Source organism: Candida margitis (assembly GCF_024628925.1).
Source record: "Candida margitis strain CBS 14175 chromosome Unknown scaffold34, whole genome shotgun sequence".
NCBI classification, from domain to species: Eukaryota; Fungi; Ascomycota; class Pichiomycetes; order Serinales; family Debaryomycetaceae; genus Lodderomyces; species Lodderomyces margitis.
This window is the reverse complement of record NW_026261845.1, coordinates 611-127018: the sequence shown is the minus strand read 5'-3', so window position 1 is coordinate 127018 and position 126408 is coordinate 611. Positions and strand designations below refer to the sequence as shown.

Genomic DNA, 126408 nt, shown 5'->3' with positions numbered 1-126408 from the left:
TGGCAGCAAGTATTTAGTTGGTGATCGTTACACCGTGGCTGATTTCGCTTTATTTGGATGGGCCGTGGCTTTAAGATTTTTGGATATCGATATCCATCAATGGCCATTATTGGGTAAATGGCACGATACTTTGTTCAAGTTACCTGAAGTGCAAAAAGGAATCAGAGCAGTTCCACCAAAATGGTTAGTTGAACAAGAAGCTCAAGGTAAGGAAGTTAAACCTTAGGCGAATATATATCAGCGAAGTTCCTCTTGGGTTTTGTTTTTTCTTTTCAAAAGTCGTATAATAAACAACTATCACAATCAAAAAATCATGAACCTTTTGTAGAAACTAGAGATAAGTTAAAGGAAATATGATTGACTAAAATTCTTTCTATTAATACTCTTTGTCTATATGATAAAAGCGAAGACTAAACTTACGAAAATGAAAAAGAGAAAACATGACACTTAAAACCACCCTTGTTATAAACCGGTCTCTAACCAGTAGAGGCACTGTTTGGCAGCCATAATCAAAATACCCACAACCTCAATAAAACATCCATCCACTAACCCTCGGAGGTTCATTTTCCTAACACAAGCAAACGAATAATGCATAAATAATCATAAATGTAATCAACCCACTAGTCCAACTGTACCACCCAACGTGCAATGATGTGACCAACTGGTGATTTTGTCTTAGGTCCAAATAAAGCCAATAATAATTGATGCATTTGTGTTTTTGGGGGTTGATGAGTTGGTATTGACTATACTGCTGATTAGTGGTTTTATTGTACTGTTTTAAACTTGTGTATGGCTCGGTATAAAGTGATGATGGTGAGGTTGTTTGCACTTGTTCTTTTTGTTGCTCGAGTTGTTGAGGTTGTGGTTGTGATTGTTTCTGCTCTTCGAACGAGGCTAAGTATTGGTTTAGTTGCGATTTGAATTTGATTTGAGTTGGCTTTACGGGAGTATGAGGGTGAGGTTGGCCATGTGTAGATGCTGGTGAAGATGCAAGTGTAGATGCCGATGTAGGCAGTGATACAGTGTCAAGTTGGTCAGTTGGAGGTGATGTTACTGCTTTATATTGAGGAGGTGGTGAAGAAGGAAGTTGACACTCTGCTGCGGTTGAGTCATTATTATCAACAACAACTTGTTGACATTTTTCTTCCACAATCAGTGAATGACAACTACTCTTTACCTCTTCCTCCTCTTCATCACTATCATTGGATTTGTTCTCCACTAGTGAATCTTGTAGTTCATCCAACGACAAGCGTGGTGAACACTCAGAAGTGGTGATGGTGTAATCGGGAATCTTATCCGAGCAAAATGACTCATCTTCATTCTTGGAAATATTACCAACAAAAATCGTACCATTGCTACTGGATTTGCCCCTGGTAGTGGAGCTGGAACTAAATGACTTTGTTTTTGAGTTGGCTTTATTAATGATACGAAGTTTGATGATAGCACTTTTTCTAAACTTGGTGAATCTGGCTTTGTATTTGAGATACGTTTTGTTATTATTGATCGATCTAGGTGATGATGGTGCTGCTGATAATGGCAGTGTGTAGCCTGGATATACTACTTCCGTTGCTAGGTAAGTTGACAGTGGATGTGACATAGTTGTGTAATCATTAAAATGTTGCTTGTTGTTAAACTGTGTGTAAGTAATGTGAGATGTAGGGTGAAGGTAGACTAACTATCTTCTGTGTGGTAAAGGCATGAAAGTTGGTAGTCAAGTATATCTTCCTTTTTTCAATAACATAACTCTGATAGCTAAAGTGGGTGTATAAACAGGGAAAAGACAGGTATATATATGTAGTGATTGTTTTGTATGATCCAGCGGTTAAATTTGTGTGAGTGTAAAAAGATGAAATCATCAAAAATAAAAACAAAAGATAAAAAGAAATTTAATTTTATTTTTAAAATTTTTTTCTCTTTTTTGCAGCAAAGAGGAAAGAGCAAAGAAGAAGTAACGCAATGGCCTACTCTAATAGTAAAGAAGAAAGGCACAGTCAACCTATAGCAAAACTACAACTGGCTCTTTATTACGTCCCTCGACAATGCTTGTGCATGTTTATTGGCTAAATACAACAAGACAATAAGACAATAGAAAGAGAGCATGTAAAACTCCCCTTATTTCTTTTTTGTTGTTTGTCTAAATACAGTCCTCTTCTGTTGTATCGCGATTTTTAATTGTTGTTATTCCCGCTCGAAGTGTTCTTCTTGTTCTTCATTTGCTATTTTGCGTTTATTGTTTTCTTAAAAGCAAAAAAGCCGCAAACAATTGTTCTCTAATACAAAACAATGCACAATACACAACTCAATAAACAATAGGCAATGTGAACAACCGCGCGTGAGAGAGCGAATGTGGTTGATTTGCAATTGCGTCATTTAGGTATGCCCCTAGTCCTCCCTCTTCCGAATGCGGTATATATTCACAGCATATTTATCTCTATCAACTAAGTTACATACGTAGTGTTAAATTTACTATATTTCTTCTGTTCACTACTTTTTTTCTTTGTGTTTTGCATTTCCAAAAAACAAATGCTAACCACAATAACAACAATAGCAACCACAGCCGTAGTAATAAAAGCAATAGTAGCCTTATCAGCTTGAATGGGATAAGTACACCCACGACTGCTTTAAGGAAAGTCATTCTCATTTCAATTTCGGTTTGAAGGAAGTGGGGCATATCGTTTGCATCAAACATAAGATTATACCCCACTATCACCCCCACTCCTCTAAAACGTTTGCTTTCAAAAAAAGAAAATTTTCTTTTTTTCAATTTGTTTTTTTCTTCTGTCGGATATTCAAGTTCCATGATAGTATCATATCCGAGGAAATTACTACAGATTCACTATACATACGAAAAGCTTTCATTTTGTTCTCTATTCGTTTGGAGGTTACCTTTAGCTGCATATATGGCTTTCAAAAATTTTAGAACCAGCAAGAATTGTGTGTCTTCTTCTTCGCGTTCGTCCTTTATTGCCTATGCATTCTCAAAGTGATGCATTATATGTCATTGCTGACTATCCATCTGATGTTGCATTGAGGCATAGCTAGCCTGTTTTCGAGCGATATTTTCAAATTAATAATCTCTTTTTTATTGCATTTTGTTCTTCAGCACAATTTTGATTCTTCTCTTTTTGAATCTATTGCTGATCCAACATTCAAAGAGATGTCAATTGGCTGAAGTATTTAAAGAGTTATACAGACCATCCCGTACTGCTCTATTCAGTAATTGTGTAAACTTCCATAAGTTGGAAAAGCTTCTGTACATTGTTGATAAGGATATTATGTGGAAATGAAGCCATGGCTACGAGTGGTAGGAGTCTGTCTCTTTCCCTATTTTAAGCGAGATCTTGTCTTTTCCTTTCTGTCTATAAAGTTACTTTTAGTGTAACAGAAAGATAATTTAGCTTTACTCACTGAATTGGACATTTTATTTTGCTTGGCATTTTCGACAAAATAGAGACATTGCGCTCGCATTTGCGCTTCAAGTGGCGTTATGTATTCTCTATACCAAAGCACCCACAAAGGTTTTATCTTTTGCATTCCATGCCTTCTTGCTCTTTAAAGAAATCATAAATATAAACAAAAAGTAGGATAGCACAAACATCTAACAGGGATAGATTCATACACTATATGATTTTGTTTTTAAAAACTTATTACGAGAAATACAAAATTTAAATATATTATTAAACAGAACTTAACTTGAAGCTACGTACCTTCTTTTAACCCATTTTCAATCCGAATAAACTCTCAGCTATTTAAGGAGCTATGACATACTTGCCTTCAATAAATGAAACTATTTCGATGCGAACAAGAAGTGGCATGATAGAAGGTAAATTTCATCTTTGAGCAGTTTGATATTTTAATCAACAGTAAAAATCATCTTGATCAGAACACACATCTATCATTTAATAATGTTTGAAAACTTTAGTGTACTGCCAAATTGTCCAAGTGTAACTCAACCAAACACCATTCTAGAGAAGTTTGATTACTATAAAAACCAAATAACACAATATTTGAAAATTGGACGATCCTGTAAACGGCCTCGTAAGAATCTCACGCAAGTTTAAAAGAACAGGAGAACATTCAAGATCAATAAAAACTCCGAAAATCTTCTATGATGTTATCAAGGAGGAAGTTGAAGTAGTGTCAATTATTGAATGAAAAAGATGAAGAAAACTCAATTGCTATTTATACGCTTCAGTTCCTTTATTTTACTTTTCTGTCTCTTTTTTTTTTTTGATGCAGCAGCTTCAAGGCATCTGTATATCTCACATTCTAAATGAATCTATTAGAAGAGATAGTCTCTGAATGTACAATCTGTCGTTCCCAGAATATATTCAAGAATATTCTAGAACGTTATATTTTACCAAATCCGGTTAAAACACCTATTATCACAAACTCACCAACACGACGCGTGACAATTGATGGTTGTTTATTTGTCAATAACATGGACACACTATAAATGATCATGGATTTCCGTCATACTTGCTGTATTGATTGGGATAGTCTTTAGTTATAGTTTACACATAAGGATCATTAAATAAATACTTTCAGTTGCACTTCACAAGATATTAAATTTTACTAGTCAACCCCTAAATTTATTCAAATTCAATGATCTTCAAAAAGCTTTTTGAGGTGCTTTATTTGTAAAAGTTTTGCAACAAATTTTTGACCTAAAACCAATACGATTGTTAAATTGAGCTCTGATATTGAAAAAATCTCGAATTTAGAAAGATTATTAAAATATCGTGAAGTTGGAGGACTTTACAACTTTATATCCTTTGTACAAGTCAGATCTAAGCATCCTGATCATCTTTCTACTCCTTAATTCTTCCAATATTTTTATTTTCAACGTGATATAAAACTTCTACTCTCAAAAAAATGGTATATAAATTTGCAAATTACACGCTCTTTTAGCTCAGTTGGTAGAGCGTTGCACTTGTAATGCAAAGGTCACTAGTTCGACTCTGGTAGGGAGCATTATTTTTTATTTTATTTTTTGAAACTCTTTAAACGTACAGTTGTAAAGCAATGTCCTAATTCGTACATTATATCTTTCAGGAACCAAGAAGCTCTTCCAAATTGCATCATCTCATCGTTCTTGAATTTTTGCCACTTATTTTAAATAAAACTGGTGATAATAGTTGTCATCATCACTTGTAGAACAGGAGAAAAAAACAAAATACAAAAGCAAAGAAATATTTGACAGGGGAAAAAAAACTACAGAATCCACACATTTCCTTTACACGGGTAAGATCAAGAATGATACCGATACTTAACAGACGACTAATATCGAACCCTCGTTCGATCATTAATCAACGGTCGTTTCTTCTAATAAGACCAACACTGAAGAACTCATCCAAGTTTATTCCTTACCACCATCGTTATCACCACAACAATGGAATATTGATACCCACTAGAAACATTGGGTTCATCAAAGTTTTAACAAAGGCAACCAAGTTACCAGCATACATAGGTGGAGGAATGGCAGCTGGGGGAACCTACATTGCATACAAAGTCGAACAAGCTAGTTCGTACACCCAAGATCAATTAAGTCGGTTCAAGGATTTTACCGACGGCGTGTTTGATAAGACAGGAGAATTCTTCAAGAGTATGAGTGGAGGAGATAGTGGTAGTGGTGGTGACGGTGGTACCAGTAGTAGTGGGGGCGGAGGCAGTGGTGGGGGTGATGATGCCGCAACTGCACTTGGAGCAACTGCTGCTGCTGTAGGACTCACTAGCGATGACGAAGACGAGACAGCAGTGGAAGAAGATGAAGATGAAGACGAAATGGAGACACTAATCGAAGAAGATGACGAAGAAGATTTTGAAGGACCAGACGAGACTGATGATAACATGTTAAACCTCACTCGTCAAATGATTGAAATCAGAAACTTGTTGGCAAGTGTAGATCACGATGGAATCAAATTACCATCGATTGTAGTTATTGGCTCACAGTCTAGTGGTAAATCTTCCGTCTTGGAAAGTATCGTGGGACAAGAGTTTTTACCAAAAGGTTCAAATATGGTAACAAGAAGACCTATTGAGTTGACATTGGTGAATACTCCAGAGTCGGCATCAAATGTAGCGGAACTACCCGCTTTGAAGATAAACAATTTAACCGATTTCACCCAGTTGCAAAAGATTTTATATGATTTGAACATGGCTGTACCGGAGACGGAATGTATTTCAAATGACCCAATACAAGTGACAATTAGATCACCAAAGGTGCCTGATTTGTCGTTGGTCGACTTACCGGGGTACATACAAGTGGAAGCTGCTGATCAACCTATCGAATTAAAGAAGAAAATTAGAGAGCTCTGCTTTAAGTATTTGGAACCTCCTAATGTCATTTTGGCAATCTCTGCAGCCGATGTTGATTTAGCAAATTCTGCAGCTCTCAGAGCATCAAGATTGGCTGATCCTAGAGGGGAGAGAACTATTGGTGTCATTACAAAGTTGGATTTAGTCAGTCCTAAGGAGGCCCATCTGATTTTGACCAATCGCAAGTATCCATTAAGATTAGGGTATGTGGGAGTCATTACTAAAGCTCCACAGCCAAAGGGAAATGCCAGCTTATTTTCAAGAAACAAGGTGACTGGATTTCAAGCATTTGTAGCACAACAAAACTTTGAGCACAATTATTTAAAAGAACACAAGGAAGATTTTTATGGAACTACAGTGGGCACAAGAAACTTGAAAAAGAAATTGATGAAGGTTTTGGAAAAGACCATGGCTGCATCATTAAGACCAACCCATTTGGCGATTCAACAAGAATTGGAAGAGACGTCTTATCAGTTCAAGGTTGAGTTTAATGATCGTCCATTGACACCCGAGATGTATTTAGCAAACAATATTGACATGTTGAAATTGGGTACCAAGGATTTAAGTCATCACTTTTCGCGTAATGAATTGAAAGCGATTTTGAAGAATGCTTTGGATCAAAAAGTGTTGGATTTGTTAGCGGAAAGGTACTGGAACAAGCCATTTGATTTGAATAGTTCAACTGTGGTGGAGCCAAACTTGAAGGAACTAACACAAGCTATCCACGATGATGATATTTACTGGCACAGAAAACTAGATTTAGCTTCAGGCTCGTTAACGAAATTGGGTGTAGGGAGAATGTCAACAAACTTGATAACCAATGCCCTTTTAACCGAAGTGGAAAATCTTGTTGACAATACCCAATTGAGGAACCATCCCATGGCTAAGCAAGCAGTTAAGGATGCGGCAAAAACAGTCTTGAGTGCAAAATATTATTCGACTGCCGATCAAGTGGAGAATTGTATCAAGCCATACAAGTACGAAGTTGAGATTGAGGATCGTGAATGGGATGCATCAAAGGCCAATGCCGTTGCTTTATTAAAGGAAGAGATGAGGCAATGTGATGAAGTTTACAACGACTTGAAACATCATGTTGGTGGACGTAAATTACAGCAAGTTGTTACATATTTGGAAAAGTTGAAACAGAACAAGTCGGAAAATATCGACCTTACATCGAATGAAACGTTGGGATTTTCACCAACTTTAATCCAAAGAGGCAAAGACGCCATCTTTTTAAAAGATCGATTATCGTTGCTTAAAATGAGATACCTGTTTATTAAGAATTCCAAAAAGTGTAAATCAAAAGAAAACAAGTATCAATGTCCTGAAGTGTTTTTGGATGCAGTGGCAACCAAGATTTCCACCACGGCAATTTTATTCCTAAACGTTGAATTATTGAGTGATTTTTATTACAATTTCCCTCGTGAGTTGGATGTTAAATTTTTCTCCAATTTATCTAAAGACGAAATTGAAAGATTTGCCAAGGAGGATTCAAAGGTCAAGAAACACATTGAATTGCAAGAACATAAGGACTTGTTGGAAAATGCCTTGAGTAAGGTTGAAAGTGTGTTGGCTATACAACGAGGCCAACTGAAGGATAATGAAGAGGAACAAAAGTCAATTTTTAAATGGTAGGTCCTTGGATATAGCTTTGTAAATAGAGGCGGTCATGAAGATGATTAATATGTGTATTTTTTTTTTTTACTTAAGAATATCCGATATACGATCAAATATAGTCTCTATTTGAATTCCATCAAGGTTTTGGAAAATGGGCTGGAAGGTATGTAAGTCAATGACTTTTGAGCCAGCATCCTCCATCTCCTCATCAGGAGCATTTCCATTTGACTGATACTTGACTGGTGCATTATTACCATTATTTAACAAGTCAACGTTTGCTTGTGCTGTGATTAACATTTGGTTGATTTCGTTGGTCAATCCAGCTACGTCATTACTTTCCACGTCCAACAATGCTGAATTCAACGAGCCAACACGAGTATCCAAATCAACAAATATAAATCCATTAGCATCGCATTTAACCGAGGCAACACCCAGTGTATGTGTATGCACCGACACCGGTTTCAATTGATTTGGTTTGAATATGTACACTTTTGATGCAATTTGCAAGTTTTCCCAATCTGATTCAAAATTGGTATATGAATTGATAGCTAAGCAAATGAGGTTTCTTGTTGAATCAACCGTTATTAAATTCTTGCCACCACTAGTTGTTGACACTTTGGTCACTAAACTGGTTAATTGACCCTTGATTAAATCATAAACGAAAAATCTCGTTTTCGATAAAACAACGAGATAGTTGTTTAAATATTTGATGGATCTGATTTTAGATTCGGTTAATATTGGAAGTTGGAATTCCAAAGGATCAAACGTCCTACTATCAAAGCAAGTGATGGAACATTCATGACTGAGAAATATAATCGAACTGTCATCTGACCATGCTAATGCCACTGCATCTGATACAGTGTTTGACGATGGCTTTTGTTTGCGCAAAGACCAAGCAATTTGTTGCGATTTATTAGCAGGCGTAGCAACTTTGTAAATCTCCTTGGGGTACGATGGCCTCCATACACGAACACCACCTTTGTCATCAGCAGTCAAGAATGCCACTCCGTTGAAATATGAGGTGGGAGCTGGGACCAAGGCCATAACAGGTGACAATTTCCCATGAGGATCAAGAATCTTGGTCGTTAACTCCCAATACCCATTTCGATTATCACGATCTTTATCCTTTTCTTTATCTTTATTTTCAATAAATTTCCAAAACTTCAAGGCATATTGCTTATCATTGGTGGACAAAAGACAATCAATTTCAGCACTAGTTACCTCATCATAAGTACACATCCACTCACCATCGATTGTGAATTGTAGTAATGAAATTTGCGGGTCGAGTAGTTTAGTTTCAGAGCGTACTTTACCGGTGGATAATACTGGTGCTGCATGTTGAATAAAACTTTGTTCATTCTTGACTAGATCAAATGATTGAATCGATGAGTCGTTGGGGAAGTACAAGTTTTTTGTCTTTGGGTGGATCTCAAATTGACAACTGTAATCATACCTCAATTTAAGTTTATTGAACTGATCCAACCCTTCTTTTGCAAGTCTCTTTTTGGTACGTGATAAAGTTGTTTTCACATTATTGGTAAACTTGGGTCTTATGGTATTCACCGATAATCTAGACACAAGATCCACCAATGACAATACCAAAATCTCATAATTGTTAACATCCGTTTTCAATAATAACTCAACATAGTCATTTTTGTAATTGTCAATATTTATTTTATCAATAACCCCATTCAATCTTGGTAAAAATTGCTTCTTTTCTGTCTCCAATTGCCAAAATACCAACACTTTTTCAGCACCACCAGAGAGAAGATAATTATTATCATGTGAAAATTGTAGGGCATTAACTTGGTCAATGTGCCATTTGAAAACACGTTGTTGTGCCTTGTCATTGTTGACAAGTCCTCCATACAAGAGTTGAATTACTCCCGAGTTTGTTCCCAATGCAATTAGCGAATCATTAGATACTGCTACTGATGTAACTGGAGACCTGTACTGAAATGGTATCACTTCCTTCACAATCAATGACTCCAAATTTGGTACAGATGTAGACACCTGTTGGTCTTCTTCACTGTTGGTGTAATAAGTGGCCAAATCCACCAACAATACCTTATGATCATTCATGACAAATGCCAACTTTGAAGTATCTAACGATACTGAATACATTAGCACGTTTTGGACATCACCGATAACGGTCACCAGTTCTGATGTTCTATCAATTGAGTTGATGTATCTTGTATGAGGACTAAACCCCTTCTTCTTATCTCTCTTTCCAGTGATGACAATATACTTTGTATGCTTCACGCATACAACTGACAATAGAAGCAAGTTACCCAACTGTTGTTGTATTGAAGTCTTTGCAACTACGGCTTCAGCCAATTTATCTTTGTAATTGACAGTGATGATTTCTCCAAAACTTTTAAAAAGAATAACGTGATTTGGATTAGTTACATCCAATTTTACATCTACCAAGTCATTTAAGTCAATGTCTATCGTCTTTATGCATTGTCTGGTGGATATGAAGTAGACTCTGATTTGATGAGTTAACGTAGTGATTAAATATCTTCCATCGTGGGAAAATACTGATGCTGTGGTTTGTGAATAAGGGAAGTGGTTCGGTACACCCCCTGTCAACATGGATAGTGACCATTCGTCTATGCTAGCAGAAGGCATCGTTGGAAAAGTGAGTGTCTGTGCGTTTGCCTTGTAAGGAAGCTTAGAGTCTATAGTTAGATTGGTTGAAATTTTTTTGGAATTTTCGATGAGAAGAGGAGCCAAGCAGACAGACAGACACACAAAAAGCAAACAGACAGACAGAAAAAAAAACCATCGATGAAAAAGAAAAAGAAAAGTATCACACCAATATCCATCACGTACCCGATACTCCTTTACATACCATACATCTATCCCCTTACATCTATCAGAGATCAGCTGAACCAAAGACTAAGTCACAGCAGCACATCTAAAACAAATATACACTACCGCTAAAGAGAGCTTAACAAACTAGATTAGCACACTCGTTTCGCCACACTCACAGCACAATCACACAAAATTTTAAAATCTACACCACCTCATCATCATGATTATTCCAATACGTTGCTTCTCCTGCGGTAAAGTAGTAGGTGATAAATGGGAGACTTATTTAGAATTGTTACAAGATGAATCGATGCCTGAAGGTGAAGCTTTAGATAAACTACAATTGAAAAGGTATTGCTGCAGAAGAATGGTTTTAACTCATGTTGATTTGATTGAAAAATTCTTGAGATACAATCCTTTGGAAAAGAAAGAGATAAATTAAAGGGATAGTCTGATTGGATTAGTTTAATGTTGGATTTAATCATAAACTCAGAATAATGTTCGTGGAGAAAACGAAGTTGTTGATTTGTCTCATGTATTTTTATAGGTAAAAGATATCTTACTACGTTTGGGAATTGCGTGTTTTGTAGAGATCATATCATACTTGAGGCACAATGTTTCGGCATATATAACTACTTACCATCTAGTCAAATCATAGTAGCTACTCTAATTATTTGCTTTTGCAGTATCAATAGCTTGCAAATATTCATAGAACCAAGCATGTAATTGCAAATGTCCATCGAATTGCAATCGCTCATCGACCGAATGAACACCACTACCCACAATATTGAAAACATAAAATGGTGAGTATCTAAAGATATTTCTCGTCAAGTTCCAGTAGTATCTAGTATCAGTGTTACCCGACATAATTGCTGGAGCAGACACAATTGGATATGTCAAGTTGGTATAAACCAAATCTTCAAAAACGTGTCTTGTAACACCAGACAAATATGCCCATACATTGTCATCAGTAGGTGAAATAGGCGCAGACTCCAAACCGGCATCACCAGTTACTTTGAATTCTCCGGCATATTCAGTTCCTTCGGGTTCATAAACAGTTTTTCCAAAAGAGGTCACTTTTAAGCCATGTCTCTTGGCAACCTCAATTACACGTTGAGTGAAGTGGTGTTTGACAGCAGCGACGTTAGATTCAATAGCAACACGATGGTTAACTGCCAACTTTGTATCTTCAGGTAACGCATTGACCTTTTCACCACCTTTAATAATATCTAAAGCTTGCGATGTTCTAATTAAATACTTCAACAATTTGTTTTCAGAAATCTTAGCCACTAATTTCGAATTTGCAAACTTGTCAAATCCAGACCTCAATATAATCTTCTTAAAAGTCTTTGGGATCTTATCCTTGGGGTCATGGACAGCGACGCATTGGAAGTATTGGAAAATCGGGTTCTTCTTAGTCAAAATAGATTCATAAGGATCCTTTTCAATGATGTATCCTAATTCAGACATAATTCCAATTGATGTATGGTCAGGTGGGATGGATGAGTGGCCACCAGGAGTAATCAATTCCACGTGAATGTCAGTGTAGCCCTTTTCACCTGTAGCTGGAACAGCAATAATAGTATCGGTTAACGCATCAGTGGTTAAGCCTGGACCCTCATCGATAATGGCATATACGGAATCTTTGCCCAATTTCTCTTCCAAGTATTTGCCGATGGAAGCAGCACCGCGGACTCCTGAAGCTTCTTCATCAAATCCAAATGCAGCAATTATGGTTCTACTTGGATTATAGCCTTGTTTGAGCAAGAGTTCCAATGTTTCCAAAATGGCAATCAAGGTGTTTTTGCAATCAGAAGCACCTCTGCCGTAAATGTATTTACCATCATAATGACCTTCCAATGGTGGATAAGTCCACTTATCTAAAGTATCTTTCTGAATGGGCACAGTATCTTGATGAGCAGTTAACAAAACTGGCTTAAGATCCTTCTTGGATCCTTTCCAGGTGTACACCAACCCATAAGTATTAACCGTGGTGACGTCCAAGTTTTCATAAATCAAAGGGAAAGTAGATTGCAAATACTTGTGGAACTTCTTAAATTTAGCCCATACCTCCGGTGCTTCATCCACATCAGGCTGGTTGTCAAAAATTTGGGTATCAACTTGAATAGCTCCCGATAATCTCTCAATTGACTGTTCTCTATACTTTGAACCGTATAAAATGTCCAATACTGAGGAATTGTCCTTGTGGAATGAAGGAGGAGCAATTGGGTTTTGCAAAGGGCAGATTTTGGAGTCTTTTCCCGGGATTGGGGTTATGGCAATTTTGAAATAATTGAATAAATTTGTTGAAAAGAAGACAATTAACAAGATGATGAAGGTTAAACCTCCAACAATGGAGTACTTTTTTCTTTTGCTTGTGGAATCACTATCCAATGGAAGTCCAATCATGATGTAGTTTGGTAAAGAAGAGTGGAGTTAGAATGAACGAGGTTCTTCCTCCTTTTATTTTTTTTTTTTTTTGGATGGTTAAATAATTGGTGGCCTCATTCTGCCGAGTGTGGCGGCTCAACTAAACTTATCTTTGGGCCGAAAAGTACGCAACTATCACTAATTTTGGTAATAAGCGCCAGTTAAAAATCCTAAGTTTTTGACTCGGTTTGGTTGTAAAAGAAAAAAAGAAAAACTCGAATTGGTGCCGCACGTTGAGCACCAAATTAGGAATTCTAATTCCGCTTGTGGTTTTGTGTATCGATTGAGTGCACCCTGGTTGCAAAAAATAGATAACGATAGAATTATTACATCAAAACTCATGGAGATGAAACGTTTACTATATTTAGGCTACCTTGTAAAAGATTATGCTCGAATTACAACTACCAAATGACTTGAAGAAAGAGAAGAAAGAATTTTAGCGTGACAACTCATAGAAAAGCTATTTTTGAAAAGACTAATTTCAAACACGATAAAGAATTGTGTTTCTATTGTCGACATCATTAATCAATTCTTCTAGGCTGTAAATTGATCTGCTTTCAGAAGTTTAAGCTTTGACAGAGAACAAATAGAACAACGAGAAAGTTAATAAAAACGTGAGCTTTGTTAATGTCATTTCCAGAGCGTTGACTTTATGCCTCTTGTAAAGGAGTTACTGTTTTAGCTTTCTTCAAGCCTGGGTCTCATTAGATCTAATTTAATTTTTTTACAAGATTAAAGTTAAGAGCAAAGAAACTGGTTTCATTAAAAGAGGGAATTAATATATTATGTGCGGAGAGATTGCATTTTCGTGAATGTAGCTTATTGGTTCCAAAGTTTTGGGAAATAAAGAAATAGTTTAGCAGAGCCTAGATTGACTTGATTTATTTATAGAAACAAAAACATCAAAAGGAACAAAACAACTCAACTTTGAACTGAATTTGTATTCAGAATGATTTTTTGAGGTCTTCCGCAAAAAAAAGTTATTATTAATTGTAACTTGGCATTTTGCACCACCCGTTTCGTGAATCTATACTCATGTACACTATTTACCCCTGTCGAGCTCTTTTAGAATGCTCATTTCAATTAGTGTATTAACGTTCTCTTTGAACCAGTCACAGGCATTCTCATACAAAACGTTATGAAGAGCAATTGCTCATGCTACATTACACAAAAGCTTGTTATGGTTCACCAACGGTTTACCCCTTTCAATATAAAGAAAGGATTGCGTTCTAACACCAGTCAGGTTAGATCTAGAAGGTGCAGTGAGAGCCCATCGCCTTTACTTGAATGAAAATTGCTGCGTTGATTTCCCGGTATGTCGGCATTGCTTCTTCGTTAAAGCGATCTTTTTAGAATTATTTCGTGAAGTGGGATCAAGACGACAAACAATAGGACGTCTAGTATCTATTATTGTATGGTGAACATAAACTCACAATTACACGAAGATCATATAAACAGCCAAATTGTTTATTGTCTTTCTCAGTTGTTTTAGTTTAGCAGTGACGCTCAATTTGAGCCTCATTGAGTATGTCTGTTTACTCATTGCAAATAAAACAATAGCTAGAACAAACCTAACCAGGACTTGCTTGACTTCGATGGATGTATTGTAAGATAAAGATAAAGGGAATATTGGACCATTTTAAATGAGAAGAAGGTTGTGATTCTTTAAAGGTGAGATAAGATAAGACAATCTATATACTTTCCCAGTTTATACTCAGAGAGATTGCCGTTACAAGCAATGCCACTTTTTAATTTTATATACATATGTTGAGGCTGTTCTTTTACAAGGCGAACAATGTATAACTCGCGTGAATTACAAAGTTTCCAACAATACAATACCTACATTTAAACAAACAAACAATGAACTCCTGTTGTAGCCAGACGAATTCCAGAGCAAAGTTTAGAAGTCGAAACTAAGAAAGTTAAACAATGTGACAAAGAAGGTGGTCGGAAGAAATCAATGCTTCAATTCTTATTATTTTTATTATTTTTATTATTTTTAGTATTGTGTTTTAAAGAGGATAGTTGCATAGGCGCGTATTTATCCTTGCATTCACTTCTTTTGTTGTAGTAAAGATGATGATGCGGTATTTGAAACCTTGTCTGTAATCTATAAATAGGAAACAGTTGAATAGACAAGGCTTTGTCAAAAAGTACATCCTTCGTCATCAATATTTAAAGAAAAATCTAGAATTGACCTACCAAGTAGCATTGGGGTATGCTTCTCTTTTGCGTGGCTCCGCGTCGTAACTTGCACCTACAGCAAAGCAGATCTTCGTCATTCATGTTTCTTCTATTTGCTATAATGACGAGATTGTAGCCAGATTTATGACGCAGTTAATATGTATGAGCTAAAGGAAAATTGACTCTGCTGTTGAGTATATTCTTCTACAAATAGTCAAGTGAAGCAAGGTCCTTGCTTGGAAGTTCGTCTCCTTAGTAACTTTAATGACTATAAAATAGTGTTATATGAGTGACGTATTGTTTTACAATATATACAAAAACAAGGGGTATAAAATGAGATAATAAAAAACAAAAAGAAAATACAAAAAAACGCGTGAAAAAATGTTTTATATGCAGAACATATAAACACATACACCAGTATATTATCACAATAACAGAATTAGACGAAAACGCGAATTTAAACACATAACAACAATAATGCCATCCATAAAAGTAAATAAATAAATAAACAAAATATATAAACAACTATCAATACCATTAGACAATGCAAACTACGCTTCACGAACAAGTCACACGAATGGATATAATAGTATAAGTTGACCAGTGAGCATAGGCAGCAGGAAGAGGAAGATGTACGAATTAAAACTGTATCAATGCGTTTCTCCTATCCATCACATGAGTAGAACCTATGTAGCTTCTTTGCAGTCATTACAACCGTTGGCCACAGTTTGCTTTCTCTCTGCAAAAGGAAAGGGGGAGGGGGGAGGGGAGGGACAAAGCTTATTCTCATATTTTCTCGAAGAAACCTCGAGCCAAACTGGACCATACTATTTCAAAACAAATGTCAACAATAAGGGGCTTGTATAAATTGTTTATTATTATTATTAATATTTTTTTTTTTCAAAGGGTTAATAATAATAGTTGGTTGTTAAACATGTCAAAGTATTACACAAGTAATTAAATGCCTTGAATGTTATGCTAAGTTAAAAAAACGGTGGTTTTAATTGTTAATTCTCCAAGCTTTTCTATTTGATTGCAAACATTTAAAAGCCACAAATATTAAATGCAACACAAACGACTATTTTTTTTTTAACATGCCACGCGCAAACATCATACTCTACTTTTTATTTTTATTTTTATTTTTATTTTTATTTTAATAAACCCTTTGTGTTTTCTTGTTGTTTATGTAACAATAGTAATCCCATACAAACAAAAAAATTTAGACGCCCCATTAACTTGTCCTATTGTTCTAGGATGTGTTACGTTATGGTATGGTATGTATCGTAACCATAGCTTCATGCTTATTTTAAAATCACCTCAAAAACACTGCCTTCGCCTTTTAAAATGCTCTTCAATTCCCAATTTATATATTACCTTTTACAATTCCTTTTCTTCTTTTACGTATTTCACCACCAACTACACAGATCATCTTTTTTTGACAGGCATTTAATATAAAACCAACTATCGACATTCATTCCTTTTATATTATTTTAGTCCATATTAAATCACTCAAGTCAAAAAGCTCACCACTACTCAACAAAAGTTCAATACTACAACAATCGTGAAAGAATTATTCCAACCCTTCGTCAACTATGCAATTTAAATCTTTAGTAGCATTGGCTATTGCAACTTCATTAGCCCAAGCAGCAGCTCCACCCTATCACTTGTACAAAAGATACGAGAATGCCACTATTCCATCATCATCCTCAGATGGATTAGCATCTTCTTCAGCAGAAGGTAGCTACGGATACTCGGCCAGTGTTGTTCCAACTTCTCAAAATTCAGAAGCAGCAGCAGCAGCATCATCATCATCATCATCACCTTCTTCTTCAAGTGATGAAGACGAATGGATTACCTCAACTATTGTCGAGTATATTACTGTTTCTGATGCTTCAACTACTCAAACATCAGCTACAAACACCTTGACATCTACTTATCCAAAATCATCTGCAGCAGCAGAAGGTTCATCATCTTCCGATGATGACTCAATCACTTCAACTATCATCGACTACGTTACATTGACATCTGATAGTTCAACTTACACTTCAGCTACAAACACTGCAGTCACAACCTTTGCCAAATCGGGAAGCTCAAGTGATATCACTACTTCAACCATTACCTCCGTCGTCACTGTGACTGATGCCAATGGTTCTACTAAACTTTCCACTGAGACTAGTGCTACAGCTCAAACAGGTGCTGCTCAAACTGGAGGTTCCAAACAAACTGTTGCTGCCGAGTCAGCAACTGCTCAAGGCTCTACTTCAACTACTGCCGCTTCTGGAAACAACGACAAGGATGTTTGTGAAGCATCAACCGTAACTGTCACTGTGACCGCTGCTCCAGCCACTACTTCTTCTTCCAGCAACAGCGATGAAGAAGATGACACTACCATCACTGTTTCAACTGAAGTTTATGTCACTTCATATCCAGTTCAAGCTGAATTTACCAACAGTGACACCACTACTACAATCACTTCATTTGTCGATGTTACTCAAACTCAATTACACACCTTCACTTCTACATTGAGTCACTACAACAACGCATCATCTTCATCTTCGATCGTTCCAACTTATGGATCTTCTGCTTACTCCAACTCTACTGTTCCACTTAGCACTGCTTGGTAAGGTTCATGGGTAAGAGTTGAATAAGACGAAAGTACTTGTTCCCTTTTTGAGTCAGGTAGAATTTTGAAGTTTGTTGATTGATGCTTCCCGCTGGTATTGTTTATACTCAGAATGTTGTTAACCAACTCTACTTTTTGTTTTTGTTTTTTTTTTATATATATATATATAGTATTTATATTATTATACTTTTGGATACCTGTGCTACTGATATACATTTTACTTTAACTGAACCTGTATTTGATAAACCGTTCTCTACTGATGATAGAGCGAAACATGAAACGCAATACTTAGGTCTTGAGATAGAACCTGTAATGAATCAAGTTAACCTCATTCCTCCAGTGCTTCAATGGCAAAGTTTTGAAGTACCTACTTCGGAGCAAACGCGTGTTAATCTTTTTTTCTTCTTTTTGACTTGTGGCTAGGGGTAAAAGATTTGCAGCTGCTTCACTGTTTTTGCTACTACACGCGACTTCTTTATAGACAAAGAGCACACAAAGTGACGCGGTTAAAAAGAGATTTAATTGGTTATATACACTCCCCATATATTTCAAGAAATCAGAAATCAATTTTTCTGTTTTTCTTCTCTAATCAATATAGACAACGATTACTATTGAAGCCTGTTTGTGCCCTGGCATTCACTCATCACTACATCTTCCATCAATCAACTAATTGACTGCTAATACGTTGGAGATTGAGAAGAGACCCAAAAATCTAGACACCATGTCGTCAAGCTCCTCCCCTTTTAAACCACCTAATTCACCAATATACATTGATGATTCACTTTCACCAGTGAAGCTACCAACAAGATCACCGATGAAACCACCGCCATCAGTACCACTAGTACCACATCGACCTTTGCAAAGTGGGACGCCACCGGTCAAACAACTGACAAATACAAACGCAACGAAGCTAGGCCAGCAACAAACTTTGCAAGCACCGTACACAGAAAAGGTCAACAAAACCACTTTTCTAAACATCAATTCGGCTCAACGCCGCTCAACTATAGGTATACCAAAACGTTCATTCTCGTCTACTGAACGCCCAAAGCTAAACCTCACGTCGTCATCATCATTGAATAAACTTCCAGGTAATCGAATGTCGATAACGTCGCCATTACACAAGAGACGTAAACCGGCTAATTTGAGTAGCATTCAGAGATCTGCTATGGAGGTTGAATTGTACATGTCCAAGTTGAATGAGGATCGCGAGGAGAGGTTGAAGCATTCAGGGTATAGGTCGAGTATGTCCGAAGCAGACGAGTTGAGCTCGCCAATAAAGAGAAATGCCACACAACTGCATCGTTCTGCAATAGAGCCAGAGGCGGTCAGCGATGCAGATGAGCTAACTGAGAAAAGGAGGAAACAAGTGGAAGATGAGGACGAGGATGTTGCTATTTTAGAAGATAAGGACTCAACCAACGCGACCAAATCTGTTGAGAATATTGAAGTAGGTAGAAGGGAAGTAATTGATACCGCTGCGGACCTTGGAGCTAAAACAGATGTCCCCAAGAAGGAGGAAAAACTAGCTGATAATGATAGTGCCAAATCGAGTGACGGCGATTTTGAGATATTGGGTGACAACTTTTCGCGAGAGCCAAGTCAAACTTTAACTCATAATCAGGTGACTAGATTGCTAAATGAACTGAAGCAGAATAGATACTCGACAAAAACGCCAGATAGAATGACCGAGCCCCAACCGCAAAGACCACACCCACATCATGTGAAACCAAGCACAGTAGATAATGACCAAGAAGAAGATACCGTGTTGAGTCCATTGAGACATGATTTGGATGCTGTCAATGAGTTTCAAGACGAGGACCAGGATGATAATGAGTTAGAAGATGAACCAACCATGAACTTCCTAGATTCGCCAAACTCAAGACCAATGTTTCCTCTTTCATACATTGAAAAATTACAGTCCGAAAATGAGAGAGAATTGAGCAAATTGAATGAAGAGCTCAAGCAACAGGATTTGAAAATCAATCAATTGAATGATGAGTTGAGTAAACAGCGTGAAGCCGAACACAGGTTGAAGCATGCACTGGAGCTTAATAAGATACAGCTAGAACAACTTGAACGTAATGTGGCATCCTTGACCAAGCGGAACACCATCTTAGAGTCTTCCAATATGAGGTTTAAGTGTAAGTTGATTGATTACAAAATCACGGTGAATGAGGTGGAAGAGGCGAATCGTGCCTTGACACAAAAGAATGATGATTTGGATGACAAATTCTCCAAGCTTCAAACTGAACATAGTCAAATGCAAAGGGAACATATTGAATTTACTATGAAAATGGATGATTTTGAAAATGTCAAATTAAAACTTGTTAATGAAAAGCAAGAATTGTTGGATAAACTAGGCAGCCTTGAGCAAGAATACGACAGTAAAATTGATCACCTAGAGGAGAATGTAAAGTTGTTAGAACAGTCAGATGAGCAATTGCGACTGACAAATACTGATATCAGGACTCAACTTGACGGTTCACAGGCTAGAATTGAACAGTTGCAAGACGAAAAGAAAAGATTGGTGGCTATAAATGACGAAAACCAGGATTTGGTGAAGGAGTTGGACCATCTAATATCCTCAACCAAGCAAAATTACGAGGATGAAATTTTCAAGTTGAAAGATAAACACGAAGAGAAAGTTTCTCTGTTGTCTTCGGACTTGCGGGTTGTTCAACACAGTGAAGCTCATTATAAGGAACTAGTCAACAATTTGTCGGAGGAACTTCAAAGTAGAAACAAGCAGCTTGACTCTATCAAATCTCAATTTGAATCACAAACAGTTGATTTTGATAAAGTGGTTTCAGAAAAAAAACATCTTGAATCAAAGTTGTCGCTTCTTCAAAATATTGAGTCAGATAAGAACCGCATTGAATCAGAATTGATCGATTTAAAGAATAAATACGAAAATGACTTGTCGTCCAAAGAAGACGAAATTTATAACCTCACCACCAAACACAACAACGTACAGAGAGAAGTCCACCAACTTAAATCAACAATAACTGATTTGCAAACTCAAGTTAAAACTCAATCGCAGATTATAACCAGTCATGAGTCGGACATATCCACTTACAAAGCGGAGATTGACAAATTACTCGATGCAATAACCACCTTGAAACAACAACTCACCATTAAAGAATCACAAGCGACTCAATTGCAACAAGACATAGATGCACTAAAAATCAATCAACAACAAGAACTCAAATTAAAAGAGGATACGCTAGTGAAGTACCTTCATCAGGAATATTCCCAAAAACACACGACAAAGATGACTGAAGTTAAATTGTATTATGAACAAGAGTTGAGAAATCGGGATTTAACGATAAAGAATCTAAATCGAGACAGTGAGTTTTTGCTGAAGAATTTAGATATTTTGAGACAAAAGTATAATGAATTATTGGGTGAAAGAGCAGAACAAGGCGACCTGTGAATGAAAGGAAGGAGAGCCTTCGTTGTTGATACTAGGTAAATTTAAATGTATATGTATAAATTAAACTAAAATCTGTTTAATGCCAATGAAATGAAAGACTTAATATCAGATTCGAACAGAAATGAAAAACTATACACGCTAGATGAAAATAAATAAAGCAAAACCCAACTGACCACACCCCGCTAAGTATTTCTCACGGCTTCTCATACTGATGTGACAACATCACTTCTATATTTGATACTTGATTCGATAAATGATATGTCAAATCTTCCTTATGTTGTTCTCTTTCTTCAATATCAACATATTCTTTTCTTCCTCTCAACACCCAATCAAAAAAACATATAACGAAAACGACGCCAAATACAGCTGATGAATAATTCATATTTCCACTTGACACGGGCATCACTGAGGGGAAATTATAAAACACGGTGGCAAATATTGACCAACCCACAAGCACCAAGTTGCAAATTAACCCAATTCCAAATCTATTCAACCAAAATGGTCCATGCTTAATTTGATTTCTTTGGAAAATGAGACACAATGTGGGGATCATGTATGATAACAAGAGGAAAACGACACATGACACAAGGATGGAATTGAATGCCGTTGATGAACCCAAATAAATACATCCAATGACACCAACCCAAAAACACGACATGATGTGAGCATTAACTACGGTTCCCGTTTTGGTATTGACTCTAGCCCAGTATTTCGACAACGGCAATCCATTATCGCGTGAGAAACTCCAGCATATCCTTGCAGACCATGTATGACACCCAATGTTGCAGCCAATGGCCGTGAGTAAAATCAACACTTCTAACCCTATGGCGGCAGCTTTGGAGTTTGTTGCTTGGTAAAAGATATCCATAACTGGCACTCCCGTGTTTGAGGCTAAAATATCATCCAAGTTGCGAATGCAAAAGAAAATGGCAATACAGTAGGTGAAGGCAGTGACGAAACCAACAATAACTGTACCTATTATCGCTTGTGGAATTTGCACGGCGGGGTTTAATGATTCTTCAGCTATATGTGTGGCGGCATCAAGACACGAGAAACTCCAATTGGGGTTGATTAGCCCTACAATGAAGGCAATGGCAGCTGAATTCCACCCTGTACCGTTGTTGAAATCAACAAAGACAAATTGGGCACTGGCGAAATCACCCTTATGCATCGACAAGACGGTGATGATGATTATTATAAATGACGCAAGTGAAATGTACAATGTTGCCGAACAAATGGCTGGCAACGGTCCCTCATAGATGTTGAAAAATAACATCAAGATATTAAACACTTCATAAACAATAAACACTTGCCATCGTTGTACTGTAGTTTCTGGATGAAACAAAACATACATACCCGTGATTGCCGTTGCAATAGTGATGGTGACACTAGCCGAAGTAAACACCGAACCCAACCAAGAAAGTATCCCCGTAGTATACGCCATCAACCGCGAATACTTGCGCGGAGCCAACTTCATTGTCCAATAAATCTGACCCGCGGCATTAGGGTAAGCTGATGCCATTTCACTCAAACTTACAGCGATGCACATGGCGGCACTGGCGACAATAATGATTCCATACAAGATCATCATGGGTCCACCGGAAGAAATACCAGCAATTAATGAGCCACTAATACCGAACCACGAATTAGTTATACCAAAGCCAATCCCCAATAATGAAATAAAGCTGAAATTTCTTCTCAATTCTGGTGCGTACCCTGTATCGGTTGAAAACTCTAAATTGGCTTGTGCTTCTTGTAATAACCTTGATGCTTCCTTTTCATTAGGGGCGGCACCAGGGGCCATAGCTATTGAGTCCAAGTTTCGTACATTTGTTGGTTGTTGGGCTAACTTATTCGATAGAACGTAGTTGATTATTTGACCATGGTCGATACTATGTCTTTGGGTAGACGAGTCCTTCTTTTCTACTGAATCTGTCATCGCTTTCTAAAAAAAAAAAGAAAAGGACCAATTGATAGATGAAGTGTTGGAAATATGTTGCTATCTTTTTCTTTTGTTGAGGGGATGAGACTTTGACATGGCTTCTGTTTGCCCATATATATATGTCATTTATCACCCCTATCAAAATTGAAATTGACGATCTTTTGTTAATAAAGGAGAGGAAAAGAGAATATAATAACACTTTGTGCCGCCGCTTGATAACTGCTTCAGTTTACAACGAAAGTAATTAATTAAATCTGTCAATTCATCGGGGCTGGGGAGGCGCTTATCTAAGCTAAGAATGAGATCTCTCCAATTTTTACCCAATTGGTCGAAAATAATACCTGACAGACTAGTTACACAAAAATTAAAACAATTTGATTCCCTTATCTTTCTATAAATTGCAAACAACAGCCAACAACAATAAACAGTAGATGTAAAACCAATTTCTGACTTCAAATCCAAACACACATAAACATTGAAATAGATTATATGCATCCGCCCACACCCTTGCTGTGAGATATTTTTTACTTTTATTTTATAATCTTATTTGGAAAGTAACCGCGTTATATTTACTTAGCCACTTCCAGAACTTTTCAATGATAACCTTCCTTTTAGTCCCACTTATTTATGAGTAATGTGATGTTGTTATTCATATACTACCACATATCTAATAAACCTCTCTACTAACATGTAAATCTTTTAAAACTCTCAATAGAGAGTGCATTTGGATTTTGCTGTTTATTGATACCTAAATTGTATTAAGAAAGCGAACGTATATTTCCCCTCAATTATAGAAGCCACTCTAACATCATACTTATGATCTATTAGAGGTATAACAATATTGCCTCCACTTCCAAATATGCTATATATATATATATATGTAACACATCACATAGCACTTTTATATCACACATTTTCTCCTCAGTGATATCATCCATTTCATCATGCAACCCTCGACGTAATAGGTATATATTCCCCACAAAATTTAGTCACAACAGAGCTTCCTTATAACTAACGCAAGAAGAGCCGTGAGGTGGCATTTCCTAAACAAGCCAAATCCCTCTCTGTGTATCACTTTACTCCAACAAATTCAATGACTGTACAATGTTGCATGTATTTGGTTAAACTGTTACTTATTTTCGAATCCGAACTACTTTTCCATCAAGCATCAACATAAACCTTCTTCTTCTTTGTGACTCTCCCTCTTGGCAACATTTCAACATCTCTCGATTTCAACCACATCCATACTTTCCGCCCAGTGCCACCAAACTCATCATACAAAATCAAACTCCATTTATCAACATACGCATCATACTTATAGATGCCACTCCATACTTCTTTCGTGTTCCCCTTGTACCGCTGATACGTCAGATTGCCTTCGTCCAAACATGGGTCGCTAACCAATTGGCGTGAATCATGGTCAATGGATTCAAGAAATATGATCAATTGATGCTCATTTTCATCAATACCATTTTTACCATAGCCCTTCTTTAGATGCGGTTTGATTTTCAATTTCCCATGATGCCAAATCAACTGAGCAGAAGGACAAGAATGGTTTTGCGCATTGCCATAAACGAGATACTGCGCCGTTTCATAAGTCATCGTTTGTAAATCAAACGAATATGATAATCCAGGTTCATGAGGTTCAATTAAATATTCTGTGTCGGGTTGGAAAAACAGTGGGCCCGTCATCACTGATTGGCTTTGTGTTTGCCATGTGCCATGAATATTTGGTGGATTGAATTTGGGTGTTTTGGTATACGCTGTGGCCAAGAGGCTTATTAAAAGTATCAATACTCTCAACATCACCAGTTACACACACAAGGATAAATTCTAACTCGTGTTAGATCTAGATTTCTCAAAAACTAACTTGCCATCTTTTCATCTTATACTTTGTTTTCTTGTTTTGGCAAAAGCTGTTTTTGAGGAATGTATAACCTCTTCATTTTGCAACTATTTCCTAAAACTTCTTATCTTTAAAAAAAACACAATAAACTTTCACTTTTTTATTTTGTTGTTAAAAACAAACTCTAAATACCTATATAGCTATATAAAAATAAGCAACGAAGAAAATCAAATGGAAAACACATGTGCCAATATCACAACCAAGGTTTGAAAAGACAGATGCTTCCAAGAGGAAATGACAATGACGTTTAATCAAATTGACAGTCAATGCTGTATTTCAATTTGTTGTTGGAATCCCAAACACCCCAGTGTTTTTCAACGTCAGAAATACCGGAGGTGTCAGGCTTCCATGCTTCATCAATAGCTTCAAACACAGCAACATTAACACCCCAACCTCTCATGGCACAAATAGCTTGTTGCCAATAGTTTTTAGCATTGTCAACACCTGGATCAGAGCTTTCATAGTTTGATCCATCAGTTGGCCAACCAGTTTCACCAACCCAGAATTCAATATCGGTGGATCCTTTAACAGTTTGGATGGTTTGCAATGCTTGCATAATGTCATCAAAGAAGGAGTATGAGGCATTTTGGTTGGTTTGTCCTTGCCAGTATGAGAAGGCATTGGCGTAAACAACGTCAGCAGTTTCAATAGCTTGCTTGGATCCACCATCAACCAAGATGTTCCATGAATCAACAGTTCCAACTGGAACATTTTCATAGGAGTTTCCATCTTTGTCCTTGATGTCCTTGACGGTTTGCTTGATATCATTGATTTTGTCAGATAATTGCTCAGCAGTCAAGTCTTGTCTATAAAGAGCTTCTGAACCAACAAGGAAAATTTTAATTGTTGATGATGAGATTTGGGTCAAGTATTGCTGCAAGGCTTGTTTTTCAGCTTCAAAATGAGAGTCATCAGTTGGCCAAATACCCAACATGATTTGGAAACCTTCGGCTTCAGCTGCTGGACCCAAGTTTTGTAAAGTGTTGCAATCTGATACAGCATAAGTTTTGACGATTGAAGAGGAACCTTTAATCAATTCCAAATCAGATTTGAACTCGTCAGCAGTTTTACAGTTTCCGGAGTTGTCCTTGACACCCAAGTTGAATGCAAGCTAGAAAGGGGAGTTAGTACACAATGATTGGAGATAAAGAAAAGCCTCTTCTACTGAGCCATCTTGACATATTGTGGAGATATAGGTTGTGTCTTATGGGTGGCTCTGGAGTTTTTAACTTAAAAACAAAAAAAGGAGTTACTCTGAATACATACATCACCAATTGCATTGGCAGTAGCAAGTCCTGCTGCTAAAGCTGTTAAGAAGTTGAATTGCATAGTGTAGTTGTGTATGTGTAGGCTTAACGAGTGGAATGAGGTGGTTTAGGTGTAATAAGTTGTGGAGAAGGGAGGGGGTATCACTTGAACTCTGTTGTTGTTGTAGTAGTAGTAAGAAGAAGAAAAAGGGTTCTATTTGCTCAAGATATATTTTTGTTGATTTTGGGGTTGCAAGATTTTTTTTTCTTTTTCTTTTTCTTTCGTTCTGTTTTGTTGTTTTTGTTCAATTGATTGATTGTTTATTGAATGTTTTTGCTCTCTTAACTAAACTACTGCGGTCTACGAAATATATTTTTTCTGTTTGCCTGTGTGTTGTTGTATAATTGTCCAATAGTACACTACCTTATTTCCTGTATATAATTCTAAATTACCTAATTAAGGCAATGTCGGCCCATAAACGAAAAAAAATAAATAAACAAATCACTCAATGCATCAATCCTAGTATATGTATGTATGGATGTAACACCCACTAATTCTATTTTTGGAAAATCAAACAAAAGTGACAGATCACATTGGGTAGCTCTAAAAGAATTAGTTCCAGAACTTTGTATTTTAGTAGCAATTAGACTCCTACCAATCTAATATACGTCTATATATGCGCACTCATGTTCTTATCAACGTATATGAAGTTACTCTAGAGCTTTGGAGCTCTAGAGTCAGACCCCTGGTATTATCATAGATATTGTTGGATTGTTATACTGAGAGCTAAATATTTTATCGATTCGTATATTAAAAGGTCTAGACTTGCTGCGGTTCCTTTTTTTTTCAGATATGATGTTTCCAATAGAAATTTACTTAACCCTCTTTCTATATGCCTAGAAAAATGAACTGAAACACATTCTCATTTGTATATTGTCTATTTAATCCTATCGTTTCACCCCACTCATTGGAGTAACTTCGTTAATGCGATCAATGTAGCTTCTTCAACTTTGCATCCTTTGGGTGTATCTAACCTATAATCAAACAACTTCAGCACACTATCCAAACCTTCGAATATGGCACTTTTAGCCTCATCAGACTCAAAATTACGTTGAATAGTGGCATAATTGCCTAAAATCATCAATAAATTCTTATCACTACTCTTCTTCTCTGTACCCAACTCTGTCGGAGATAAGGCAACCTCTTCTTCCACCGTTTTGCCCCATTTATCGAAATAATCATCACAATTGACAAATATCGTTTGGCTATATCCATCACTCAACGGCGAACTTGTAAAAACTTTATTAAATTGATGCTCATTCACCATTCGTACATGATACCCAAACGACAGCTTATACCCACTAACGCCATACGCCTGCTTTGCACTAACAATAGTCTTATTTCGTACATCAATAGTCACACGTGAATAAACCGGCACTTCCCTAGCAATATCCAACTTCATGGCTTCTGATTCACCAATATTTGCATATTTACTAACCGTGACCTTATGTGGCGATGGTACTAATTTGCCCTTCTGCGATGATGATTTAATTTTGGGAGTTTCTCGTGGGATGATTATCCCTTCTTTAAAATCTTGATATACGTTGTTGTTTTGCATAAATGGTAAACTGGGGATCTTGGGTAATTTAAATGCATATTTGAATTTAGGTAAAATATGGGTAAATTTGGGATTTAATCGGGGCAGAAACATGGTTTTAACTAGATATGGAGGAGTAATGAAAAACTGCAATAGACTAGCCAATAATAATGCATCATCATCGTCATTACTGCTGTTATCGTCATTGGAACCATCAACGTTATCATTTGCTTCTTCATCACCCCTTTCTTTGTAAGGGGTTGTTTCGGCAGACTGCGATGTTGTACTCGTGTCATCCTCATCAAACACAAGTTTCTTCCCAACTGTAGATACATTTTGCTTCTTTTCACCTACAGGTGCCTCAGCAACCAACTCCTCCTGCTTAATTGGCAGCTCTTTCAATACAATGATTTCAGCTACGTTATAAATCAAACTAGCTTTGGCAATTTGATAAGCAATCATTGTTTTCTGTTGCAAGTTGTAAGCATTTTTACATGATATTACACCGGATGGGATACAAATTGAAACCGATGCAGCACCCGTTGGTTGCTTTGTTGGTTTTTTGGTTGATTTTGCCTCTGGCGAAGCATCAGCTTTTCTTTTCGCCATATTTTACAACGCAAAGTGGTAATTGTGTGGTTATAATAAAGGAATCACAATTTTTCAATGCTCATCAAGTAAATCTTTTCTGCTACCAATCTCTCATTCTTTCCAAAGAAAAGAATATTTTTGCAGTCTATAATTAAGTCTCTTGTTATTAAAATATGCCATTATACTGAGTTATCACTAATTATCACTAATTATCACTAGCTTCACTAAAATTCTACTCTACACACTCTATGATTTTTTTTTCTTTCTCTCAAATGTACTTCCTATATAGCTTCTATTCCTCATCATCATCTTCCTCTTCATCAACCTCAAAATCCTCTTCCTTGAATTTAGCAATCTTGGCCTTGGCTCTTTCAATATTGATTTTGGTTTGTTCTTCTTGCTTTTCCTGTAAAGCTTCCAAAGTTTCCTTCAAAGTCTTGATTGTTTCAGGAACATCATCTTCCTTCAATGGGAATGGAATAGTCAAATCACTTAAAGCAACAACAATTTCAGGAGCAACGGTGAAATTCTTTTTACCACCCTGCTTCTTACCACCTTTACCTTTTCTCTTGGTTCCGGTGAAAAAATCATCTTGTTCCTTTTTAACAACAACTAAATCTTCAGGGAATTCAATGACTCTAGCTTGGTTTTTGGTGGTTGATGGAACCGATGAAGATCCATTTGCTGCTGATTGGGTTTGGCTGGTGACAGCTGGTTTGACATAAGATGGATCAAAATAAGACAACAAGTTGTGGATGGAGTTGATTTCCTCGGTAAATGCTGGAATTGAAGCATCAGCCAATTCTTGCTCAGCTCTTTGTTTCAATTTAGCTTGTTTTCTTTCAGCTTGTTGCGCCTTGTATTCTTCATCTCTCTTTTGTCTTTCTTCTTCCATTTGCTTTTTGAAATTTTCAAATTTAGCATCGAAATCACTTCTCAATTTTCTAATTCCTTCATACTTGGCATCTTTTTGTTTTTTGATTTCTGATCTTTGATCATAGATTTTGTTTCTCTTGGAAATGATTGTTTTGTTCGAATCATTGATTTCATCTAACTTCTTTTGAATGGTTTCAAATTGAGCTTGGACTTCTTTATTATGAGTACCAGCTAATTTCTTCTTCAAGTCAGCAATTTTTTCCTTGTCTTGGTCAATTGAAGCTTGAATTTTTTCAATTGAACCAAAATCTTTACGCAATTTACGCAATGCACTCATTTCTTTAACAAATCTTCTTTCATCAGCCAATTTCAAATTTCCGGCATCAATAGCTTTATCCAAGGCATCAATTCTGGCGTCAATTTCACTAACGCTCTTGAAGTTGTTTTTAGAAGTTTGTTGTTGAATCTCAGCAATCTTCTTCTTCATTTGACCATCGATGGATTTAATTTGATCATTGATATTGTTTCTCTCATTCTTGGAGGATGATTGTTTAGCAATCAAGGATTTCAATTCAGCAGTCAATTTGTTTCTTTCATCCATAACTTTTTGGTCAATTTGTAACTTTTGAATTTGAGCATTCAATTCATTATTGGTTAAATCCAACTTCTTGATTTCCTTCTTCAAAGCTTCAACTTCATCCTTCATAGCTTTGTCATCAGGACGTTTGATGAATTTTCTTTGGCTGGATGAAGTAGCCTTGGAGTTGGCAGAAGAAGCAGTAGTGGCGGAAGAATCAGCAGACATTATTTTAAAATAGAACCAAATGGGATTGTATAAACGAGGAAGTTAATGACAGGATAGAAGGCTGGAGTTTGTAGTGCTATATGCCCAGTAAAGGTGTATAAAGTAAAAATATAAAAAAAATTCAGTTAAAACCAGCAGTCAACCAAGGTTGAGATCATTCAATAACTCTTACGTGGAAATTTTAACAAAGCCTAAGAGAGACAAACTGTTGTTGAAAAATTTGAAAAAAAAAAAGAAAAAAAAAAAATTAGCGTAAGCAGTACTGCATATAAAAATATTGACAGATCAAAAGTTGGAGGTGCGGCTTGGGCTTTTACACAGGGTTTTTTTTACTTTGGTCTTGCTTCATTACTATACATTGTGCAAAAGAAGAGTCCATTGTATATGGAGTAGGGCAGCGGGTGTGAAAGGAAATAGCTGAAGTAATTCGAATAGTGCTTGTTAGGTCCTTTTCTAGTAAGCTTGAGAGAGTTGCCTCGTATGTTCAAGTTGTCACAACTGTGGCGCACAGAGAATTATACCTTTGTAAAAGTACCATTAAGAACAATGATCTGTGCTCTCTCATTGGTAACTTAAAAGCGTATACCCTCAGAGACCCATATATTGTGGTTGTAATATATTTAAATGAGCCGCGTCTCGTATAAGCTTTGCTAAACGACATCGCTACCAAGCGTTTATAGAATATTTCTTTTTTTTTATGTTCTTTTTTTCTTCTCTTTGGGAAAAAGGAAAACTTATAAACTCAGCATAACTTTTGGTCCATTGACATCGAAGCTCCAGCATACCTTCCGAACCAAGGCAGACTTATTTCACTACGATAGGCCAACTGTATCTCTCCTACTCACATTACATATTCTAGCCAACCACCAACAAGCGCTATTTGTCATATATGCATTTCCAACCCAACACAATGTCATCAGATTACGCCAAATTGGTAGCCAGTCTTGCGCCAGAAGACATTTTACAAAAATGGTCTGAAATCACTCCATTAAAGAAAATTTCCGGTATTCCCAGATCAGCAGGATCTGATTCGTCCAACACCGCTAGTCAAGATTCAAGTTTATTCAATGGCCACGATGAAGAACAAATTAGACTTAAGGAAGAATTGTGCATTATTTTAGACTATAATGATAAACCACTTGGTGCAGGAACCAAGAAGTTATGCCATATTATGGACAATATCAATCAAGGATTATTACATCGTGCATTTTCAGTGTTTTTGTTCAATGAAGATGGCAAGCTTTTGTTGCAACAACGTGCTGATGAAAAAATCACTTTCCCTGCCATGTGGACAAATACTTGTTGTTCTCATCCGTTATGTGTGCCAAGCGAACTAGGTATAAGTTCTACATCCAACGATGTCAATGACTTGGCCACAGCTGTTGAAGGTGCCAAAGTCGCTGCTCAAAGAAAATTGGACCATGAATTGGGGATTCCTTTCAAAGATGTCCCCATTGAAAATTTTACTTATTTGACCAGAATCCATTACAGAGCTCCTAGTGGCGATGAACGAAGTCCATGGGGAGAACATGAAATTGACTATATTTTGATTTTGAGAACCAAGAATGATATAACATTGAATGCCAATGATAACGAAGTCAAGGACTACAAATATGTCAGTGCTGATGAGTTGAACCAAATGTTTGAAGATGACTCATTAGTTTTCACTCCATGGTTTAAATTGATTTGCAAAACATTCTTGTTCAAGTGGTGGTCTAATTTAGATAACTTGTCACAATTCAAGGATGATGAAATCCACCGTTTACTATAAGGTTGTTGCAAAAAGTCCAACATTTTTTTTTTCATGACAACTACATGTTTTAGTATAATTTAACTTGTGTATTGTAGCAATATGTAGATATGAACATGTATCTGTAGCAGGTATCCTATGTAGAATAAATGGAGTCAAATTGACGCTACCTATTTTGACTTCTGAGTCCTGCACCCAACCATCTTCTTCGCTGAAAATCTTAAAATCATGAGACGAGCCAAGACCCACAGTACTCCGAAGCAACCATTAAGTCATTGAACAACACTTCCATACACTAAGCAAACCTGCTTCAACATGATATCAAGAAATATTCCAAAAGCTACTAACTCTATACTTAAAACTCAATCCTTGAGGTTGTTAGCCACAGATGCTACACCTTCCATCACAACCACCACAACCACAACCACCACCACTACGATTGCACCCAACAAAGTCTCCACGACAAAGACAACCACTGTCAAAAAACCAAGAAGGAAGGGCACGTTTTTCACCGATAAACTAAACACGGGCCCTTCGTTTGATGATTTTGTAAGTGGTAAAGCTAAAGATATGCTTGAAGATCCATTAGAAGTGGCTAGGAAAGACCCCAATGCGAAACTTCCAAGCTGGTTAAAAGTACCCATCCCTAAGGGTAAGTCTTTCCACAATGTTAAAAAGGATGTTCGTGAATTGAAGTTATCAACTGTTTGCGAGGAGGCCAAATGCCCCAATATTGGTGAATGCTGGGGTGGTAAGAAATCAGAAGCTACAGCAACAATTATGTTATTGGGGGATACATGTACAAGAGGATGTAGATTTTGTTCTGTAAAGACTAGTCGAGCACCGGGAAAACCCGACCCAATGGAACCCGAAAATACCGCTGAAGCCATAAGTCGATGGGGATTGGGCTATGTTGTGTTGACCACGGTAGACAGAGATGATTTGGTTGACGGTGGTGCTCATCATTTGAGAGAGACTGTTGAAAAGATAAAATTGAAAGCACCACAGATCTTGGTTGAAGTTTTGGGAGGTGACTTTAGAGGTGATTTGGAGATGGTTAAAGTCTTGGCAGGTTCCGGGTTAGATGTGTATGCTCACAATATGGAGACAGTAGAAGCGTTAACACCACATATCAGAGATAGAAGAGCTACGTACCAACAATCATTAGCCGTGTTGAGGACGGCAAAGGAAGCCAAACCTTCATTAATCACCAAGACATCGTTAATGTTGGGCTTTGGAGAAACTGAAGAACAAATCATATCAACTTTGAAAGATTTGCGTGGTGTTGGCTGCGATGTGGTTACATTTGGTCAATATATGAGACCAACTAAGAGGCACATGAAGGTAGTTGAATACGTGACACCAGAGAAATTCGACTATTGGAGAGATGTAGCATTGGATATGGGATTCCTTTATGTTGCTAGTGGACCATTGGTTAGATCTTCGTACAAAGCTGGTGAAGCATTTATTGAAAATGTGTTGAAAAAGAGGAGACACAATGTCGGTGAAGCGCCAAGGATGTTGCAAGAAGTTAAACCAAGTATCTTTCGTAGATCATGAATTGGCATAAAGAGAGAGAGAGAAAGGTGTGAATGTTTGTATTTATTTAAATAGGATGTTAAAAGGTGGGGAGGAGGGAGGGGAGAGGATTTAAGTTTAAAGTTTCACAATGAACGCGACAATAGAAAAATTGTGAAATTTCTCTCTTTCTCTTTCTCTTTCTTCTTTTCTAACCCTTTTAGAGAAAGATCAAAACATAGCAACTATATATATATATATCAATGAAACACTGTGATCAAATTGATGGACAAAAAGCAATGGCTGACCTATTGAAATAGCTTTACCCTCTTCTTACGTTCATACCAAATAGCACTGAGCTATATTAGATACATTCAGACTTTGCTTTACTGGTGGTGAAACGTCACGGATTTCCTCCACATTGATTTTGTGTAATCAGCGACCAGATCAAAAATTGCATCATTCTTTTGTATCAGGATTGGTCAAATTTCCAATAAACGCAAATCTTTGGCCTTTTCTTCTTTCTAATAAAGTTCTACTACATCCCCTGCCACAGCTTTGAACCTCAGAAAAAGGAGGATTAATCTCATCCATCTACTCGAATTCCATGTCGCATCGAGATAAACTCTCCCACCATCATCATCATCGAAATGACAGTGAGGATTCATTGATCGAGGCATTTGAAACAACCTTGACAATCAAACCCAGCACCACAGAATACGAAGATAATGACATTTCCATCGATCACACTGTATTACCCAACTCTACCGTAAACTATACTCGAGACACTACGAGTATGGTTGACATTGAAGAGTTAGAGGAGAACGAACAATTTTCAGAGCAAATACCCAAATTCAAGACCAATAGAAGGTACAGCTTGCTCCCCACCAAAACGGCATTTAAAAAAACCGGATCACCTGGACTAGAAGAGTACTATGTTCAGCAAAAACTCGACCCCAAATTTCATGACATTTTAAAACCCAGCATACTAATTGATGAAAAATTGATCAAATATCACCACACATTTAGTGATTTCATAGCATCAAATCCCCACATCAACAAAGAGTCTCCTCGATTTCAACACAATTCCGAAAAGACGTTGGTTATTTTATCACCATATAGTCCTGAACACGCATTTGGTAGAAAATGGGTGACAAAGTCGTACTTGTCGACAATTTTCGAACGGCCACAACGATTACTAGCAAGTTGCATTGGTGTTGCTTCAGCGATTACAATGTACCCTTTTTATTACAAACTAGTCAACTCTACAAAGAGAAGCTCCATTTTTGCTTCACATGTACGAAAAATTCATGGAAAGAATTGGCCCAAGAAGCTATTTGAGCTCTGTTTGGAGAGTCATGACAAGTTGAATAATGATGAAATCGAGGTTCCAGAGGATTGGAATACAGGAGATATATATCTTACACCAAAGACGATAAATGCGATAGAGGGGGTAATTGGGACTATTGAAACAGCAGTGGATAGTTTGTTTAAGAACAAATCAACTTCTTCTCAAGCAAGTATTGGTTCAAGTAGCAGAAACAACCATGATTTGGCATTTGTGGTGATTCGACCACCGGGGCACCATAGTCACGCTTGTCTACCTAGCGGGTTCTGTTTATTAAACAATGTACAGATTGGAATCGAATACGCATTTGAAACGTATGGAGTGACCCACTGTGCCATTTTGGACATCGATTTGCATCATGGAGACGGATCGCAAGATATTTGTTGGGAAAGGGCCGGGTTTACTGGAGATTATGGACAACAAGCTGAAGATGAAGTCGACGATCCATCTTTGAACCCGCGCGACGAATATGGCAAAAGATTCGCCACGTTCCCTAAAGTAGGGTATTTCTCGCTTCATGATATAAAATCCTATCCGACGGAATTGGGATTTGCGACAAAGGAAAATATCAAGAATGCATCAACATGTATCATGGATCACGATTTAAATATTTGGAATGTGCATTTACAAAATTGGAAGACTGAAGATGAATTTTATAAACACTATCAAACTAAATACGTGGCGATTTTAAACCGAGCCAATCAGTTTTTAAATAATGCCAAGAAACAGCATGATCAAGAGTGTGAGGAGTATTTGACGCAGTTAGCCAAGTACAACAAGTACTTGTTAAAGCCACATCTATACCCAAACCAAAAACCCGAGAAACCAACACCACCTCCAGCATACAAACCTTTAATCATAATATCTGCTGGATTTGATGCATCTGAGTATGAAGATCCACAAATGCAGCGACATGGAATAAATGTACCAACATCATTTTATGCCACATTTACTAAAGATGTGGTGAAGTTGGCAAAAATACACACCGAAGGGAAAGTCATTTCATTTCTTGAGGGTGGTTATAGTGACGGGGCATTAACAACAGGCATTTTCTCCCATCTTATTGGATTAAACAATGACGATGATCTTTTGTGGAATCATACCTGGGGATCAGAGCAAGTAGTCAAGGAATTGGTTAAAGGATGCAAGAAAAATTGGACGCCTTATAAGAACCCCAAAAGCGAAATCACAATCTGGGCCAATGAGGTTATCAAATTGGGACGATCCATGATGCCCAATGCTATCTTACCCGCAAATCACATATACAGGGATCAGTCAAAGGAACCAGATGTTGTTAACGGCAAGCCGATAAATCGAATGGTGAAAGATCTTATGGATGGCGGAGGAGTGGGGATCATCGACACTCCCAAGATTAAAAGAGCTGAAGATCGCGAAGAATTAAAAAAACCAGTTAGACACACTAGGTCCTACTATAAGACAGTATGAGGTAGTGAATTAATAGATTGCATATTTTGGTTAGTAGACCTTTGTAGTGTGTAGCACACGCGGCTGGGCTAAGTGTGGGGGAGAGAGGTAAACGCGCTACCAGTGTACCTATTCCAGCTAAAACCTTAAAAGTAAATTAAATGTAAACCTTTTGAGCTCTACTGACAACTTAATAGACGGCGGATTCACAAGAATGAGAACTCTAAAAGATGATTATGAAGATGAACATCTCTAACAAATACGATGCTGCATCCAGGGCTAAATTGGTTGGTTGTGAGAACAGAATGAAAAAACAAAAAAGGATGTGCGTGTTGCGAGACATTACCCAAAGCGGTAACAAACTCTCCAAAAAAGAAACATTTAGTTGGCAAATTGGTTCCTTTCTGTTTTTGTTTCTCCAATCTCTTGCAAGTAACATATAAAGTCCCTAAACCTATAGCTATATATGATTATGAAGGTTTCTTTAATTGCAAGGGGAAAACAATTTGTACTATTAAGTGTGAAAGAGTTGACATATTCTACACGCTCCTGTATAAAAAAGAAAAGAGAAAAAACAGTTGTTAACGAATTTAAAACAATAAACACCTAGAACCTCATATACCCACATTATATTATTTTCATTGTTAAAATAAATATACACCAACAATATTTCTATACACACATACAAGAGATAAAGTCAAGACATCTCACACACGAGACATTTGACGATCAAGAAGAGGCTTATAACGTTAAAGAACTACTTGTGGCACAGGATAGTTACTGAGGAAAGGCATTTTTTACAAAAGAATAATGCAGACGCTAAACAGTCCCTATATCCCACCTTTAGAGATCAACAGGACTCGTCAATCCTCAGCGTCAGTGACGACAGGAAATCATACTCCACACCCAGACTACCCACCGTCGGATTCCCGGTTTGACCGATCAAAACTATCGGATGATGAGTTTATTAAACAATTAATATTTGAAAATAGGGAGTTGAAGAGTGTGATTGAATCGCAACTGAAGACGATTACAGAATTACAGCTGCAGTTGAGGAATCACAATATTTCCCCAAAGGAAACGACTGAGATAACAAAACCAGATAGGACCCCCGATAAAGACGAAGCCCCGATCCCAAAAAAGAGCCCCTTGAAGCTTTCGAAACCATCAGAAAGTTCATTAGTTTCCAGCGGTGTTGGAACGCCTCATCAAGCCTCTACGCCAAACATTGACGATTTTCCCTTGTTGAAACATGCTGACAGTAAAAACAATTTGCTGATTAAGGAGAAAGAAGCATCAACTGAAGATAAATCACTAGAAGTCGAAGAGTCGCAGGGAAAAGCACAAACAAATTCGCCTTACGAAGTCCCAATGAGGTCTTCCCGCAGAAGGCACATTAAGAACGATCTTGGTAGGGAATTAGAAGAAAAGGCAACTTCATCTACTGACGATACTACTAAATCATCGGAACGTCTCATGCCTGAAGTGTCTAAAGAAAGGTCCTTGAAATCTGAGTCAACGTCAGCCATAATTGATGCAGAAGTGGAGGATGTCAAAAACGCAAAGGAATCAGGTCTGTCTTCCCCAGAAGCTACAAAGAGTGCACAACAAAGCAACGTGTCAGTTAACGGCATAGTACTTGAACACACAGACAACACTATCGATATCGCAGATTCTAGCATCAACGACAGCACAATGCTTAGTCAAGAATTGAAACCAACAGATTCAGCAAAATCCAACACGGGAACAACTGCCAATTCCGCCGCTTCCCAGCTTTACTCCCAAAACAACAAAACAAGGAGAAGCAACAGTAGCGTTGCGTCTACATACAAATCATCAAGAATCAAACCACCTGGATCACAGCGCACATTATCGAACTCAAAGAGTAATGCTGAACTAGTAGCACCGACATCATTGAAACAGACACTCAATGATAAAAACGATTCACGTGGCAATGTGTCCTTATACAACACGCCACCCAACAATGCCGTGGCTAGCTTCACTGGCAAAGAGGAACCATTAACACCCGACTTGGACAATGAAAGCAAGACAGAATCGTTCTCGTCAGCGAAATTGAGGATTGAGGATGATGATCTTCCATCAAGACCGGATTTATTCACCTCTGCATCCAATACAGTGCTGAGTCAGGAACTTGCAGCGCCATATGATGTGTCACAACAACAAAACCAATCTAGACCTACTTATCAAACACCAACATCGTCTGCACACAACATTCATCTTTCGAGCCCACAAACTCCTGGATCTAGTTTCAGTGTTTTGCACACCCCCAAAATGGAAATGGACGAGTCCTCATTGTTTATCAAGCCTGAAGAATTTCATACGATATTTATCAAAGTTGTCAGTACGATCCACGTCACTTCGTCTACTGTACAAAATTCTTCCAAAAAGGTGGAAGAGCCCAAGGTTACAATGACGATCAACGATAGGGAAACTAATAAGGAAATGTGGCGGATTCGCAAAACTCATGCTCAATTAGCTGCATTTGATTATGAAATAAGACCTATAGTGGAGTATTTTGGCCTCACTAATTTGCCAGACAAGTCGAGCTTCTTATCAACCACTCCAAGCAAAATTGAACAGAGACGGTCGACTTTGCAAAAGTATTTTAACTCGATATTTGTCATGCCTCATATACCTCGCATGGTTTTGTACAAAATTTGTACGTTTTTGTCATTAGACTTTGTCAATCCACTTGATGATTTCAAGAGTGGGTCAAGAAAAGAAGGCTTTTTGGTGCGCAGGTACAAAGGTTTGGGTAACAGCTGGAAAGTGCGGTGGTGTCAAATTGAGAGCCACTATCTTGAAATTTATACTTTCCCAGGAGGTCCAATTCAAGAGTCTATATCTCTACGAAATGCACAGATAGGACGACAAGCTACTGACTCGGTGGCCGAAGACAAGGGATATAGACATGCATTTTTGATTATGGAGTCAGCAAAAGCGTCTAAGTTGCATTCTACAGCAAGCAAGCACTTTTTCTGTGCTGAGACAGATGAAGAACGAGATGACTGGGTTACTGCGTTGATTGAGTTTACTGAGCCCTCACTGGAATCGAATGAGTCGTCGCCCCGCAACACCTACATTAGCCAGGACACTCCAACTGATCTTGATAAAAGATTCCTGTATGATACATATACTAATAGTAACGACTCGACATATGGCAATCGCCACAATGGGGGTGACCAGAGTAATACTACTGTTGCCTCAGTTTCCAGTGAAGACCAAGCCAAGAAGTCAAAACTTCGGAATTATTTCTCCTTTAGGAATAAAGAAGCTTCAAATGATGAGCAACAACAATATAGCAAACAGCCACAGCCACAGTCACAGCAGGATCAGGATACTCAAGTACATTCATTTCCTTATCCTCGATATGCACAACCACAACAACCAAATTATACGCCACCACCCAGCAATGGATACTACGCCCCTCCTCAGCCACCTGTGTTCAATCAAAACTCAAACAACTCGGTACAGCAGTATCTTGATGACTTGAACATTGGAAACGATATTGCCAAATCCATTTTTGGCCGAAATGTTGAAGAGGCTTATGAATTATCGCGACATGAATATATGGGTCGCGAAATACCCAGCATCTGCTACCGTTGTTTGGACTATTTGAACAAAACAGGTGCAGTTTTTGAAGAAGGTATATTCCGATTGAGTGGCTCGGCATCTACTATTCGACAGTTGAAGGAAATTTTTAATACGCAGTTTGACTTGGACTTATTCCAAACACCATTAAGGCCTGATATAAACACCGTTTCTGGCTTGTTCAAGACGTATTTGCGAGAATTACCGAATCCTATACTAGGTGCATCCACTTACAACCATTTGAATCACATTATGCTCAACAATGCCCAGTCGTTGTCTCCATCACAGATTGCATTTATCTTCCGTGACTTCCTCAATGATCCAAACAATATCGACAAAATCAATTACGATTTGTCTTATATCATATTCAAGTTCCTCAGGCAAATCATTTCCCAAAATCAAATCAATCGAATGAACTTGCGGAATGTGTGTATTGTGTTTGTTCCAACGTTGAATATTAGTCTTGAGGTTTTGAGTACGATTTTGATTGATTTTGAATGTATTTTCGAAAACGGCAAACCGATCCTGGATTCAAACAGAGAAGTATTGGACCTTCATATACCAAATTTTTAAAATACATTAAAATGATACTATTTTTTGTATTTAAAAAGTGAATATATACATACGATACGAGAAAAATTTGTTCTTATATGTACTTCTTTTACCACTCGCATTCACCTGTAGCTTTGTGAAAAACATAGTCCTTGCCGTCAATATTTGCAATGCCTTCTTTCAAGTTTGATTTCCATTTATTTTTGATCCTTTGCACCTTGTCATATAAGCACAACATAATTTGTCCCTCTTGATCACCATCTTCGTCGTCAGATTTTTCGCTCTCTAAGTCATCATCTAAATCGGAGTTTATATCATCTGAATCATTGAAAATATCACCATCTTCATCATCGTCATCGTCATCGTCATCGTCGTCATCTAATGACCCATCAACTTGGTGAAAATCCAGATGGGCCTTTTTCGTCGTGGCCTTCTTTTGTAGCTGCTTGAGTACTTGTTTTGGATTATTTACATGTAATGTCATCTCAAAAGTACCATCAGTTTGTGGTAGTGACGGGAGCGTTAAGGCATCTTCAGTAGGCTCCTTCTTGATTGATGGCAATTCTATACCTAAATCATTATTATAACTCAACACATCAGAAGCTGCAACGTCACCGTTTTGCACATTGCTGTCAATCGTTCCTAGCTGCGATGTCGATGTTGACTCTTCTTTAACTATAATACCCTCGCTTGCATCATCATCATTATTATTATTACTATCATTGTTGTTATTACTTATTAGCAAAGCAGGCTCTTCATCACCATATTCGTCATTCTCGTCCCACGAAAATTTACCGACCTTGGATTGCGACAATTTTTCGCACCATATCTTGCGCAATTCCTGTAGTGTGGCTTCATCAATGCCCATGTTTTCAAAATCCTGACGCGAATCGGATATCACATCCTCTATTATAGTTTCGTATAACTTGCTAGCTTCTGTATTTGACATAATGTGATTAAGAAAGGCAAATGTAAATGAACAATGGAAAACTTAAGAAGGAGATATTGTTTTTACCTTGTAGTAGACGTGCTCGATTAATATCAACAAGGGATGACGTATAAAATTGTATAAGGAAACTTGATTGATTCGAGTATCAGTTGCAGTTATACAGCCCTTTGACGCTTAAAGATTACTAAAGTGGTGAACTTTTCGCTCGCTCCGTTTCAACTTTAATCAATTTATAGGTCGTGTAAAGTTGACAAATTTGTATCGTCTAAATCAAAGGTGCAAACTAATCGTTATTGGCAACCTTTTTTGACAATCTACTGTTCTACTAAATGATATACAAAATGAGACAATTCGTAATCCATATATACAAGAACTATATAAACATATCGTGGCAGCGGCCTTAATCAACAAAATTGAGACTCTCCAAATCAATTTCTTTCAAAACCCTTTGTTGATCATTAACTTTCATCAACAATTGCTTAAAGAACCCAGAACTGATTTCCGCGTCTTTGATGTAAGATTCCAATTTCTTTTTCTGCGACAAGTTCTTGTCAATACTAGTTTGGAAACTATTCATAACTTGCCTTGAAGGATAGTTCAATACTTGTCGACATTCGCCAGCTATACGTATGGAATTGTTGTGAACATAGTTCATCTCTTGAATCTTCTTTTTGATCTTTCTAGCTTGCTTTCTGGATAAGGCATTGGGAATATCACTTATAAGGTAGTAAATGGCAATACCCGAAACTCCAATAAGCACAGGAACTGCAACTCTTTTGATTGTGTTGGGAGTCACGTAGTTACTAAAGTGGTACAATCTATTGATCAATGCACCCGTCGTCAAAAGCTTACCCGATGAATAAATTGTGTGCAAAGTCAATTGAGTGGGTAATTGTTCCTTCAATGCTACCGCATTGGATGGTATTGAAGTGATGACAGAAACAGGGTTAAAGTATGATATTTGCTGCTTCGTAGCCTTTAGATAGTGTTCAGGCAATCCAACAAATACCAAGAATGAGTCGACTGATGGATCAAAGAAATCAGACACCTCAACAGTATCTTCAATGTTTTTTCCAATATCATCCTTAAGCCTAGAGAACATCAACTCAGAATTGAATCTCTTGTCGTTGAGAAACTCCTCGCCCAATGTGGTTTTACCATATTTTGTGATTTCATCAACTTTTGCTGCAGTTACTTGCTTTGCTAATTCTTCGCTTTTCAATACGGAATCGTAAATTACATCCATCAATGCCAACTGTGACTCCTTTGCATACTCAAAAAGATATTGCAATCCTTCATATTGAACGACTGGCTTATCACCTAGATTATCAATTACAGTAACCATTTCTTGGGTGGTGCCGTTGTACACTTGAGTGCATGTTTCTTCAATAACCGAGTTGATAGTGTCGGCAATTTTGTGGGACTTTGAAATAATCTCATCAACTTTTGGAGCAACCAGGCTATTAAGCTCCAACAATTTATCTTGTCTTTCGTCATTATAAATTTTTTCGTTGATCTTGCTCAACGTTTGCAAATCATGCAACAAATTGAGAAGATAGCTTTTTGCAGGTAGCAATTTTGATATTGATCGCTTCTCCAAAAGAAACTTTCTTAATGAAGCCTCAAGGAGATCAAAGTCTGGGTGGTCGGGGTTATTGTTATTATTGCTGTCGCCATCATCATCGCCATCACCGTCACCATCGTCACCGTCACCTCCTCCACCTCCTCCATCTCCATTAATCTCAGTAGAGCTTACAAAATGAATAAACTCCTTTGCATTCTTGTATGTATCAGGTGAAAGGTTCTTGATCTGATCCAAAATTCTCTTTTTACACTTTTCCTTATCTTTTATATTGTCAAATCGGTTCACAACTATGAAAACATACCTCTTTTCATTAGCAGCCGCAGCAATGAATTCTTTGGCTGACAAGGTAAAGTGGTTTTCGGCACTAACCACAAAAACAACCAAATCAATCTCCTCTTGACGTGAAAAGACTTGGGTTGTTTGGTATGAGTCCATATTCAACCCTGGCGCATCAATTAGCTTCACGTCAATAACTCCATTACGGAGCAAACTCTCTTGGAAGGAACGATTATCAAGCACATACACCTTTAATAACTTGTACTTGTCACAGTCATAAACCAAGTCTTCTAATTCCAGTAGCGGATGTACTTCATACGTAGATTCATCAGTCTTTTTGTACTCCTTCTCTATAGGAATAGCATGGACCTCTTCGACTTCATCGTTTTCTTTTTGAGCATCAATAACTTCACAGAAAACAGATGTACATGGCTGTTGATCTTCCGGAAGGAGCTTCCTTCTTAAAAGGGCATTACAGAAGGTGGATTTTCCTGCATTCAAATCTCCTGTAACAAACACTTTTGACGAAGTGTCGTCGACTCTTTCTTTCAAGTTAAGCAAGTATTTGGTTTGCCCATGGAGTTTCTTCTCCAATAATGCAGCTATGGATTTCTTGTCCAAGTTCGAAACCAAATTGTCGTCGCCGTGGCCGCCGCGAATGTTGATTTTCAAAATCTTAAATTCTGGTAATTCCTTACTGATAACATCTTCTTCCTTAATTTTTTGTTTTGCCAACTGCTTAATGCTTGAATTTTGTCTCACTAAACCCAAGTGTGCCTTTGCACTGTTCAACAAGATTTTTGATCCGTCTTCAATTTCAGTTGGGTAGAAAACAGGCCGCTCTTTATTCTCTTTTATAATTTCATCAATGAGTTCGATGGTCTGATTAATAGATCTATCCAATGATAGTTTGTTGTCGTTATACTTAAGTTGTTGCAATGAGGCATTGATATGCTGATGATTCTGAAATGCCATTCCTCGTGTAGCATCTGACGAGCTACTTCCTTCTACGCCATCAAGTAAAGTTGTCCCGTCATGGGATAAGTGACTCTCACCAGGAATATACACTAACTGCGACGGTTTATTGAAAGACCCATCTATAAGAGTCTCGTCATCACCACCACCATTGTCATCATCATTAGGAGACTTGTTCTTTGGTTCCTTCGGTTGAAGATTGGGGAATCCAGCCATATTGGGTAGTATGTAAATATATCACCCCAAGTGTAGTGTGTGTGTGTGTGTGGTAGCTATAGACTAAGCTAATGTTTTTGTGTTGGTAAATTGGATAACTGAAGGCAATATAAACATTAAACGGTAAAATAATGGAATGATCTCTCGTTATGGAAAATTTCTTTCTTTGTGATCACGGATATTAAACACCTTGCACGTGACTTACACGCTCTCTCTTTCCCTTCTTCTTCGGGTATCTCCATAAATACTTTGAGATAACAATAATTCAATTGAAAAATCCCCACAACTTCGACATCTTTCTTTAACCATGGCCCTTAAAACTTTTCAGTTGGATAACAAGCAACAAATTGTTGCTACACCATTAACTCCTCAGGCATTTGCACCCTACGGTGGTGTCATTAGTGCAGATCATCAATTTCAAAATGTCCAGAAATCAGAAGCAAACTACGGTACAGCTATAAAGTTACATAAAGTGGCTCCAGTTGTCAATAATTTTCACAACTCACCTAGTGGTGCCAAAGAAACGGCTAACTGGAACATCTTTCGGTGTACTGCACCAAAACATTTAATCAAGCACGGTGGATCAAAAGCCGTTTATTTATCGAAGGTTTTGGAAAGACATCCATTTAGCACCCAAACATTTGTACCTATGGGGCAGGATAAGGCGAAATTATCCTATTTGGTCATTGTGGCTAAAACTGACGAATCAACTTCTGAGCAGTTACCAAACCCCTCTCAAATCAAGGCTTTTATATGCAAAGGAAACCAATCTATCACATACGGTGCAGGAATATGGCATGCACCAATGGTTGTGATTGACGAGACTATCCCCCACTTGGATTTTGCAGTTTTTATACACGAGAATGGTGTCGCAGATGAAGATTGTCAAGAGTGCTATTTCAATCCCGGCTACAACGTTGAGTACACATTAGATTCATCAAAATTATAAGTTATATAAACTCCATAAATTCATCGACAAGCTCTTTTGCATACTGTTCTCTCTCAGCTTGTGGTAGCTTGCTGGCTTTCTCTTTTGCCAAGTTGATTTTGGAAAACATTTGTTCCAAATCAACATTGTTCTCATCCAACAAGCCTGTATGCATCTCTTTTAACTTGTTGAGTTTGTTGTCGTGATACTGGTTTTGATCTTGCCTGATTAGTTCCATATTGGTCCAGTCATGTGTTTCAAACAATTCTAGTAGTCTATCTCTTCCCATTCGCTCTCGGTGTTCATTGATACCACTTTGTTCCATATTAATGAATTCAAATCCGTGGGTTATTACTTCATCTTCAATTCCATCCATTTTGAATAGTTCTGCGCTTTCTCCACTTGGCACAGTTCCGACAACAGCCCAAAATCCATCCCAATCACCATTTTGTTCTACTCTAGCTCGAATGTCATCTATTTCATTCAACAACAAAGGTAGGAAGTCGGATTGGTCCCAGTTCATATTGATCGTGAATATAATTCCGTCAAGCACTTCTCTTAATTCTTCAGCCTCTTCAGCCAAAAACTCATCCTTCCAATCTCGTAACTCTTTTATGTATTCTTCGTAGGCGGAGTAGTTGCGGTTGGATGGGTATTCGTCGATCATGAGTTTCAAATCTACCGTGTAGTACTTTGTGGAGAATGAGGTCATCTGGATTATCCCGCTATGTGAATCATCATTCACTCCAGATCTCGTAGAAGCTGGATCGCTTTTCAGAATAAGGTCAGCCATACGCAATTTGCCGCTATTTGGGGGACCTATAATAAGTACATGGTTAGGTAACATTTGATAATAGACGTGTTTGGGATTGGGCGTTTGAATGTAGCAGAGAAGATACAAAATTTGGTAAACTAATACGCGCCAATTACCTCTAAAATGACAAGAACTAAGCTGAAATCTTACAAATAACGGTGGAAGACGACTGCTAACTGGATACATATAACCCTCATCTCAGACATAGGAAGGGACGCATTATTTTGATTGATATTCGATATAGTCATTCTACAGCTCTACTATAAACACAAGTTGTGTACACCATTGTTGCAGAGTATAGCCATGATACTGTACTCTCCAAACAGATAATATCCACCTACAAAGCTCTGGAGTAGAGCTCACTTAGATTTGTTGGTCAAATCCAGTGTACCAGTGTATCAACTAAATCCTGATCCGCAAGGTCCTACGTTTTGCAAAAGGAAAAAAAATCAACACAATTTCCGTTCGTGAACACCAGTCGAAAATAACTCAACCATAACACAACACAAGACGCGACCACTATGGCTCCATCAAGAAGTAGTGTACCAATATCTAATGGTCATAGTGAGACAGCAACAGCTAAAGATGCCAATGACAAGAAGCAAGCGGTGGATAGCATCCAATTGGAAAACTTGCTACTTCGAGACGAAGAAATATTTCAGACATCGTTAAATTCAGATGATTATCTAGATAGCCTTGCCCCAATAATCAAAAATGCAGTCAAACTGAATGGTTTGAATGATTTGATAACCAAGTTGAACGATATAGTGCATCAGAAAGATGAAGAGTTGAATCAAGTTTCCATTGACTCGATGGACGAGATTAACCAATGCATGAACACAATTGCCAGTATACACCGAAGTGCGGATGAATTGAACAGCCAGTTCCTTACTGTGAACCAGGGCTTAAACAAGTCTGCATATGAGCTTATAACAAGAAAGAAAAACTATATCAAATACAAAGAAGTGTGCAATAGAATCAACGAAACTCATGTGGTGTTGACGGAATGTATTCAAGTATTGGAATTGATGAATAGAATATTGGACTTGATAAAACAAACGAAATACTTTCTGGCATTGAAATTGATTGATGAAATGACCAATATCCATATACAGAAAGTCGAAGAGTTTAGCTTTGCCAAGAAGATTGTGGCTTCAACACCGCATCTAACCAAGATGATCAAGGATGATTCTTTTGAAAACTTGACCAGGTGGTTATCAATAAATTTGGAAAAGAAATTGTCGGCCGCGGGTGACAATATCTATGAAAATCTTTATCAATTACTGGATATATGGTTAGCGCAAACAAAGAAAAACGAAATATATAAACCATACAAGTTGAACTCACCGGTTGAGTTGAGTTTGAGAAACCCGACACTAAATTATAATGTTTTTGAAGATAGCTCATTGAATATCCAGTTGGACAATGTTTATGACGCGATTTTAGTGTATCAGACTTTGCACGAGTTAGATACTCTTAGAGACGTATACTACAAAGAGTGGATGAAAAAATATAGCCGAATCATCTATCCCCTCACTTCAGCCTCTGCCAATAAGAAGGAGATCATTTTCAGCAACAATGACTTGGAAGACTATTTACGAAAGATTGCCGCATTTTTTGTAATGGATAAACAGTTGAATTTGATTACAAAATTCCAATTGCGTACAAATACGCAGGCAGATGATTTATGGATTTCTTATGTCTCCAAGTTGAAGCCTGTTTTGCTATACAATTTGAAGAGGAATGATTATTATGACCTTCGAGAGTTGCATGTATTTAAGCAAATTGTTGGCGATTTTATTCAAATCATGGACTCAAACGAATACTATATTGGCGATCTTTATGAAGTCTTGATGATCATTTTCAAAGACTATTTTGCTCCATTGATTGTGCAAGACTTCAGAAAGCAATATGTTGGAGCCATGCAAAAAGAGTTGTACACCTCATTGCAAGTTGGTAGGAAGGATTATGAGGATGTCATGAAATGCATTTTTTATTATGACAACGCACCATTTGCACCTAGAAAAGTTGGTGATAGATTTCCTGTCAAATTTCCATTTAGTGAAGATTACGTCACATTTTGTAAACTTTTACGGAGACTAATGTCCAGAACATTAAAGTTTATTGCAGATCATTACGGTTACGAAACCAATGAAATAATAAATATTATCGTGAATGACATATTTGAAGAATTTTTGGGCCAGAACAAGGGTTTTGGAATAGCATGGGAGATGGAAGATTTTATACGCAAAAATTCCACAAATAAAGAGGTCACTGCTCAAAGTTTCGTCAACTTGGAGTACTATCTCGTGGGGTTGGAGAAGATTGGTAAGCTTCTCAATAGTGAATTGAGAAAAGAAACAGGTATGGGGATAAACAATATTGACAACAATGGTTCGTTCACTTTGAGAGCAGTGGACACATTTACCAAATTGAAAAAGTTTTCAGAGCAGACTCTTTACCAAATGGTTGACACAAAGTTGCAGGAGTTATTGGATTTGGTAGAATACGAGGATTATACACCACAGGAACTGGAGCGCAATTCCGAGGCCAATTTTTCTGTCAAAGACTTTGCTATGTTTTTGGAAAATTTATTTACATCTATTTTTGAAAATTTGTCACCTCAATTGCGTACTTTGGGGTTGTTTAGAGCCTATGACTTTGTTTCTCAATACTTTTTGGGGATATTACACGATGCCCCAACTTACAATTCCACATTTATTGACAACTTTGATTTGGACATCAAGTATCTTGAAAAGTCAGTGCAAAGTTTGGGCAGCCCAGAAGAGGAGGCAATGGATGCTTCGCAGGGTAATGTTTCAATTGAATCTACATTTTCTGAATTGAGACAAAGTGTCGATTTATTGAAATTGGACAACTATGAAGAATATTTGAACAATAACACCTATAGGACAAGAAACTTCAGCTCCATAAAGTTTGAGAGGGGTGTTCAGTTGATAAGCAAGATGCAAGGACGAGAAGATGCCAAATTGGCACGCAGTGCAAGTTTCCATAAATCACCTCAACGCTCCAACACCATGAATTCAATTTCACATTCAATTTCGGGTAGGAACTTTGCCAATCTTATGGGAAATAGATCCAATGAAGAAGAAAGCACGCCAGGGTTGAACATCAACTCCAATCCAAATTCGAGACCTGTTTCACCTTCGCAATCACCATCACCCAGAGCAGAACCAGGATTCAGGCAAACGTCAGGGTTGAGTTCTGGATCAGTCTCGGGCCCGGGCTCGAATTCACGTCTTGCACAATTAGCTGGAAGATTTAAACAGAATGGGCAGAACGGAGAGTGATTCAAAGAATGCGGACTTTACCAAAACTTTAACTTTCCAAGCCAACTTTTTCGTTTGTTAAGTTCTTGTTGTTTCAACTCTGTAACAATAGTTTGTATTTGTGATTCTAAATCATTAGATTTTGCCACTAGATCTGTCTCGACTTCTTTGTACTCTAGGTTAGTCCATAATGTATGTAAGAGTAGATATGTAGTTAACGAAATTGTGAGGGTATTGAAAATTGCATGACCAAATTGGGATATTTTCGGCTTCGGTGGGTTTATAGTAGTGTCGGGTATAATTGTCGAATAGTCTCTGATAAATTTCGATCTGAGGAGAAGGACCCGACGTGGGGTTCGTATAAGTGATCGCGATATCATTGTTGAAAAACGGCTTTTGTTAATGGTGATGGATAAAACCGTTGATAATTTTTTTTTTCCTTTCATCAAAATGTAGCCTGTTTTTTTTTCCTCCATTGTAAAGGTCCCCATCATTGAAGAAAACCTCTACAACTCCACTAACACAATGATTGGGGCTATAAGACTACATACTATCGGGCTAAGGGCTATTCAAATGGCTAAATTAAGACCTTGTAAACCACTTTTCAGACCCAGTTTTGCTCGTCAGTTTCATCAATCAGTCATCCGAAACCAACACAACCAACAGCAGGATCAACAACAGGACCAATCGCATTTACATAAGGAGGCCAAACTTGAGGCTGAGAGAGCTCGTATTGATAAACTCACACAAGAAAGAGAAGAACGCCAGCGCTTCAAAAACAGAACTGCAACATATTACACAGCTTCACTAGGCATAGTATTTCTTGCATTGGCATTTTGTGCTGTGCCCGTATATCGTGCTATCTGTCAACGTACAGGATGGGGTGGTATTCCAATCACTGATAGTTCACGGTTCACACCTGATAAATTGATTCCGGTAGATACCAATAAGCGTATCCGAGTGCAATTTACTTGTCAGTCATCGGGGGTTTTACCCTGGAAGTTTACTCCTTTGCAACGTGAAGTTTATGTTGTCCCCGGAGAAACTGCATTGGCTTTCTATCGCGCCAAGAATATGAGTAAGGAGGATATTATAGGGATGGCTACGTATTCAATCATCCCGGAAAATGCTGCTGCTTATTTCAACAAGATCCAGTGTTTTTGCTTTGAGGAGCAACGATTAAGTGCTGGTGAAGAGGTTGATATGCCCGTTTTCTTTTTCATTGATCCCGATTTTGCTAAGGATCCAAACATGAGGAGCATCGATGATGTTGTGTTACATTATTCGTTCTTCAAAGCAGCATATTCGGATGGAGAATTGTCAGCGGTTCCAAGTGGTAAATTGGAGTTGAAAGCGGAGATGGTTCAGTGATGATGTTGAAGAAGATTTTGCAAGGTTCAAACTCAGTTATTCAATAACAATACCAACACTCTCTTGTATATAGAATCACTAGATTTGGGAAAGTTCACTTATAGTCCCAAATAAATAAAAATATAGCACTATTAGTATAAGTTTTATGTTCACTGAGGATGTTATTTTCTGGTAAAACTATATTTGGGTATTGGTATCACTCGATGACTTCACTATCTATTGTCACACTAACTCATACCCCACGATATATGAGATCTCACTACTTATAACAGCTTGAATCTACGTACAATCTCATCTGAACTGTAAACGGTGAGTATATTGATCAAATTGTATACCTCTTGCATCAAGGCTGCAGCTTTATCACATCACAACAGAAAATGTTACATAGTAGTTCTTTTCCATGTTGAACGATTCTTGTAAATATGAGAAAAGAAGAAGGATCCCATTCACGCCTTGTACAGTTCGCAAGTAACCACGAGAGAACTCCAGCTGAAGTGATAAAATACGAATGACATAAATTGTATTATCGTGACAAGTACAAAAGACGACAATTGCATTCCAGTGTTTTTTCCTTTTTGTGGAAGAGATGATGAACAGAAGTTATCTGATTCGATCAGTAAGCAAAATTTTCTTCAACGTTTTACAGGACTGCTTCAAACACAAAAGTATGTACCAAAGTTTAAAGTATTGGTTGTTACTTGACCTACTTAATAGCTTCTAAAAATAGACATCTAAAGATATAGATTACGACAAAGTTTGTTGGATAACTTGAGTTGTCAGCATTTCTTTGCCCAAACCTGCACGTTTTCTTCCATCCTCCCCTCCCAAACTAAAAGAAATCAGCAAAGCTAGCTTCAATGCATAGCGCACAGGACAGATAAACCAATCAAAAAAATGTTTTTTTAATTTCAACTCCGCGGTATCGCTCTTGCGTTCGTGTGTATTAACCAGTAATTCCTTTTTTCAAGTTTTTTCCCCTTCCACACCCGCTATGCGGTTAAAGCTTACCAAACGCAACACTAAAATATGTCAATACTTAACCTTAACGGAAAAATAGTATTATCTTGGCATTCTAATTACGTACTGGCAACAGAGTTTCACTTGGTACAAAAAGAAACCTTCTTTTAGTAATTGATTAATAATAAAAGACTTTGAGGTTACGAACTTATGATTGTTAATGTGTTGAACAGTGACACATATTGTTTACAAATAAAGAAACTTTTGTTGTTGTTGTTGTTGTTGTTGGTTCAAAGGTATGGCGGGTAGCTACTGTTTCTTCATTTTAGTGTTAAATTAGTCTCTGATTAAATTGATTAAAAAAATAAAACGTATTGCTTATATTACACAAATGCAAACCATTATTATATATTCCCTTTGTTTTTAAAGTTTTTTTGTCTGACTGATTTTTTTCCTCTTGATGCGGCACACAGACATGTCTGACACGGTTTTATTTACATATTTAATTGGACGAACAGGTATTGATGGAACTTTGGCTGAACAAGAAGGTAATAGGCTCGTAACTCTCTCTCCAACGACGCAAGAAGAACAAGAAAAAATAAAAACATTTTTTAAGCCACCCAAAACTGTTTTATGCTTTTAATGTATAGTGTAATCTTTAGTCAAAGGGGGAGGGAGGGATATTAATTTAATATTCTGTCAAAAAATAGTTAAATTTGATTACCCCTTGATTGCTTACGCAAGCACATTTACAACTCTACAACTTCCAGCTAGTGAACGGTACTTGGAGCTTCAGTTAAACCAGCCAACCTCACTTGTTGACTTGTGAGGCACAAAATTTTAAACGGAATAAATGCTGACACTGTTTTGTTTTCTATTTCTCATTTTTTTAACCACCTGTCATATTTTAGTTCTTTGTGTAGTTGTGGAATTATTCCGCTTTCTCAAATATCCAACCACGCTTTACGATGAGGCGAAATGAAAAGGAAGCAGAGAAACCAGCGGTAAATTTAGCATTTTTATAAAAAGAAAGTAGAAGGCTGTAGCCAATAAGGGATCTTATATTTACTCATTTAAGTTAATTTAAGCAAAAACAATAGGGTATAAATTGGCCTATTGTTATGGTACTTTCTATTGTACTTAAAATTAGTTCAATTATTGAGAGTGAGAAAGAGAGAAAGAATAACAGGAGAATCTACAAAAACAATAGGTTAATAGAAAAGTGTGTGTTACTTATTTTTTTTTTAAAAAAAAAATAAAACCTTTGATTGATTTGATCAGATAAAAAAAACCACTACAAAAATCGAAATTAAAAATTTTTTTCTCTTTTGTATTTTTATTGGGCGGCAAAGCGCAGACAATCTATAGAACTTCAAGAAAAAGGAATGATTTAACTTAAAAATCCATACCTGTGGAGACTGCCATTATTCGTATTTGTTATGCTTTGACATAGTTGTAGCCAATAACAGCCCTCCTTACGGTAATCCATCAACAACAATGCTACATGTTCGCTAAATTTGTAACCAACAAAGAAATGTAACTCTTCCCAGACGTTTTTTTTAGTTCGTTTGTGATATCTTTTTCTTCAGGAATGCCGTTTAAGCGCCAAAAGAAATAACATTTCCAATTCCGAAAGCTGCTACTTTTGGCCCTTTACTATTGTCACGGAGCCAAGAAATTTTGGGTTGGCATACGTTGCTCACTAAGGAAGCGCTGGTCAATGGACTTTAACTTGTAACCCACGAGACCTTCCATGAGTAAATGGATGAATTGAAGAAGAACTGAGGATTAAAAGGACTATACTTTGTGCAGGGTATATTATGTTTCGCAAGCATAAGATACTCGGTAATATACACCTCACATTGCATACGTTTACATTATATTCCACCCGGTGCTTCATTGTCCGGTACATAATCTATTCAATCGACTCGAAAGTTTGATCTAGAACTTGCAGAGATCGCTAGGCAAACAATAAGCCAAAGAGCACTCCCATTCTGTAATAATGGAAAGGGTAATAAACCCAATAAGATTGTTCACTTTTGTAATGAGCCTCTACACAAATAAACAAGAGATTAATATTCCCCAATTGTATTGTGTTGGGGGTTTTTGTCAAATGAAATTTATTGCAAAAGTGAAGGACAAAAAATAAATGTCTGTTTTTATATGCTTACATACAGGTCTGTTCCTTTGTTTAAAAATAATTTACTAAACCAAAAAGCCCCATTACACAAAATAGCTAAACTTTAAACAAGTAATGTATTGGTTTTTTTTTTTTTATATTTTTTTACACACAATGCACACCCAAAAGTATCTCTGGCTGGAATAGATAGATGTAACCGATAACATATATATATTCAACAATGTCTCCCTTGTCTTTCTGTCAAAATTTTCGTATTCTAATCAATTCCTTTTCCTTTCCTTAGATTTGGTTTCCTTTTTTTTTGGTTTTTTTGTTTTTTTTTTTTGCAACTTCATTGAGCCATCAAGCATCCAAGTTCAAGGGTCAAAAGAGAAAGAAAACAACAATTCAATAATAATGGTGTCCTTTAGTAAATCATTATTTGCATTACTTTCAGTATGCCTAGTCTCAGTTAATGCAAGTGACGATGGATATACAATTTACCATGCTGATGATTTCCCAGTTCAAGCATGTACCGGTATCATTGGTAAGACCGCCACATTTTTCCCCAGCACTGCGAAGAATGGATACTGTGATGTTAACAATCAACCAGCCTTGGGTACTATGGCTGAGTGTATTGAGATGATGATGAATTACAAAAACAAAAACTCGCGTAAATTGTTTATTACCAGTTGTAAAAAGAAGAATTTAACTGAAGACCAATATTACGCTGCCTTGCAAAATGCCACTGATTTTGGATTTGTTAATACTACTGCTGAAACGGGGTTCAACAAGTCGGAATTATACTACAAACCAGTTTTGTTAACTCAAAAGAAGGTTGATAGAGCTTATGATGCCGTTGCTACAAGGTGGTACAACTACAACTATGCCCAATGGTTTGGTATTGCTTTGATGCTGTATTGGTTTGGTGTTTTGTTTATCGCTGGTATCGTCAACTTGTGCTACTTCCTTTTCCCATCACTCATCAAGTCTTTTAAAGGTAAGTTGGTTAATGCGTTCCGTAAATATTTGACTTTACCAGCATTGTTCAACAAGACTCATGTCCACCACAAAGTTGTTTTCAAGTACTTGGTACTTATGTTCCCTACCAGATTGGAGTCGTTGATTGTCGTTGGATGGTTTGCTATGGCTTTGACTATGTGCTGTACCAACTATGTCCACGTTGTACCTAATTATATTTGGCCAGACACTGCTAATGAAATTGGAAGAAAAGTTGCTGATAGAACCGGACAAATCGTCATGTGGTTGATGCCGCCATTGGTGTTGTTTGCCGGCAGAAACAATTTCATGCAATGGGTCAGTGGCTGGCCATATGCTAGATTTGTCTACATTCACAAATGGATGTCAAGAATTGTCTTCATCATGTCGATTGCTCATGCTGTTGGTATGACCTATAACGGACGTATTCTTGGAAAATATGTATCCAGATTTCAACAACCTTATGTTCGTTGGGGTACCGTTTCCATTGTTGCCATGGGTGTAATGTGTTTCCAATCCTTGATGTTTTTCAGAAGAAACAACTATGAAGTGTTTGTTATGGGTCATATTATCTTGGCAGTCTTTGCCATTGCTGGTTTATGGCTCCATACTAAACCTCTAAGTTTCGATTACTGGATGATTGCTGCTGTTTCAGTTTGGGTATTTGATCATGTTGTTCGTCTTGGTAGATTGTTTTCATTTGGTTTGCATACAGCTCAAGTTCAATTAATTGCCAATGAAACCGTTAGAGTCACTGTTTCTAGACCAGCTTGGTGGATTCCATTCCCTGGTTGTCACGCGTTTATTCATTTTATGAGACCTACTTGTTTCTGGCAATCACATCCATTTACCATTATTGACTCGGTGGTTGAGACCAAGACCATCACTTTTTACTTGAAAGTTAAAGGAGGTATGACACATGGATTGTATCAATACTTGGCCAAACAACCAAGTCAAACTGCTTCGATCAAGGTTTCCGTTGAAGGTCCATATGGTAACCCAATTGCTATCAATAGATTTGAATCCAGTGTATTTGTTGCTGGAGGAAATGGTATTCCAGGTCTTTATTACGAAGCTACTTCAATTGCTAAAAAGTTTGGAGAATCAAGATCAATTAAATTCTATTGGGTCATTCGTCATTACCGTAGCTTGGAATGGTTTTATCAAGAATTACAAAAATTGAAGGACTTGCCATCAATTACACCAATTGTTTACGTGACTCAACCACATGTTGGATTGACTGAACCAATTGAAACCGCCTTAACTGATGATGAATTGGAACAAGAAGAAGAACAAGAAAAGAAATCAGATTCATATGAAAAGGAGGATTACATCGTTAAACTTAGAAAGCAATTGAGTCACATTGAATTTAGAGAATACAGACCTGACTTTTACCAAATTATTGGTGAAGAAATCAAGGAAACAGTGACTCCATTGGCTATTGCTTCTTGTGCACATGGATCAATGGTTGATGACGTTAGGAAATCAGTTGCTGATCATTTGGATGATTCAAAATACAGAATTGAATTGTTTGAACAAATCCAAGGTTGGTAAGGGAGATATGCTTGATGTTGTATTAAAGATTTTGTAATTGTTGTTGTTGATGTTATCGTTGTTGTTGTTGTTATTATTATTATTATTATTATTATTATTATTATTATTATTATTATTATTATTATTATTTTAGGTTGCAGTTTAGCTATTTATAGAAATTATCTTTTAACGAAGGTTTAATATTTAATAAAGTCCAAGAGCGTAGCGTAAATATCGGAATCAGTTTGGATCTAGCTCTTGGATCCACTAGGTCATAAAAATGGCAACAATTTTCCTGGCATCTTTTGTACCGGGTTAAGGCAATAGGGTCACAAATAGAAACGTAAATAACAAAAATAAAAATTTTTATTTTTATTTACGTTTTTTGCTTTTCGCATCGAGGGGGGAGGGCAAAACAATGAGCACAACAACATTCGTGTTGGTGGGTCCTATTGTTTGGGATGGAACGAGACAATCTGTTTCTACGTGATTTATACGCCAGCAGAGAAGTAACTTCCATTGCACAAAGAAAATGGGAGAAGAGAGGAAACAATTGATGTCAAAATATTTTTATAATAAAACGAGTAGACAAATGGATCAGTAGATATAACCAGTAGTGCTTAACTACCATTTTTTATTTTGGTTGTTACATTCCCATTTAGGTAAAGCTGTGGTCTTGTCTTATTCTTTTAATATAAAGAGCCTTGTTAAGTTGTAACTTCAATCAAAAAAAAAAAAAAAAATTCAAAATGGTAAGTAAGTAAGTAAGTAAGTATGTCTCTGTATTTAATTGTATATAAATAATTAACTAATTTTGTTTTTGTTTTTTGTTTTTTGTTTTTTGTTTTTTGTTTTTTGTTTTTTGTTTTTTGTTTTTGTCGTAAATTAAAATTAAAATTAAAATCAAAGTGCTACGCGTCTTCAGTGAAAATGTAAAAAGAGAAAAAAAATTGGTAAACAAAAATAATAAATACATACTATACATACCATACATACTATACATACCATACATACTATACATACTATATAACATATATATATATATCAAATATATACCTACATATACTATATACTATATACTATATACTATATATATAAGCCCAACTTTTAACACACAAAAAAAAGAAAAAATATAAATTCAGAATTTGGGCGTTTAAAAAATCAAAGTAAATCAAAATATATACACAACACGCTCTCTTAAAATTTTCCCATTTTTTTTTTTTTTAATTTTTGCCAATTTTAGAAAAAAACCTCATTGGAGCAAAAGTAGAAACTGCTTTATTCTAAGTTGATCTACTTATTTTTTTGGTTTCTTTTATTTTTTTATTTTTTCATTTTCTTTACTATCTGCTGCTGTTGCTGCTGTTGCTACTGTTGCTACTGTTACTTTACTGGTCTGATTTCATTCACTTTGATGGAATAAAAGGTGGAATTAAAAATAGGAGAAAGAAAATACCCGACATAACATAACTTAACATATCTATATTCCAGCGGGTAAACAAGAAAAAAGAAAAAGAAAAAGAAAAAGAAAAAGAAAAAGAAAAAGAAAAAGAAAACAGAAAGTTCTTGTCATTTCATTGCATATTTATCATCAAGGAAAAGTATCTGATTGTCCTTTATCGAGCTGCTTAGTCATTCTATAACAAGCTATAGTCATTCGTTTCAAGATCAAAAACATTTCAATTTGCATATTAATATTATCACCACCACTACCACCACCACTACTAATCACCATTGTCGAAAAAGAGCATTACAATGTTTTCAAATTCAAACGCGACGCCAACAAGCTACTTGTATGAACGGGCTTCCAAAACGTCCGATGACAGTGAAACCAGTTCAGATTATTGTAAAAAACATCCCAATTCTTCCGAATGTGAAAAACCAGTGAGTAATGATAGTCTTACTATTGCATTGTCAATTGTTTTACCAGTTATTGCCATTCTTTGTGTTTTGGGCTATTTCCTTTACAGGAATTATCGGAAGGATAGAAAGGAAGACTTGGAACGTGATCCTGATTTTTATGAAACTGGTGAAGCTACTGCATTACCTGATTATCCTGAAATGAAACATGAAGATCCATTCCATAACAGAAACTCAATAAGATATCCAATGGAACAAATCAATAGAGAGAGCAATTATGGCGGCGATAATGGAAAAAGATTTACGCAACACATGGCGAGAAAATCTCAAGATCCTTATCTAGATAGTTTTGTTTTACCTTTTCAACATCAAACCGGATCGAAACTTTCATTGGACGATTATGCTAGAAATTTGGGTGACCTGCAAGGATATCGCACTCCAACTCCACAAACTAGAGGTAATTCAGTTCATATTGATACTGCCTTGAAAATGAATTCAAATACACATTCAAGAAAACCCAGTTCTCAAATCAGTCCGCTGAAGAAAGTTGATGGGAAGCAATACACCAATATACCGAATGAATCAAATCCTGTATTACAGGAAGCATCGCACGAAGTTTCAAGTATCATGGATGAATCTGGTGGCTCAGCTTCGGACGACAGTGGTGTTGTATCCCCTCAAGATGATAAGTTTGGTATAACTTATGAAAATGAGTCGGAAGTGCCAGTCAATAATGCCATTCCACAAATTGTGATTCATGATGATAACCACAACAACACAAATCATGACGACGACGATACTGAGCCCCATGATTCTACTACTGACACGTCGCCTTTCAATGACAAGAATCAGCCACATGAAACACAAGACACTACTTTGGATACAATTCCTATGCAAACTTTGAAAAAGGATATGCATGACGATGTCCCAGATGGAGATAGAGAGTCTGCATCTTCGGTTGAATCTAATACTAATCCAATCCACAAAAAGTCTACCAAAATCAACAAGTCACCAAGAATTTCAGCATTTAATTTATTGAAAAATGACAGTGATGCTGAAGATGAAGAAGGTGAAGAAGAGGAAGAATTGGATAGGTTGACTCCACAACAACAAGAAGAAATTAAACGTATGAAATCAGTATACAAGGTTTATTTCGATAAAGAAGGAGAACCAATGAAAAGAAATCCTGATCAAGAAGGTGAAGAAGAAGAAGCAGAGGAAGCAGAAGATATTGAACCTATCCAAGGGGATAAAATCAACGATGACTTGATGGTTGATGCTGATTATGCAAAGAGGTATAGTAATACATCATCGGTGTATATGGATCCAGATGAGGCTTATCACCATGAACAACAACAACAACAAATGTATTACAACCATTTCAATCAACAATATCAACAAGAATATGGAGCTCCCGTTGATCCCCAATTGTATCAACAATTTCAGCAACAGCAATACTATTATTATCAAAGACAACAACAGCAACTTCGACAACAACAAAGGCCGCCTCGTCCATTGCCTCCTTTACAACAATTGCGTAACCCATCAGATCTTCGTAAATCTACCCTCCAAACATTTACTGATTTTAGACCTCGTGCCAAGAACCAAACAGTCATGTCTCCACCAGAAGGCAAACAACCATTTGTGCCTATTGAAAATGACAATGTATGGACATCGCCGATAAATTCACCAAGTATCCAATCACAAGCATCGTTCCCTCAACCACAGCATAATCAAAGTGATTACTTCCACCAACAACAACAACCACAGCAACACCCACAACAGCATCATCACCAACAACAACAACCACAGCAACACCCACAACAGCATCATCACCAACATCAACAGCATCCAATATATCAAAACAATAAACCAAATGGTGGTATGCCTGTTCCTTCAGCCACTCAAGCATCACGATCATCAGTAGTGATGTTGAATCCAGTTACTGAAATTACTAAATCGCGTAAATTCAGACCTGCTGGTTCTTTGCCTAGTAACAACCAATTACATGCCCAATTTGGTCATAGTGACTTAAATGGACCTGAAAATGACTTGTTACCAAGTAATAGGAAAAGTGATGTTAGAAGAATGATGAATAGTAATTTTTAAAGGGAAAGAAAATGTGTCTGGGTATGTATATTAGTACATATATTTTATGTAATTAGAACGTTTTATATTAAAGTAAATTAAACCTTTTGTTATTTGAATCACCTATGTAATAAAAGACTGTTTGGGTAGAGTGTAGTTGTAACATAAATTTTGTTTCAATTTGCACCCAAAATTTTACAATTGTTGGTTATTGTACGCCAAACAGAATGTTAGAGAGAAAGTATAAAAACTGAAATGCAAAGAACGAAACGAATCAGAAACAGCAAGACCTCTTTTGTTTAAATGTTTCAAGACTTTAAAGGTCTTGTAACTTCTACTGCTTTCTGTTATAAAAAGTTCAAACCCATAAGCCGAACCCTCAGATGTTTGTTAATTGATTGGTTGTTAACCAACCAAATTGCACGAGAAAAAAAAAAAAAGTTAAAACTTGAAAAAAAAAAAAAATACACTCACAACGACAACGACAACGACGAGAAGCCGACGTTAACCATAGCAATTACAAACAAACAACAGGTAAAAGAACCAATTTCATACATACCAAACAGCTCAACCACTATTACAGACATATAATTGAGTCCTAAAGATATATTCTCCTATTGTCATACAGCAAAGAAAACAAACATGTCAAGCACAACAGCATCTACTCCATCGGCCCCAGCCACACCAGCTTCCCAAATCATACCAACATCGTCACAAAACTTACTCAACGATAAGTGGGATGTAGTATTATCCAATACATTGATCAAAACCGGGTTAGGTTTTGGTGGTGGTGTATTAGCATCCATATTATTTTTCAAGAGAAGACAATTCCCAGTATGGTTAGGTATTGGATTTGGATTAGGTAGAGGATACTCTGAAGGTGATGCTATATTTAGATCTAACCATGGATTGAGAACAGTTAAAGCTTAGGGAGAAGAGAAGAGAAGATAATGAATGGAAAAGGGGAGCCTTATCGTAGAAGAGAAAGATGAAAAAAAACACTATTGCTGTATTACCTTGAGTGCATATATATATATATAGATATATCTAGGTAATTGTATAATGTCAAACTTTAAATAAAAAAGACGAAAAAAAGATTTTAGATTAGTTAAGAAGGTTGGTGATGTTGGAAGTGAGAGTCAAGCCAATGGTGTAGTTGTTGTTTGCTGTCGTTGGTGTGGCGGGCGGTTAATGTTGTTTTGATTGCAAAAATTATATACATCTCGCATTATTTAGAAGAAAAAAAAAACATATTGGATCAAAGGGGTGATATAAGTACGACCTCTTAACTCCTCCTCCCACTAGATATCTTCAATTCAAACGGATACTTTCGAAATGACACCAACGGTCCAGAAAATTATAAAAGATAGAATAGACTTATACAAAATTCTAGAGATTTCATCAAAGGCATCCACTGAAGAAATACGACGAGCTTATCATAAACAGGCATTGATTCATCATCCCGATAAGCAAGTTAATCATAATGACTTGTCAACAGGTTCCCCATCGGCTTCATCGGACAAGTTTGATTTGGTTCTAACAAGCTTCCAAGTCCTTTCTGATAAGTCGCTTCGCAAACAATACAATCGTCTCATTCATATGAAGAGTCCAAAGACATTGAAGAGAGCAAGAGATAATGGCTTGATAAAGAAATTTCAGGATGATTTGTTATCCAAGGAACAAAACCATAAAGTCGCAGTACCAAGACGAGCAGTTAATATTGAACAACTACATGAAGATGGAATTAAAAAACGTCGAATTTATGAAGAAAGGGCAAACACGAAGCCCGCTAAAGCCAATGTAAGTATCCATGATTTACCGCTTTTGCAAATGCTCGATTTTGAAACAAATAGACAATTCATAGCTCGTTTGAAATACAAATACAGACCGGAGTTGCATATTGATGAGAGTATAATAACGGAAATTATGAGTACTTTTGGTAAAGTCAAGCAGGTGGAGTTGCTCAATGTTGATGACAACTATGCATATGCTAAAATCCACTTTGACAATATAAATGATTTAAATGAAGCAGTCGATTATGATTATTCAACGGCGCAGAAATGGGATGGTACTGGAGTTCGCAAATTGGCAAGTTTACTACGGTCGTGCAAGAAGGAATACGGTCCCGAGGGCAAAGAATGGACGGATAATCCAACAGTCAATGCCGTGCTTGATCAATATGTCCAATCCGTATCTGACAAGAAGGCCATTAGTTTTTAGATATTGTTCCTTTTTGTCTTTTGAAAATTGTTCGTTCAATATACGATCACAAATTAAGCAAATTGAAACGAGATTACATACATCTCAATTCGCGGATCGGTCGATGTAAGATTGTCCCTCTCTACATTGCCAAATAAATCTAAAGATGCATCTATTAAATAAAATCCACTGTTCCCACTCTTTCAATCGTCTCTCCATTTGACAAACACTTCGTCGGTTCTAAATCTCTGGGTGCATACAGTATCCACGAGTTCGTTCGTTTGTCCCATTCTGTACTGCAACAAACCGGCATGAGCAATCATGATACCGTTATCAATACAGAACCGTTCATCGGTGGCAAATATTTGTCCATTTTTACGGTCTTCAATCATCAACTTCATCATTTCTTGTAATCGTTCATTTGAACCAACACCGCCAACAATCAACACCTGATTACTATCCACGTGGGCCAACGCACGTTCCGTTATTTCAACCAACATACTGAACAAGATTTCTTGTAATGAAAAGCATAAATCTTCAGCCGTGATTGGTTCGCCAGTTTCTTCATCAATAAGATTCTTGCTTTGCTTCCCATTAAATAGATCTTTAGCTACTCCATCGATATAGGCTAATATCCCCGACATGGATAAATCCATACCTTTGACAGTATAGGGTAAGTTGACCAAATGTTTACCCATTTTAGCCAATTGCTCTATATTATACCCTGGTGCTGGCTCATTAGGGATTTTCAAAGTTCTTGCAAACCGATCAAGACAATTACCAATCGCAATGTCCAAAGTTTCGCCAAAGATTCTATATCGCTGTTTCGAATAAGCAATGACTTGAGTATTTCCACCACTGACGTATAACACAACAGGGTTATTGGCCCCAGTAATTTCACGTCCCATTTCAATATGTCCGACACAATGATTGACTCCAACTAATGGCAAATCCCATAACTGTGCCAATGTCCTGGCTGCCATCACAACACTCTGCAATGGTGCCCCCATTCCTGGACCTTGAGTGAAGCAAATGACATCAATATCGGTACCTCTAATGTTTGCAGTAGCTAAAGCTCTCTTAATGACTCGCACAACCCAGTTACGGTGGTGTCTTGCCGTATCCCGTGGTAAGAACCCCTCTCCAGGCGGTGTTATGTAAGTATCCCTAATGTTGGATAATACTTCAGCTCGATTCAGGGCAGATAATTGTCCCTTTGGGTGTTTTATAACTCCTACACCCAACTTATTTGCTGATCCTTCAAGGCCTAACGCTATATAATGATCTTTACCAGGCTTTAAATATTGATCTAGATCGACTGCCATGGTCAAAGTCTTCTTTGCGTGGTGTTATCTGGTATCTATTGAATAATAGTCTCCAGTCATCTAAATCTTAAAAAAAAGTTCACTTCGATGAACACATCCAAAATCGGTTATCTGTGCGGCTTGCCATACAAAAACCAAAACATAAACAAAACTAACACGCTTTGCTCTGCTTTTATCAACCAGATAATCCTTTGCCCAGACACAAATTACGATGACACTATTAACCGAGCTAGACCGCATAGACAAAGCTACACAATCGATAGAATCTTTTGGTTTTGAAACCCCGGGGATGTTTACCAATGCTATAGTTAATCCACCACCGATTCAATCACTATTACGAGATCCCACACCTGACGAACGACGATTGTATAAAGTTATCAATGCAACCACAACGACACCATTATCATTATCATCAAACCAGACGAGTCTAGATGATCCCAAAGTGGAGCGGGTTGATGGAAAATCAATGTATCTCGAACATGATTTTGATGATCCATCATTTATTCTGATGAATGAGTCGGAGAATGTTGATTATGAACAACCAATAGTTAGGCTACCCACATTATATCGACCTGATCGATTTTCTGGCAGTATTGAGGTTCAGTTTAAAGAGAGTGACAATTTGCATGAGTCATTTGAGGATTTTATTGCTGTGGTTGATAAATATCCCAATTTGATTGAAGATTACGATGTAATCAGGAGTAAAGTAGAGCATTTGCGCCAGGAATTCGTTCACGTTAGTAATGAAATTGAAGGTATGGAAAAGGAGTTGGCCAATGCAAAACAAGCTTTGTGGACGGAGTTCAAGGTTCCCACTGACCATGTTGTGAGTAGCGGTGAATTGATTGATCTTGACGCGGAAATACAAAAAGAAGAAATCAAGATTAGACAGTTGCAAGCTACTTTAGACAAAAGGGTGTGAGTGAAGCCCCGCCCCCAGTAAGTGGCTGTGTGCATCTTCATTGTATGGCATCCCAACTAAGGATTTTACATCTGTAGTACTCCCCAAATTAATAATACATTAACACAATTATATACTATATATGTAAATTATATTACCAACTTAAACTGAGGTAAGAATGTCGGAGTCACCAGCATCCAAAATGGACAAGGTACCAACTCTGAACAATTTACCACAAACGGTACCCAATTCATTGTTACCACCTTGGAAGTAGTAAACCGGGGTCTTGGACAACATAGCGTAATATTCCAATTCAGATTTTCTCAAAACTGGGGTGTTGGCAGCAATGATGACCAATTTGGCCTTACCGGTTCTCATTGATTTGACAACTGATTTGTATCCCAAGGTAAATTTACCGGATTTCATGGACAAAGCCAATTTGGCGTTGATGTTTTCCTGGTTCTTAGCTGATTTTGGTGCCTGTAATGAGGTTAGTTAGTATTCTTTGGCCCTTCTGAGAATCTACTTCAACATCGACTTGGACTTTTGTAAAAAAACCCTGACATACATTAAATGCAATGCCCTAATTAGGCTGAAGCTGTGAATACTTCAAAGTCATTGTGTTGGTATCTTTAGCTTGGAAATATACGGACCATCTCTGTGTTTTATTTATCTGTTTATATCAATAGGTTACACTCCGGTCTTGATGTGGTGAAAGAAAGAGCTCAAACCAGTGGTAATACTTACGAAGATGAAAATTTATTTCTGCGCAATGGAGGGAAAGAGCGAAAGTGAGAAAAGCACACTTGTAATGGCGCACGTGCAATATACAAAATCTCGGGTCACAGCCCTAATTTATTTTGAACAAATTTTTTTTTTTTCGTTTGTTACTCTACACACACTCTACACACACTACACACTACGCACACACACCGAAAAAATCCATAGAAGGTTTGAAATTTACCATCAAATTATCAGACTTACCTTCTTTGACCAATTAACAACGCAATAGGTATGTGAGGAGACCAACTACATGGAGATTCAATATTTAACATCAAGTGGGAACTGTTGGCGAGATTAAGAAGAGTCGTTACGTACGCAGAGAAATAGACAGAAGAGGATAATCACAATTTAATTTGCACATAATAGAAATATGCTCAAAAGAGTGAGTCCTGATTACTAGCTCAGATCACTATCAGGAGATTGTCCACTGAGTTAATGTTTTCCTTTTCCAATCCAAGTTACGACTGCTTCCCAAAGGCAGATATTGAATGTTGACTCAGTATTTCAACAATTTTACTAACAATCTTATTCCTTTAGAAAAATGAAGATCGAAGTTGATTCCTTTTCAGGTTCTAAGATTTACCCAGGTAGAGGTACCTTGTTTGTCAGAGGTGACTCCAAAATCTTTAGATTCCAATCATCAAAATCTGCCTCCCTTTTCCACCAAAGAAAGAACCCAAGAAGAATTTCATGGACTGTTTTGTACAGAAGACACCACAAAAAGGGTATTTCTGAAGAAACTTCTAAAAAGAGAACCAGAAAGACCGTTAAGCACCAAAGAGCTATCGTCGGTGCTTCATTGGAATTGATTAAAGAAAGAAGAAGCCAAAAGCCATCAGAAAGAAAAGCTGCCAGAGACTCTAAATTGGCCAAGGATAAGGAAACCAAGAAGGCTGCTAAGGCTGCTAGAAAAGCTGAAAAGGCTAAGGCTGCTGCTGCTGGTAACCCAGTTGTCTCTAAGCAAAGCGCTAAAGGTTCATTCCAAAAAGTTAAAGCCACTTCTCGTTAAGTGATTTGAAACTTTGTTTTGCGGGTGATCAATCAGTGTACAAATTAAAAAGAGAATGTTGAAAACCAAAGGGAAGAAGTTTAATAAATATATGTGTGTGTATTTTTTTGTTGTTTTACCATGAAATATATATACAATGATTGAAGCGTTGGAGTCTCTTTATTCTTCATCTTAGTTTATATTCGCCAAAGGTAAATTTACCCTCTTGTTCAGCACAACTGAGAATAACTCTTGTTGCGTCATGAACTCTAGTGCCAAAGTAGAATGATTCAGTAGTGTGTCCATATAGTAGCTGTATCCTTCCATTTGATCGTTTCAATACAACAATGAAACCGCAGTAAATCTGGGGCGTCATTTCTTGAATTAGCCTTTCCAATTGTGGACCATAGTCTCCTTCATCTATATAACGAACATTTTTAACAATCAGTTGTGCTAATGAAGTTTGAATAATTTGTTCTCCATTTCCTGAACACATGCAACTAATTTCCAAATCGTTAATCTTTTCATAGTATATAGCTGCTCCAACTATACCAGCACACCCAATTCTTCCTGGTAATTTGAAGAAGTGACCACCTGATGTAGTAGCTAATGCAGTGTGATTGAACCTTGTGTCTATTACTATGGATCCAATGGTGTCATTTATAACCTCATCACCATGGTACTTTAGTATTCGATCCTTATACATATCGTAAATCCTTTTTGATTTGGCAGATACAAGATTTTCATTAGTTGGGATATCCATATATCTTTTCAAACTGGTGCAATTTAAGCTCACCGGTCGTGTTAGTCTCTGTTCTCCAGTAGTATTATGTTGATCATTGATTTTATTGAAAATTCGAAACATCTCCTGTGTTGGCGAATCAACTTGTAAGCCTGAAAGGGCTCCTGATTCACCATTGCTCTTGTAATAACTGGCATCGATTTCAACTTCCCCTAAAATATTCAAACTAGATCCATATCCAGTGTTTGTTAATGATGAGTGCTCTAAGATATTGTTGACCGCAATTATATCACCTTTTTTTAAAGCCTTTTTCATTAATTTGACATAGTCGTTCCTACTTTTTTCATTATGTTTCCCAGCACCTATATGAAGCACGATAATTCGGTCCAATCCGTCCTCCATTCATATAACGGTGCTACAAAAGTTTACAGAGAGGAAAAAGCGCAAGTTTTTCAAAACACATAATTACTGTGTGCGTCATCATCCTACTAATACTATCGATACTTTAGAGATCTAGTACAAGAACATTACCTCAGGGTTTTTAAATATCCAAAGAGATAATTCTACAATACATCCTTTTTACCAAGTCTATAAAGTAAAAATAATCCTACCTTTACTTCATCTCTCCGCTCAAGCTTTTTCCTTTCTTTGTTCAATCATATCATCCACCAATTCATCCAGTGTATGTTGCAAAATGCCCACCGCGACAGAATTTGATCGATAATATTTGGGACGATTTTGTTTAAACTTCTTTACTGATGATTCAATAATTTGTTGATGATTATTACCTAAATGGTTTGAGTTGGGGAATTCTGAATACACCGGAGCTTTATTATAATGATTGTTGAATTGATGATGGAATATGTTTTCTCGAAGGATGGACGTGGGAGTCGATGTCTCTTGTTTTTGTTTGGACGCGGTGAATTGGGCCAAGATTTGGGGTCGTTTATCCTTCAGGGAGGTTGTTGATGATGTTACTGGTTGCAGTCGTGGAGGTCGGGGCGACGGAGTTGTCGATGAATCAAGATGCTTCACCGATAATGAGCCATTACTGGCATCTTCTCTAGATGGTGGCCCTTGTTTGAACAGTAAAGATTGCACCGTGGATCTAGACACATTGTCTGGTGTAGTAGAGTCAATCAAACCCATAGGAACGTCTTCAAAGTCATGGGAGTCACTGTTGAATATAACTGCATCTGTAGTAGCAGCTTGTCCACGAGAGGCGATATAAGGAAGTCTTGAATCATGCGATTGCGAACGTTGACTAAAAGACAAAAACGGTGGACGTCTTGATGGTGTCACTTTAGAATGGAAAGCAAGTGTCAAGTTCTCTTCATCTGAATCATCCCCCTCTTCGTCTTCTTCATCTTCTTCAGCTGCAGAATCATTTTCTGAAATGCCACTGCTTGACGAATATGACGAATACGATTCACTACTTGACAGTCTTGTCAACGAAATCACCGGCTTCGTGCCAGGTGCAACACCATTATCATCACTCAATCTCTTTTGTGATCGTTTTTGTTTCAGATCTCTCATCAGATCTTCAAGATTAAACGACTCAAATTTGTTATTCAATTCATTAGATGCATTATTGTGATTATTTTTGAGTAAATTTGAATCGGAAAAACTAGACCTTTTTCTCAAGGATGTAATTGGTCGTTGTTCATTTGGATCAGTTATAGTATATGGTTTATACTTCAAATGTAACATCTCATCATTGATACTATCCAATGATGCGAAGCTTCCCGTCAAGGGTAATGACATGAATGAAGATCCCACAGGATCTACTTCTCCCGGGTCTTCACCTTCAGTTTGATCAACATATTTATACAAATGCAGTTCACGCGTGGCTCCTTGAGTAGGATCATGATCTGACAGATCACCCAGGTTCATGCCATTATTACGGAAAAATTCAAAATTGGGTTTAACTGCAGGTACGGGAATGGGGGTAACCAATGAAGAGTTATTATTATCCTTCTGTGGGAGCAGGATTGGTTGTGAATGTTGCTGTTGCTGTACCGACTGAGATGGTGATGATGTATACACCAGGTTTGCAAATGACGATTGGTTTGCAGCTGCATCATGAGAAATGGAATTTTTATTTGTAGACCCAACATGATTTGAGAATAAGCTTGACCGTCTTCTTTTATCATCTTGTTCTTGTATCCCTTTAAAAGTATCCACAATTGACTGATTCTTTAAATATAAATTACCACCAACGTTACGTTTCGTTTCAATCTGTGGTGCTTCAACTATCGGAATAGCAGCAGCACTTCCTCTTCTACTTGATGCACCACTGTGTGACTCAATAATATCGTGAATAAAGCTTTTGCGAGCAAAACTACCTCTTCTACTTGGAGTTCCACTTTGGGATTCTAATCGTTCGTGAAGTAGGCTTTTACTTCCTTCTTTAGGTCCACCACCAGAAAATGCAACGGGAATTTGTGCAGAAATAGGTGAGCTTGAATTGCTGGAAACTTGTTGGGATAAGTGTGATGGCACATGTGGATTATGGGTAACTGATTCAGTTCTTGACCTCGTCTTTGTTGCTTGAGCATCTCCATTCGATTGCAATGGAGAAGACACAACCATTGGTTGCTCTGATAGAATCACTGAGTGATTATTCTGCTGCATGGAGTTGAGTTTATAACTCGAATTGAAGGTCGAGTACCCACTTGAAGACTCGTCACTGGATTCACTTCTCGAATGCTCCATTTGCAAAGCTTGGAATTTACTTTTCAATTCAGAGTCTTTGATCCCTCCGGCTTTGATCGCTTTGACTAAACTTCGTTTAATCCTAGTTCCACATCCAATTACTGCATTTTCAATTTCGTCATTGGTTACAACATCCTGATCACTCAAATTGAAATCTAATGGACTGTTTGCCGTTGAGGAGTTTAAATTGAACAATTCATGCAATGCTTCAAGATTATTATCTAAGTCCATAAGCGTAAATGGATGTTCTTTGATCTCTTGAATCGAAATACGTTCCGAGCTTTTCTTTTGCAATAGCTTAGAAAGTAAATCTTTTGCCAATTCAAATTCTTCATCACTTACCCAACCAGGCGAATTAAATGATTTAATGTCGGGTGGGAATTGTACTGGATCATTGACAATGACATTGAAAAGCTTATATTCTGATTCTGCATTGAACGGAACTTTACCAAATAACAAACAGTACAATGTAACACCAAGGGCCCAAATATCAATTTTGTAGTCAATTTTGGGCGACTTTGGATAAGAAGTCGAATCAATGTCATCTTCGCCATCATCTTCACCATCGAGCTGACATAATTCAGGAGCAAAAAAGGCAGGAGTACCAGCAGTCTTGGCTAAATCCAATTCATTAACCAAAATACCCAGATCTTCTTCGATTAATGAGGAGGCAATTGAAACACCAAAATCACTAATCTTGACGACATTGTCCGACGATACTAACAAATTTGCTGGTTTGATATCGCGATGAACAATTCCTTGCATATGAAGGTACTCTAATCCTAATAAGACATCTCGAAATATTTTTCTCGATTGTCTAAAATTCAAATTAGGACTAAATTCATTGGAAAGTAAATCATCTTCACTAGCAAAGCGATGATGGGGTTGTCGAGGCCCACCACCATTTCTGCCGCAACATGGTATTTCCAGATCACTCGAATCATTCTCCAGTTGACCTTTACCTTGATACAAATCCTGGTGAAGCCTTTTCCATTTGATTTCACCCTTTTCCATGTATTCCAATACTAGGTAAATCTTGAACGAGCTGGTGTCATCCAAAACTTCTTTCAACGAGACAATATGCTTGTGACGACATTTCTTCATAATAGCAATCTCTCGCTTGATTTTCAATTCGTGTTCACTGATACTACTACTTTTACCATTATTATTATTTCTTATCCTCAATGACGGTCTTTCCTTTTTCGATTTTCGATTGACAATCTTGATAGCAACCAATTCCTTATTGATTAAATCTTTAGCCAATTTGACTTTACCGTGTTCACCTTTTCCAATCTCTTTAAGTATCTCGTAAGTATTGAGCACTTTTCGTTTCGTCATGGGGTCGTACTCTAATAATACATGCTTGGTTTCTTTGACCGGTGAATTATATCCAGACGGTGTCGTGGGTCTGGAATTGATATTAAAGTTTACTTGAGAATGCAGGGGTGATACAAGCAGTGATTGCACATGTGATAATGCTGAAGGTGGTTGTTGATGCGGAGACCGGAGTCTAAATATGGGATGGTTGGTAGTGCTGTCATTAGTCTTTTCTAGTTTGGCATGTAATTTATTCATGACTTCATTATCGTAAGCATTTCCTGATGATAGCTGACGAGGAGAGATGGCCTCCTTATCAATATCTCGAGATACGTTGTTGTCTTGTTGTTGATGGTGGTGACTATTTTTTTGATGCAATTGGTCATATGAAAATCGTTTGGGAGTGGAAAAAGGTGAACATTGTTGCGATATTTGCTCATTATTAGGGTCATAGTATATCAGAATATCTCGAGGGATGTGTCTTCTAGAATGCTCCAGTGACTTGAGGCCAAATGTAGGTGAAAGTGATTGTTGTCTATTTACATCGTTATCACCAACAGCTGAAGTGTGGTTGGAGGGTGAAGGTAATGCTTTTGTAGTTGTTAAAGGAGGATCTAACTTCGACATTTGATTAGGAGGAGTTGACGTATTAGCAGATGTAGTGGTGGTGGTGGTTGGTTGAGGTACCAGTGGCTGGTGTTGCAATTGCGATATTGGCTGACTTTTGCTGTTTAGACTAATTGGAACAAACTTGTCAGACGTTTGTAGCGACTGCTGCTGTTGTCGTTGTTGTTGTTGATATAGATGTAGATGCAGTGATAGATGTTGTTGTTGTTGCTGCTGCTTTTGGTCCTGCTGTTGTTTTTGTTTTTGTTGTTGCTGTGATGTAGGTACTGCAGTTGTGGTGGTTAGTGCTGGTGAGGATGACTGTGACATTAAAGCCAGTTAATCGTAGGTGTCAAATTATCTCAATCAATATGGAAGAGTAATAACAATTATACTAAAACAGTAGCAGTTGAAAACAAGGGGGTGTAATACAGATTTGGCTGTTGTTTTGTAGCAGACGTTTCGATAGATTTGTTTATGCTGTGGTGGTTGTTTTTCTTAATGAGAAAAAAAAAGTTTTGAGATCAGTTTAGTTTAGTTTAGTTAGTAACTTTCGGCGAAAGAGAAAAGTTCGCAACAGCAGCAATAATATCCCCCCTCAATAAAATATATGTTACATGGAGTGTACTAGTTTACCTTGAGAGAATAATATTGTATATCCTACAAACTAAATGTGTACCATATCGAATATATAAGCAGATAAAGGGATATAATGGGAAGGGATATGTGTTTATGTTTGGATGTCGTGGAGTCATTAGAAAGTAGTGTACACGTGATCAAAAATAATAAAACAAAAAATGAATGATCTTTCTTTCAATTACGTAATTGCTGGTCTTACAAAGATAACAGGTAACAGAATGTAACAGAATGCAGCAAAATAACAGTAAACTACTCCTTAATTTTTATAAATGTTTTATATAGCTTATCAATATGGGAGTATACAAAAGGAGAGTATATATAAAGGTTAGGAATTGATTGAAAAAGTTAGGTGGAATGTGGCGTTGTCCTTTGTCATAACATAAGGGTTACCCCATACTTTTTATGACTAAAAAGTAAAAAGAAAAAAAAGCTGAGATTTAAAATTAAAGGTCGTGTGTTTTGATACTATTGTTATTCGTAAAACCAAGAGAATTGTTCCCCTCTTTAATATAATCTATTTCCCTACACACAAAACAACTAAAACAAAGAAGAATAGGACGTGCACCCAAAACGAGGGATATATCATCTTCTCATTACCAGAGTTAGTACCAATAGCAGACGTGTGGTTATTATCACTATCAAAAGTTAGAGCTTTCCCTTCCAACCACAGACACATCTGCTACACAATGTCTCTATCTCCACCTCCTGCGTTTCTCTACTGGCTCTAACTCTTGTTCTTTTTTATTCTGATTTTTTTTTGCAACACTTTTTCAATTTACTTTCCACTTTTGGTTGCCATATCATACAAATATCATCTATCACCCGTCTTCATTTTCAACCATTATGGAGCATCATCCACCAGTATATATTAATCTAGAAGATAGAACTGATGATATCATTGGTAACCATCAACAACAGAATCAACATAAACAGACACAGCTAATTATGAATGGAGTAGATGATTCCCTTGGTTTGCAAAACTTGCATGGTTTACCACCACCAGATGGTGATATCAACAATATTGATACTAAACAAAATGAAACAACAATTAGGCTATACTCACAAATGAGACAGCTCTACAATGAAAACAACTTTGTGGAAATCATGTTTTTGCTCCCTCACATTTCTCAATTAAACATCATACCTCCAATATTTCATTTAATTATTGGCTGTACTATGGTCCACTTTGGGAGATTAACCAGCGGGTTTAGAGAAATTGGTGTAGCTATATGTTTGGCGCCCAACGAGATCGATAGAAAAGAGTTCATCACTGTATTAGCTTATACTTATGCTGATTTAAATGACAGAGATTCTGCTATGGGTTGTCTTGGTGAAATTTTGGATATTTCTCGAAGAAATTTGACAGGTCCTAAACAATTTGATGAAATGAAGGCTGATATATGCCAGTTGGAAAGAAATTTATTAAATAAATTGGAATTGACAAAATTAAACAAGTATGTAAAAGGTATTGTTGGAAATTTGCTGAAATCGAGGCGGGGAGGGTTTTCCATCTTCATTATTACTAACAACTCACCTTCTAGACAACCAACCAATGGCAAATGCAAATCATTTGATGATCAGGTTTTGGATTTAATTGCTTTAAATAAGTTCTTCCCCAAAGATTCATTTACCGGCAAATGCCAAATCATTATTGGTAAAATTAACCATGCAGATATATTATTACAAAAATGGGATAAGGAAAGAAAATTATTAAAACTGAATCCACTTAAATTGTTGGTTGAAGCTATATTAGTATTAGGGCCCAGTATTGCTTATTACGGAATGTTGAAATTAGAACCAATTATGAATCAGTATTTCGAATTCATTGAAAACCAAGCCAAAACCAATAATGCTGGTGGTAATAAGTCACCAAAAACAAGAACCGTATCAGCTTTTTTTTTGGGTGGATTAACTCCAATTAATGGCGGAAGTAGTATTAATGGTGGTATCAGCTCTGTTGCTAATGGGTCTGGTGGAAATGGTGCTGCTGCTGCTGGAGACATTAGAGCAATTTCCTCAGGCAATGTGTACAATTCCACTTTTCAACAAACGAAAATAATCAAAGGATTTATTGCCATGTTGCGTCATGAATATAAGGAGGCGTTTGAATTATTTATTGAAGCAGAAGATGAAAAGTCTGACTACTATAACCATGTGTTGATTCTCAAATATATCTGTCAATCAAATGAACCACAACAACATAGAAAAGATTTAGAATTACTTGTTGATAAAATCATTAGACTTTCCTTTGTTTCTACTTTTAAATTCCATACTTTGGCTAAAATTTATCAACGATTATACATATTGGAGCAAACATCAAGACACAGCCGAAGAAGTATATTGAAAAAGTCAACTTGTCCAAATTATCATGATTTACTGATGAAATTTTTCTTGTCGGCAGCGGCATTTGCTCAGGATGATGACTTATACATTACTCAATACTATGACAACATTCTCAATTTCTTGATTAGTGGAAAGGGTAGCTATGATTGTGATGAAAAAGACGGCCAAGTACATATACCCACTGTGGCCTTCTTTTATCAAGTTCGAAATTATTTTTGCTTAAAATCGGATTATAATTATCTTTATATTCCCGGTTTGGTTGGTGATTGGCAAGAAATTAAGTATGATACTAAATTGAAGCTCAAGATTGAAAAATATTTAGACCCAGAAGCTACTGAATCAAAAACTGTGTCGCCTGCAAGTGGTGATAATTTCAAGAGATCTACTAGAGTGGTTGATATGATTGGGTATTGGGAAAAGGAGTATCTCAAATTTAAAGGAGAATTGCCTGATACAATCAAACAATTTTTAAAGAAGGAGTAAAATGAATGGAGTTAGCTATATTAGTAGGGGTGTGTATAATTCTGTGTACTTTGTTGCTGTTGTATAGATGTATCGCCTATTTTTACGAATTAAGTGATGATGGCGTTTTTGCAGCAAAATGCCACCTCCGCGCGTTCCCTCAAACAAACTCAAATCAGAAACAAAAAACATCACCGGTCAGTTTGTTGGTCTTTCAATGCTGACACAGTATAAACTATATGACCGGGTATCAACTACTGACAATCACACAGCCACAATCAAATATGTAGGCCATATTCCACAATGGGGCCCTCAAATACTAGCCTATGGCTTAGAATGGGATGATTCTAACCGAGGCAAAAACAACGGCATATTAAAGGGCGTGCAGTACTTTACTCCGACAATTGCCAACTCAGCCAGTTTTATCAAATCAACCAACAAGAACTTAAACTGTGATCGCAAATCATTTGTACAAGTCATCCATCAACAGTATCTTGACGTGCTGGAACATAAAGCGAGGGAGATTAAATTTGGGAATAAAGTAGTTGAAGAATTAGGCTGGCAGCAGTTGAACCAGTACCAATCACGATTGCAGAATTTGTATTCTTTGAGTTTAGATCATCAATTGATTTATTGTGTGGCTAATGATATGGTTGGCGATGTGGTTGGCAATGTTGATGATGATGTGTTTCTTGGGTTACAAAATTTGACTAATTTGGATCTAAGTGGTAATTTATTTACTCAGATGGCTGATATTTGGAGTATTGTTTCTCGTTTACCCAATTTAAAGGTGTTGAATATCAATGGAAATCGATTTGCTTCATATGAGATAGTACACGGGAAGGAATACCAAGCTGGGCGGCAGGATTTAATTCAGTCTAATCTACATAGATTAAAAATGGCATCAACTATGATTCCAATACCTCAGTTGAATTCCATCTTGGCCCACTTCCCTCACTTGCAAGAACTAATCATATCGGGGAATAATTACACCAATGAGGATATAAACTTGCTACATCTTGTCAACAATCGTAAATTATCCGTGTTGGATCTATCTTACAATAACTTGGCCACAATCCCCACTGGTCTTCCATCATCAATACAGACATTAAACGTGTCCCACTGTCAAATCAAATCAGTGAGCAACACGACCGAGCCAATCGACATGATTAAATCACTTGATGTTCGATATAATAAATTATCAACTTGGTTAGATATAGATAATTTATCACAAGTGTTTCCTCACTTGGTTGATTTACGCATCAATCATAATCCCATACTAGATAGTTTATCCATTGATGAAATGACATGTCAGTTAATAGGAAGATTTGAATGTGCGATGACAACAACAATGGATAACAAACTGATTATGTTAAATGGGTCTAACTTGACTGCATCTGAGATTGAAAATGGTGAATTATATTTTATATCCAAAGTCCAATCGGGCCAATATGAAGTGAATAATTCAATGCGATGGAACAACTTGTTACACAAGTATGATAAAACTGATACTGACAAGAAAGAGCTTGTTTCAAGTTCTACTCAACCTAAAAGATGGATCAACTTGAAATTGAAAATATGTTGCAACAAGGTAAAAGACGAAAAGGCTATAGGACAACAACAAGAGGAAGGATCCAACACTGCTAACTTCCATTCTCAATCTACAATGTTATCAAATCATAAATTCCTAAAAACAACATCAATATTGAAATTTAAAGGACTAATCTCAAGATTATATTTATCAAACTTATCGATTTTACAATTTACCATCTATTACTTCATAAATGAAGATTCCAATTTTGCTACTCGTTATACATTAGATGAAAATTGGTTGAGTTGTCTAAATGATTATTCATTGAATGATAATCAAAATATTTATATTGATATCGTTACGCCTAACATAGATATATAAAGTCAAAACTTAGTGTTATATCTCTATCCTCTTCTCCACTTGCTCCCTACCATACGAGGCAAAATGACTCCCCTCTTATTCTCTATGATTCCATAACCCATCACCCAAGTAGTGCAACAATTCAATACCGATTCCCTTATTCTTATTCTTGATATCATCCACACTCATGACCAACTTCCCAATAGCCAATGCATTCTCTTTACCTTCAGCATAAACAGTAACAATTGTATCTACGGGCAAATTGTCCTCAGGTAATTGACCACCTTTGGAAGTCAATCCAGGACACATGATATTAGCTCCACTCATTACGAATTTAATGGCACCACGATCGACTTGCACTCGAGGAAACAATTCGGGGTATTTATGTACGGTTCTCAATGTGGGTATGATATCGGTGAAATGCTGAATCAAAACAATTTCATTATTATTATCATCGTCTTCGTGATCATCCTGGTTGGTGGCATTACTGTTGTTGACAGAGTATAATTGGATCTTGTCTTCACATTTTATCAATATGACTTGTGATTTCTTAGGTATGATGTTATCAATTGCGTTGGATAAATCTGGATACGAGTTGACGAAATTTGTTTTCAAACCTCGTTGTACTGATGATTTGATATTTGAACGAGAATGGATATCATCTTTACTGAATTTCTTAAACATGGTTGAATGTGCAAGAATCGATTAGTTGGAAATAAAAGTGAAGCGTTATAACTTCGATGTTCTTTGTTGGTTTCAGTTGAAAAAAAAGAGGGTGAAAAAAAATTGATGGCCCGAAGTTCGCAATCCTGAAGCTGCCTAAATCAAAAGAGTGCCCACTTGTAACAAATACAAACAAGTTGAGATAGAGAGAGAAAACCAGAGAGAAGCAAAGATGTCAAGATTTATAATTACAATGCCACCATCCAGTCCATACATAAACAAACCTTGGTGTCATCGCACTCAAAAGAAATCTTAGATAAAACTCAATCTTGCCCATTACTCCCTTCCCCTTTTGGAAAAGAAAGTATCCAGCTCAAGATTTGATAGCTCGTTTTTGAATACGAATCAAACCGAGCGAGGAACAAGGCTTAGTTAATGGTAGAAGGAGCACTAGTATTAATGCCAACTAAACAACCTCAAACGATGAATTATCGAGAATAGTTTAGTTTGCTTGTCAAAAAACACAAGTTGACTGTGTTTTCCATCTTCTCCAGTAGATCAAAAGCATTACACTCGGAGTATGATGAAATATATTAATCCTTCACCACAACAAACTCAAAGCCTAAAACTTAAGTTCTGGAGAAGATGAATCAACAACAGTAAATCAATTGATCATCGCTATCATCGTCATCACAATCTCCAACTGGTTCTAATCTTCGAAATGGAAAAAATAAATCAAAAGATTCCATTCATCCATTTTCGATAAAGATTCATAATAAAAAAGGGTGAGGAGAATGGTTTTCCAAAAATTCTCTCATTTGTAAAATGTATAAAATACATAAATCAAACAAGAAGTTGTCAGGTTTATAAGTTTTCAACCAGCAAAAACATGATCTCGGACTGAATCCTCACTGAAACACGTAATGCCCCTGCATAAAGATGAAGAAGAAGAAGAAGAAGAAGAAGAAGAAGAAAAATTGGAAAAATTTGTTTTCGTTTAATGAAAAAAAGTTTTCATTTTCATTTGTTCCTGTATATTAAAAGTCACGTGTGGATGTAATGTATTTTACTCACTTGTTAATTATACCAGTATAATGAGCAATTACATCGTCTAAATCATCATCCAAAAGGTTATCATCATCATAATCGTCTTTACAAACAGCAGCCCTTCCAGTGGCAACTCCTTTATCTGTATCATGTGTTATCGCAGATTCACTTGGGGTTGATTCTCCCTGATTCACGTAGTGGTGAACTGGCTTGACTTTCAGTACAGCTGCGCTTATTGACTCTATTCTTCTTGGTTTCTTCACTCCTAATGACCTTTTCTTTTGTGTCGATGTGCTGGTTATACTTTCATATGAATCCAACTCATCATCACGAATTAATATGCGCTTTCTTGGTAAATGGTCGAGATTTAGAACATGCTGTTGTTTTTTAATTCCAAGCGTCCTTTGCGAGGTCTGTGAGTTTTGAGAGTTTTGTGAGTTTGATAAGCTTTGAACATTATGTGAATCATTTCTCAGTTCTTTAGCTGGGACATCGACTTGCTGAGCTGGTACTTCAAAATCCTCAACGTCATCATTATCACTGAATGAAAAGGAATCATTAAGGAGGTCAATTTCGTCAACTGTACTGGATTCTCCCGCCGGTGGTTTAAAATTATTATCTGTCGCTGAATTGAAACTGGTCGATGGAGTATGATGATGATCCAACTCTTCATCTTTGGCATTTGATACATCAGTGAAAATGACTACGTTGCTTTCTGTAGTATTTGGATGATCGTCATTGTCTAAGCTTCTCACCATTGTAATCTCTATATCATCATCCTCCAAATCCTCATCCGCATCTCCGTTCTCCAAAACCCTTTCCTTGCTGATTCCTACATTTTCATTTCTCAAGCTTCTCTCCGTTGTAATCTCTAGATCATCATCACTATCAGATTCAAGAAAATCTAACGCAGTTTTGATCCGCCGACGGGGAGGTGACTTAGTTTTCGCCTTATTGTTTACCTCCTTTAACATTTCAGAAACATTTTTAAACCCAGTATCAACATTATCAGGCATGAAAAACTTCTTTTGATGTTTTGGTTGTTTCTTCCCATGAGTATTTTTCTTCTTTGGTGTATTTCCCAACATGTATTGAGTGGCAATTTTAATAATTTCATCTTCATCATCTTCTTGTTCAATTTCTACATTCTCTTCAGGAATTTCAATAAAGGTCTCAACCACTTCTGGTGTATATTGATCGGGTATGATTCTATTTTGAGGACACAAAGTAATCAAGTCACCCTTCATTATATGACTTTGAATGTATTCATATCCTGCCATTGCTTTATCAAACTTTGACTCTTCATTGCTTGAAAATAATAAAAGAACCTTTCCATCCCTCTTACGACCGGTTCTACCCATTCGCTGAATATTCTTTATTGGTGACGAAGTCGAATCGTAGCAAACAATCAAATCAACTTCACCGATATCCAACCCTTCTTCTCCAATTGAAGTGGCCACTAGAATATTATACTCTCCATTCTTGAACTTTTTGATTATTTCCTTTTGTAATTTCTGATTCATACCGCTTATTTGAGCGTTTTCGGAGCTGGTACGCAGAGAGTCCCTCGCATGATCATCCTTTTTTGATTTCTTCTTGGTTCCCTTCTTGTTACCAAAATTCTCCACGTCAAATTTCTCCTTCTCCTTGGCCTGTCCTATGAAAATATGTGGTTTAAATTCGTCTCCTGCCTTCTCAATACTCTTGACAATTTCCAACGCAGATTCTCGAAATTCCGTGAAAATGATTACTCGAGAACTAGCATCATCATGTTTTTCTTGGAAAAAGTCTTCAAGCTCTTCCATAAGTGCTTCAATTTTCGGATGACTGTAGGCTTGACTGGATAATGTATGTTCTTGACTCTCTATTAGCTCCTTAATGGGTTCGCTATAATAAAAGTCAGCATTCAACTTATTCTTGGACTTTTTCTTATTCCACTTAGTGTCAAACTCATTATACTTGTTGATAAAATAACTATAAAACGAGTTCACTCCGTAGATATTCAATCGTCGATAACATTGTCCAACCGTACCAAGAAGCTGTAGGATAAAATAGTTGGCCCATTTGAGGCCTTCTGGAATTGAATGATTGGCAATAAGTCTTCGTGAAGCTTCCATGCACTTAAAAGCATTGATGTGTGCAGGATCAGTGACTTCAAGCAACCCTTTTTCATTAGCTGATTTCAAAACCGGGGCAATTGCTCTCGACAACAAACCAACACAGTTTTGAATCTCCAGTGATGTATTCAACGTTCGTCGACTGATTTTCTTTCTCTTCATGTACTTGATAATGTCAATGCTTTGCTCCGTTCTAACTTCAACCTTGGAGATTTTTAAGTTATCAATGACGTCTTGTACACCATCTACGTCGGCTGCTGGTGTTGCCGTCAATGCCAAAGTCCTAAAGGAATCATTAAAACGACGGAGAAAGTTGACCACGTTGTTGTAGGCATAGTTTCCCCTTGCTCTATGTGCTTCATCGATAACCAATAGTACTATTGACTTTGGGTTTACCACACCAGAGGCCAAGTCATTTTCAACCACTTGAGGTGTTGTGAAGAACACCTGACGCGAATTCCATATCTCTTCTCGATTCTTCTTGGTCTTCTCCAACAATATGGCAACCTTGGAGCTAGATATACCCGTTATCGAACAACAAGCTTTGATTTGTTGTGCCACCAATGGTTTAGTTGGGGCCATAAATATGATTTTGGAATTGGGGAACCATCGTAGGAAGTTTAGCATAACCGTGGATGCAATAAACGTCTTTCCCAACCCCGTGGGTAATGCAACCAATAAGTTATCATAGAATGCTTTTCTGACAATGTTATATTGATAGTCTCGAACTTCAAAATTGGTTGGGTAGATATAGGTGTGCAAGTTTCCAAAGTCCATTTCATGGTGAGTAGGGATATTTATTTTAGGTAATATGGGTAGTATATGCTGGATAGTTCTTTTGGGGGTTGGGGTGGTTGTCTTCGGAGCAACAGTAGTGTCCTGTTTGGAGTTCTTTGCTGGTGGGATCTTTGAAGCTGATTGTTGCAGTTGTTGCAGTCTCTGCAGTCGTGGCTTTTGTTTCTTTGCTTGCTTCTGGACTAATTGACCTCCGTTTATTGCGTCTTGTATTACTGGGTCGTTATCATCATCTGAAAACTCCCAGTCATCTTCAATATCATCAATTATTTGCATGTTTGGTGGTGATGGTGATGGTGGTGGTGCAATTGTAAAGTGATACGCGTAAAGGAAAATATGCGCGACACGAAAATAATTTCAAAACCCCGATGGCTATCTTCTTTCAAGACAACCATGCTGAAGCAGGAGCCCAGTAATCGAGTCCCCCCACACGATCCATACGCAGTATTGAATGAGAGTATTCACCGACTACAAAAACCCATGACAGAATTGCTACGAGGTCACAATGATCTAGTTGTTCAAAATTTAAGCATAATGTCCAATTTGGTAACAGTGCCCAAACTCGAACAGGATTTAAAAACAAGGATGAAGAAAGATTAAACGAATCTATGGTACACATATATATGTCCTACTCAAGACCAAAGTTGTCTCCTAATAGACCATCTAAATCAAATTCCTTTGCCCAAGCGGTAACAACTGTAGTCTGTTCTACTTTTGGTGGCTCCTTCTCCCCACGCAATGAGCTCTTTGGTCCATCCAAACTTACTTCAGTATCAGCAGCACTCCGTTTTGATGCTTTAGGTAGAGTCCAACCGATTATTCTACCATCTCTCCAATCATTGAGAACAGCCATTGCGGCTGACTCCAAGTTAGGTACACCGCCTTTACCCAATCTTCCCTTTGTTCTTGCAATATGTATCAAAAAGTGCTTAGCAAACTCTTCCAAGTCAGATGATGGTAATGGAGGCAAATCATAATACTGCTTCAATCCTTCAGCCATTTCAGTATTTTGAGAAAACTTTTTCAAAAGCAACTTAACAGCACCAGTTGGGTCGGTAATCTGCTTAGGTGGTATGGCCGACAATAATGCCAACTTGGCCATTTGTTGCTGCTTCGATTGTTTTTTAGTATTTATAATCTCATCTGGGAAAACAATACCAGGAGAATCTAAAATCTTTAACTTGTTGTCAATTTTAACCTCCCTCATTGAAGTTGTGACACCAGCTTGATTTCCAACTGGGCAAGCTTTAGAGCTGTTATTGTGCCTCTTTGTAAGGGCATTGATTATTGAAGATTTACCAACGTTAGGGTAACCAATGACTCCAACAATTATTGATCGTTTCAAGTTCGATTTGTTGGCATAGCTTTTCAATGACTTCATTAAAGAATCAGACGTTATAGTTCCTGTTAATTTCTTGTTGAAAGAGTTTGCGTTTGTTGCACCGGGGCTAGCCTTGATGGGTAATGTTGGGAATGACGAGTTCAAAAAGTTGAGCCATTGGTTTAAAGCATCTGTAGGAACCAAGTCGACTTTATTTAAAAGCAAAATAAGTCTTTTTCCTGGGTTTTGCAACACCGCTTGCTCTACCTTCCTTGATCTGGTGGATTCTGGATCTCTTGCATCAAGAACATATAAAACGACATCGGATGCTTCAACAACGGATTTGAATATCTTGTCGTAGGACTTACGTGACTTTTCTAAGCCTGTTGCTTCTTCATCCTCCTCATCATCTTCAGCTTCGCTCAATTCGTACTCCACATCCTCATCAGAGTCAATCATTTCATTGTCATCACTGTCATCTTCACCATTGTACTCTTTAGCAGCAGATTGAGCTGACTCAAGCAATGCAGCCAAACCGTTTGCTCCATCATCTTCTTCACCAAGCTCCTCATCCTCCATATCATTGTCATCAACTTCCTCTCCCCTAGCCAACGCTTCCTCTTTTTCCCTTTGCCTCTGCAATTTGAGCTCCTCTTTCCTCTCTTTCTCCACACGTCTACTTTCCTCTAATTCAGATATTATTTGGTCTTTGTATGGAAAACTGGCTGGAATTCCTGGATCTTTTGTACGTCTTGATTTCCAGGTAACGTCTTTCTTGGCTATTTTCTTGTCTTTTCTTCTCTTTGCTGCTGCTTTCTTCTTGATACCTTCTCTCATACGAGTGGTGACTCTTTTGGAAGTCGGCTTCTTGACTCTCATACTTGTGGGTGCTGTTTGTTGCAATAGAAGTGGTAACTTAACTAAATCAATTTATTGTAGATGAGATGCCCTTAAAATGTTTCGCATAGAAAAAGAAGAAAGAAGAAAAAAAAACATCAAAGCATCTCCCTACACAAATCACAGTTACACAAAGACAAATTGATCAAGAGAGGATGTTTTGTATTTTGCAATCAATAGGTACACATAAAAATCAAGATATTTAAAGAGTAGGCAGTTAACATGGTACCAATTAAGAGACAAAACATACGACAAACAAATATCACCAAACGACCCTTCAGTTTTTTTTCGATTCACTTTCGCTGTCGCTATCCTCGCTTTTACCTTCATCTGTGGGTATCTTGACTCCTATGTCAAAATTATGTTTCTGGTTTTTGATTTTGGACGGCTTCAGGTATCCTACATGCTCACCAAGGTCTTTCTGTGCCTTTTCTATAACCTTCTCTTTTGTCTGCAAGTCATTTAGGCCCACCGCCTGTTGGGTTATCTCTTTCTTCTCATCAAAGTATCTCACTTTCCCCTGTGGTTTTTCAGTCTTGGACGGTCCTTTCAAAACAGAGTTTACAACACCCTTTGGTCTTTGCACTTCAAGTTGAATATTCTGCAAAGGGGTGTTTTCCAGCACCACTAAACCAGATGTAGTATCTTCAGCCTGCACTTGATTATTTTGCGACAATCCTTTGCTCTCTTGATACCGAGAATTTAACCTCAACTCTTGAAGGTCTTTAGATAACAACCTGTTTAGTAACTTCTGCTTGACTGTTGTTTTGAAATTGTTCTTGACGGTAGGGACCTTCCACAAGACATAGTCTGTACCTTTTTTGATATCCTCTGGTGTGAATACGATTTCCACCGAGTCCTTGAATGGTACTATTGCGGAATGAGCAGCTCCAGTTAGAAAGCACGCTAAGCAGAAGACAGTGATGGACTGCATTCTTTGAAAATTAGCAAAACCTATCAGATCTGGTTAATTCAACAGAAGAAACAGTCTTGTCTAGCACATATTCTCTAAAACAGAATTTAAATTAGCCCGAAAAACATATCGTAAAACAACGGAAAAAAATAAAGCAAGTCCTACACCATTATTCAATCTATCACAATGTGAGTGTTGTATTTTATTCTAACTAGTCTATGGATGGCTTTGATCTGTGTGATGATAAATTACTCAAGCTCCTCGATAGCGACTCTCTACTATTTCTCTCTGAAGCTTGATAGAACGAGCTCTTCTTAGGAACAACAAACGGTCTGTTCAAAAAGTCATTAATTTTGGAATTGTAGTTACTGGTGTTTGTAACTGGGCTAGACGAGTTGAAACGTGGAATTGGCGATTGGTCAAAGTCAGTATCCAACCCGATTGCCAGTCTAGTACGCAACACCGATGCACCTAAAGTAGTGTCCGCTGCTTGCAACGAGGGTGACGAACTGCTGTTAGGGCCCATCCCAGCTCCTTCTTCTAAATTAATGTCCTGATCTATACGATCGTACAGCGAAATTGTCCCAAGCAACTTCTCAAACCCTGGAACCTTAGAACCCACGTAGGCAATTCTTTGTCTAACCACAGCGGGGACTCGTAATCTCCTAAGCTTTCCTTTCCAGCTTCCCAGTTGACCAAAGCCAAAGGTATATAATAAATAGCCGAAAAAGCAAAAGACTATAAGTGAATAGAATGCCAAACCCAATGGCGAATCTCTTTCGTCATCACTATCATAATCTAAAAGGTGTACCTCACCTACCGCTCCACCTGGGATAAAGTGTTTTTCGGAGATCTCGCTAGGGTATATTCCGATCTCTAACTTTTCTTTAGACTTTGCAGGATCAATTTGAGATGACGCAAATAATAACATTTTCCCTAATGTCCAGGATAATTCTTCTCCACCGACTGAGTCAGCTGTTTTGAACGGCACATGTTTATCTGTGACATCATCTGGCTGTTTGTCCTTTTCCTTGTCGGAATCCAACTCAAATCCAATTCTGGGAAGCCCAAATCCTTCGTGGAGAACATTCATCACCCAGCTCGCTTTAAAGCATGCATCTTTCAAAAACTTATTGGGATCAAGTTTTGAGTAGTCACCCTTTTCCCAATTCAGCAAGATAGTACTCCAATGGCTCTCACAGTACTCTTTCACTTTAACATTGAAAGCTTTGTAATCGTATTCACCTCCACTATGAAAAATGTCATTGGCGGTGTACCAGTACTCAGATATCCCAACAAACTTGTCCTTCTCAAAATCCATTTTGGGCCCATGAATTCCATTAAACAAGCAAGGTTCATCCACACACGGTATGGACTTCATCAATAACGGATAAATAGATTTGATACACATTTCGTAATTACCTGCTCCAATTATCTCGTAAGATTTTCCTTCTAGATTGTAAGATGTATGGGCAGTTCGTGGTAGACAAGGGTCACTGATGCTATTGCCTGCGTTGTCATTGACCAAGGACAAATTAATCAACAGCTCAATAAATCTCCGTCGTGCTTCATTAGCACCAAATCCAAGCCATGTCTCAACAAAGACATTCCATTTTTGCGTTTCACCATTTATATTTCGTAGCGTCACTTTTGAAAGATCATTGTTGTGCTTTTCAATTTGGCCCTTCGAAGACGGAACAAAAGCAATTTGTGTCGACGCGCCTCCCATATCCATAAATCCGATCGATTCATGATTGTCTGATTTGGCATCGTAGTTGTTAAACTGACCCATCAAATAGTTCAAGCCCAACCAGCCATATATACCTTCCGTCGAACCATCGATTGTCTGCACAAAATTCTCACAATTGGGCAAATAAAAATTTGTATATTTCCTGATAGATGAACATGTTTCGGCTAAGATACTCTTCCTAGTCTTTTTCGGTATTAACCTCATCCCGGCTGTGCTTAAGACAAACACGGGCGTTTGAGAATGGTTTTCAGTAGGTATAATGCCCTCAGCAAATTTCATCAACTCCGAATAATGATTGGGCCATATCTGCTTAATTTGGTCCTTTGACCTGAACGTGGAAATACCTGGTGTTATCTTCTTTGTCCAGTCTTTATGTAGTGAAATCTTGGGTGGAGACAGAAGTATCTCTGGATCAGTGGACTTTGACTGCGACTTGGGATTCGTCCACTTGTAAATCTGTATCCTAGACCCTGAAGATCCCGAATCAATAACTATACCATAGTTTTCGTCGTCAACGATTTGCAGCATAACGGTAGCAATCACAGTATTCCTTGTATGTGGGTCCAAGTGGTAACCTTGTTGGTGCGATCAATATGGGTGATGGGTGTTTTTGAGGCGCCTCGGGAAAAAAAAAACGCAAAAGCTGGCCGGCTCTATAAATAGACCACACGCCAAAAATCAAACACGCTCTACACTTATACCAGAGGCAGTCCGCGCCCTACCCACAGATAGATTCCAGAAGTATGATTGTTCTCCCAAATACACCTCCCATGCCAGTTCAATTAAACGACCCAAGCCTGGCATTACCCCAAAATGTTTTAACGTTGCGATCCTCCCTACAAGTGCCAAGTTTGTCCAATTATAATGAATCAATTCGGTATGTGATAAACCTTGAGCAGTATCTTGATGCAGTCATTGAGCTAGCTGAATCGGTAGATGCTTCAAATGCATTTATAAGCACCAATATTCCCTGGTCAAGCGTGTCAAAGGGTGAAATCAAGATGAAGCTCTTCAAGGTGAAATCAAACAAGCCCGTTGTCAACAAATGGACCTTATCTAATGAGCTCTCCATGACATTGATATCGATAGCTTTAATATATAACAGAGTAGCATCTGATTTAGCAAATGAGACAATAAATTTGGACCTAGAGCCCCCTGCAAAGCCAGAGGATTATAACGAAAACTGGAAACAAGTCATGAGTTTATATAAAAAGTCAATCTCAATGATGTTATTTGCTGAACAGATAGGGGGAGATAAACCACAACTAAACGAAGGTGTGTTACATGTCAATGCAACCATTTTTTCATCCATTATGAAGGTTACGGATTTATCAATACAAATGTCGATACTATCCAAATTTTTATGGATCAGCCGATATACGTTTGACCAAGAGGAAATTGTCAGTGCAGGCAACAGTATGACCTTGGCCAAGGTTGCGATTTATTGTATGAATGAGCTAGATGTTATTCAACGCCTACTCGATGATCTCAATCTTTCTGTGGAAAAGAGCGTGAAAACAGGCCCTGGAGTAATAAATTTAGATTATTCTGAATGGGACACGTACTTGCAGATTATCACAAAGTATGTTAGTGCTTATGCTGGATTCTACCTAGCTGTACAGAGTTACCGAGATAATAAGTTTGGCAATGCACTTGGATTGATCCAGTTTAGTTTGTTGTCGCTTCAGAGCAAAAAGGATCTACCCACGTCATCATTTATAAGTAGAAAAGTCACATTGAAACAATTTAGAGATAAATTATCGCAACGAAAACAAGAAAACATACTCCTGAACCTAAATTCAGTTTCCACCTTGGACATAAACAAGTCGGCATTTAGTGGGAAATCGGGGATAATTTTAAACGATTTGTCGTATCTATTCGATCAGTTGATAAAGTTGAATCTCAAAATATCTCTGGAAAACAACACCTTGTACTTTCAGGAACTAGTACATTGGTCGGCGGTAAACAGTGACTCTAAATGGCCAATTGGGTGCAAGATACCCGTGTCCCAAGTTGGTGCTTATTCACCAAGACAAACGCAAGAAAAGCAAGACCTGAATTACACTGGACGGGGGGAGTACTATTAAAGTGACAGAAATATTGCATGGTTATTTTATTCAAACAATTCTCTTTACACCATATTGTGTAGTAGATAAATCACACCATAAATAATATAATAAGCACTACTAAACTGAATTAATATCAAATCTGGAACAGATGAACTAAATATAAAACATGGAATTCTTGAGAAGCTCCTTCTTTCACAGCTGAGTCAACATAATACCTTCCATGCTTACACAAGAAATCGATGTAATACACTGCAGGTACACTCTTGACACTCTTGGTAGCTCTACTGAAAGTGTGACAGAGATTATAAGTAATCTTTTGTATGTCGTCTGAGGTGTACTCATTTTCGTCATGCAAAACATAACAATGTACAGGAATATCAGTACAGTGCAAAGCTTGTTGAAATTATCCAAATCTTCAAAAGGAAGTGAGCGTGCTTCTGTCAAGTCATCCTTTTTTCTTTCCAAACGCTGATTCTTCAAAATACACACACCAAATGTGTAAATGTTCTTACTCTTGTGTGATTCAACAAGCTGTGCTCTTTCAAGGATCCAGTTGCCCTTGGCTTTTTTACCTTTTCCTTTAAGTGTTTCCTTTTTGAAGACGATTTTTTTGTTCTTGTACTCGATTACAGGTGCCGACAAAACTCTCGATGGTACTTTTGCAAATTGCGAACCAACTTAACCAAAGTTTGGTTCGCCAAAGGTTGATGTTTTCTGCTACGTGGTGAGTTTAGCTTTATTCATTGGTCACATAGCGGTTAATCTAATTATAGTTCCTGTATCCCAAATATCTCCTTTGAACTGTTGATGAGGCACAATCAAGACAACTTCTATAGGAAAATACGCAAAAAGAGACAATCTCAAGCAATGGCAAAGTTGGATACTTCAACTGAATGCCCCTTCTGTCCTTGAAGTAGCTTGAAATGGAGGTCAATTTTCCTTCCAACTCCTCAAATTTGAGAGCATTTGCGTTCTCTTTGAAATTTAAGCCTTGAATTGCCTTTCCGGAAATTTTCTTGAAATAGCTCCTGTAAATCGAGCTGTTCCCAAATAATGTTTGACCAAGTCAATGACAGATTGGTTGACAGTCCGGTTTGTGATTGCCTTGTAGAAGATTGTGAACCGCAGTATTGATATTGTATTAGTTTGCGGCTAGTAAGCAAACCTATACATTAATCGTAACCGAATAGGGACAGCCAATTGGGAGTAGAGAGAATTCCAGAATATTCACCCACTTCAATGCATCTGGAATCAGCAAGCCACTTTGTAACAACTTCAAATTCGTCAACACTCAACAAATTATGCACCTTATCATACAACCAAGTAGCTGGAATACCAGGTCTATAATGGATAATGTACAACAAGGAAACAATTATATGAGTCCACAATTTGCCATCAATTTGACCATCAATATCGACCCAAACGTAAGAACAGGGCTTGCCCACTGGCACTCGCACCTTTGAGACACTTTGATTTATGGGGTCATTGGTGGCGCCTTTAAACACAATCAAGTCGCAATTCAAGGCATCCTTATCCATAGATCTAGATTCGTACCCTTCAAAGGTGTAATCGCTGTCGATATGACTCAACGAAACTCCGTTTGTAGATACCAAGTTCAATATCTCGGCAACACTACCATCTTCAATACCCTGAGACAAAAGTAAACCTCGTTGCGATTCCATCACCTCAATTATATTTTCCCTAAACAAATCGGCATGTTTGAAAAAAGTAACCCCAAGTTTAGATGTAAGACCAGAATATACCTTTTCGGTCAATTTATATTGATTTGTATCATCATCAACACGAACAATTTCCTTCTCGTTTTCCAAATCTTTGAAAGCTGCTTCGACATCTGCGGGGTCAAATTGTGATAAAACTTCTTTGACTTGTTTAGCTTGTTTCCTATTGGGGTGCCTGTACACCGCTTTTATTGTAGTTTTGATCGGTTCTAATGGATCCAATGTCAACTGCTGTGGTATAGAGTAGAAAAAGGGCGCATTTGCAAGAGCTTCCTCCTTTTGCTTCATTGAGTCTGAATCAATTTGGTCAAATAAATCGCTTTGAATTTCAACCGTGTGCTTTTTGCTATAATTAGCCATATTCTCTTCCAAAGTAGAATATAGTGGGAACTTGTCAAGGATCTCAATTTTGGACGTATCAAAAGTGGCCCATAAATCAAGGTAAAACGGAAGGTCAATTGTCTCTAAATCTTGAACTGTAATATAAAGTTCCTCGATACCTTTCATTACGATTCGCTCAAACTCTTCCACCCCTTTGTTGACGGCATCAAGCCCACCAACTTGTTTTCTAACATGTACCCACGTTCTTTTCAACGACTTTGCATCACAGTCTTTGAAAAAAGACGCAACCAAGTCATAATTGATGAATGACTTGTTGAAAGCCTTACATATACTGATAGCTCTGAAAAGTGCGGTCGTATCGCTGATGTCGAATTCAGTTTTGATTTTGTGCTGCTTGCGCTTGTGTTCGGCTTTGACTTTTCTCTTGCCTTTAGTACGACTACTCTTTTTGGCTTCACCTCTCTTTGCAACACCTGTCAGACCTAATTCAAATGTACCCAATTGGCCCTCAAATGTCCCTGCAAAATCTTTAGGCGAGTTTTGATCAATACTAAAGTCCAAAACACTGTCAAACTCCAGCTTGACTTTAACCCGGGCTCGTTCACGGCTCCTTTGTGAAGTATCCTTGCTCTTCAAGGAGCTTAGCCTTGTAGTCCTTCTCTTTAAAGCTTCCCTGGTATTTATGAGTGTATATTCTGTCTCCACGAGCCTGCGGGGCATCTGCTCGCCTCTCTCTGCGGTATTCTTTATCGGCTCTTTGCTCTTGGACTTGATTTGTTCAATGAATTCATCAGTTGGGCGATGCTTGGGGTCATTCAAAATAATCAATCTTCGATTGATCTCCCTTCCACTTTGGTGCACTGGTACCACTTGCACCTCTATTATACCACTATGTACAAGTTTGTTTATATCACGAGCAATTGTTTTAATATCGGTTGGCTTCTCCACTTGTATTCTCTGATCAAGCATCCTACCGAGTTTTGCACTAGTAAAGGTTGCTCCTCCCAATTCGGTAATCAATTGAACAAATTGCTCGCGTCGAAGTGCCCCCTTTACGTCGGCGTCATCTATCTTTGATTTCTCTTCTTCCTTCCTGAGTCTAGTGTTTCTCTGTTTCTGCTTAATTTGAGGGGTAAATACGCGGTTGGAGAGATCGGTGGTGGGAGCTTGGCTTTCATTGTGTCTTAATACCAAATCAGAGGAGTCTATTGCGGTCGGTTTGGTATCCTGTTCTGTGCCGGGTTCAATTTTAACCACAGAGGACTCCTTCCTATCCAGTTTGGAGTTAGTTTCCTCTTCCGGTTTGTAATCATCTTCATCATCATCGACATCCATAGCATCGTCATTTTGATCACACAATTCTATCGAAGCACCTCTCTCCAGCTTACTTGTTTCCCTTTGACGTAATCTTCGCTTCTTGTGGCAGGTTTCATTCGAGTTAGCAGCAGCTTTATCATTCCGCCTCTTAGACCGTTCACCATCTTTCTTAACCACAGTTGTATTCTCCGTTAGCCCCAGGTTCTTTGATTCATGCTCCTTCAGTGAATCCCCCGCCGGCTTGATGAAATCTGGAATAGCAAGCAATGGTCCAGCTGGTGTCTTTTCCATCTTTACATAAAATTGTTTTTCCAAGTCAACAAGCGATTTGTTAAGCGTTTTTCGTCCTGGCCGTTTCTTCTTGTGTGCCTTTGTTAACTTGGCTTTGAAATTGTCTATTGTGTAGTATCTGTAATATTTTAGTCTTCCATCAGACTCACTTTGTTTTACAATCGCCGTATTAGCGTGCTCAGGGATGTAATTTAAAAGTGGCTCTAGTCCTCCGTCTTTGAATAGATAGTCGGTGTTGTTTTCTAGAAGTCTTGTAATTTGTCGATGCTTTACATCCCCCAGAATAGATGTTACAATCTGCTTAGCAATGATGCCTTCACTTCCAGAACTTTTAATTGTTTGATATACCTGCGCAGTAAGTGGGTAAATGTCATTGAATGTTGCTATAACGTACTCGTTGCCTTCATCGTCATCATTAAATTTGCTGTTGGGCTCTGCCTCCATCTTCAACCCTAAATCCCAGCCGTCATACCCGCCTTCCGTGCTCAGACTTGGCAAGTCTTTAAGAAACCTCAATGCGTATAATTTCCTCGCTGGATGAGCCTGGTCTTGGACATCAATTCTTTCAATATACCCGTTATCACATAGATTTTCAATCACTGATCCAAATAGCCTTGCAGCTTGCGAATTTCGATTCATTTTGAGCTCCACTTTCAAATCCCTAAATGTTCGTATATTATTATGGGCTTCCTTCAATGCATTCATGATAAACTTTCGCATCTTCACCGGCGTATGGTCAAGTCCGTTATCATCATCATCGCCTTTGCGAGCCTTTGAGGCATTGCTAAACTTGTAATGCGCAGCCCAAGTACTATGTATCCTCTTCTCTTCGTAAAATCTGTGTTCCTTTACTATTAATCCTGCTTCTTCCAACTTATTCAACCGTCCAGTCATCGAGCGCTTGTCTTGTCCCGTAGCCAGCGGTAAATCACTGGCCCAAGTACCTTTTTCCCCATGTCTAGCAATCTCTTGCAACAACTGATAGGGAAACGCACCAAGTGTAAGAATAAACTTCTTATTATTCGAAATACCTGTTAGATAATAACACTGAGTCTCTTCCGTCGGGAGGACTCTCAATTCCTGTGGATTGTCTTGTTTGGCAAGGAATGATTGATAGTTTGACTCAATGGTAATTGGATCTTTATCGTACGTGACATAGAACTTGACATCTTCGTGGTTTTGCTCATCTCTGCACTCAAAAAATAACCACTTCCAGATTATATCCTTTTGGAAATTGTTTAGCTCGTGTTCTTGCTTGAATTCCCGTTGAATCACGGCCCATAGTTCCGATAATAGTAAACCTCGAAACCCTGAAAATGCTAACTTCTCTGCTGTAAACGCAACCACTTCATAAGGGATAAACGGAAACAGCATCATGGATAAAGCTTTGTCAAGAATTGCTAATGGCCAAATTGTAGGTGATGAAAACTGTGTCTGATTATATTCCTCTCTGTTTATAGTTTTCGATTACGTAATCACTGTCATTTACTTTTAAGGTTTTTTATTTTTTTTTTGTCTGTTTATTTTTTGTTGGTTTGCATTCGGTTGCATTCATAGAAGCTTTTTTTGCAACTATATACATTGTTGAACAGACTATGACTGAGTTTGATGACGAGCCACTTTCTTTATCTGCACATGCCTTAGCCGCATTGCAAGAGTTTGCAGCAGAGGAGAAACAGCGAGTTGAAAAATTTGAGTCTTTGTACAAAGCATCGGAGGACAAATTCGATGAGCAACAGCAAGCAAACTTGGATGACATAAAAATCGATGATTTCAAAGAAGACTGGCAATTGTCGCAGTTTTGGTACACCGATGAAACTGCTCGGATATTGGGGAAGGCTTTGTTGGAGGGAGCCGATGAGAATACTGTGATTGTTGTTGCTTCTGCTCCGTCAGTGTATGCAGCCATTAAACAATTCCCTCAGGATGAGATACCCACCAAGCATATTTACCTATTAGAATATGACCCAAGGTTCAAAGTTTTGGCCGGTAGTGAACATTTTAGCACATATGACTATCACAAGCCCGATGATATCCCTAAACATTTGAGAAATAAATGCCATCGTCTCCTTATAGACCCACCATTTTTGGAGGAAGAATGCCAGACAAAAAGCGCTCAGGCAGCAAAGAACTTGTTAGTGAAGGAAGACGAACGATTGGAAAGAACAAAGTCGGGAGATAAAAAGTACAAATTGATCTCTTCAACTGGTGAAAGAGTGTATGAAGTCGTTACCAAGAACTTTGCTGATACTCGGGTGACCAACTTTTATCCAGAACACAAGAATGGGTTGAGCAACGAATTCAGGTGCTATGCCAACTTTGAAAGCTCGTACTGGAAATTCGCCGACAATTAGAACTATATAGATAGAATTTAGATTAACATAAATAAAAAATTTTAAACGTTTTCAATCATTAGCAATTATTACCACGACTAGTACTCCTTAATACATTCTATACGAAATACTTACAATTTTTGCATAGCAGCAACATCGGTAGATTGAACGTGGTCTTCATCTTCTTCAACACTGGCTTGCAAGTCGTCCAATGAAACCAAAGCATCTTCAATAACCAAGTTGATTTGCAACTTCTTGATACCGAAACCGACTGGAATCCATTGGTGAGCACCCCAAGTCAAACCTTCCATTTGGATCTTCTTCAAGTTGGCCAACAATTCGTCCAAGTCGGTTTCATCATCCCATGGCTTAACATCCAAGGTGACAATAGATTTAGCAGCTGGTTTTGGACCTTTAGCAGCCTTCTTGGCAGCGTATTCAGCCAATCTTTGTTGCTTCAATTTTTCAGCTTCTTCATCGACTTCTTCATCGTCAGATCCAAACAAGTCAACGTCATCGTCATCTTCGGCAGCAGCAGCAGAAGCAGCTGGGGCCTTACCAGCTGGCAATGAGTCAAACTCTTCAGTGAATGAAGCAATGTGGTTGAACCATCTGGCAAAGTGTGGGTATTCTTGTTGGAAAGCCTTGTAGACAGAGACATCAGCTTGGGTGGCTTCAGCACTAAAACAAAGTGGTTAGTATATATGTAATGAGTTTTTATTCTCTCCCTCTCACCCGCAACCTTTATTCAATGGCAAAAATTTTGCCCTTGTTGAACTTTGTAAAGTAACTGTCAGATAAAAGATTTAAATCTTCTTTGTCACTCATGCGGTGGGTCTTGAGGCCACCTCATAAACACGGACCAAAGATTATGATCATCATAGTAATTAGAAACAAGCTTCAAATGTTGGCTGTAAAGTCCAATTGATTGATTGGATAACCTAATTGAAGGCACGGTGGGTGTAAGCCGCCAAAAGGCATAAAGGGGGGAGAATAAATAATTATTCTCAATGAGAAATTGGTACATACCCGTCGTCAAAGTATGACTTGTCCTTTAAGAAATCATTCAATGATTTGATGGTTTCAAGAGTTTTGAAATCAGTGTATGACATGATGTAATGATATGTAGTAATGTTATGGAAGTGAATTGACTCTAAAGTAGAAAAGGAATTATACTAGTGGTGAAGAATTTTTTTTTTTTTTTGCCTGTGTAAATTTGATGTGATGGAAGAGAAAAGCCAACCAAACAAAAAAAAATTTTCTTCTCTGAAAAAAAGTCTTCACGTTTGCTGAAACCACGGGTGCTACCACGTTGAGCTTAGGTTTATATACAGTACTTTTTCTTTTTCTTTTTCTTTGTGTCTTTCTCGCATAATATTAAAGATTTCTATAAACATTATAACTACACTGGTAAATAATCAACATTCTTCCCTAACCACTCAGTTAAATACTGCTCCTGTGTAATGTTCCTTTCCCACACTTGTTGGACAATTTCTTTCAACGACGCAGTTGTTCCCATTTTTGTATTCTCATAAAGATTTTCCATAAACCGAATCACATTAGATCTTTCCCAATCACTCTTGCATTCACATCCGATAGCATAAACAGGCCACACCATTTGTGTGACCAACGACGACTTGGGGTCCATATTGTCATAAGTATGAATGAATTCGCTGGCTAATTTTTGGTTCGTTGCGAGGTAGTCCTCGGGTTCAACTACTCGATTCAAAGTAATCCAAACGGCTAATGACCAGCACAATGCACAATTTAGTCGGTTGGGGTAGGATTCATTGCTATCCTCCTCGTGGGTTAAAACGTAGTCACGGTAACTTACTAGCGAATATCGTATTCGCAGATATGCGACATCCTTATCCTCGGATGTTAGAGAACCATTGTATTTTTTATGTCTCAAGTGACATACTTCAGCCATTGCGACAAAGATTTCACCAGGACATCCCATCATCTTCGAGGTGGAAATATCGTCGTTAGATCTACCATACCATTGCGGTGAACAAAATGGCTCACGGCAGTCTGGAGTGACAATCGCACCCACTGTATCGTACCAGCTAAGTACAACTGCCAAAGACCTCTTTTTGTGACTCGTCTTTAACACTTGGTTGTAGAATATAGAATCTTTGCATATGACAGCGAATATTCTAAAAAACTCTCGAACAATGGAGCTCTTGCCCTTTTCGAGAACAGCAAATAGCACGTGCACATTCATTAGAACTAATATGACAAAATAGCTGATATACTTCTTGTTTGTGTCAATCGCAGCGTCATTGGCATCATGGTGATTGTTCATCTTGTTTGAATTCTCACGAATGTAATGTATTAAATGGTCCATGGTGTTGTTGATGTGAGCAAGACCCTTTTGGTATAGCTCACTCCCACCAGCTCGACTCTCGTACATGTGGATACAAGCCAATGATATGAAACAGCTCCTGGCTATATCAAAATCACAATATTGCAATGCTAAATCGGGCCAAGGCGACTTCGGATGCCCATCCAACAATGGCAACAACTTTTTAAAAAAATGTTTCAACATCATGTTTTCTTCTTGATGGCTCATGGCAAATAAGGATGGCGTATCAGGCGGCGCCGTTGGTATGGTGCCAGAGGAACTTTTGGAGTCAAAATTATCAAGTAATAGTCTGTGATTAGCATCGAAAATCTGAGACTTGTCCATGAAATCAATAATTTGAAGATCGAAATTGGCAAAATCGTAAAAAGAAGGTGAGATTTGACTGTCGGGTGAGACGTCGCTTTCCCTCAATGGGTCATACATTGTTGACGACAAAAGTGATTGAAGATCTTCAAATAGGGTGCTGCTGAATTGGTTCAAGTTTGTACTTGATGAAGCAGTTCCAAGTACAGGTGTCGGCAGGCTGTCCGCTTGTGTGGGCTGTAGAGGTTTATTTGGGACCCGCAAAGGATAATGCAGATCGTTTGGAGGTTGATTCTGGTTTTGGGCCAGCGTCGAATAATGTGGGTCATTAGTAGGTTGCATCAATGGTCCCTCACCCACTTGTTTGACCATAGTTTCTTTCGACCACCGTTCCTTTACCTCCGCCTCGGCAACCGCTGGAGACGTCTTATGCAGCGCCTTTTTCTTCTTCCCACCACCCTGCTGGAAAAAGTCAAATGAAAGTCGTAACTCATACCCTTCGCATTTTCGTCCGGTATTTTTGCAGTTGTTACAGAACGGCTTCGCCTCATCGCATTTCCTGTGCCTTTTCAAAATCTGGGGTTAGTACGCGAATATTGCACAACACTGGTTAGGTTGGTTGACATACCGTTTCTTGCAGGTCCAACAGCCTGTCCGCACTCTGGTTATTTTCCCCATTATTTTGTGATGACTTCTGGGCTGATGTTGAAAGCAGGAATGAGTTCTACTTTTGCTGATTCTATTATTAAATAAATCCGCTTACTCTTATTATAAAACAATAACGGCGGATAAAAAGAAAAAAAAAATATGAGACATTTAGATAATTGATCATTGCGACACGATGATTAATACTGCGACACGACAAATAATTGTTGTTTTTTTTCCATCAAGAGAGGGGGATTTAACTTAGACAATACTGTTGGGGCAACATCAAAGCAGATGAAATACCTTATTGCTTTGCTCGGACTTTCATCATCGATAGTTCACGCACTAGAGTTTTACCATTTTGATAAGTCGCGATTAAGTGCAGACTCAATTCTTGAGCAGTTTGACTATCCCTCACTTTCAAATTCGCCATGGAAAGTGACACGGGCAAAGAAATATGATGAAGGCAGAGACGAGATTGTCAAGTATGCAGGTGAGTGGGCAATTGAACCACCATTCATTTACCCTGCCTTTGAAGATGATTTTGGATTAGTCATGAAGTCAAGAGCTTCACATTACTCAATAGCATATAAACTACCGCATACAATTGAAAATATAGACAAAGATTTAGTAGTTCAATACGAGGTGAAACTACAAAAAGGGTTGGAATGTGGTGGTGCCTATATAAAACTCCTCGATAAATCGACTAACTATCATTTTTTCAACTCAGAAACTCCATATCAAATTATGTTTGGTCCCGACAAATGTGGGAGTGAAAATAAAATCTACTTCATCTTACGGAAATCTTTGCCTAATGGCACGATTGAGGAGAAACAGTTACGATTCCCACCATTGGCTCGAATTAATGACTTGACCAACTTGTACACATTGATCATCAGGAAGAATAACGACTTTGAGATTAGAATCAATGGGAAGGTGGTTGAGCTGGGCAATTTAATAACTGACGAGAACTTGTTTTCCCCTACAATGAATCCACCAAAGATGATTGATGATCCTGATGATACAAAACCAGCCGACTGGGATGACCGCGAACACATACCTGACCCAAATGTCGAGCCCCCTAAGGATTACGAAAAATTGCACGCCCACCACATTATTCCAGACCCTAATGCCGTCAAACCAGACGACTGGGATGAATTAGCGCCTCGTTACATACCCGACCCAGATGCAATAAGACCATTAGATGCACCCAATGACTGGCAACCGCCATTGATTGTAAACCCTAAATGTGAAACAGGATGTGGTAAATGGACACCGCCAATGATTGCCAACGATGACTATCTAGGTCCATGGTTCCCTCCGGATATCGTCAACCCCAATTACCAGGGTACCTGGAAACCAAGAAGAATTTTCAATCCTGATTACTATGAAATGGAAAACCCCGGTCAGTTGGATAAACCTGTTGGTGGTCTTGGGTTTGAATTATGGAACATGGATGGCGGAGTACTATTCGACAATATTTATCTTGGAAACTCCATTGCCGAAGCTGAATTAATTGGCAATGAAACATTTCTGGTAAAGCAGAAATTGGAATATGAATACAAGAAAAAGAATCCTCAGAAAGCGCCTAACGAGCCTGTTTCACCTCCTCCGAATTTTGACGATATTTTGAATGATGCCGATGTATCCAATTTGCGTCAATTTGTTATCTTCATTAAATTGTTGACGAGGAAGGAATACTTGGACTTTTCAGATTTCATTTTTGAGCTTTTGCTTGATCCTGTTACAACAATCATATCGCATCCTATTAGAACTGTGATCTATTGCTTTATTGTCCTTTTCGTTGTGCTGGTGGTTGGCGGAATCGCGAGTGTTTTGACGTTTGTTGTATTTAGTAATCGAAGTGCAGAGTTGGAGGTCAATGAGAATAGGCACAGATCAGATGACGGAGATGATATTGTTGTGATCAACAGAGCTATTGAGAAAGTGGAGGATGCAGAAGATGACGACCAAACTTTGAGACAACGATAATGCTACTAGATAGTGTATATAAAGTAGTCAATTTTCGAAATAAATTTGTTGTTTTCTATTTATTTTTTGCACCAGATTGCTGCAAAATATGTTCAATAATAAAATGATATCAGTAATTACGAACGAGGACAATCAATGTTGAGATTGACAGACCCAGCAACGACTACCCTTTGTAAGAGCTAACTTCCCCCTCTTTCAGCCCAATTATTTGCGATTGGGGCTCAGCCCAAAGGTCGTGCTGGAACCAGTTGTTTGAATTACCCCGAGATTTGCTTCTTTTTATTTTTCTTTGTCGCGGCTTTGTCAACGTGGTGACCTTTTCTCCATTACATTGTTCCACTGCATAATTGCGAGAGTCGAAATTGCAGAGCAAATCTAATGCCTTAGAGTTGTTTCTTAGACTGAACATTGCTTTTAAAAGAAATTGAAGTATACGTATCGAATATGGCTGAGGAAACCACTCCTTTGAATGGGTATCAAGATAGCGTCCATGTTGGCGGTATGACCAAGTCCAATCGCGTTTTTAGCTCGAGACTGGTGAAGAAGTTTACCTACTTCGCTATACCTTCAATTTTCATCTGTTTGATCCTTTACAGATTCTACCAGTTTGAAACCAAGATTGCCTCAACTTCATTACTTGGACCGACGTTGACTTTAAGATTATACACAAACAATATCCGTTACGACAATATCAAGTATCGTGACCCTCATGAGAAGTTGTGGACTAAGCGTCGTGTACAAAGTATCAACTCAATGGAATTTAATACAGCTATAGGCCATGCCAATGTCATTTGTTTACAAGAGGTGCTTGTTAATCAATTGCATGATATTTTGAAAGGATTGAATGCCAATGACGATGATGAATGGACTTATTATGGAGTTGGCCGTACTGACGGACGAGAAGCTGGGGAGTTTGCACCTATCTTGTTCAAGCATAAGGACTTTCTAGTCTTGGAGAACACCACATTTTGGTTGAGTCCTACGCCTGAAAAGCCAAGTAAAGGATGGGACGCCGCGTTGGAAAGGATCGTGACTATGGTGACATTTCAAAGCAAGCTCAACCCATTAGTCAAGTTCAACGTGTTTAACACACATTATGATCATCGAGGTCACATTGCCAGACGCCGGTCGTCGCAATTGATTGTTGATAAGATGAAGAATTACAACAGTTATCCTTCGTTCCTTTGCGGTGATTTCAATACCGAACCAAGAGATGAACCGTACGGAATCTTGACTGCAGCCGGTTTCAAAGATAGTAGAATCTTGATTGATAAGAAATTTGCATATGGGCATGAAACTACATTTACTGGGTTTGATGTAAGCAATGAACCATATTCGATTATTGATTATATTTGGTCTCCATATTTCACCAAGCCGCATGTAATAAAGGATGGCACTTATGACGATGAAGCCGCTAAGGAGGTGATGAAGATGAACAATTTCTACAATTTGGATCATCATGAATACTACTCAATTGTGTTGAAGCAATTTGGTATATTGAGTAATTATTTGAAGGGTTTCCACTTTTCTGACCATAGACCAGTGGTGGCTACTTATGAAATTGAAAGGACAAGATTGTTTTAGATGCCTTTAGGATGTATTTAGATGAATTTAGATTGAAGGATTTAAAGCTAACTTTCCTCATTATCTTTGTTTATACCGTTGTCCAGAGAAGAGAACAGTCCGATGTTTACGCCATTCTTGAGGCGATATTTTACTTTCATATTGTAATAATCGCGGCACGGTTTGAGAACCTTATCCATCCTCTTCCACCTCAAGTTGATTCTATCCACCCCAATTAGGAACATTGCTGTTAAAAATAGGATATTATATTTGCAAACGCGTTGTTTACCTTTCCAAACAGAGAAAGAAATGTTTACTTTTTTAGCAACTGCCCAGCAATATAATATTATAATCCGTAGACTTCTGAAAAATGGGGTGCGGAGTTTTGTTCTATTTTGGCTGGACGAAGACTGAACAACACGGTTGTTGTACCTAGAAACCAAATCAAGAACTTTGGCAATTAAAACCTTGTCTATAAGTTTAAGTCAGTAGATCTTTGTTTGCTTTGAATAATTAAAAATATTTTTTGTGGTTCACAAATGGTACTAGTAATAGTGATGCTCGCGTCTTGTGTTTCTGGCAATTGACATTGAAAACATTCTTTAAGGCGGTATTGGCGACCCATACCCAAAGCATGTTCAGGCGCATGGCGCGTATTTTTCTTCTTCTCCCCAGCCAAGGAATCAAAAATTGTGCCCAGGTAACTGAGCTACCTACACCAAATCCTTGTTAAAGTTTGAAATCGATCTTCATTCACACAACAATTCTGCTAGTAATTAGAGTCTTAAAACACTCTACAATGTTTTAGGCTCATGACTGGCTCCGAGAAATTTAAGACAATGGTAGCAAACATAGGGAATAGGTCAAGGTGCTGATGCTCATTAAGCAATTTAAGGAATACCGCGAGCAGCCTAGGTATAAGTAAGTAAGGATTTTCTCTTAGTCTATGGGAATGAGAAAGACTCTTATTCCCAGGCCAAGAGTCTCTTAAAATGAACAAACCAGCTAACGAAAATGGTAACAACTCCCCCCCAAGTCCGGAGATAACCAGGAGAAAAGAAAAGGGAGTACTAGGGTACAAAGAATGACAAATAGCAACGGGTTGGTAGTTTTATAGTAAGTGGTGTTTTGTAAACAAAATATGCGCATATGCAAGAGTTGTGCAATGTTTTTGTTTTGTTTTGTTTTGTTCTTTCTTTGCTTTTGTGTGTTACTAAACGCAATCTGTTACACTACGATTCTCCTTTAAGTGGTCCATTGCAAGTGATTCCTGTACGTCATGATATTTTGAAAATTGCGTATGATGATTTATCTTTGTGTATAGGGGGTAATGGGAACTGGTAACTGGCAATTGTGTGGCTTTAAAAAGTTAAACCATAGATTTCACTTTATTGTTATTAAAATTAAATTTAAATTGTGTTTTTGTTTTGTATTTGTGTTTGTGTTTGAGGATTTCTAAATTTAGAAACAACGTAAACAACAAAACATAAACCAGTCGTGAGGGTCACCTCAAAATGGTAATGAACTATCCAACTTTAGCAATAAACAATTGGAAATGTTAAACCCAATTGTTATCTATTAATGAGAATTCGTACTATCCACGTTCGACATTGTTTGGACCAATTTGATCTATTGTTCTAACCGGCTTATTGTTATGATTATTGATCACTCGTAATTTTGTGGGGCGATCAGATAGAGATCATGGAAAGATTGAGAGCTACAATACTGAACGCAAAACATGCTTGAAAACAGCAAAGTGGTGTGATGTAAGGTAAATAAGTCAAAGCATTCGAGCAAAGAAGTAGTGATTGAAAATAAATCTAATATCTCTCGTGTCTAATTTGGCTTACAGTTAAACCGTAGTGCATACTTATTGGTCACGGGGTGTGACACAAATATGCACAATAAAGGAAATTCATCTGGCACCAAATGCAAAGGTTATATATACACTCATACATGTATATATTAGTTACTATGTATTTGCTGGTCAATAGCTACTGCCAAGAAAAACTGTCTAGGCTGAAGAATGACTGCTGGTGCTAGTTGTTATTTATGCAAACAAAACTATGGTTCAGTATAGTTTATTGTTATAGTTCTTGAAAGTTTCGTCTAGTTCCCTTTGACGATGTGTCAACCAGTAGCTGTCTTGGCATTTGTATCACCTCAGTACAGCCCAAAGTGTATTTTTCTTTCCCACCTTTCTTCGTGCTAGGTTACATTACTTTTCTAATAAACTTTTCATAAAGTCTTGGCCAAAGTATGCGTTACCATTGCATAATAATTTCTTCAACCCAGCAATTACGTAATTGGCCAATAATATTGATAGCCACAGTACTGAATGTGAATATTATTTAACGTTTTGTGCGGTATGTACCTGTTCCCATTTGTGACTCACTAACTGCGGTGTGTGGTGCTGTTTTTATCATGAGATCGCTATTTTATTTTCTGTTTCTGTTTTTTTTACCTCCTATTGTTCTTAAGAAACCATGCATAATGAGGCACACACACCCAATGGGGTTAGTTTATTGGGAGCAGACTGTTAACACAAAAACCAACTCAGTGGTTATATCTTCAAGTGTAAATTTTTTTCGTACCAAGCCTTTTTCCATATTTTTCTTGGTTTACTCACTATTATTTTAGTTGATGCTATTGTTAATTCTTACGTGACAGTGACATTGGTAAGTGGGGGGGGGGGGGGGGAGTGTTTGTTGCTTTTTGGTGATTGTTCTAATTTGTATTATTTTTTGTCAAATTTTCCTTCGTTTACTGAATTTCTTATTACTGCATACGTATGACACAACAACTATTTCCTGGTTCCTGGGGCTATTTTTAGGTATAAATATCAGAGTATATTTCCCCCATTTCAACTGGTAAAACTACTTTCACCTTTTCTCTCTATCCAACTTTTACTTTTTTGATTCCTAAAAGGACCATTCGCTTGAACTACTACGATTACAACAATGAGATTTTTTATCCCTGCTTCACTCTTGACCTTGTCAACAGGTGCTTTAGCTGCCATTAGACCAGTCCAATTCTTTGCTTCTTCCGACAATGAAGAAATTAACGGCCAAGGTTTATACTCAACTCACGAAGGAGCTGGTATCAACTACTTTTTCTTGGGTTCTGGCCAAACTTTGCAATACAACGACGAGGCTAGAGTTGTCTACATTGAATTGAACTCACAACCGCCAGCTACTCAATACCTTGCTTTCACCGGTGATGTTTTGTCATTGACTGTTGCTGAAGAGCCATTGCCAGTTGATATTGCTGAAGACGGTTCAGTTACTTTCCCAGGCTCCGATGCTCTCGCTGCTGCCAAGAACATCAATGACCCATACAGATACTCTGAATCAGTATATGCTGTTGTCAAGGCTGGTGCCGAAGGTTCAGTCCCATTGACACTTACTGCTGTTTTCGGTGATGCTACTAAAGAAGAACAACCAAGCTCAAGTGAAGCTGCCCCAGAACCAACTGACGTTGCTTACTTAAACAAGACTGTAACTGTCTTTACCACTTACTGCCCAGAACCAACCACCTTGACCTTGACTGTTTGTGAGACCGTTTGTGAACAAACTGAGGTCACTGTTTCTGAACCTGGTCACGTTACTGTTGAAAATGTCAAGACCGGAGAAGCCACCAAAGCCCCAGCTGAAACCACTCCAGTTGAAGAACATTCTAGTAGTGTTGCTGCTGGTGGTGCTTCTCAAGAAGCCACTGTCACGTCATACGAAGGTGCCGCAGCTGCCGTTGGTGGTGCTGGTTTGGCTGCTTTTGCTTTTGCTGCTGCCGGTTTAGTTTTCTAATCAGTTCTAAACTATTCTTTCCTCCCTTTAGTTGAAGGTATTGTTTTGTTTTTATATTTCTGTCTGATGATTTTTACCCACACTTCTTTTACCCTAGGTTATTTTTTGACTTTCCAATTGAGGAACACACTTTTCGTGCATTAATTTAGTTTTCATATAGGTGCTTTTAAGATTAATTTTAAAAAAAAGTTCATATTTTTGAATATATATGGCTCTAGTAAACAGTAAATACACTGTTAGAGTAATTAGACATATAAGTACATGTAAGAAGTAATGTACTGGAAAATAAAAAAAAAAGGACAAAAGATGAATTTTCCTAGTCATCGTATGAAGGTGGTGGTTCGAAAGTATACCCTGGTAAAGCAACGCATTCATCTTCATCTTCGACTCTAAGAACTTCATCACCCATACTCTCTTCAAACGATGGTGGCTTCAAAGCTGACTCTTTTACGTTGTCGTTGTTTGCCTTTGCAACACCAGCTTCATTTTTGTTGATTTTAGTTTTGGAACTTGCCGCACCTTGATCCAGCTTCACCGGTTGAGCAATGATATTATCCTTTTGGCTTCTTTTAAAAAAACTAGAGAATGAAAACAGCTTCTTACTTAAGTTTGGACTATTCTTCAAGTTGTTGAGCTTGGTAGAGCCACTAGCTTCCAGAGGACAATCTCTAGTTTTCAAATTATTAGCTAATTCTGGAACAGGCTTTGAGGCAGCTTTGGGTGCAGGTTTTGCAACTTGTCTTGGTAGACCTTTTGGCTTGGATCTCGTTTGTGATTTATTCGTTACTGTTTGTGTGGTCCTACCTGCAACAGGTGTTGAGCTATAACTAGCACTACCACTTCTAGACAAAGAATGCTGGACACTCAGTGCAGCTCCACTTATGCCCTCTTTGCACTGGTGAGAATTATGACAGCTATAATAGTTGCGACAACGTGACTGGCACAATCCTGTCAGCCTTCTTGAGGAGTAGCAGGACCCATAATCACAACCATAATCATAGTCAAAATTAGTGTTTCTTCTCGAGGAGCGATCATCATACGCGGACATAGTAAGTGTCGCACCAACTGCCAATAATAGTAACTCCATCGTTTATACCTCACCTTTAGCCCACGTCGTATCAACTGTAAAGTAAAATTGTTGCTATGACAGCCAGGAAACGGTGCAACTCTTATATATCACCAAATTGAACTGAAATTAAAAGAATCGTTTCACTGATTTCAAGGAGTACATTGAGGAAGGAAACTATACATAGATTTACTTCACTATGAGTTAATTTGTAAAAAAAGGAACAACAATAGGGAAAGTTTTACACGAACCCACAGATTAAATAGATTATGCATGATTTCTTAAATGGAAAGAATAGAAAACCTAAAAAATAAATAAACAGTGTTTAGAAATGGTGTATACTAACCAATCAACAAACTGCCGTGAACGGGAAGCCAAAACAATTTAAATTATACAGGAAAGTTAAGAAATATGTAAGGATCTCTTGGGGAAAAGTGTATGGTAAGCTGGAGGTGGAGCTTCCGTTAAACTGTCAAAAGTTGCTTCGTTTTCACTAGGTGTTGCGGCATATCGCGGCAAGTCTTCCCAACTCTGGTCTGCATACTGCTCGTTCAAAATATTGTAAACAAACATGTTGGGAGTAAGTGTTGGCAGTAATGTATTGAACGGGCTGGTTGGTTGATCAAACACTGAGTACGGGGGAAGAGAATTATTCGAGCCCCATGGATTAAATGCGTGCAGACGCGGGGATGGATTAGATGTTCGTTGGGTCTGTGGCGGCTCACTGGAATTTGGTTGATGCCTTGTTCTACAAAATACCCATTGCCTAGTTAATGGGGAATTGCTATCTGGTTGGGTGGTGCTTTGATTAAAACATTCTGCATGTCTCTGATGATGATTATGTGTATTGCCCTGAGGCTGCATGTGGCTTGCGACTCCAAGAGTTGAAGATACCCATGCCAAACATTGACTAGTTGTCTCTTGTCCTTCTTCATGCCTCGGCTCAGTTGAAACATGTTCAGATTGCACTTCAACCAACCACCGCTGTTTGGCTCGTTGTTTTTTGACCAACAGTTGCTCTGCTAGGCGTCGTTGAATTAAACGCTGTTCGGCCAATTGCTGAGTTTCCCTTTTGCGTTGTTTAGCTAGTTGTCGCTCTCTCTTTTTCCATCGCTCGTCCCTCTTTCGTTGCTCTATTTTGCGTTTCTGATCCTTGCGTCTTTGCTTCTCCCATGATACTAACCAATCCATGTAACTCTTTTCTTTTTCAAGTACTAACAAGCGGTGTAAAACTAACGAATTTGGAAGATCCAGGATATAATACTTTTGCAAACTAAAGCTGCCAATATTAGACTTGATGGGAGCAAAGGATAATGACAGTTTGTATGTAGTAGCTAAGTCAATTAAACTGAGCACAGTGAATACACGTTGAAAGGCCCATTTTTTAATATCGATAGTGGCTGGTAATTTGATATTACTGTTGATAATCGGTCCAGCAAGAAAGACAACTAAGAAATTAAATCTGTCCAAAAAAGATAAACTCATAAAGTCCTGGTACAGCATTGGAATAAAAGTGGGTTCCTCTTTGGTATTTCTAACCTGTGTATTCAACGGTTCTTCGGTGTGACCCATGCGGCTAGTAACGGCCTCGGTTGTTGACATGGTGAAATGATTGCTCTTTGTCTCTTCTAATCCCTAATATATTAACCGAAATGTGTAATATTTGGCTATTCCCAAATGTAAACGAATAATGATATGGCGTGAATACGAATTTTGGTTGTTGATATAGTCGCTAAAACAGTGATGTCAATAGTATGGCGATTTGAAGGAAGGAAGGAAAGATGTTGCTGTTGCTGACCACTGACTTATAATACACTTTCTATTATGAAGCTCTGCCTTTCTAATGAGTTCCTGTATGAGGTGGTGATGAAGTCTTCGACGATTATGAGATATTAATAAAAAGTGTTGCAAAAAATCCTTTGGTGACTTTTTTTGGCGTACCAAACTTTGAGCCTAAATTGCATGACAGAAAGTCCATATCAAGTCCCAGAACGAGACTTGGTTTAATCTCAAGCTTTTCTGGAAAAGAACACCTGTAATATCCTTCCAATTTAGCTCTTGCAACAAGGCAGCAAGAAACTAAGGATGTAGCTTTCTCAACCTGAGAAATGTGCCCCTTGAAATACTAAAACAAGTACACCTTGATATAGATTATAATGACTTCAGAGGTTACTACTGAATGAAAAGCATAATTGATGTTCTAATCGATGATGTCACGGCACTTTAGTGATTGCATCTATACAGTACACTATATCTGATTCCTATTTCTTTTGCAATAGATTGACCTATGACCCACTGTTCTTTCAAAGAAGATTATCAAAGTTGGTCGAAAAAAGAAGAGCTAGATTGCCCCACTGATTCATAATAGCTTGGTGGCGCAACATCATCTTCTCTTGCATGACTTGCTTGAGGTTGAGTAACATCAGTAACGGTAGCTTCTGTAGCATAGAGGCTCACGGTCAGTCCAACTACTGGTTTTTGATGAACTATTGTTCCTTGGCCAGAAATTTGGGGTTGTGTGGCATTTTCATGATTCATGGTCGACAGAAGTTGTCTCAATTCATGTTCGGGACAACTACAACACGCTAGAAGAAGCAATACGGAGACAATCGATAGAATTATAACAATAGGTATAACAATTTCTCCTGAAGCCATTGAGGACAAAGCACTGACATGAGTTAAAAGTTGAAATAATTTTGTTACGGGGTTTTTTCTTTGAAATTTCCTCAATTTTGGAAAAACGAAATACACCAAAATGGATACCATCACGTAAAGTCAACCTCAGGAAATTACCACAACAGAAGAAAACGCTTTAGAAGGGACAAGAGAGCATATTGACTCTGTTTGCATATATATTAGAGGAAAACCGTTGTGTGTGCATCCATCCATGTTAAGGGTTTAATCACCATAATCTCACACGGTAGGGATTGCTTGATACCTGGGAAGTTGGTAACTGTAAAGAAGTTGAGTGTCTTTGTTCAATCAAATTGAATAATTCGTTAATTTTATACGGAAATTCCTCAATTCCCATTGAGCAGATTTAATTATCGTGCATCTGCTATTCTATCCTCCTTAATGTGCGGCTTGCTGATACATCACTAAGGTCCAATTTAAGCTGAGCAATATTACAATGCTTATCTTGCCTTTATCCCACAAAAAAAGACATCCACAAACCCTGCTATTTGAGTAAGCGAGAAGACAGACCGCAGACTTCAACATGATTACACAGTCTTCGGTATGGAAGATGTCTCAGTTGCGAATCAACTGCACCGTAAGTCTATTTCTGTATGCAAATATGACAAAGTAAATAGTCTACTTCTATGAGATCCACTGAATTTATTACTAAAATTAACAATTTATCCCTCAGATTAGCGTATACTGAAAGTGTAGGGTGGAGGCGGGTCGTCATCATCATAATTTGGCGCTGTCGATGGAATAGAGTTTTCACCGGCAGACAGATTACGTCTTCCAATACTTCGTGCTCTCTTGGAATACTTGTCGGCAGCATTCTGAAACTTTTGCTTCATCTTGATTCTGGCTCCTTTAATTTTTTCCATCACTTGTTTGCCATCTCTCCATTGCGTCGATGATGACATATTTCTTTTTGACTGGGGTCTCGTAGATTCTCGAGCAGCCAACAATCTAGCTCGAAAATTGGCGTAGCTCTCATTCGGAGAAACAGAAGAGCTCGTTGTATAAACACTTCCCGTAGCTTCATTTCGGTTATGGTGGGTGCTTGTCACACGTTCTTGATGGTGATGATCAACAAAAGGAGGTTTGCTTATATTTCGTACAGCTTGTTCATCGCGAAGTGGTCCCCGGAAAAGCCATAGTAGGAACTGAATGATATTAATAGCCAATAAAAGTGTGATTATAACAAGGATAGTGGACGAAAATGAAAACATCTTCTCATGGCACGTAGCAGTTGAGCCAACTGGATATATGTGAGAATCGATAATGGTTGCGCTGGCACAAAAATAACAACTTATGAGCCGCAGAAGTTACTACTATTGCCCACCAAACACAACCTTAGGAGTAAATGCCACTACAACTTGATAAAAACAACTCATCTTTCAAGAATATGTAGACATGATATAATCAGCGAGATTATATTAACCCGTTGTAATATAAAAATACAAACTATAAACAGTAGTGAGATTAATCACAACTAGCTTATTCCCTGTGGTCAACACTGGGCTTTTCATAAAACACACCTTCCTTATCCTCAATCTTGGAAGCTGTATCATCTTTGTCTTCATCTTCGTCAACATCGTAGACACTCATCTCATCGTCTCTTTCAATGCTCAAATCTGCACCTCTATTTTCAGGACCAATAAATACAATTAGCATCAAGTAAGCAATCACAGCTCCTATGAAGATGGCCATGGTTTTCCCATAATCATCCAAAGTATCGTTGATCGTGGCCTCGATGGTGGAACTTGCCGAACTAACCAAGTTACCCAACTGGTAGGCAACACCAGTGACAATAGTCTTGAATTGTGGTGGTGACAACTCTGATAAATGAACAGGCACAACTCCCCACGATCCTTGAATACCAAATTGCAAAAAGAATGCAGTCACCCACATAGGTTTAAACGCCCATGGATAGATAAAAGCACCAGCAAAGACATTTCCAACTAGGATGGCGGTACGCCTTCCAATAAATGTCGAAAGGTGAGCAATAACAACACCTCCAGCAAGGGCTCCCAAGTTGGCACAAACATTAACGACTGTGGACTTGTCGTGTCCAAAATGGTACGTTTCAGTCAACATGGTTGGGTACAAGTCTTGTGATCCGTGGGAAGAAAAATTGAAACCAGCCATCATCAACACTAAGTAGATTAAGATTAACCAGTACGTTTTCAAAGCCTTCTTTGCTTGAACCCAGAACTCTAAAAGTTCGGCATGCTTCGACTGTTTGGCTGCTGCCTGCTTAGCCAATCTTTCTTGTTGACGTTGGTATGTGTTTGTTTCTGGGTTAATGAATCTCCATGCAATAAATATAACTGGAACACCAGCCGAGAAATAAAACATGTTTCTCCATGTATCGGGTGTCTCGTCAAATGCCCTTTGGAAACACACTGCTAACAAATAGCCAAAAGCATAACCTTCTTGGAAGATACCGGATAAGATACCCCTCGCCTTTTTGGGCGCATCTTCAAAAGCATCAGCGGCACAAATACCGAATATTCCGCCCATGGCAATTCCAAATAAGGCTCTCACTGCAAGAAACTGTTTAAAAGTTTGCACAAACCCACATCCAACTTGGAGAGCCATAAGTAGCACCAAATTGATAATATATGGCCATTTCCTACCGAACTTGTCACCAATAGCACCAAAGATCAACGCACCCACTGTTCGCAACATCAACACTAACGTTATACCCCAAGTAACGTCTTTTGTACTAACACCTAAATCACTAGCGATGTTCGAAACATTCAAACTGGTGATAAAGTAGTCAAAGGCATCCCAAGTCCATGCCCAAAAGCCCATGAAGAAAAAGTTCCATTGGTGGAGGTTCATTTCAGCCAACGGATGAAATAGATTGATAACTTCGTACCAATTATACTGTTTCAACTCGTCCCACCCGACCCATAGTGAGGTAAATCTTGTCTTAATATAATTTTTTATTGCCTTGCTCGTGAACTTTGGTGGGCGAATGATATGCTTATTATGCTCTTTAACAGTCTCTGAGGCTACTGAGTGTATTGAGTGTGTCATGATAACTATTGTGCTCTTTCTATTTCTTTTGTCTTGGCGATTCTGTACCTGGCTAACCTTTAGTGTAAAACGATAACGGTATAACTATAAGAGCTGTAAAATATAGTAAAACTGGACAAGCTTGGTAGGCAAGTTGGAAGATTACAGAAGGGGAAAATTTTGCTTTATATATAAAAGGCGGACAGTGTGGCTGCTGCTGATGCTGTTAAATGCATTGTCGTCTCTATGTTTATAGTTGCAGACAATGAAGTAATTCTCGGAGTAATTTAGAAAGCAGATAAAAAGAAGAGGCAGTAAGGTGGGGGGGAGAAGAACAATAAAGATTGCTCAAAATTAGAACAATAAAATTTGTACTGACCGCGGTATGTGTCTATTGTTTTAGAGCGAACAGGCTTATATCAGCAGGTCGTGTACATATGTACACAACGCAGAAGTGTAATCCAAGGCAACAATGGTGGGGATAAACGCAGCTGGGCGCTATGCGACTTATACATTATACAGCGCGCTAGTTGGGATAAAAGAATACGCGCGGAATATAAAAGCTTCATCCTTCTTTAATAAAAACGTTTGCATTATTAATTGAGAATATCTTCCACTAGTTTATTCTCATCGAGTTAGAGTGTTGCTCAAGCCTACTCAATTTTAATCCCTTATCTCACTTGCCTAATGCAACATTAGCCTGCTATTGCCTCCCCCAACTCTTAGTTGCAATTTTCAAACGAATTAATATCTCCAATGAAGGAAATATTTCTTCTAATGCCAAGAGAATACACTTATGACATATTTGACAGAAGACGTCATTTCCAGACACACGCTCTTTTTATTTAACTGCCGATCGTACGATTGAAAAGCTCATCACAATAAACAGATTAGTAACTTTTTACTTTGCTGTTGCCGCGGACTAACTTTGTGCTTGCTAGTTGAAGGAAAATTCTCCAAAACAACCGAAATAGCTACACTTGAGAATGCTCGCAACGCTATTGCTTCATTCTTTCATACTTTTCTCCCACATATCCACCAGTTGAACAAATTAACCACTACAACTATGGTATACTAGCCAAACACCGTAAGCGATAAAGAGGAGAAAAAATTTTCATTTCTCATTTATTACTAATTGCATTAGGTTTTGTGCTACATTTTATCTCACCCCACCATTCCCCACAATTATTCTTTAAACGCTCTGCAACGCCTTTAATAAATTTTCCAACTCTTAACTTGCAAAGATGCACTACTTTTATTGTAGGAGTAGTATGACTTGCAGGAAACTTTTCTATTGTTCGATAGTTAAGAAAGGAGTAAGACTGTAGGAACCCGCGTTCCTTCTCAGTGTTTGTAGATTCTCTCCTTGGCTTATTTCTCAAGCAAGGGAAAAGCGTAAAGTATAGTTGGAGCTCAACAATTGCCTGAGGGTTTTAAATGAGCAAGCTTGAGTCATATTACATAACTTGTTGCATTTTGATTAAACATAGAGTAATATCTAACACGGTAACCGTTTCTTAAACGACTTTGATTTCATCTTCACCACGTTTATCTTCTCTACCTCTTTCCCCCCTCGACAGTTCCGGTCCTACATCATCCTTTGAAGTTGAGTCTTTATCATCTTCCCCCATCCCTTCAACATCGTAAATGCTCATTTCATCATCCCTTTCAACACCCAAATCAGCTCCTCTATTCTCTGGGCCTATAAACACCACTGGAATCAAATAAGCCAAGATAGCACCCAAGAAAATAGCCATGGTCTTTCCATAATCATTCAAGGTCTCATTCATTGAAGCTTCGATAGTAGCACTAGCCGAACTGATCAAGTTACCCAATTGATAAGAAACACCAACAACAAAGGACTTAAATTGAGGTGGTGCCAATTCATTCAAGTGGATCGGAACCACTGACCAAGAACCTTGAATACCAAATTGCATAAAGAATGCAGTAACCCACATTGGTTTAAATGCCCATGGGTAAATAAATGCTCCTGCAGTAAAGTTACCAATTAAAATTGCCGCACGTCTGCCAATAAAAGTTGAAGCATGGGAAATTAACATACCACCAACAATCGCTCCTAGATTCGCACACACATTAACCACAGTGGACCTGTCATGTCCAAAGTTGTATTCTTGAGTCAACATAGTAGGATATAAATCTTGTGACCCGTGGGAGGAGAAGTTAAACCCAGCCATCATAAACACTAAATAGATGATAATCAACCAATAAGATTTCATGGCTCTTTTAGCTTCACTTTTGAATTCAGCCATTTTAGAATCCTTCTGGATTGCACCCTTCTTAAATCTCTCCTTTAAGCGTTGATAGTCATTGGTTTCAGGATTGATGAATCTCCAAATGATGAAAATAACTGGCACACCAGCAGAGAAGAAAAACATATTTTGCCAAGTTCTATCAGTCATTTCAAAAGCCCTTTGGAAACACACCGCCAACAAATACCCAAAAGCATACCCTTCTTGGAAAATACCCGATAATATGCCTCTTGCTTTCTTTGGTGCATCTCCAAGGGCTTCAGCAGCACAATTGCCATAGATACCTCCCATGGCAATACCAAACAACGATCTAACACCAAGAAATTGCAGATATGTGGTGACAAACCCGGTTCCTATTTGAATCACCATAAGCAAAACCATGTTGAAAATAAAGGGCCATTTTCTACCAAATGTATCACCCATGGCACCGAAAATAACAGCACCAACGGTACGAAACATCAAAACCAAAGTAATACCCCAAGTTACGTCCTTGGTTGAGACGCCTAGATCAACAGCAATGTTGGTGACGTTTAAACTGGTGACAAAGAAATCAAAAGCATCCCATGTCCAACCCCAGAATCCTAGCAAAAAGAAATTCCACTGGTGCAAGTTCATCTCAGTCAAAGCTTGGAAAGGGTTAAGAAGCTCATTCCATGAGTATTGGCGTAACTCTTCTCTTCCCACCCATAAAGATGTAATTCTTGTCTTGAAGTATTTCTTTATTGCAATGGAAGTGAATTTAGGTGGATGAACAATATGTCTATTGTGTTCATAGACAATCTCAGAAGCGACCGAGTGAATAGATTGTGACATTCTTAGATGAGTAGATAGGTTGTTGAGAATTAGTGGGAAGTTTTTCAATCCAACAAGGAAATTCCATGGACTTTTATATCTGGAGATCTAAGTCCTGAAACTTTTGCAACAATTTGCAAAGCACAAAGGAAAGCCACTGGGTATCAATAATTTCCAATTTTTCTTGGTTCCTGTTGGGGGAATTATCATTTGATAATAAAAGCCTTTCTAAATGGTGGGGAAACGATAATTATAACAAAATTATCAAGCTGATGCTACGGAAACAATCACTGTAATGTTTTCTTGATACTCAAGGCAGTCTTGGTTAGAAAGCTTATTTGAAACAAAATGGTGTTGAATATTATATCCTGATTAATTAAAAGCGATGTTTGTATGAAACCAATTACAGCCAATGTGCTGAAATATTATATATCCAGTGAAGCTATTACTTACTCTTCGTTTTGGCTCTTGAAGTCACCAACCTAGTATACCATGCAGCTGCTACCAGAACCGGTGGATATATTTGCCCTTCACTACCTCTATTTGCTTTCCCCACCGCACATGCTTCTGATAAACATAATAAGCAGTTAAACTCAGCACATTCTTCTTGTCGGTCAAAATTAGCCCTGCCTTTGTTGGCTTAAAAAATATTTATGTTACTCTTTGCCGTAAATAAAAACTCCGGGACTTGAAACAAAATTAAAGTTTGAGTCACTATGGGGAATAATGGGAGGTAAATACGAGTCTTGTATGATGGAGAGTAATGGGAAATATTTTACGGGGAAAGCATTGATGAGTATAAATATGGTCTGTATCTTAATCAACAGGGTGAACGTGTATTATCTTGTCTTCACATCTCACGCTGTTTCTTTTCTCGTAGTAATGCTTCTTAGTACTTGAAATAGTTGTGGCACTTTGGCATGTTCCTTTCTGATGCGTTTGCTTGCTATTAACTCCCCAAGTGTCGAATTCCCCGCGAGCGTGCTTTGCTTCAATTTGAAAAGTTAATTGGTAAAGCTTGAAGAAGGTATTGATCTGTTCCCCATTTACTATCTCTCCATTCAAAAGTTAAAAACATCCAAGGAAGATCAATAAAATCAAGCTATTGGCCTGATTGTGATTGTATCAAAACCTCACGGGTTGGTGATGTTCCTTTTGTGGTATCTGAAGGCGTTTTTTTTGTTGATGGTTGCTTTTGTACTCTAATTATAGTTTTTCCACTACACCTTTGCTTGGCTGTCGGAGTAGTGTCAAGCTCCGGACTGGATTAACGGTTGTTTGCGGTGTAGGAGATGGCAGAGATAAAATCAAAGAAGTAGATAGAGGCCCCAACCCTCAAGGATGGTTTGAATTGTGAGCTGTACAAGGCAAACCAACACCTTCAGTAGTTTTACTAAACAAGAAATGATAGAAATTTCCTACTTCAAAGGAGCTCGTTCGAAAACCTTTCCCGTTGCAAAGTTTCTGGTTCAAAACCTGGCTCTCCTATTTTTCATTCCCTTTAAGATAGTATCTTCTCCTCATGCTGAAAACTTTACGGCGTTTTGACTGATAATTACAGCATCCCTGAATGGGATAGAGTTTAGCCTGACAGATTCATCCTCACAAAAAGAGCACTTCCTAACAACAAGAACAAACTCAAATTATCCTAAACGATAATATTTTGGTAGTTATTTTCTTGAACTCCTCAAAATATTCGGGCTTTTTCGGAAAGCATGTTACATCGTCTTCTAAAGGGAAACAGTGTTTGAGAATTGGGTAGGGTTGGAGAAGTAAAGGTTGATGTGAAAAGCAAATAGTAAACGTTCTCCATTCCTTTCAATGCAGTACAAGAATAACTCCGATGAATTAAGTTTAAGTTCTGGGGTAAATCAATCAAAATCAACAACTAAAAGTTTAACACCAACCACTTGGGTGCTCCCATCGAGAATAAGATTCAAAAAATAAAAATAAAATAAACAAGGATTACAATGGAAAGATAATAAAATGTCATGCGATGGTTATTAGAACATAAGCGCAAATTGGAAAATGAAGTGGTACTCCGTTCCAGTTTCAATGCAACATAAACTTGATTCCTTGCATTACTGTGCTCGTAATTCACTGACTATATCTCTGAGATAGAATCTAGTGGAATCGCAAAAATTTTGCATTAGCTGTGGGTGCCTCAAATAGGGTTGTCAAGAGTTAATGCTCACAGGGCAATGGTTTGCCGCCTCGTTTTACATACAGGCAAATTTATCGCAAGAATGTTGTGTACACAAAACCACCAAGCACTCTACATTACACAATTAAGCTTTCTGCTCAACAAAAATCAAAAAAAAAAAAACTTGAAAACCACTTCGAGAGAGATCCCCATGTAGCCCCTTATGAAAAGCTGCAGAGCAACTGGGCTTGACTCTCCACTTCACTCCGCCTCATAGTTCTCTTCGATATATCCTATTATATTACTTTATAATACAAACATAAAACATAAACAAAATTCGTAAACATACAAAAATTACCCTTTTACCATCATTCATTAGCTCAACAATCAGGGAGAAAATCTCACACCCACTACCCCCTTCTCTGCCTATACCTCAAAATTCTCTTGAACAAGTCCTCAACGTCCAATTCAATCTCACTAATGAATTCATCCAATATTGACTTATCACGAATATACTTGTCACAATCATTAGCAATGACCCAAATGTCAACCTTAGTTTCCTTGCTCAACCGTTCAACAAACTCAACAACACTGCGACGCTCAACAAACGTATTGTATTCAAACTCATCGCGAATCCACTCTTCACCATATTGCTCCAACCGTTGTGCAACACTAGGCTGTTGTGGAGTGCCATTATACCATTCATCAAGAATCTCGTAAACGGTGAATATATTTTGCTGTAAGTCGTAAATGGGGACACCAGATGCCGTGGTTTGCGGTGGTGGTGGCCGTGGCGGACGAGGGCCATTCAACTCCAAGTCAAATTGGTTAAGCAGCGCATTGACGTCGGCCCTCAATTTGGAAACAAATGCTGGCTCAACACCGACGGCATCTTGTAAATAGGAGTTGATTTCGGCACATAATCGGCCAAATGAACGTCTCACTTCTTCAATATTTTTCTTTGTGATTTTTTTCGGATACATAGGTACCGGTGGTGTTGTAGATTGAGAGTGCACATGTTGCTGGTGCGAAGAGGGCTCAATCTGGGCTAAAGTGGTGCTGGGGGTATGTTGGTGGTACGTCTGTTCTTCAACATACTCGTGTGCTCCATTATTCAGTCCTTGGAGGTGGTCACTTCGACGACGAAGTTGGACTTCCTGTTCTCTTTGTTTCTGTAACTTTTCCTGATTTTCCTTAACCAAAGCAGGTAATGGAGGTAAGGCAGGATGAACTAAAAGTGTCTGGTTGCCGCCATCAGTGCCATGGTTTGGCCTTCTCCCCTTTTCGGGTGCATATATGGCCATGGGATAGTCAATTGATCTATGCTTCCTGTTAGTTCTTCTCTTTCTCTTTCCTTTAATCAATTCACTCTGGTAAACACCCTTGTCATCAATAATTGAGTCGATATTGTCTCCTGGTTCTTTACCCAATTCCTTGTAAATCAAATACTCCAAAGCAATATGGCGATTAGGAATCTCTTTGCTATCCAAGTTGTACACTATATAGTTGATTTCTTGTAATTTGGAAAAAGCAGGATCCATTTTTCTCAATCGAATAACTGGATTGCTTGAGGTACTCATTGCAAATTGTTCTTGATAAAATTCCCTCATTAGTTCACCAGTAACAAAAAAATCATTCATCTTTTTGCGACAACAGAAACGAATATAATGTTTAAATGTGGTGATGTATCTTTTCCTAGTTTCGAAACCCAATGATAGCAAGCGTTGTCTGGCTTCTGGGTTGGTCAACACTTCATCGTCGAATTTCCTAAACATTTTAATAACATCCTCAGTATCCTGAGACATGATTCTTTTGTTGATCTTGATGTTTTCACGATCAATGCGATACCGGCGTTTAGTCTTTCTCCCTTCGTTGCCGTCGTCGCCTTCACCATCTCCCTCTCCCTCATCCTCACCTTCACCATCTCCCTCTCTCTCATCTTCGCCGTCATCGTCATCGTCGCCATCACCTCTGGTGGTATCCCCGTCATACAAAATCGACGGAAGGTCCTTGGAATCAATCTTTTGAGATATAATAGATGTAATCGGGATACGTCCATGTGGTTCTTGTAATGGGGTGGCTGCTGGGAGTGGCTGCTGTCGATGCAGTGGTAATGGAACTGGTGCACTTGAAAGATCTGGAGGACCTCGAGCCAAAGGTTGTTGAGAGTATGTGGTAGGTGGTGCAGGCTGTTGGCGTGGCGGCATCATCGAACCGGTGACCAATGGATAAGGAGGGTGTAAAGCTTGTGAATACTGTTGATAAGGATATGGAGGCAGCTGTTGAAGGTATGGTGGTTGGGGGTATGGTTGGTATTGTGGACTATATCCACTGCTATATGACGATGAAGAAGGAGGTTGTACATGTGATGCATAGGGAGCAGACGAGGGATTCGTAGGTGGGGTTGTTGTTGCGTAACTATTCGGAGGATATGCTGCTGTTGGCGCATCTTTGGACAACAAGTGATTAATATTGTGTTTGTGGATGTTTGGCGATGTGGCTGCATGTTGTGAAATTACTTCTGAGATGGGCTGGATTGTAGCACCCTGCATCGAAGGAATTCTCTCATGTGTTACACCATTCACTGAGCTTTCACTAGTAGATGGAGACTGTTCTCCAGCCTCTTGTTTATCGGAGGCAACCTTGTACTTCTTGGAAGCGTAACCATTTGCTGATGCCGCAATCAAATCAGCCTCATTGAACTTTCGTTTTTCTCCCATGATAATTTCTGGATTACGTGGTCGACCTCGTCTTTTCCTCAACGTAGCTGGATTCAGTGAAGGATCGGGTATGACAGGTTTGCCATCGGGGCCAATTGGGTGTTTTCTCGGTCTTCCTCTAGTTTCCTTCTTTGTAAGTAATGGTATTTCCTCATCTGAGCTGATTCTGGTCTCTGTCGCACCAGTTGATTTGGATCTTGTAGACTTGGTCCCACGAGTAGCTCGAGTAGTAGGCTTTGGGTTTGCTGTTTCCTTTGAACTGCCTTTTGCTGTAGTTGTGGCCTTTAATGTAACAAGCTTGGTTGTTTTACGTCTACCCAAATTTGATTTACGTGTAGTAGTAGCAGTGGGTGTGGCCCTGGCTTTGGTGTTGCCTTTAGTGCTGGTCTTGCCTGTTGCTTTGGTGTTTCCTTTGGCTTTGGCTGGCCTTCCTCTGGTTGCCCTTCTGGTGGTACGAGTTTCCCGTGCAACCAAATCCTCTGCCCTTTCATCGTTATCAGCTGAACTTCTCTCTGGCCTCTCTTTCTTTTGTACCAATTCTGGTTCATCATCAGAAAGATCTTGTTCCTCTTCCTGAAGCCTTCTCTGCTCGGCAATTGGAATAACCTTTTTCAAATCTTTCCCATTGAAGCTTAGTTCAATGTTGACTGCTGGCCCTCCCGATCTCCTAGTTGAAACCATGTTGTCGTAACTATATGGTTTAGTATCTAGTTATGTGGAAATGTATTGAAGTGTATTGAAGTGTATTGATTTCTAGTTACGTTTCAAATGAGTATATAATTGAGCGGGGTGTGTAATAGTCTGAGGAGGAGAGTATTTATCGAAGATAACGTGGGTTCAAAGTAATTTGTTTTGATTAAAAGGAAAAAAAATAAAAAACAAAAAAAAGAGCGACTCCCATAAATTGTTCTTGTCTTTTATTTATGCACATCCATACATACATACTTATTGTGACATTAAAATTGAGGAGTTTTATTGTTCTAATAATAAATCAAATAAAAAAACACCTGAACGGTTTGAAAGCAGAGTACAATACCATTCCGCCGTAGATTCACCTACCTATTAAGAGAAGAAAAAGAGTATTTGTAACTATATGTGATAGACCATATAAAAGTGAATATGGTCAGATGACTGATCTCCCTTGAGTGGTAATTTAAATATCCTGTGGTTGAATTCTATATTGCTTAGTAAGGGGCAATTTCCAATCTCTTTTTTATTTCTATTTTATTTTTTGTAGTACGCGCACAATTTCAAAAAAACAAATGTCGCAACAGAAAACAACACAATTTTGGATACCACTGTATCTGGGCTGCCACTATGGGGAGTAGTATTTCGTATTGTGTACCACTCTTGAACTAAGGCAAAGAACAGAGTTGGGATTCTGGTGCACTTACCGGCAAGGAGGTGTTCAAAGATAACTAGAAGAGAGGGGGTTTTGCTAAAGGGTCGTGCAAGGGGGTAAGAAGCTACTTGCATCTTTTTTTTTTTCTTTCTTTCTTTCTTTTGGGTTAACACAATTTAAAAAATTATAATTTTGATTTTTGTGCTTTGTGTTGTTCAGGAATGTCGGAATTAAGACAAAAAGAAAAAGAGAAAAAGAACAAAAGGAATTCCATTTTTCAGAAAGGTTAGATGATATTGATGAACCAATGTGTTGAACAAAAATTTGGGTTTTAGATGTTGTTCATATAGTAACCTAGTACGTAGTTGTGCTTCAGTTCAATAACTCTACTAGACTACCTATATACTAGGTAACGCTTTTGCCTTAGGATTTTGAAGTGTTCCACGTTCAGGAACTGTGACCAAACTAATTAATTCTATCTAGTTTCCAGTCTTGAACATATGGGTCAATCAAGTTGTTTAAGACTGAAGTTAGTATGTGTCTGGGAGATCCAGAGGTTGGAAACTTTCTTTAAAATGCTTTGAGAACTAGCTACTAACAAAGCTTTCAAGGACGAGTCAAAACCAAATCCACGAAGGTGCTGGTCACAAGTTCTGTTTTGCAGTAACAGTGATGAAGAAACAAATAGTTTCTACAACAAAGTCTCACATACAACCCTCAATATTTCGCTAAAACAAAGCTGTCAGTCTACAGTAATATTGTAAATGTAGTAAAAACCAGTAACTTCATCATTTTTTCCCTTTGTTTTAACTATACAAAGTGGTTGAGACCTTCAGGTTTCTTATGTATTAATAGAAACTGTGATTGACTGATTTTATCTTTTGTTGAACAATTCTGTCTTCCTTTTTTTTTGTCTTTTCTAAGAACGACATTTTACATTGGGCTGAATAAAACCACAAAGACTAAAAAGACATCAATTCACTTTGCATTACTCTGATCTAAGAAAAGACGAAAACTAAATCTCAAGATCTGCATTGAGATTAAATAAAGTAGCAAATGCTTTGGGATGAAAATTTGATAAGATCATCTATGTTTGCCTTGTGTATGTCTTATTTTGTTAGTGCATCTTTATTATTATTCATAAAGACATTCTGTGTCATTCTCAAAGAACTCGCTCGCGTGAAAACAAAAGAATTCTCCTTACCGTTTCTACTATTTAGGGACATATAGCTCAATAAGCTCAAGACTTAAAATCAACTACCTACAAAATCCCAATTTACAGAAGCTTATTGAATCATAGGGGTAGCACCCATTTGAATTCTTTCTTTTGCTCTCTAATAGATATCTGTCGTACTACGACATTTCTCAAAAAGACTTTACGCATCTCGCATATTATTTTTGTTGAGATAGAAAACCATTACTTTTGTGTAATAAAAGACTAACACGGAAAGAATAATTGTATAATTATTCAATTTAAAATAAAATAAATGACATTTAATTAAATTGAATTACATTCTGCTTCTCTTTTATTCACACCTTATTAAATAAACATGCTTACTTAGCATGTATGCAAATATTTACTCCAGTACCAAAACATTTGACACCTTCACTAGCGTCCTTTGTTTCAACTGCTGGCCTGACTTATGTGGAAAAGGGTGTAGCGGTTTTTTTTATTGTTTTTTAGTTTTCTTTTTTCGCCTGTTTCATTTTGTTTTTATTTACTTCTGTACCTGGCATTCTCTTACCGCGGTTGAACATATTTTACGAGCGACTCCGATTTACAGATTGTTTACAGAAGAAGAAGAAGGGATCGACTAGCTGTTGACAATCCATTTTATATCTTAGATGAAACACTTCACACATCTTCACCCCTGATTGCAACAAATCTTGTCTCTTCTTATTCTTACTCTTTTTTTTTTCGGGGTTTTTTTTGTGGTTGATTTCTGTGTATTGTTTATTTGACTTTTGACTCTTTGAGGATGCCAATTGAAAATTTAGCTTTTAGTTGGATGTCAGACTGGCGTAGAGGATATTCAACTAAAGTAAATGCAAGATATGAAAAATACACCCATGTGCACTGACATTGACGAAATACAATACAACTCTTATCGAACTCTTTAAGTTTTTGCACTTAGCTGCTTCCAACCCTCACCAATTTGCTTCACTGCACTCTTTAATCGAAGTAGACTACGTCTTTTCATTAATCCTATTTTTATTTTTATACACCCACCTCTTCAAGTGACAATATATTCAAGAGACAACTCAAAGTTTTACCACTTTCCTCTCCCCTATCTACAGATTTCCTCTTCTGGCTCTCTCCTTCAACAACCTCAACTCATCATCACTTTTCTGACTTCCCTTTTCAATAATCAAATTGCGCAACAACTTATTCTCCATCTCCAAATGACTCAATTTATTCTCCAACGACGAAATCATTTCATTCAATGAATTAATCTTGTTCTCCATTTGCTGTTCCTTCATCTTCTTCTTAATGCGGAACCTAGCACTAGCGGCAGTATTGCGACGCTTCTTGTCGAGTTCGGCAGCATCAGGCAGACTCAAATTGGAACTTGCAGTAGTTGATGGTGGTCCTGTTGGTCCTGATCCTACTGCGCGTTGTAGGTTGGGGTCAATGAAGGATGTTATACTGGGATTGCGTGATCTTGTTTGTAGTTGCAAGCTTGAATTTAGCTGAGAAAGTGATGAAGTTGGTTGTTGTTGTGAGGGGAGATGGAACGGTGGATTTGATTGTCGAGTGGAGACATCGGTTGGTGATAGAGCTACAGCATTTGGAGTAATTGGTGCAATATTAGAGGGCAAATTTGATGATGTTGATTGTTGTTGTTGTTGTTGTTGTTGCAGTTGCTTGTTGATGAAATTATTTATGGTTTGTATTCCCAAATCGTCACCATTGGTGTTGTGTTCGCCATTAGCTGCTGAACCTTGCTGTTGACGCTGCTTTTGCTGTTGCGATAAAGTTTTGCCCAAATTAGTCTGATGTTGAGCAATCAACGCACTCAATAAATCAATCTGATTCAGCGATAAACCAGCACTGACTAATGAGTTCTTGGCACCTGGAGGCACTGGAAACTTGGGCAACTCATTTATGCTCAACAACTTGTGGGGTTGGACATGATGATGCAGGTTATCCAAATCACTTTTGTTGCCAATGTGTCCATGGTTGCTTTTGTTTTGAAAATCATCCAACAATACACCGCCACCGCCAAGTCCTACTTCATTGCTATCGACATGACTCAGCAAAAGATTGAACTGGTCTAACCTACTACTGTCATCTTCATGGCCATCATTAAATTGATGGCTCCTGAAGAATTGCTGGTTGGAGCTACCCACATCAGGCTCCTGTTTCAAAGTAGGTAGCAAGCTTGAGCTGTTAAACTCGTGAATATTCCATCCATTTAATCCATCATTGGCTCCCGAACCCGCGAGATTGCCATCTTTGTGGAATTTGTGATCGCCTCTTTCCCCTCTCTCGTCTTCATCATCCTCTTCTTCGTCGTGATCATACAAATGCTTAGGCTTGTCCTCGTCTGGGAATATAAATGAATCGTCAGCAAATGCTGCCAAATCTAGACTTAATTGTCCATCGACATCAATATTAGGAGTAGCTGTTGAGCTATCTGTGTTTGGTTGTGTACCATTAATGTAGTTGTCAATGTACACAAGTTGCTCTAGCAACGCGGACGACGTAACTTCATCACTCATGGCGTTTTGCTATATTACTTAACGAACGTTTTCGTTTGCTTGTTGTGATTTGGTGAAATTTGTCTCAAGTATTGGTACATTTACAAAGAGCCTAAATCAAAGACCAAAGTTTGCTCTTATTTGTGATATGTGCCCTTTCTGGAAAATCAGTAGTAGAGTCAATATGTTTACTGCCTCTTTCTCTCTCTGTGGAGTATCTGTAATCACTTATATATCAAAGATTTAAAAGGAAAAGTGTCAACTATTCTGTTGTTGTTTTGTTTTTTTCAACACCTGAAATCTTTTTTGAAGAAACCCTTTGGAGAGGATATAAGTATTCAGTTTATTACTTTGTTAGTTTGGGGGTTGTATTGTTTTATTAAGGTTTAATTTAAATATGATGAATCCACAGTTTTCCCATTTGATATTTTGTTTCCGTTTGTCATCAATCAATTTGCAGTCAAAACAACAAAAAAAACGTTAGACACTTATGTGTAGTAGTGTGTGCATTGTGTTAATATTTAAATTAGACAAAAAAATTGTTGTTTGAGGGAGAAAAAGCAGGTGATTGCACGTGACTTGGAGTAAAAGTTGCTAAATATAATACTATTATCTCCCCTTACATGGATTGCTGTGGCACAATTTAAAACGGTGATATTGATGTCATATTTATTCTTGACATTCAATTGGTGCTCTACTCTACGGCCATGTTACAAAGAGGTGCATTCATGGTTCTGTTTATCGGTGCCGATCTCCCTCCTGTCTGGGCTACACCTTCCTCCCTCGCAAATTGCTTTTTTTCTTGGTTCAGTTGAGAACCGCGCCACAAAATTTTTTAATTGAATTAGGCTATGTCCGCATCCGATCGGAGAAATTCTCTAAGCAACAAATAGTCGGGGACTGGGAGAATTAACCCCCATTCGTAATCACCACTTACTTTAATATCAC

General features: G+C 37.9%; 55 protein-coding genes across 55 annotated transcripts; 25 read left to right on the top strand and 30 right to left on the bottom strand. All coding sequences in view use genetic code 12, as the record gives it.

Annotated features, from left to right (window-relative positions):
* GST2 (glutathione S-transferase GST2) lies at positions 1-226 on the top strand (the record flags this gene model as incomplete). Its single annotated transcript, XM_051815854.1, has 1 exon — positions 1-226. A coding segment is annotated over one exon (226 nt), but the record flags the coding sequence as incomplete, so codon positions are not given.
* A 342-nt stretch (positions 227-568) lies between these two features.
* CANMA_003657 (uncharacterized protein) lies at positions 569-1597 on the bottom strand (the record flags this gene model as incomplete). The annotated part of the gene is made up of 1 exon (XM_051815853.1): positions 569-1597. The coding sequence occupies one exon, from the start codon at positions 1595-1597 to the stop codon at positions 569-571; it is 1029 nt and encodes a 342-aa protein (XP_051670793.1).
* Positions 1598-5256: 3659 nt separating this feature from the next.
* CANMA_003656 (dynamin-related GTPase) lies at positions 5257-7953 on the top strand (the record flags this gene model as incomplete). The annotated part of the gene is made up of 1 exon (XM_051815852.1): positions 5257-7953. The coding sequence occupies one exon, from the start codon at positions 5257-5259 to the stop codon at positions 7951-7953; it is 2697 nt and encodes an 898-aa protein (XP_051670792.1).
* A 66-nt stretch (positions 7954-8019) lies between these two features.
* On the bottom strand, positions 8020-10566 carry NAN1 (Nan1p; the record flags this gene model as incomplete). The annotated part of the gene is made up of 1 exon (XM_051815851.1): positions 8020-10566. One exon carries the CDS (start codon positions 10564-10566, stop codon positions 8020-8022), a length of 2547 nt encoding a protein of 848 aa, XP_051670791.1.
* Positions 10567-10972: 406 nt separating this feature from the next.
* CANMA_003654 (DNA-directed RNA polymerase core subunit) lies at positions 10973-11191 on the top strand (the record flags this gene model as incomplete). The annotated part of the gene is made up of 1 exon (XM_051815849.1): positions 10973-11191. The coding sequence occupies one exon, from the start codon at positions 10973-10975 to the stop codon at positions 11189-11191; it is 219 nt and encodes a 72-aa protein (XP_051670790.1).
* A 224-nt stretch (positions 11192-11415) lies between these two features.
* On the bottom strand, positions 11416-13158 carry CANMA_003653 (Gly-Xaa carboxypeptidase; the record flags this gene model as incomplete). Its single annotated transcript, XM_051815848.1, has 1 exon — positions 11416-13158. The coding sequence occupies one exon, from the start codon at positions 13156-13158 to the stop codon at positions 11416-11418; it is 1743 nt and encodes a 580-aa protein (XP_051670789.1).
* A 3797-nt stretch (positions 13159-16955) lies between these two features.
* Positions 16956-17987, top strand: PGA54 (Pga54p; the record flags this gene model as incomplete). Its single annotated transcript, XM_051815847.1, has 1 exon — positions 16956-17987. One exon carries the CDS (start codon positions 16956-16958, stop codon positions 17985-17987), a length of 1032 nt encoding a protein of 343 aa, XP_051670788.1.
* Positions 17988-18707: 720 nt separating this feature from the next.
* On the top strand, positions 18708-21419 carry CANMA_003651 (uncharacterized protein; the record flags this gene model as incomplete). Its single annotated transcript, XM_051815846.1, has 1 exon — positions 18708-21419. The coding sequence occupies one exon, from the start codon at positions 18708-18710 to the stop codon at positions 21417-21419; it is 2712 nt and encodes a 903-aa protein (XP_051670787.1).
* A 193-nt stretch (positions 21420-21612) lies between these two features.
* CANMA_003650 (uncharacterized protein) lies at positions 21613-23358 on the bottom strand (the record flags this gene model as incomplete). The annotated part of the gene is made up of 1 exon (XM_051815845.1): positions 21613-23358. The coding sequence occupies one exon, from the start codon at positions 23356-23358 to the stop codon at positions 21613-21615; it is 1746 nt and encodes a 581-aa protein (XP_051670786.1).
* A 1164-nt stretch (positions 23359-24522) lies between these two features.
* CANMA_003649 (uncharacterized protein) lies at positions 24523-25167 on the bottom strand (the record flags this gene model as incomplete). Its single annotated transcript, XM_051815844.1, has 1 exon — positions 24523-25167. The coding sequence occupies one exon, from the start codon at positions 25165-25167 to the stop codon at positions 24523-24525; it is 645 nt and encodes a 214-aa protein (XP_051670785.1).
* A 347-nt stretch (positions 25168-25514) lies between these two features.
* Positions 25515-26596, bottom strand: BGL2 (glucan 1,3-beta-glucosidase; the record flags this gene model as incomplete). Its single annotated transcript, XM_051815843.1, has 2 exons — positions 25515-26378; positions 26534-26596. The coding sequence occupies 2 exons, from the start codon at positions 26594-26596 to the stop codon at positions 25515-25517; spliced, it is 927 nt and encodes a 308-aa protein (XP_051670784.1).
* Positions 26597-27479: 883 nt separating this feature from the next.
* CANMA_003647 (putative methyltransferase) lies at positions 27480-28721 on the bottom strand (the record flags this gene model as incomplete). The annotated part of the gene is made up of 1 exon (XM_051815842.1): positions 27480-28721. One exon carries the CDS (start codon positions 28719-28721, stop codon positions 27480-27482), a length of 1242 nt encoding a protein of 413 aa, XP_051670783.1.
* A 274-nt stretch (positions 28722-28995) lies between these two features.
* On the bottom strand, positions 28996-30384 carry BFR1 (Bfr1p; the record flags this gene model as incomplete). The annotated part of the gene is made up of 1 exon (XM_051815841.1): positions 28996-30384. One exon carries the CDS (start codon positions 30382-30384, stop codon positions 28996-28998), a length of 1389 nt encoding a protein of 462 aa, XP_051670782.1.
* A 910-nt stretch (positions 30385-31294) lies between these two features.
* IDI1 (isopentenyl-diphosphate delta-isomerase) lies at positions 31295-32155 on the top strand (the record flags this gene model as incomplete). Its single annotated transcript, XM_051815840.1, has 1 exon — positions 31295-32155. The coding sequence occupies one exon, from the start codon at positions 31295-31297 to the stop codon at positions 32153-32155; it is 861 nt and encodes a 286-aa protein (XP_051670781.1).
* A 294-nt stretch (positions 32156-32449) lies between these two features.
* LAB5 (putative lipoate synthase) lies at positions 32450-33694 on the top strand (the record flags this gene model as incomplete). The annotated part of the gene is made up of 1 exon (XM_051815838.1): positions 32450-33694. The coding sequence occupies one exon, from the start codon at positions 32450-32452 to the stop codon at positions 33692-33694; it is 1245 nt and encodes a 414-aa protein (XP_051670780.1).
* A 565-nt stretch (positions 33695-34259) lies between these two features.
* HOS3 (histone deacetylase) lies at positions 34260-36446 on the top strand (the record flags this gene model as incomplete). Its single annotated transcript, XM_051815837.1, has 1 exon — positions 34260-36446. One exon carries the CDS (start codon positions 34260-34262, stop codon positions 36444-36446), a length of 2187 nt encoding a protein of 728 aa, XP_051670779.1.
* A 789-nt stretch (positions 36447-37235) lies between these two features.
* Positions 37236-40610, top strand: BEM3 (Bem3p; the record flags this gene model as incomplete). Its single annotated transcript, XM_051815836.1, has 1 exon — positions 37236-40610. The coding sequence occupies one exon, from the start codon at positions 37236-37238 to the stop codon at positions 40608-40610; it is 3375 nt and encodes a 1124-aa protein (XP_051670778.1).
* An 88-nt stretch (positions 40611-40698) lies between these two features.
* On the bottom strand, positions 40699-41538 carry CANMA_003641 (transcription initiation factor IIA large subunit; the record flags this gene model as incomplete). The annotated part of the gene is made up of 1 exon (XM_051815835.1): positions 40699-41538. The coding sequence occupies one exon, from the start codon at positions 41536-41538 to the stop codon at positions 40699-40701; it is 840 nt and encodes a 279-aa protein (XP_051670777.1).
* Positions 41539-41938: 400 nt separating this feature from the next.
* FZO1 (mitofusin) lies at positions 41939-44590 on the bottom strand (the record flags this gene model as incomplete). The annotated part of the gene is made up of 1 exon (XM_051815834.1): positions 41939-44590. The coding sequence occupies one exon, from the start codon at positions 44588-44590 to the stop codon at positions 41939-41941; it is 2652 nt and encodes an 883-aa protein (XP_051670776.1).
* Positions 44591-44897: 307 nt separating this feature from the next.
* On the top strand, positions 44898-45539 carry CANMA_003639 (ureidoglycolate hydrolase; the record flags this gene model as incomplete). Its single annotated transcript, XM_051815833.1, has 1 exon — positions 44898-45539. The coding sequence occupies one exon, from the start codon at positions 44898-44900 to the stop codon at positions 45537-45539; it is 642 nt and encodes a 213-aa protein (XP_051670775.1).
* A 1-nt stretch (position 45540) lies between these two features.
* On the bottom strand, positions 45541-46365 carry CANMA_003638 (uncharacterized protein; the record flags this gene model as incomplete). Its single annotated transcript, XM_051815832.1, has 1 exon — positions 45541-46365. The coding sequence occupies one exon, from the start codon at positions 46363-46365 to the stop codon at positions 45541-45543; it is 825 nt and encodes a 274-aa protein (XP_051670774.1).
* Positions 46366-46853: 488 nt separating this feature from the next.
* Positions 46854-49643, top strand: SEC15 (Rab GTPase-binding exocyst subunit; the record flags this gene model as incomplete). The annotated part of the gene is made up of 1 exon (XM_051815831.1): positions 46854-49643. One exon carries the CDS (start codon positions 46854-46856, stop codon positions 49641-49643), a length of 2790 nt encoding a protein of 929 aa, XP_051670773.1.
* A 504-nt stretch (positions 49644-50147) lies between these two features.
* On the top strand, positions 50148-50993 carry COX11 (Cox11p; the record flags this gene model as incomplete). Its single annotated transcript, XM_051815830.1, has 1 exon — positions 50148-50993. The coding sequence occupies one exon, from the start codon at positions 50148-50150 to the stop codon at positions 50991-50993; it is 846 nt and encodes a 281-aa protein (XP_051670772.1).
* Positions 50994-54486: 3493 nt separating this feature from the next.
* FRE10 (Fre10p) lies at positions 54487-56622 on the top strand (the record flags this gene model as incomplete). Its single annotated transcript, XM_051815829.1, has 1 exon — positions 54487-56622. The coding sequence occupies one exon, from the start codon at positions 54487-54489 to the stop codon at positions 56620-56622; it is 2136 nt and encodes a 711-aa protein (XP_051670771.1).
* A 1734-nt stretch (positions 56623-58356) lies between these two features.
* CANMA_003634 (uncharacterized protein) lies at positions 58357-60570 on the top strand (the record flags this gene model as incomplete). The annotated part of the gene is made up of 1 exon (XM_051815827.1): positions 58357-60570. The coding sequence occupies one exon, from the start codon at positions 58357-58359 to the stop codon at positions 60568-60570; it is 2214 nt and encodes a 737-aa protein (XP_051670770.1).
* Positions 60571-61191: 621 nt separating this feature from the next.
* On the top strand, positions 61192-61479 carry CANMA_003633 (uncharacterized protein; the record flags this gene model as incomplete). Its single annotated transcript, XM_051815826.1, has 1 exon — positions 61192-61479. One exon carries the CDS (start codon positions 61192-61194, stop codon positions 61477-61479), a length of 288 nt encoding a protein of 95 aa, XP_051670769.1.
* Positions 61480-61884: 405 nt separating this feature from the next.
* CANMA_003632 (U2-type spliceosomal complex subunit) lies at positions 61885-62769 on the top strand (the record flags this gene model as incomplete). Its single annotated transcript, XM_051815825.1, has 1 exon — positions 61885-62769. One exon carries the CDS (start codon positions 61885-61887, stop codon positions 62767-62769), a length of 885 nt encoding a protein of 294 aa, XP_051670768.1.
* A 182-nt stretch (positions 62770-62951) lies between these two features.
* Positions 62952-64073, bottom strand: CANMA_003631 (chromatin DNA-binding HSP70/DnaK family ATPase; the record flags this gene model as incomplete). Its single annotated transcript, XM_051815824.1, has 1 exon — positions 62952-64073. One exon carries the CDS (start codon positions 64071-64073, stop codon positions 62952-62954), a length of 1122 nt encoding a protein of 373 aa, XP_051670767.1.
* Positions 64074-64284: 211 nt separating this feature from the next.
* On the top strand, positions 64285-64995 carry SPC34 (Spc34p; the record flags this gene model as incomplete). The annotated part of the gene is made up of 1 exon (XM_051815823.1): positions 64285-64995. The coding sequence occupies one exon, from the start codon at positions 64285-64287 to the stop codon at positions 64993-64995; it is 711 nt and encodes a 236-aa protein (XP_051670766.1).
* Positions 64996-65136: 141 nt separating this feature from the next.
* RPL30 (60S ribosomal protein eL30) lies at positions 65137-65544 on the bottom strand (the record flags this gene model as incomplete). Its single annotated transcript, XM_051815822.1, has 2 exons — positions 65137-65454; positions 65539-65544. The coding sequence occupies 2 exons, from the start codon at positions 65542-65544 to the stop codon at positions 65137-65139; spliced, it is 324 nt and encodes a 107-aa protein (XP_051670765.1).
* Positions 65545-66298: 754 nt separating this feature from the next.
* On the top strand, positions 66299-66766 carry RPL24A (60S ribosomal protein eL24; the record flags this gene model as incomplete). The annotated part of the gene is made up of 1 exon (XM_051815821.1): positions 66299-66766. One exon carries the CDS (start codon positions 66299-66301, stop codon positions 66764-66766), a length of 468 nt encoding a protein of 155 aa, XP_051670764.1.
* Positions 66767-66932: 166 nt separating this feature from the next.
* FGR10 (Fgr10p) lies at positions 66933-67889 on the bottom strand (the record flags this gene model as incomplete). The annotated part of the gene is made up of 1 exon (XM_051815820.1): positions 66933-67889. One exon carries the CDS (start codon positions 67887-67889, stop codon positions 66933-66935), a length of 957 nt encoding a protein of 318 aa, XP_051670763.1.
* A 228-nt stretch (positions 67890-68117) lies between these two features.
* CANMA_003626 (serine/threonine protein kinase) lies at positions 68118-72455 on the bottom strand (the record flags this gene model as incomplete). The annotated part of the gene is made up of 1 exon (XM_051815819.1): positions 68118-72455. One exon carries the CDS (start codon positions 72453-72455, stop codon positions 68118-68120), a length of 4338 nt encoding a protein of 1445 aa, XP_051670762.1.
* Positions 72456-73607: 1152 nt separating this feature from the next.
* CANMA_003625 (uncharacterized protein) lies at positions 73608-75590 on the top strand (the record flags this gene model as incomplete). The annotated part of the gene is made up of 1 exon (XM_051815818.1): positions 73608-75590. The coding sequence occupies one exon, from the start codon at positions 73608-73610 to the stop codon at positions 75588-75590; it is 1983 nt and encodes a 660-aa protein (XP_051670761.1).
* Positions 75591-75786: 196 nt separating this feature from the next.
* Positions 75787-77481, top strand: CANMA_003624 (uncharacterized protein; the record flags this gene model as incomplete). Its single annotated transcript, XM_051815816.1, has 1 exon — positions 75787-77481. The coding sequence occupies one exon, from the start codon at positions 75787-75789 to the stop codon at positions 77479-77481; it is 1695 nt and encodes a 564-aa protein (XP_051670760.1).
* A 75-nt stretch (positions 77482-77556) lies between these two features.
* On the bottom strand, positions 77557-78144 carry CANMA_003623 (translation machinery-associated protein 20; the record flags this gene model as incomplete). The annotated part of the gene is made up of 1 exon (XM_051815815.1): positions 77557-78144. One exon carries the CDS (start codon positions 78142-78144, stop codon positions 77557-77559), a length of 588 nt encoding a protein of 195 aa, XP_051670759.1.
* A 1049-nt stretch (positions 78145-79193) lies between these two features.
* MPH1 (3'-5' DNA helicase) lies at positions 79194-82358 on the bottom strand (the record flags this gene model as incomplete). Its single annotated transcript, XM_051815814.1, has 1 exon — positions 79194-82358. The coding sequence occupies one exon, from the start codon at positions 82356-82358 to the stop codon at positions 79194-79196; it is 3165 nt and encodes a 1054-aa protein (XP_051670758.1).
* A 352-nt stretch (positions 82359-82710) lies between these two features.
* On the bottom strand, positions 82711-84282 carry CANMA_003621 (RNA-binding GTPase; the record flags this gene model as incomplete). Its single annotated transcript, XM_051815813.1, has 1 exon — positions 82711-84282. One exon carries the CDS (start codon positions 84280-84282, stop codon positions 82711-82713), a length of 1572 nt encoding a protein of 523 aa, XP_051670757.1.
* Positions 84283-84577: 295 nt separating this feature from the next.
* CANMA_003620 (uncharacterized protein) lies at positions 84578-85234 on the bottom strand (the record flags this gene model as incomplete). Its single annotated transcript, XM_051815812.1, has 1 exon — positions 84578-85234. The coding sequence occupies one exon, from the start codon at positions 85232-85234 to the stop codon at positions 84578-84580; it is 657 nt and encodes a 218-aa protein (XP_051670756.1).
* A 190-nt stretch (positions 85235-85424) lies between these two features.
* Positions 85425-87491, bottom strand: CANMA_003619 (apyrase; the record flags this gene model as incomplete). The annotated part of the gene is made up of 1 exon (XM_051815811.1): positions 85425-87491. The coding sequence occupies one exon, from the start codon at positions 87489-87491 to the stop codon at positions 85425-85427; it is 2067 nt and encodes a 688-aa protein (XP_051670755.1).
* A 215-nt stretch (positions 87492-87706) lies between these two features.
* CANMA_003618 (uncharacterized protein) lies at positions 87707-89050 on the top strand (the record flags this gene model as incomplete). Its single annotated transcript, XM_051815810.1, has 1 exon — positions 87707-89050. The coding sequence occupies one exon, from the start codon at positions 87707-87709 to the stop codon at positions 89048-89050; it is 1344 nt and encodes a 447-aa protein (XP_051670754.1).
* A 1154-nt stretch (positions 89051-90204) lies between these two features.
* On the bottom strand, positions 90205-94098 carry CANMA_003617 (transcription factor TFIIIC subunit; the record flags this gene model as incomplete). Its single annotated transcript, XM_051815809.1, has 1 exon — positions 90205-94098. One exon carries the CDS (start codon positions 94096-94098, stop codon positions 90205-90207), a length of 3894 nt encoding a protein of 1297 aa, XP_051670753.1.
* Positions 94099-94316: 218 nt separating this feature from the next.
* Positions 94317-95075, top strand: CANMA_003616 (protein-lysine N-methyltransferase; the record flags this gene model as incomplete). Its single annotated transcript, XM_051815808.1, has 1 exon — positions 94317-95075. The coding sequence occupies one exon, from the start codon at positions 94317-94319 to the stop codon at positions 95073-95075; it is 759 nt and encodes a 252-aa protein (XP_051670752.1).
* Positions 95076-95185: 110 nt separating this feature from the next.
* On the bottom strand, positions 95186-96166 carry EFB1 (translation elongation factor 1 subunit beta; the record flags this gene model as incomplete). Its single annotated transcript, XM_051815807.1, has 2 exons — positions 95186-95735; positions 96084-96166. 2 exons carry the CDS (start codon positions 96164-96166, stop codon positions 95186-95188), a joined length of 633 nt encoding a protein of 210 aa, XP_051670751.1.
* Positions 96167-96456: 290 nt separating this feature from the next.
* CANMA_003614 (Zn(II)2Cys6 transcription factor) lies at positions 96457-98400 on the bottom strand (the record flags this gene model as incomplete). Its single annotated transcript, XM_051815805.1, has 3 exons — positions 96457-96921; positions 96976-98287; positions 98351-98400. The coding sequence occupies 3 exons, from the start codon at positions 98398-98400 to the stop codon at positions 96457-96459; spliced, it is 1827 nt and encodes a 608-aa protein (XP_051670750.1).
* Positions 98401-98661: 261 nt separating this feature from the next.
* On the top strand, positions 98662-100359 carry CANMA_003613 (calnexin; the record flags this gene model as incomplete). Its single annotated transcript, XM_051815804.1, has 1 exon — positions 98662-100359. The coding sequence occupies one exon, from the start codon at positions 98662-98664 to the stop codon at positions 100357-100359; it is 1698 nt and encodes a 565-aa protein (XP_051670749.1).
* A 444-nt stretch (positions 100360-100803) lies between these two features.
* Positions 100804-101943, top strand: CANMA_003612 (uncharacterized protein; the record flags this gene model as incomplete). Its single annotated transcript, XM_051815803.1, has 1 exon — positions 100804-101943. One exon carries the CDS (start codon positions 100804-100806, stop codon positions 101941-101943), a length of 1140 nt encoding a protein of 379 aa, XP_051670748.1.
* A 2939-nt stretch (positions 101944-104882) lies between these two features.
* CANMA_003611 (uncharacterized protein) lies at positions 104883-105725 on the top strand (the record flags this gene model as incomplete). Its single annotated transcript, XM_051815802.1, has 1 exon — positions 104883-105725. One exon carries the CDS (start codon positions 104883-104885, stop codon positions 105723-105725), a length of 843 nt encoding a protein of 280 aa, XP_051670747.1.
* A 316-nt stretch (positions 105726-106041) lies between these two features.
* Positions 106042-106812, bottom strand: CANMA_003610 (uncharacterized protein; the record flags this gene model as incomplete). Its single annotated transcript, XM_051815801.1, has 1 exon — positions 106042-106812. The coding sequence occupies one exon, from the start codon at positions 106810-106812 to the stop codon at positions 106042-106044; it is 771 nt and encodes a 256-aa protein (XP_051670746.1).
* Positions 106813-107193: 381 nt separating this feature from the next.
* Positions 107194-108393, bottom strand: CANMA_003609 (cell envelope integrity TolA family protein; the record flags this gene model as incomplete). Its single annotated transcript, XM_051815800.1, has 1 exon — positions 107194-108393. The coding sequence occupies one exon, from the start codon at positions 108391-108393 to the stop codon at positions 107194-107196; it is 1200 nt and encodes a 399-aa protein (XP_051670745.1).
* Positions 108394-109107: 714 nt separating this feature from the next.
* CANMA_003608 (uncharacterized protein) lies at positions 109108-110696 on the bottom strand (the record flags this gene model as incomplete). Its single annotated transcript, XM_051815799.1, has 2 exons — positions 109108-109376; positions 110171-110696. 2 exons carry the CDS (start codon positions 110694-110696, stop codon positions 109108-109110), a joined length of 795 nt encoding a protein of 264 aa, XP_051670744.1.
* A 268-nt stretch (positions 110697-110964) lies between these two features.
* Positions 110965-112512, bottom strand: CANMA_003607 (uncharacterized protein; the record flags this gene model as incomplete). Its single annotated transcript, XM_051815798.1, has 1 exon — positions 110965-112512. One exon carries the CDS (start codon positions 112510-112512, stop codon positions 110965-110967), a length of 1548 nt encoding a protein of 515 aa, XP_051670743.1.
* A 1496-nt stretch (positions 112513-114008) lies between these two features.
* CANMA_003606 (uncharacterized protein) lies at positions 114009-115574 on the bottom strand (the record flags this gene model as incomplete). Its single annotated transcript, XM_051815797.1, has 1 exon — positions 114009-115574. One exon carries the CDS (start codon positions 115572-115574, stop codon positions 114009-114011), a length of 1566 nt encoding a protein of 521 aa, XP_051670742.1.
* A 2532-nt stretch (positions 115575-118106) lies between these two features.
* On the bottom strand, positions 118107-121097 carry CANMA_003605 (uncharacterized protein; the record flags this gene model as incomplete). Its single annotated transcript, XM_051815796.1, has 1 exon — positions 118107-121097. One exon carries the CDS (start codon positions 121095-121097, stop codon positions 118107-118109), a length of 2991 nt encoding a protein of 996 aa, XP_051670741.1.
* Positions 121098-124050: 2953 nt separating this feature from the next.
* On the bottom strand, positions 124051-125481 carry MET4 (Met4p; the record flags this gene model as incomplete). Its single annotated transcript, XM_051815794.1, has 1 exon — positions 124051-125481. The coding sequence occupies one exon, from the start codon at positions 125479-125481 to the stop codon at positions 124051-124053; it is 1431 nt and encodes a 476-aa protein (XP_051670740.1).
* Between the last annotated feature and the right edge of the window lie 927 nt (positions 125482-126408).